This window comes from Ranitomeya imitator, chromosome 1 (assembly GCF_032444005.1).
Source record: "Ranitomeya imitator isolate aRanImi1 chromosome 1, aRanImi1.pri, whole genome shotgun sequence".
Classification (NCBI taxonomy): domain Eukaryota; kingdom Metazoa; phylum Chordata; class Amphibia; order Anura; family Dendrobatidae; genus Ranitomeya; species Ranitomeya imitator.
Genome location: NC_091282.1, coordinates 381,073,267 through 381,217,445, shown reverse-complemented (window position 1 = coordinate 381,217,445; position 144,179 = coordinate 381,073,267). Strand labels below are relative to the sequence as shown.

Here is a 144,179-nt window from a genome sequence, read left to right as displayed (position 1 = left end):
GATTAAAAATCATGGTTATTCTATAAAATATTGATTTCTGAACTTTTCCTGAGTTAAAACATTAGTATTGTTGTTCTAAATGATTACGAACTTGGTTTTTTTGCATTATTTGAGGAATGCATTTTTTTGTTATTTTGACCATTTCTCATTTTAACCCCTTCATGACCCAGCCTATTTTGACCTTAAAGACCTTGCCGTTTTTTGCAATTCTGACCAGTGTCCCTTTATGAGGTAATAACTCAGGAACGCTTCAATGGATCCTAGCGGTTCTGAGATTGTTTTTTCGTGACATATTGGGCTTCATGTTAGTGGTAAATTTAGGTCAATAAATTCTGTGTTTATTTGTGATAAAAACGGAAATTTGGCGAAAATTTTGAAAATTTCGCAATTTTCACATTTTGAATTTTAATTCTGTTAAACCAGAGAGTTATGTGACACAAATTAGTTAATAAATAACATTTCCCACACGTCTACTTTACATCAGCACAATTTTGGAAACAAAATTTTTTTTGCTAGGAAGTTATAAGGGTTAAAATTTGACCAGCGATTTCTCATTTTTACAACGAAATTTACAAAACCATTTTTTTTTAGGGACCACCTCACATTTGAAGTCAGTTTGAGGGGTCTATATGGCTGAAAATACCCAAAAGTGACACAATTCTAAAAACTGCACCCCTCAGGGTGCACAAAACCACATTCAAGAAGTTTATTAACCCTTCAGGTGCTTCACAGCAGCAGAAGCAACATGGAAGGAAAAAATGAACATTTAACTTTTTAGTCACAAAAATGATTTTTCAGCAACAATTTTTTTATTTTCCCAATGGTAAAAGGAGAAACTGAACCACGAAAGTTGTTGTCCAATTTGTCCTGAGTACGCTGATAACTCATATGTGGGGGTAAACCACTGTTTAGGCGCACGGCAGGGCTTGGAAGGGAAGGAGCGCCATTTGACTTTTTGAATGAAAAATTGTCTGCACTCTTTAGCGGACACCATGTCACGTTTGGAGAACCCCCGTGTGCCTAAAAATTGGAGCTCCCCCACAAGTGACCCCATTTTGGAAACTAGACGCCCCAAGGAATTTATCTACATGCATAGTGAGCCCTTTAATCCCCCAGGTGCTTCACAAATTGATCCGCAAAAATGAAAATGTACTTTTTTTTCACAAACAAATTCTTTTAGCCTCAATTTTTTCATTTTCACATGGACAACAGGATAAAATGGATCCTAAAATTTGTTGGGCAATTTCTCCTGAGTACACCGATACCTCATATGTGGGAGTAAACCACTGTTTGGGCACATGGTAAGGCTCGGAAGGGAAGGAGCGCCATTTGACTTTTTGAATGAAAACTTATCTCCATCGTTAGCGGACACCATGTCGCGCTTGGAGAGCCCCTGTGTGCCTATGCATTGGAGCTCCCCCACAAGTGACCCCATTTTGGAAACTAGACCCCCCAAGGAACTTATCTAGATGCATACTGAGCACTTTAAACCCCCAGGTGCTTCACAGAAGTTTATAATGCAGAGCCATGAAAACAAAAAATAATTTTTCTTTTCTCAAAAATGATTTTTTAGCCTGGAATTTCCTATTTTGCCAATGGTAATAGGAAAAATTGGACCACAAATGTTGTTGACCAGTTTGTCCTGAGTACGCAGATACCCCATATGTGGGGGTAAACCACTGTTTGGGCGCACGGCAGGGCTCAGAAGGGAAGGCACGCCATTTGGCTTTTTAAATGGAAAATTAGCTCCAATCATTAGCGGACACCATGTCGCGTTTGGAGAGCCCCTGTGTGCCTAAACATTGGAGATCCCCACAAATGACCCCATTTTGGAAACTAGACCCCCAAAGGAACTAATCTAGATGTGTGGTGAGCACTTTGAACCCTCAAGTGCTTCACAGAAGTTTATAACGCAGAGCCATGAAAATTTAAAAAAAAAATTCTTTTCTCAAAAATGATTTTTTAGCCCGCAATTTCTTATTTTTCCAAGGGTAACAGGAGAAATTTGACCCCAAAAGTTGTTGTCCAGTTTCTCTTGAGTACGCTGATACCCCATATGTGGGGGTAAACCACTGTTTAGGCACATGCTGGGGCTCGGAAGTGAAGTAGTGACGTTTTGAAATGCAGACTTTGATGGAATGCTCTGCGGGCGTCACGTTGCATTTGCAGAGCCCCTGATGTGGCTAAACAGTAGAAACCCCCCACAAGTGACCCCATTTTGGAAACTAGACCCCGAAAGGAACTTATCTAGATGTGAGGTGAGCACTTTGAACCCCCAAGTGCTTCACAGAAGTTCATAACACAGAGCAGTGAAAATAATAAATACGTTTTCTTTCCTCAAAAATAATTATTTAGCCCAGAATTTTTTATTTTCCCAAGGGTTACAGGAGAAATTGGACCACAAAAGTTGTTGTTCAGTTTCTCCTGAGTAAGCTGATACCCCATGTGTGGGGGTAAACCACTGTTTGGGCACACGTCGGGGCTCAGAAGGGAAGTAGTGACTTTTGAAATGCAGACTTTGATGGAATGGTCTGCGGGCGTCACGTTGCGTTTGCAGAGCCCCTGGTGTGCCAAAACAGTAGCAACCCCCCACAAGTGACCCCATTTTGGAAACTAGACCCCCAAAGGAACTTATCTAGATATGTGGTGAGCACTTTCAACCCCCAAGTGCTTTACAGAAGTTTATAACACAGAGCCGTGAAAATAATAAATACGTTTTCTTTCCTCAAAAATAATTTTTTAGCCCAGAATTTTTTATTTTCCCAAGGGTTACAGGAGAAATTGGACCCCAAAAGTTGTTGTCCAGTTTCTCCTGAGTACGCTGATACCCCATGTGTGGGGGTAAACCACTGTTTGGGCACACGTCGGGGCTTAGAAGGGAAGTAGTGACATTTGAAATGCAGACTTTGATGGAATGGTCTGCGGACGTCACGTTGCGTTTGCAGAGCCCCTGATGTGCCTAAACAGTAGAAACCCCGCACAAGTGACCCTATTTTAGAAACTAGACCCCCCAAGGAACTTATCTAGATATGTGGTGAGCACTTTGAACCCCCAAGTGCTTCACAGACGTTTACAACGCAGAGCCGTGAAAATAAAAAATAATTTTTCTTTCCTCAAAAATGATGTTTTAGCAAGCATTTTTTTATTTTCACAAGGGTAACAGGAGAAATTGGACCCCAGTAATTGTTGCACAGTTTATCCTGAGTATGCTGGTACCCCATATGTGGGGGTAAACCACTGTTTGGGCACACGTCGGGGCTCGGAAGTGAGGGAGCACCATTTGACTTTATGAATACAAGATTGGCTGGAATCAATGGTGGCGCCATGTTGCGTTTGGAGACCCCTGATGTGCCTAAACAGTGGAAACCCCTCAATTCTAACTCCAACACTAACCCCAACACACCACTAACCCTAATCCCAACTGTAGCCATAACCCTAATCACACCCATAACCCCAACACACCCCAAACCACAACCCTAATTCCAACCCTAACCCTAAGGCTATGTGCCCAGGTTGCGGATTCGTGTGAGATTTTTCAGCATCAGTTTTGAAAAATCTGCAGGTAAAGGGCACTGCGTTTTACCTGCGGATTTACCGCGGATTTCCAGTGTTTTTTGTGCGGATTACACCTGTGGATTCCTATTGAGGAATAGGTGTAACACGCTGCGGAATCCGCACAAAGAATTGACATGCTGCGGAAAATACAACGCAGCATTTCCGCGCGGTATTTTCCGCACCATGGGCACAGCGGATTTGGTTTTCCATATGTTTACATGGAACTGTAAACCTGATGGAACACTGCTGCGAATCCGCAGCGGCCAATCCGCTGCGGATCCGCAGCCAAATCCGCACCGTGTGCACATGGCCTAATTCTAAAGGTATGTGCACATGCTGCGGAAAACGCTGCGGATCCGCAGCAGTTTCCCATGAGTTTACAGTTCAATGTAAACCTATGGGAAACAAAAATCGCTGTACACATGCTGCGGAAAAACTGCACGGAAACGCAGCGGTTTACATTCCGCAGCATGTCACTTCTTTCTGCGGATTCCACAGCGGTTTTACAACTGCTCAAATAGAAAATCGCAGTTGTAAAACCACAGTGAAATGCGCAGAAAAACCGCGGTAAATCCGCGATAAATCCACAGCGGTTTAGCACTGCGGATTTATCAAATCCGCAGCGGAAAAATCCGCAGAGGAACAGAATACGTGTGCACATACCGAAACCCTACCCCTACCCCTACCCCTAACCCTACCCCTAACCCTAACCCTAACCCTAACCCTACTCCTAACCCTAACCCTACCCCTACCCCTAACCCTAGTTCTTACCCCAACCTTAGTGGAAAAAAAAAATTATTTTTTTTTTATTGTCCCTACCTATGGGGGTGACAAAGGGGGGGGGGCATTTACTATTTTTTTTATTTTGATCACTGAGATATAACCTATCTCAGTGATCAAAACTCACTTTGGAACGAATCTGCCGGCCGGCAGATTCGGCGGGCGCACTGCACATGCGCCCGCCATTTTGGAAGATGGCGGCGCCCAGGAAAGAAGACGGACGGATCCCGGGAGGCTAGGTAAGTATAAGGGGGGGGGAAGATCAGGGCACGGGGGGGCGTCGGAGCACGGGGGGGTGGATCGGAGCATGGGGGGGTGGATCGGAACACGGGGGGGTGGATTGGAGCACGGGGTGGGGGATCGCTGTGCAGGGGGGTGGATCGGAGCACGAGGGGGATCGCTGTGCGGGGGGGGTGATCGGCCATCTTCCTGGGGCCGCGCGTGCGCAGATGGAGTGCTCTGCTGCTCGGGGCTTCAGGAAAATGGCCGCGGGATGCCGCGCGTGCGCAGAAGAGATCGCGGCGGCCATTTTCCCAAAGCCGAGATGCAAACTCGGCTTTGGGAAAACGGCCACCGCGATCTCTTCTGCGCACGCGCGGCATCCCGCGGCCATTTTCCTGAAGCCCCGTGCAGCAGAGCACTCCATCTGCGCACGCGCAGCCCCAGGAAGATGGCCGCCCACACCGATGAAAGGGATAATAGCGCAGATCGCGCGCTGTTTCTTCACGTGCGCGCAGGGAATTCGGAACTCTGGACATGCGCACACCACTACGCCATCAACGGAAAGCTGGGGAAGAAAAGAGCGATGTCACCACGCCCACCTGACCTGACCAGCCTGATTGACAGGCGAAAACGGCGACTTTGGTAATGTATTTCTCAGCATAGGTGGGGAATCAGGGTACACTACATACACTATAGTAACGCACAGCGCAGGCCCTATTTAACAGTATTTATATCTCAATCTGAAAAAACGGGGTGACAGGTTCCCTTTAAGAAAGTAAATACAAAAAGTATTGCTTGGAACTTCGGAGACATGTTGTCAGTTGTTTATAGAATAAAAGAACAATTTACATTTTACTCAAAAATATACCTATAAAGAGAAAAATCAGATAAATGGAAAATTTTGCAGTGGTCTCTTAATTTTTGCCAGAGCTGTCCAGTATGAGCCCCACACAGCCCCCTATAAACAGTATAAGCCCTTACATAGCCTCCATATATACAGTGCGAGCCCCCACATAGCTATTCTATATACAAAATGAGCCCTCACATAGACCCTATAAAGAATATGAGCCCCCACATAGCCTCCCAAGTACAGTTTGAGCCCTCACATAGCCTCCTACATACAGTACGAGCCCTCACATAGCCTCCTATATACATGCAAACATCTCATACACATATGATAAAAACAAGACCAACACATATTCACTTCATTCCCAGGCTCCTGTCTCTGGTGCATGGAGTCTCCATACAGCAGACATGATGTAATGATGTAATTGTGTCTGCTGTCTCACACACAGATTGGTGAGAGGAGATGGTGGCTCCGTCCTACACCAATGTATTCACCATTGTCTGCATCTTCAGGAAGCGGGTGGTAGCAGTGGATGGGTGGCAGGCAAGGGCATGATGCGGCCTTTGAGCCACTGTTTTCAGCCTGTCAACAAAGACCGGAGGCAGCGATGAACAGTGATCACTGGTGCAGGGGAGGTTGAGTAAAGTTCATTTGGTACTTTCACACTGTAAAAGCCAATGAAGATAAAGAAAGGAAAAAAATGCCATGAAGCCTGCAGCTGATCAGGCCATTAATAAAGTCTTTTATTAAGAATGATCAGCTCTTTTAAAATGTTAAAAGGTAGAAAACACTTCACAACCAGATGAAATGTGGGGTCACTAAGCGCTTTGTACCTTTTTCTGATTTTAGAGCGCTATGTGGGTGCTGCTTGCATCTTACAATCCTTCCTATAAAAGATAAATCTCCATATGATGTGAGGACAGAAAAATAAAAAAGTAATGGCTCCTGGAATGTAGGAAGTTTGTATGTTCTTCCCATGTTTGTGAGGGTTTCTTCCGGCTTCTCCGGTTTCCTCCCACATTCCAAAGGCTGAGATGGAATCTAGATTGTGAGCCCCAATGGAAGAACAAATTCAAACTATCTACTGACACCAGTAACTAGCAGCCATCAATGACTCCTGCGCCGTCAGTGACTCCTGCGCCCTGTCAGTGACTCCTGCTCCCTGTCAGCAACTTCTGCGCCCTGTCAGTGACTCCTGCGCCCTGTCAGCAACTCCTGAACCGTCAATGACTCCTGAATCCTGTCAGTGACTCCTGCGCCCTGTCAGCGACTCGTGTGCCCTGTCAGCGAATCATGCCGTCAGCGACTCCTGTGCCCTGTCAGTGACTGCTGCGCCCTGTCAGTGACTCCTGCGCCCTGTCAGCAACTTGTGCGCCCTGTCAGTGACTCCTGCACCCTGCCTGACTCTTGCTCCCTGTCAGTGACTCCTGCACCCTGTGCTCACCCAGTACCCACCTTTTGCTTTGATGACTGTTTTGCACACTCTTGGCATTCTCTTGATGAGCTTCAAGAGGTAGTCACTGGGAATGGTTTTCACTTCACAGGTGTGCCCTGTCAGGTTTAATAAGTGGGATTTCTTGCCTTATAAATGGGGTTGGGACCATCAGTTATGTTGAGCAGAAGTCTGGTGGATACACAGCTGATAGTCCTACTGAATAGACTGTTAGAATTTGTATTATGGCAAGAAAAAAAGCAGCTAAGTAATGAAAAACGAGTGGCCATCATTACTTTAAGAAATGAAGGTCAGTCAATCCAAAAAATTGGGAAAACTTTGAAAGTGTCCCCAAGTGCAGTTGCAAAAACCATCAAGCGCTACAAAGAAACTGGCTCACATGAGGACCGCCCAAGGAAAGGAAGACCAAGAGTCACCTCTGCTTCTGAGGATAAGTTTATCCGAGTCACCAGCCTCAGAAATCGCAGCTTAACAGCAGCTCAGATTAGAGACCAGGTCAATGCCACACAGAGTTCTAGCAGCAGACAACTCTGCAACAACTGTTAAGAGGTGACTTTGTGCAGCAGGCCTTCATGGTAAAATAGCTGCTAGGAAACCACTGCTAAGGACAGGCAACAAGCAGAAGAGACTTGTTTGGGCTAAAGAACACAAGGAATGGACCATGGGCGGACATACCACCTGTTCAACCTGTGCAACCGCACAGGGGCCCAGAGCGGGAGGGGGCCCCGGACGGGCATACAAAGCAATGAATATGAATGACAACCGGCGGCAGTATTACTGCTAACAGGAGAAGCAGGGGGGCCCACTCTGCTGCACACATGTGATGTGACAGTTAAACAGGCCCCCCTCCTCACCTGCTAGCATATATTGTGCTGCTGTCCAGCCGGCTGTCACTACTGAGGTCTGCGGTGAGGTGACTGAGGTGACGGGGAGCAGACGCTGGACCAGGGAGGGAGGGGGAGGGCCTCTCAGTCACAGTGAGTCACTGAAGCTTGCTCAGGACCTGTGATGAGGTCACAGGAGGGGAGGAGTCAGGAGTCACATGATCAGGGGCCTCCGTGTATTGCAGGACTCTGCTGTGCTGTCATGGTGCTAGACGGTAAGCTTATGTGTGGGGTCGGAGTTGTTTATAGTGTGGATGTAGCAGAGCCGTGTGTGTGTGTACGAGGTGTACAGAGCGGAGCCGTGTGTGTATGAGGTGTACAGGCCGGAGCCATATTTGTGTATGAGGTGTACAGGCCAGAGCCGTGTGTGTGTATGAGGAGTACGGAGCGGAGCCGTGTGTGTGTGTGTACGGTGTAAGGAGCTGAGCCGTGTGTGTGTACGAGGTGTACAGAGCGGAGCCGTGTGTGTATGAGGTGTACAGAGCGGAGCCGTGTGTGTGTATGAGGTGTACCGAGCTGAGCCATGTGTGTGCATGAGGTGTACGGAGCTGAGCCATGTGTTATGATCAGGTGACCTTGGAGCAGCATGAAAACTTTAACTGGAGTAGGTGGTAACTATACTGACCGCAAACCCTGATCTTATCACCGCAACTAGAAGTAGCCGTGGGGTGTGCCTAACAAAACCTAGACACCTCGACACAGCCGGAGAACTAAATATCCCTAAAGATGGAAATAGGAATACTATCTTGCCTCAGAGCAGAACCCCAAAGGATAGGCAGCCCCCCACAAATAATGACTGTGAGTAGTAGAGGAAAAGACAAACTCAGGCAGAAAACAGGATTTAGCACAAGAGGCCACTTCTAGCTAAATAGGAAAGGATAGGACAGGACACTAAGCGGTCAGCATTAAAATCCTTCCAAAATATCCACAGCAGAAAAATACAAAAATAAACTCCACCACCTAACTAAAGGTGTGGAGCGTATATCTGCAACTCCAGAGAATCCAACCAGACTGAGAAAACACTGACACAGTCTAAGCTGGACAATAGAAAAACAAACGAACAGCACTGAAAATAAGCACACTGCATGTGTGCCACAGGAAAAGAAACAGACACTTATCTTTGCTGAACTGGCAGCTAGGCAGGAGAGGCCAGGAGAGATCCAACACTTCCAAAAAAACATTGACAACTGGCCAGGAGTAAGGAGTCCAGCAAACCTAAATAGCCCAGTCTGAATTGCAATCAGCAGATACACCTGTGCAAGACTGCAGCCCAGGGACAACTGCATTACCATTTACAACCACCGGAGGGAGCCCAAAAGCAGAATTCACAACAGCCATGTGTTTGCATGAGGTGTACAGAGCGGAGCCGTGTGTGTGTATGAGGTGTACATAGCTGAGCCGTGTGTGTGTATGAGGTGTGTGGAGCTGTGTGTGTATGAGGTGTACGGAGCGGAGCCCTGTGTGTATGAGGTGTACGGAGCGGAGCCCTGTGTGTATGAGGTGTACGGAGCAGAGCCGTGTGTGTATAAGGTGTACGGAGCGGAGCCGCATGTGTAAGAGTAACTATGTGTGGCCATTATACTGTGCGCAGTATCATGTGTGGCCATTACACAGTATGTAGTATCATGTAGGGCCATCTTACAGTATGTAGCATCATGTGTGGCCATTATACAGTATGGAGCACTGTGTGGCCATTATACAGTATAGAGCACTATGTGGCCATTATACAGTATAGAGCACTATGTGGCCATTATACAGCATGGAGCATCATGTGTGGCCATTATACAGCATGGAGCATCATGTGTTGCCATTATACAGTATGGAGCATCATGTGTGGCCATTATACAGTATGGAGCATCATATGTGGCCATTATACAGTATGGAGCATCATGTGTGGCCATTATACAGTATGGAGCACCATGTGTGGCCATTATACAGTATGGAGCACCATGTGTGGCCATTATACAGTATGGAGTACCATGTGTGGCCATTATACAGTATGGAGCACTGTGTGGCCATTATACAGTATGGAGCACTGTGTGGCCATTATACAGTATGGAGCATCATGTGTGGCCATTATTCAGTATGGAGCACTGTGTGGTCATTATAAAGTATGGAGCATCATGTGTGGCCATTATACAGTATGGAGCACTGTGTGGCCATATTTTTTGTTTTTAATTATTGTTTATGAAACAGTGCGATCAGCAATGCTAAATGGCTGTGGTTGGGATGTGGACATGGGTGTGACTAGTTGTGAAATGGGTGTGCTCAGAGGCGTGGCTTAAAATTTGCCGTGTTTCGCTGCGCACGCTGCAAACTTTATCCCTCTTTCCACTCTTCAAAAGTTGGGAGGTATGGTTTAACTGCACCCCTACTTGTATATGTTTGAGGAAAAGGTGTGTGTAAATGGGTGTGGCTTAAAAATGGCTGTGGTTTTCCTACACAAACACAGAACCTGTTGCTAAAAATTTGAATCCCACCCCTACCTTAATGCTTACATAACTTTGTTGTGCTATGGAGGGGGGGTCCGGGAAGATTTCTTGCACAGGGGCCCTCTACAGTCTGTGCCCCCCCCTGGAATGGACATTAGACCAGTGGAAATCTGTGCTTTGGTGTGATGAGTCCAAATTTGAGATCTTTGGTTCCAACCACCGTGTTTTGTGTGACGCAGAAAAGGTGAACGGATGGACTCTACATGCCTGGTTTCCACCGTGAAGCATGAAGGAGGTGTGATAGTGTGGGGGTGCTTTGCTGGTGACACTGTTGGGGATTTATTCAAAATTGAAGGCATACTGAACCAGCATGGCTACCACAGCATTTTGCAGCTGCATGCTATTCCATCCGGTTTGCGTTTAGTTGGACCATCATTTATTTTTAAACAGGACAATGACCCCAAACACACCTCCAGGCTGTGTAAGGGCTATTTGACTAAGAAGGAGAGTGATGAGGTGCTACACCAGATGACCTGGCCTCCACAGTCACCAGACCTGAGCCCAATCAAGATGGTTCGGGGTGAGCTGGACCGCAGAGTGAAGGCAAAAAGGCCAACAAGTGCTAACCATCTTTGGGAACTCCTTCAAGATTGTTGGAAGACCATTCCCGGTGACTACCTCTTGAAGCTCATCAAGAGAATGCCAAGAGTGTGCAAAGCAGTCATCAAAGCAAATGGTGGCTACTTTGAAGAACCTAGAATATAAGACATAATTTCAGTTGTTTCACACTTTTTTGTGAAGTATATAATTCCACATGTGTCAAATCATAGTTTTGATGCCTTCAGTGTGAATGTACATGTAATAGAGTGCAGGATTGAGTATGTCACCACGGAACAGACAGACCAACTGTTGAAGGGGATTTATTAACAGGGGTAAGATTCTCCTCGCAGGGAGGAATGTTGTGAATTCCGCTCTTGGGCTCCCTCCGGTGGTTGTAAGTGGCACTTTTGTGAGTTCTCTTGGGCTCCCTCTTGTGGTTTCAAGTGGTATGGCTGCTCCTTGGAGTTAGCTGTCTTCAGCTGCTTCCACTGATCACCTTTTCAGCTCGGCTATTTATGCCTGGCTCTTTCCTTCAGCCAGTGCCACTTGTAAATGGTTCCTGGTTGGATTCACATCTCTTTGGATTTCCCTGTTATCCTGACCAGTTCAGCAAAGCTAAGTTCTTGCTTGCTCTTTTCTGTCCACAGATTGTGGACTTATCCGTTCTGTGCTTTCTCTGTTTGTCCAGCTTATCAGTATGAATTCATTCTGTCTTGCTGGAAGCTCTGGGAAGCAGATTTACCCTCCACACCTTTAGTCAGGTGTGGAGATTTTTTGTATACGTGAATTTTTGTAGTGTTTTATACTGACCGCACAGTATTCCATCCTGTCCTATCTATCAAGCTAGACTGGCCTCCTGTGCTCATCCTGGTTTCATTCTGTGTATGTCTTTTCCCTCTCCACTCACAGTCATTATTTGTGGGGGGCTAATCTATCCTTTGGGGATTTTCTCTGAGGCAAGATAGTTTTCCTGCTTCTATCTTTAGGGGTAGTTAGCTCTTAGGCTGTGACGAGGTGCCTAGGGAGAGTGTTATGACCTGGTGGTTAGGAGCACCCGGAATGACCTGATAGTTAAACCTCATACAGGACGAGCTCTGGGATGTGGGAGCTCTGCTGACCGCAAGCCCTAATCCTATCACACACACTAGAAATAGCCATGGAGCGCTCCTGACCAGACCTAGGCGCCTCGTCACAGCCTAAGAACTATCTAGCCCTAGAGATAGAAAATAAAGCCTACCTTGCCTCAGAGAAATTCCCCAAAGGTAAAGGAAGCCCCCCACATATATTAACTGTGAGTAAAGATGAAACTCACAAACGCAGAAATGAAACAGGTTTCAGCAAAGGGAGGCCAGACTTACTAAATAGACAGAGGATAGGAAAGGTAACTTTGCGATCAGCACAAAAACCTACAAAAGACCACGCAGAGTGTGCAAAAAGGACCTCCGCACCGGCTCACGGTGCGGAGGGGCCACTCTGCATCCCAGAGCTTCCAGCTAGCAAGACAAAATCATGATAACCAGCTGGACAAGAAAACAGTGAACAAATAATGACTATCAGGAACTTAGCTTCTGCAGGAGAAGGCAGGTCACCAGAGAGATCCAGGAGCGAACTGAACCAATGCAAAAACATTGACAGTTGGCATGGAGTAACGATCTGAGAGGAGTTAAATAGAGCAGCCAACCAAAGGATAAACCACGTCACATGTGTAAGGAACCTCAGAAGCAGCAGCTTCACTCACAGCCACCAGAGGGAGCCCATAGGCAGAACTCGCCGAAGTACCATTCACGACCACAGGAGGGAGTTCGACAACAGAATTCACAACAGGAGAGTTAGGAGCATCCCACGGCTACTTCTAGTGTTGTGTTGAGCTTAGGGACTGTGGTCAGTACAGTTACCACTTCCTTCAGAGCTCGTTCCATGTTGCTCCTAAACCACCGCATCATAACAGAGGAAGCAGGGGGTTAGCAAAGGTAAAGCAAGCAGTATAACAGTACACAACAAGTTAACTGAAGCTATGAAACAGTTAAGCAGAATAGAAATGGAAAACGAGTGTTCTTTTAACTTATCAGCCCAGAGAAAAGCTGACTGGAGGGTCCTTATTCCAATGTGGGTACAGTCACCAGCAGCACTTGAAGAGTCTGAAGTCTTTCCTGTCTTCTGAGAACTGGAGACTCCGGGGTTAAAACCTTTGCAGTCTGTTCTTCTCAAACTGAAACTGGAATCAGGAAGTAGCACAGTCTCGGTCACTGCTGCAGGAGTCTCTGTATGCACACACACACTGGGCAGAAATCACACTCAGGGATCTTTGCTTGTCACTGCGGTCACCGGTCACTGTCTCTGCGGTGTCAGGGGAAGAGTCTTCTCTGATTCAGGAGGCTTCCGAGTCTACACTCTCACATACAGCCTTCACTATGGTGGGTATCTCAGCCTCAGTGCCCTCACGGGGAGCACTACTTTTAAGAGAGCACGGCGCTGCAGCCTACCCTCTCTTTGGCGCGCTGCCCTCTCTCTGCTCTCCCGCACTTTTTCTGACCACACCCCTCTCTCTTCCCAGCTGTCACCTGGTCCCCCCTGTCCAGGGCAGAAAGTCTTCCCCCCAACAACCCAGATGTCTGACTAAGTGGTTCCAGGCAAGGAGCAGGGAAAGCAACCTCCTTACATACAATTTTCATAGTCATGAAAAATCTTTAAATGAGGTGTGTCCAAACTTTTAGTCTGTACTGTATATTGAGTCTGTAAAAGTTGGAGCACCGTGCTATTTTACGGACAAGCTAAAGACTATAACTCTTGTAAATTATCTTTTGCCATTGCACACCTCTGCTTGCATCTTCCTCATCCACTTCATTTCTTGCCTTCCAATAAATCTACCCTTTGTTATTTGCACCTCATCTTGTGTACGGTAGTCTTCTAGCACCGTGGTGGTCCCGCGGCCATCGCTTCACTCCTGCACCCTGCCTGACTCCTGCTCCCTGTCAGTGACTCATGCTCCCTGTCAGTGACTCCTGCTCCGTCAGTGACTCCGCTCCCTGTCAGTGACTTCTGCACCCTGTCAGTGACTCCCGCTCCCTGTCAGCGACTCCTGCTCCGTCAGTGACTCCGCTCCCTGTCAGTGACTTCTGCTCCCTGTCAGTGACTCCGCTCCCTGTCAGTGATTCCTGCTCCCTGCTGAACTCCGCTCCCTGTCATTGACTCCTGCTCCCTGTCAGGGACTCCTGCTCCCTGTCAGTGACTCCTGCACCCTGTCAGTGACTCCTGCACCGTCAGTGACTCCTGCACCCTGTCAGTGACTCCTGCTCCGTCAGTGACTTCGCTCCCTGTCAGTGACTCCTGCCCCCTGCCTAACTCCGCTCCCTGTCAGTGACTCCGCTCCCTGTCAGTGACTCCTGCTCCATCAGTGACTCCCACTCCCTGTCAGTGACTCCCGCTCCCTGTCAGTGACTCCCGCTCCGTCAGTGACTCCGCTCCCTGTCAGTGACTCCTGCTCCGTCAGTGAATCCGCTCCCTGCCTGACTCCGCTCCCTGCCTGACTCCGCTCCGTCAGGGACTCCGCTCCCTGTCAGTGACTCCTGCTCCATCAGTGACTCCGCACCCTGTCAGTGACTCCTGCTCCGTCAGTGACTCCGTTCCCTGCCTGACTCCGCTCCCTGCCTGACTCCGCTCCGTCAGTGACTCCGCTCCCTGCCAGTGACTCCTGCTCCATCAGTGACTCCGCTCCCTGTCAGTGACTCCTGCTCCCTGTCAGTGACTCCTGCACCCTGTCAGTGACTCCGCTCCCTGTCAGTGACTCCTGCTCCCTGCCTGACTCCGCTCCCTGTCAGTGACTCCTGCTCCGTCAGTGACTCCTGCTCCCTGCCTGACTCCTGCTCCCTGCCTGACTCCTGCTCCCTGTCAGTGACTCCTGCTCCCTGTCAGTGACTCCGCTCCCTGTCAGTGACTCCTGCACCCTGTCAGTGACTCCTGCACCCTGTCAGTGACTCCTGCACGCTGTCAGTGACTCCTGCACCCTGTCAGTGACTCCTGCAAGCTGTCAGTGACTTCTGCTCCGTCAGTGACTCCTCCTCCCTGTCAGTGACTCCTGTACCCTGCCTGACTCCTGCTCCCTGTCAGTGACTCCTGCACCCTGTCAGTGACTCCCGCACCCTGTCAATGACTCCCGCACCCTGTCAGTGATTCCCGCTCCCTGTCAGTGACTCACGCTCCCTTTCAGTGACTCCTGCTCCCTGTCAGTGACTCGTGCTCCGTCAGTGACTCCTGCTCCCTGTCAGTGACTCCTGCTCCCTGTCAGTGACTCCTGCACCCTGTCAGTGACTCCTTCTCCCTGCCTGACTCCTGCTCCCTGTCAGTGATTCCTGCACCCTGTCAGTGACTCCTGCTCCCTGCCTGACTCCTGCTCCGTCAGTGACTCCTGCTCCCTGCCTGACTCCTGTACCCTGCCTGACTCCTGCTCCCTGTCAGTGACCCTTGCTACCTGTCAGTGACTCCTGCTCTCTGTCAGTGACTCCTGCTCCCTTTCAGTGACTCCGCTCCCTGTCAGTGACTCCTGCTCCCTGCCTGACTCTTGCTCCCTGTCAGTGACTCCTGCTCCCTGTCAGTGACTCCCGCTCCGTCAGTGACTCCGCTCCCTGTCAGTGACTCCTGCTCCGTCAGTGAATCCGCTCCCTGCCTGACTCCGCTCCCTGCCTGACTCCGCTCCGTCAGGGACTCCGCTCCCTGTCAGTGACTCCTGCTCCATCAGTGACTCCGCACCCTGTCAGTGACTCCTGCTCCGTCAGTGACTCCGTTCCCTGCCTGACTCCGCTCCCTGCCTGACTCCGCTCCGTCAGTGACTCCGCTCCCTGCCAGTGACTCCTGCTCCATCAGTGACTCCGCTCCCTGTCAGTGACTCCTGCTCCCTGTCAGTGACTCCTGCACCCTGTCAGTGACTCCGCTCCCTGTCAGTGACTCCTGCTCCCTGCCTGACTCCGCTCCCTGTCAGTGACTCCTGCTCCGTCAGTGACTCCTGCTCCCTGCCTGACTCCTGCTCCCTGCCTGACTCCTGCTCCCTGTCAGTGACTCCTGCTCCCTGTCAGTGACTCCGCTCCCTGTCAGTGACTCCTGCACCCTGTCAGTGACTCCTGCACCCTGTCAGTGACTCCTGCACGCTGTCAGTGACTCCTGCACCCTGTCAGTGACTCCTGCAAGCTGTCAGTGACTTCTGCTCCGTCAGTGACTCCTCCTCCCTGTCAGTGACTCCTGTACCCTGCCTGACTCCTGCTCCCTGTCAGTGACTCCTGCACCCTGTCAGTGACTCCCGCACCCTGTCAATGACTCCCGCACCCTGTCAGTGATTCCCGCTCCCTGTCAGTGACTCACGCTCCCTTTCAGTGACTCCTGCTCCCTGTCAGTGACTCGTGCTCCGTCAGTGACTCCTGCTCCCTGTCAGTGACTCCTGCTCCCTGTCAGTGACTCCTGCACCCTGTCAGTGACTCCTTCTCCCTGCCTGACTCCTGCTCCCTGTCAGTGATTCCTGCACCCTGTCAGTGACTCCTGCTCCCTGCCTGACTCCTGCTCCGTCAGTGACTCCTGCTCCCTGCCTGACTCCTGTACCCTGCCTGACTCCTGCTCCCTGTCAGTGACCCTTGCTACCTGTCAGTGACTCCTGCTCTCTGTCAGTGACTCCTGCTCCCTTTCAGTGACTCCGCTCCCTGTCAGTGACTCCTGCTCCCTGCCTGACTCTTGCTCCCTGTCAGTGACTCCTGCTCCCTGTCAGTGACTCCGCTCCCTGTCAGTGACTCCGCTCCCTGTCAGTGACTCTGCTCCCTGTCCGTGACTCCTGCACCCTGTCAGTGACTCCTGCTCCCTGCCTGACTCCTGCTCCGTCAGTGACTCCTGCACCCTGTCAGTGACTCCGCTCCCTGTCAGTGACTCCTGCACCCTGTCAGTGACTCCACTCCCTGTCAGTGACTCCTTCTCCCTGCCTGACTCCTGCTCCCTGTCAGTGATTCCTGCACCCTGTCAGTGACTCCTGCTCCCTGCCTGACTCCTGCTCCGTCAGTGACTCCTGCTCCCTGCCTGACTCCTGTACCCTGCCTGACTCCTGCTCCCTGTCAGTGACCCTTGCTACCTGTCAGTGACTCCTGCTCCCTGTCAGTGACTCCTGCTCCATATCAGTGACTCCGCTCCCTGTCAGTGACTCCTGCACACTGCCTGACTCCTGCACCCTGCATGACTCCTGCTCCCTGTCAGTGACCCTTGCTACCTGTCAGTGACTCCTGCTCCCTGTCAGTGACTCCTGCTCCATATCAGTGACTCCGCTCCCTGTCAGTGACTCCTGCACACTGCCTGACTCCTGCACCCTGCATGACTCCTGCTCCCTGTCAGTGACCCTTGCTACCTGTCAGTGACTCCTGCTCCCTGTCAGTGACTCCTGCTCCATATCAGTGACTCCGCTCCCTGTCAGTGACTCCTGCACCCTGTCAGTGACTCCACTCCCTGTCAGTGACTCCTTCTCCCTGCCTGACTCCTGCTCCCTGTCAGTGATTCCTGCACCCTGTCAGTGACTCCTGCTCCCTGCCTGACTCCTGCTCCGTCAGTGACTCCTGCTCCCTGCCTGACTCCTGTACCCTGCCTGACTCCTGCTCCCTGTCAGTGACCCTTGCTACCTGTCAGTGACTCCTGCTCCCTGTCAGTGACTCCTGCTCCATATCAGTGACTCCGCTCCCTGTCAGTGACTCCTGCACACTGCCTGACTCCTGCACCCTGCATGACTCCTGCTCCCTGTCAGTGACCCTTGCTACTTGTCAGTGACTCCTGCTCCCTGTCAGTGACTCCTGCTCCCTTTCAGTGACTCCGCTCCCTGTCAGTGACTCCTGCTCCCTGCCTGACTCTTGCTCCCTGTCAGTGACTCCTGCTCCCTTTCAGTGACTCCGCTCCCTGTCAGTGACTCCTGCACCCTGCCTGACTCCTGCTCCCTGTCAATGACTCCTGCACCCTGTCAGTGACTCCTGCTCCCTGTCAGTGACTCCTGCTCCCTGTCAGTGACTCCGCTCCCTGTCAGTGACTCCTGCTCCCTGTCAGTGACTCCGCTCCCTATCAGTGACTCCGCTCCCTGTCAGTGACTCCTGCTCCCTGTCAGTGACTCCTGCTCCCTGCCTGACTCCTGCACTCTGTCGGTGACTCCGCTCCCTATCAGTGACTCCGCTCCGTATCGGTGACTCCGCTCCCTGTCAGTGACTCCTGCTCCCTGCCTGACTCCTGTACCCTGCCTGACTCCTGCTCCCTGTCAGTGACTCTGCTCCCTGTCAGTAACTCCTGCACCCTGTCAGTGACTCCTGCTCCCTGCCTGACTCCTGCTCCCAGTCAGTGACTCCTGCACCCTGTCAGTGACTCCTGCTCCCTGTCAGTGACTCCGCTCCCAGTCAGTGACTCTGCTCCCTGTCAGTGACTCCTGCACCCTGTCAGTGACTCCTGCTCCCTGCCTGACTCCTGCTCCCAGTCAGTGACTCCTGCACCCTGTCAGTGACTCCTGCTCCCTGTCAGTGACTCCGCTCCCTGTCAGTGACTCTGCTCCCTGTCAGTGACTCCTGCACCCTGTCAGAGACTCCTGCTCCCTGCCTGACTCCTGCTCCCAGTCAGTGACTCCTGCTCCGTCAGTGACTCCTGCACCCTGTCAGTGACTCCGCTCCCTGTCAGTGACTCCTGCACCCTGTCAGTGACTCTGCTCCCTGTCAGTGACTCCTGCACCTTGTCAGTGACTCCGCTCCCTGTCGATGACTCCTGCTCCCTGTCAATGACTCCTGCTTCCCGCCTGACTCCTTCACCCTGTCAGTGACTCCTCTCCCTGTCAGTGACTCCTTCACCCTGTCAGTGACTCCGCTCCCTGTCAGTGACTCCGCTCCCTGTCAGTGACTCCGCTCCCTGTCAGTGACTCTGCTCCCTGTCAGTGACTCCTGCACACTGTCAGTGACTCCGCTCCCTGTCAGTGACTCCTGCACCCTGTCAGTGACTCCTGCTCCCTGTCAGTGACTCCTGCTTCCTGCCTGACTCCTTCACCCTGTCAGTGACTCCGCTCCCTGTCAGTGACTCCGCTCCCTGTCAGTGACTCCGCTCCCTGTCAGTGACTCCTGCACCCTGTCAGTGACTCCGCTCCCTGTCAGTGACTCCTGCACCCTGTCAGTGACTCCTGCAACCTGTCAGTGACTCCTGCTTCCCGCCTGACTCCTTCACCCTGTCAGTGACTCCGCTCCCTGTCAGTGACTCCCGCTCCCTTTCAGTGACTCCTTCACCCTGTCAGTGACTCCTGCTCCCTGTCAGTGACTCTGCTCCCTGTCAGTGACTCATGCACTCTGTCAGTGACTCCGCTCCCTGTCAGTGACTCCCGCTCCCTTTCAGTGACTCCTTCACCCTGTCAGTGACTCCGCTCCCTGTCAGTGACTCCGCTCCCTGTCAGTGACTCCTGCTCCCTGTCAGTAACTCCTGCACCCTGTCAGTGACTCCTGCTCCCTGCCTGACTCCTGCTCCCAGTCAGTGACTCCTGCTCCGTCAGTGACTCCTGCACCCTGTCAGTGACTCCGCTCCCTGTCAGTGACTCCTGCACCCTGTCAGTGACTCTGCTCCCTGTCAGTGACTCCTGCACCTTGTCAGTGACTCCGCTCCCTGTCGATGACTCCTGCTCCCTGTCAATGACTCCTGCTTCCCGCCTGACTCCTTCACCCTGTCAGTGACTCCTCTCCCTGTCAGTGACTCCTTCACCCTGTCAGTGACTCCGCTCCCTGTCAGTGACTCCGCTCCCTGTCAGTGACTCCGCTCCCTGTCAGTGACTCTGCTCCCTGTCAGTGACTCCTGCACACTGTCAGTGACTCCGCTCCCTGTCAGTGACTCCTGCACCCTGTCAGTGACTCCTGCTCCCTGTCAGTGACTCCTGCTTCCTGCCTGACTCCTTCACCCTGTCAGTGACTCCGCTCCCTGTCAGTGACTCCGCTCCCTGTCAGTGACTCCGCTCCCTGTCAGTGACTCCTGCACCCTGTCAGTGACTCCGCTCCCTGTCAGTGACTCCTGCACCCTGTCAGTGACTCCTGCAACCTGTCAGTGACTCCTGCTTCCCGCCTGACTCCTTCACCCTGTCAGTGACTCCGCTCCCTGTCAGTGACTCCCGCTCCCTTTCAGTGACTCCTTCACCCTGTCAGTGACTCCTGCTCCCTGTCAGTGACTCTGCTCCCTGTCAGTGACTCATGCACTCTGTCAGTGACTCCGCTCCCTGTCAGTGACTCCCGCTCCCTTTCAGTGACTCCTTCACCCTGTCAGTGACTCCTGCTCCCTGCCTGACTCCGCTCCCTGTCAGTGACTCCTGCTCCGTCAGTGACTCCTGCTCCCTGCCTGACTCCTGCTCCCTGCCTGACTCCTGCTCCCTGTCAGTGACTCCTGCTCCCTGTCAGTGACTCCGCTCCCTGTCAGTGACTCCTGCACCCTGTCAGTGACTCCTGCACCCTGTCAGTGACTCCTGCACGCTGTCAGTGACTCCTGCACCCTGTCAGTGACTCCTGCAAGCTGTCAGTGACTTCTGCTCCGTCAGTGACTCCTCCTCCCTGTCAGTGACTCCTGTACCCTGCCTGACTCCTGCTCCCTGTCAGTGACTCCTGCACCCTGTCAGTGACTCCCGCACCCTGTCAATGACTCCCGCACCCTGTCAGTGATTCCCGCTCCCTGTCAGTGACTCACGCTCCCTTTCAGTGACTCCTGCTCCCTGTCAGTGACTCGTGCTCCGTCAGTGACTCCTGCTCCCTGTCAGTGACTCCTGCTCCCTGTCAGTGACTCCTGCACCCTGTCAGTGACTCCTTCTCCCTGCCTGACTCCTGCTCCCTGTCAGTGATTCCTGCACCCTGTCAGTGACTCCTGCTCCCTGCCTGACTCCTGCTCCGTCAGTGACTCCTGCTCCCTGCCTGACTCCTGTACCCTGCCTGACTCCTGCTCCCTGTCAGTGACCCTTGCTACCTGTCAGTGACTCCTGCTCTCTGTCAGTGACTCCTGCTCCCTTTCAGTGACTCCGCTCCCTGTCAGTGACTCCTGCTCCCTGCCTGACTCTTGCTCCCTGTCAGTGACTCCTGCTCCCTGTCAGTGACTCCGCTCCCTGTCAGTGACTCCGCTCCCTGTCAGTGACTCTGCTCCCTGTCCGTGACTCCTGCACCCTGTCAGTGACTCCTGCTCCCTGCCTGACTCCTGCTCCGTCAGTGACTCCTGCACCCTGTCAGTGACTCCGCTCCCTGTCAGTGACTCCTGCACCCTGTCAGTGACTCCACTCCCTGTCAGTGACTCCTTCTCCCTGCCTGACTCCTGCTCCCTGTCAGTGATTCCTGCACCCTGTCAGTGACTCCTGCTCCCTGCCTGACTCCTGCTCCGTCAGTGACTCCTGCTCCCTGCCTGACTCCTGTACCCTGCCTGACTCCTGCTCCCTGTCAGTGACCCTTGCTACCTGTCAGTGACTCCTGCTCCCTGTCAGTGACTCCTGCTCCATATCAGTGACTCCGCTCCCTGTCAGTGACTCCTGCACACTGCCTGACTCCTGCACCCTGCATGACTCCTGCTCCCTGTCAGTGACCCTTGCTACCTGTCAGTGACTCCTGCTCCCTGTCAGTGACTCCTGCTCCATATCAGTGACTCCGCTCCCTGTCAGTGACTCCTGCACACTGCCTGACTCCTGTACCCTGCCTGACTCCTGCTCCCTGTCAGTGACCCTTGCTACTTGTCAGTGACTCCTGCTCCCTGTCAGTGACTCCTGCTCCCTTTCAGTGACTCCGCTCCCTGTCAGTGACTCCTGCTCCCTGCCTGACTCTTGCTCCCTGTCAGTGACTCCTGCTCCCTTTCAGTGACTCCGCTCCCTGTCAGTGACTCCTGCACCCTGCCTGACTCCTGCTCCCTGTCAATGACTCCTGCACCCTGTCAGTGACTCCTGCTCCCTGTCAGTGACTCCTGCTCCCTGTCAGTGACTCCGCTCCCTGTCAGTGACTCCTGCTCCCTGTCAGTGACTCCGCTCCCTATCAGTGACTCCGCTCCCTGTCAGTGACTCCTGCTCCCTGTCAGTGACTCCTGCTCCCTGCCTGACTCCTGCACTCTGTCGGTGACTCCGCTCCCTATCAGTGACTCCGCTCCGTATCGGTGACTCCGCTCCCTGTCAGTGACTCCTGCTCCCTGCCTGACTCCTGTACCCTGCCTGACTCCTGCTCCCTGTCAGTGACTCTGCTCCCTGTCAGTAACTCCTGCACCCTGTCAGTGACTCCTGCTCCCTGCCTGACTCCTGCTCCCAGTCAGTGACTCCTGCACCCTGTCAGTGACTCCTGCTCCCTGTCAGTGACTCCGCTCCCAGTCAGTGACTCTGCTCCCTGTCAGTGACTCCTGCACCCTGTCAGTGACTCCTGCTCCCTGCCTGACTCCTGCTCCCAGTCAGTGACTCCTGCACCCTGTCAGTGACTCCTGCTCCCTGTCAGTGACTCCGCTCCCTGTCAGTGACTCTGCTCCCTGTCAGTGACTCCTGCACCCTGTCAGAGACTCCTGCTCCCTGCCTGACTCCTGCTCCCAGTCAGTGACTCCTGCTCCGTCAGTGACTCCTGCACCCTGTCAGTGACTCCGCTCCCTGTCAGTGACTCCTGCACCCTGTCAGTGACTCTGCTCCCTGTCAGTGACTCCTGCACCTTGTCAGTGACTCCGCTCCCTGTCGATGACTCCTGCTCCCTGTCAATGACTCCTGCTTCCCGCCTGACTCCTTCACCCTGTCAGTGACTCCTCTCCCTGTCAGTGACTCCTTCACCCTGTCAGTGACTCCGCTCCCTGTCAGTGACTCCGCTCCCTGTCAGTGACTCCGCTCCCTGTCAGTGACTCTGCTCCCTGTCAGTGACTCCTGCACACTGTCAGTGACTCCGCTCCCTGTCAGTGACTCCTGCACCCTGTCAGTGACTCCTGCTCCCTGTCAGTGACTCCTGCTTCCTGCCTGACTCCTTCACCCTGTCAGTGACTCCGCTCCCTGTCAGTGACTCCGCTCCCTGTCAGTGACTCCGCTCCCTGTCAGTGACTCCTGCACCCTGTCAGTGACTCCGCTCCCTGTCAGTGACTCCTGCACCCTGTCAGTGACTCCTGCAACCTGTCAGTGACTCCTGCTTCCCGCCTGACTCCTTCACCCTGTCAGTGACTCCGCTCCCTGTCAGTGACTCCCGCTCCCTTTCAGTGACTCCTTCACCCTGTCAGTGACTCCTGCTCCCTGTCAGTGACTCTGCTCCCTGTCAGTGACTCATGCACTCTGTCAGTGACTCCGCTCCCTGTCAGTGACTCCCGCTCCCTTTCAGTGACTCCTTCACCCTGTCAGTGACTCCGCTCCCTGTCAGTGACTCCGCTCCCTGTCAGTGACTCCTGCTCCCTGTCAGTAACTCCTGCACCCTGTCAGTGACTCCTGCTCCCTGCCTGACTCCTGCTCCCAGTCAGTGACTCCTGCTCCGTCAGTGACTCCTGCACCCTGTCAGTGACTCCGCTCCCTGTCAGTGACTCCTGCACCCTGTCAGTGACTCTGCTCCCTGTCAGTGACTCCTGCACCTTGTCAGTGACTCCGCTCCCTGTCGATGACTCCTGCTCCCTGTCAATGACTCCTGCTTCCCGCCTGACTCCTTCACCCTGTCAGTGACTCCTCTCCCTGTCAGTGACTCCTTCACCCTGTCAGTGACTCCGCTCCCTGTCAGTGACTCCGCTCCCTGTCAGTGACTCCGCTCCCTGTCAGTGACTCTGCTCCCTGTCAGTGACTCCTGCACACTGTCAGTGACTCCGCTCCCTGTCAGTGACTCCTGCACCCTGTCAGTGACTCCTGCTCCCTGTCAGTGACTCCTGCTTCCTGCCTGACTCCTTCACCCTGTCAGTGACTCCGCTCCCTGTCAGTGACTCCGCTCCCTGTCAGTGACTCCGCTCCCTGTCAGTGACTCCTGCACCCTGTCAGTGACTCCGCTCCCTGTCAGTGACTCCTGCACCCTGTCAGTGACTCCTGCAACCTGTCAGTGACTCCTGCTTCCCGCCTGACTCCTTCACCCTGTCAGTGACTCCGCTCCCTGTCAGTGACTCCCGCTCCCTTTCAGTGACTCCTTCACCCTGTCAGTGACTCCTGCTCCCTGTCAGTGACTCTGCTCCCTGTCAGTGACTCATGCACTCTGTCAGTGACTCCGCTCCCTGTCAGTGACTCCCGCTCCCTTTCAGTGACTCCTTCACCCTGTCAGTGACTCCGCTCCCTGTCAGTGACTCCGCTCCCTGTCAGTGACTCCTGCTCCCTGTCAGTAACTCCTGCACCCTGTCAGTGACTCCTGCTCCCTGCCTGACTCCTGCTCCCAGTCAGTGACTCCTGCACCCTGTCAGTGATTCCGCTCCCTGTCAGTGACTCCGCTCCCTGTCAGTAACTCTGCTCCTTGTCAGTGACTCCTGCACCCTGTCAGTGACTCCTGCACCCTGTCAGTGACTCCTGCTCCCTGTCAGTGACTCCTGCTCCCTGTCAGTGACTCCTGCACCCTGTCAGTGACTCCTGCACCCTGTCAGTGACTCCTGCTCCCTGTCAGTGACTCCTGCACCCTGTCAGTGACTCTGCTCCCTGTCAGTGACTCCTGCACCCTGTCAGTGACTCCTGCACCCTGTCAGTGACTCCTGCTCCCTGTCAGTGACTCCTGCACCCTGTCAGTGACTCCTGCTCCCTGTCAGTGACTCCTGCACCCTGACAGTGACTTCTGCTCCCTGTCAGTGACTCCTGCTCCCTGTCAGTGACTCTGCTCCCTGTCAGTAACTCCTGCACCCTGTCAGTGACTCCTGCTCCCTGCCTGACTCCTGCTAACAGTCAGTGAGTCCTGCACCCTGTCAGTGACTCCTGCTCCCTGTCAGTGACTCCGCTCCCTGTCAGTGACTCTGCTCCCTGTCAGTGACTCCTGCACCCTGTCAGTGACTCCTGCTCCCTGCCTGACTCCTGCTCCCAGTCAGTGACTCCTGCACCCTGTCAGTGACTCCTGCTCCCTGTCAGTGACTCCGCTCCCTGTCAGTGACTCTGCTCCCTGTCAGTGACTCCTGCACCCTGTCAGTGACTCCTGCTCCCTGCCTGACTCCTGCTCCCAGTCAGTGACTCCTGCACCCTGTCAGTGACTCCGCTCCCTGTCAGTGACTCCTGCACCTTGTCAGTGACTCCTGCTCCGTCAGTGACTCCTGCACCCTGTCAGTGACTCCGCTCCCTGTCAGTGACTCCTGCACCCTGTCAGTGACTCTGCTCCCTGTCAGTGACTCCTGCACCTTGTCAGTGACTCCGCTCCCTGTCAGTGACTCCTGCTTCCCGCCTGACTCCTTCACCCTGTCAGTGACTCCGCTCCCTGTCAGTGACTCCTTCACCCTGTCAGTGACTCCGCTCCCTGTCAGTGACTCCGCTCCCTGTCAGTGACTCTGCTCCCTGTCAGTGACTCCTGCACCCTCTCAGTGACTCCGCTCCCTGTCAGTGACTCCTGCACCCTGTCAGTGACTCCTGCTCCCTGTCAGTGACTCCTGCTTCCCGCCTGACTCCTTCACCCTGTCAGTGACTCCGCTCCCTGTCAGTGACTCCTTCACCCTGTCAGTGACTCCGCTCCCTGTCAGTGACTCCGCTCCCTGTCAGTGACTCCGCTCCCTGTCAGTGACTCTGCTCCCTGACAGTGACTCCTGCACCCTGTCAGTGACTCCGCTCCCTGTCAGTGACTCCTGCACCCTGTCAGTGACTCCAGCTCCGTCAGTGACTCCTGCTTCCCGCCTGACTCATTCACCCTGTCAGTGACTCCGCTCCCTGTCAGTGACTCCCGCTCCCTTTCAGTGACTCCTTCACCCTGTCAGTGACTCCTGCTCCCTGTCAGTGACTCTGCTCCCTGTCAGTGACTCATGCACCCTGTCAGTGACTCCGCTCCCTGTCAGTGACTCCCGCTCCCTTTCAGTGACTCCGTCACCCTGTCAGTGACTCCGCTCCCTGTCAGTGACTCCGCTCTCTGTCAGTGACTCCTGCTCCCTGTCAGTGACTCTGCTCCCTGTCAGTAACTCCTGCACCCTGTCAGTGACTCCTGCTCCCTGCCTGACTCCTGCTCCCAGTCAGTGACTCCTGCACCCTGTCAGTGACTCCGCTCCCAGTCAGTGACTCCTGCACCCTGTCAGTGACTCCGCTCCCTGTCAGTGACTCCTGCACCCTGTCAGTGACTCCTGCACCCTGTCAGTGACTCCTGCTCCCTGTCAGTGACTCCTGCTCCCTGTCAGTGACTCCTGCTCCCTGTCAGTGACTCCTGCACCCTGTCAGTGACTCCTGCACCCTGTCAGTGACTCTGCTCCCTGTCAGTGACTCCTGCACCCTGTCAGTGACTCCTGCTCCCTGTCAGTGACTCCTGCACCCTGTCAGTGACTCCTGCTCCCTGTCAGTGACTCCTGCACCCTGTCAGTGACTCCTGCTCCCTGTCAGTGACTCTTGCTCCCTGTCAGTGACTCCTGCTCTCTGTCAGTGACTCTTGCTCCCTGTCAGTGACTCCTGCACCCTGTCAGTGACTCCTGCACCCTGTCAGTGACTCCTGCACCCTGTCAGTGACTCCTGCACCCTGTCAGTGACTCCTGCACCCTGTCAGTGACTCCTGCTCCCTGTCAGTGAGTCCTGCTCCCTGTCAGTGATTCTGCTCCCTTTCAGTGACTCCTGCACCCTGTCAGTGACTCCTGCACCCTGTCAGTGACTCCTGCTCCCTGTCAGTGACTCTGCTCCCTGTCAGTGACTCCTGCACCCTGTCAGTGACTCTGCTCCCTGTCAGTGACTCCTGCACCCTGTCAGTGACTCCGCTCCCTGTCAGTGACTCCTGCACCCTGTCAGTGACTCCTGCTCCCTGTCAGTGACTCCTGCTTCCCGCCTGACTCCTTCACCCTGTCAGTGACTCCGCTCCCTGTCAGTGACTCCTTCACCCTGTCAGTGACTCCGCTCCCTGTCAGTGACTCCGCTCCCTGTCAGTGACTCTGCTCTCTGTCAGTGACTCCTGCACCCTGTCAGTGACTCCGCTCCCTGTCAGTGACTCCTGCACCCTGTCAGTGACTCCTGCTCCCTGTCAGTGACTCCTGCTTCCCGCCTGACTCCTTCACCCTGTCAGTGACTCCCGCTCCCTTTCAGTGACTCCTTCACCCTGTCAGTGACTCCTGCTCCCTGTCAGTGACTCTGCTCCCTGTCAGTGACTCCTGCACCCTGTCAGTGACTCCGCTCCCTGTCAGTGACTCCCGCTCCCTTTCAGTGACTCCTTCGCCCTGTCAGTGACTCCCGCTCCCTTTCAGTGACTCCGCTCCGTCAGTGACTCCGCTCCCTGTCAGTGACTCCTGCTCCCTGTCAGTGACTCTGCTCCCTGTCAGTAACTCCTGCACCCTGTCAGTGACTCTGCTCCCTGTCAGTGACTCCTGCACCCTGTCAGTGACTCTGCTCCCTGTCAGTGACTCCTGCACCCTGTCAGTGACTCCGCTCCCTGTCAGTGACTCCTGCACCCTGTCAGTGACTCCTGCTCCCTGTCAGTGACTCCTGCTTCCCGCCTGACTCCTTCACCCTGTCAGTGACTCCGCTCCCTGTCAGTGACTCCTTCACCCTGTCAGTGACTCCGCTCCCTGTCAGTGACTCCGCTCCCTGTCAGTGACTCTGCTCTCTGTCAGTGACTCCTGCACCCTGTCAGTGACTCCGCTCCCTGTCAGTGACTCCTGCACCCTGTCAGTGACTCCTGCTCCCTGTCAGTGACTCCTGCTTCCCGCCTGACTCCTTCACCCTGTCAGTGACTCCCGCTCCCTTTCAGTGACTCCTTCACCCTGTCAGTGACTCCTGCTCCCTGTCAGTGACTCTGCTCCCTGTCAGTGACTCCTGCACCCTGTCAGTGACTCCGCTCCCTGTCAGTGACTCCCGCTCCCTTTCAGTGACTCCTTCGCCCTGTCAGTGACTCCCGCTCCCTTTCAGTGACTCCGCTCCCTGTCAGTGACTCCGCTCCCTGTCAGTGACTCCTGCTCCCTGTCAGTGACTCTGCTCCCTGTCAGTAACTCCTGCACCCTGTCAGTGACTCTGCTCCCTGTCAGTAACTCCTGCACCCTGTCAGTGACTCCTGCTCCCTGTCAGTGACTCCGCTCCCTGTCAGTGACTCCGCTCCCTGTCAGTGACTCTGCTCCCTGTCAGTGACTCCTGCACCCTGTCAGTGACTCCTGCACCCTGTCAGTGACTCCTGCTCCCTGTCAGTGACTCCTGCTCCCTGTCAGTGACTCCTGCTCACTGTCAGTGACTCTGCTCCCTGTCAGTAACTCCTGCACCCTGTCAGTGACTCCTGCTCCCTGCCTGACTCCTGCTCCCAGTCAGTGACTCCTTCACCCTGTCAGTGACTCCGCTCCCTGTCAGTGACTCCGCTCCCTGTCAGTGACTCCTGCACCCTGTCAGTGACTCCTGCACCCTGTCAGTGACTCCTGCTCCCTGTCAGTGACTCCTGCTCCCTGTCAGTGACTCCTGCACCCTGTCAGTGACTCCTGCACCCTGTCAGTGACTCCTGCACCCTGTCAGTGACTCCTGCTCCCTGTCAGTGACTCCTGCACCCTGTCAGTTACTCCTGCTCCCTGTCAGTGACTCCTGCTCCCTGTCAGTGACTCCTGCACCCTGTCAGTGACTCCTGCTCCCTGTCAGTGACTCCTGCACCCTGTCAGTGACTCCTGCACCCTGTCAGTGACTCCTGCTCCCTGTCAGTGACTCCTGCTCCCTGTCAGTGACTCCTGCTCCCTGTCAGTGACTCTGCTCCCTGTCCGTGACTCCTGCTCCCTGTCCGTGACTCCTGCACCCTGTCAGTGACTCTGCTCCCTGTCAGTGACTCCTGCTCCCTGTCAGTCACTCCTGCTCCCTGTCAGTGACTCTGCTCCCTGTCCGTGACTCCTGCTCCTTGTCAGTGACTCCTGCACCCTGTCCGTGACTCCTGCACCCTGTCCGTGACTCTGCTCCCTGTCAGTGACTCCTGCACCCTGTCAGTGACTCCTGCTCCCTGTCAGTGACTCCTGCTCCCTGTCAGTGACTCCTGCTCCCTGTCAGTGACTCCTGCACCCTGTCAGTGACTCCTGCTCGCTGTCAGTGACTCCTGCTCCCTGTCAGTGACTCTGCTCCCTGTCAGTGACTCCTGCTCCCTGTCAGTGACTCCTGCACCCTGTCAGTGACTCCTGCACCCTGTCAGTGACTCCTGCTCCCTGTCAGTGACTCCTGCACCCTGTCAGTGACTCCTGCTCCCCGTCAGTGACTCCTGCACCCCGTCAGTGACTCCTGCACCCAGTCAGTGACTCCTGCACCCCGTCAGTGACTCCTGCTCCCTGTCAGTGACTCCTGCACCCTGTCAGTGACTCCTGCACCCTGTCAGTGACTCCTGCTCCCTGTCAGTGACTCCTGCACCGTCAGTGACTCCTGCTCCCTGTCAGTGACTCCTGCTCCCTGTCAGTGACTCCTGCACCCTGTCAGTGACTCCTGCACCCTGTCAGTGACTCCTGCACCCTGTCAGTGACTCCTGCACCCTGTCAGTGACTCTTGCACCCTGTTAGTGACTCCGCTCCCTGTCAGTGACTCCGCTCCCTGTCAGTGACTCCTGCTCCCTGTCAGTAACTCCTGCACCCTGTCAGTGACTCCTGCTCCCTGCCTGACTCCTGCTCCCAGTCAGTGACTCCTGCACCCTGTCAGTGACTCCGCTCCCTGTCAGTGACTCCTGCACCTTGTCAGTGACTCCTGCTCCGTCAGTGACTCCTGCACCCTGTCAGTGACTCCGCTCCCTGTCAGTGACTCCTGCACCCTGTCAGTGACTCCACTCCCTGTCAGTGACTCCTTCTCCCTGCCTGACTCCTGCTCCCTGTCAGTGATTCCTGCACCCTGTCAGTGACTCCTGCTCCCTGCCTGACTCCTGCTCCGTCAGTGACTCCTGCTCCCTGCCTGACTCCTGTACCCTGCCTGACTCCTGCTCCCTGTCAGTGACCCTTGCTACCTGTCAGTGACTCCTGCTCCCTGTCAGTGACTCCTGCTCCATATCAGTGACTCCGCTCCCTGTCAGTGACTCCTGCACCCTGCCTGACTCCTGCACCCTGCATGACTCCTGCTCTCTGTCAGTGACTCCTGCTCCCTTTCAGTGACTCCGCTCCCTGTCAGTGACTCCTGCTCCCTGCCTGACTCTTGCTCCCTGTCAGTGACTCCTGCTCCCTTTCAGTGACTCCGCTCCCTGTCAGTGACTCCTGCACCCTGCCTGACTCCTGCTCCCTGTCAATGACTCCTGCACCCTGTCAGTGACTCCTGCTCCCTGTCAGTGACTCCTGCTCCCTGTCAGTGACTCCGCTCCCTGTCAGTGACTCCTGCTCCCTGTCAGTGACTCCGCTCCCTATCAGTGACTCCGCTCCCTGTCAGTGACTCCTGCTCCCTGTCAGTGACTCCTGCTCCCTGCCTGACTCCTGCACTCTGTCGGTGACTCCGCTCCCTATCAGTGACTCCGCTCCGTATCGGTGACTCCGCTCCCTGTCAGTGACTCCTGCTCCCTGCCTGACTCCTGTACCCTGCCTGACTCCTGCTCCCTGTCAGTGACTCTGCTCCCTGTCAGTAACTCCTGCACCCTGTCAGTGACTCCTGCTCCCTGCCTGACTCCTGCTCCCAGTCAGTGACTCCTGCACCCTGTCAGTGACTCCTGCACCCTGTCAGTGACTCCTGCTCCCTGTCAGTGACTCCTGCTCCCTGTCAGTGACTCCGCTCCCTGTCAGTGACTCCTGCTCCCTGTCAGTGACTCCGCTCCCTATCAGTGACTCCGCTCCCTGTCAGTGACTCCTGCTCCCTGTCAGTGACTCCTGCTCCCTGCCTGACTCCTGCACTCTGTCGGTGACTCCGCTCCCTATCAGTGACTCCGCTCCGTATCGGTGACTCCGCTCCCTGTCAGTGACTCCTGCTCCCTGCCTGACTCCTGTACCCTGCCTGACTCCTGCTCCCTGTCAGTGACTCTGCTCCCTGTCAGTAACTCCTGCACCCTGTCAGTGACTCCTGCTCCCTGCCTGACTCCTGCTCCCAGTCAGTGACTCCTGCACCCTGTCAGTGACTCCTGCTCCCTGTCAGTGACTCCGCTCCCAGTCAGTGACTCTGCTCCCTGTCAGTGACTCCTGCACCCTGTCAGTGACTCCTGCTCCCTGCCTGACTCCTGCTCCCAGTCAGTGACTCCTGCACCCTGTCAGTGACTCCTGCTCCCTGTCAGTGACTCCGCTTCCTGTCAGTGACTCTGCTCCCTGTCAGTGACTCCTGCACCCTGTCAGTGACTCCTGCTCCCTGCCTGACTCCTGCTCCCAGTCAGTGACTCCTGCTCCGTCAGTGACTCCTGCACCCTGTCAGTGACTCCGCTCCCTGTCAGTGACTCCTGCACCCTGTCAGTGACTCTGCTCCCTGTCAGTGACTCCTGCACCTTGTCAGTGACTCCGCTCCCTGTCGATGACTCCTGCTCCCTGTCAGTGACTCCTGCTTCCCGCCTGACTCCTTCACCCTGTCAGTGACTCCGCTCCCTGTCAGTGACTCCTTCACCCTGTCAGTGACTCCGCTCCCTGTCAGTGACTCCGCTCCCTGTCAGTGACTCCGCTCCCTGTCAGTGACTCTGCTCCCTGTCAGTGACTCCTGCACCCTGTCAGTGACTCCGCTCCCTGTCAGTGACTCCTGCACCCTGTCAGTGACTCCTGCTCCCTGTCAGTGACTCCTGCTTCCCGCCTGACTCCTTCACCCTGTCAGTGACTCCGCTCCCTGTCAGTGACTCCGCTCCCTGTCAGTGACTCCGCTCCCTGTCAGTGACTCCTGCACCCTGTCAGTGACTCCGCTCCCTGTCAGTGACTCCTGCACCCTGTCAGTGACTCCTGCTCCCTGTCAGTGACTCCTGCTTCCCGCCTGACTCCTTCACCCTGTCAGTGACTCCGCACCCGGTCAGTGACTCCGCTCCCTGTCAGTGACTCCCGCTCCCTTTCAGTGACTCCTTCACCCTGTCAGTGACTCCTGCTCCCTGTCAGTGACTCTGCTCCCTGTCAGTGACTCATGCACTCTGTCAGTGACTCCGCTCCCTGTCAGTGACTCCCGCTCCCTTTCAGTGACTCCTTCACCCTGTCAGTGACTCCGCTCCCTGTCAGTGACTCCGCTCCCTGTCAGTGACTCCTGCTCCCTGTCAGTAACTCCTGCACCCTGTCAGTGACTCCTGCTCCCTGCCTGACTCCTGCTCCCAGTCAGTGACTCCTGCACCCTGTCAGTGATTCCGCTCCCTGTCAGTGACTCCGCTCCCTGTCAGTGACTCTGCTCCTTGTCAGTGACTCCTGCACCCTGTCAGTGACTCCTGCACCCTGTCAGTGACTCCTGCTCCCTGTCAGTGACTCCTGCTCCCTGTCAGTGACTCCTGCACCCTGTCAGTGACTCCTGCACCCTGTCAGTGACTCCTGCTCCCTGTCAGTGACTTCTGCACCCTGTCAGTGACTCTGCTCCCTGTCAGTGACTCTGCTCCCTGTCAGTGACTCCTGCACCCTGTCAGTGACTCCTGCTCCCTGTCAGTGACTCCTGCACCCTGTCAGTGACTCCTGCTCCCTGTCAGTGACTCCTGCACCCTGTCAGTGACTCCTGCTCCCTGTCAGTGACTCCTGCTCCCTGTCAGTGACTCTGCTCCCTGTCAGTAACTCCTGCACCCTGTCAGTGACTCCTGCTCCCTGCCTGACTCCTGCTAACAGTCAGTGACTCCTGCACCCTGTCAGTGACTCCTGCTCCCTGTCAGTGACTCCGCTCCCTGTCAGTGACTCTGCTCCCTGTCAGTGACTCCTGCACCCTGTCAGTGACTCCTGCTCCCTGCCTGACTCCTGCTCCCAGTCAGTGACTCCTGCACCCTGTCAGTGACTCCTGCTCCCTGTCAGTGACTCCGCTCCCTGTCAGTGACTCTGCTCCCTGTCAGTGACTCCTGCACCCTGTCAGTGACTCCTGCTCCCTGCCTGACTCCTGCTCCCAGTCAGTGACTCCTGCACCCTGTCAGTGACTCCGCTCCCTGTCAGTGACTCCTGCACCTTGTCAGTGACTCCTGCTCCGTCAGTGACTCCTGCACCCTGTCAGTGACTCCGCTCCCTGTCAGTGACTCCTGCACCCTGTCAGTGACTCTGCTCCCTGTCAGTGACTCCTGCACCTTGTCAGTGACTCCGCTCCCTGTCAGTGACTCCTGCTTCCCGCCTGACTCCTTCACCCTGTCAGTGACTCCGCTCCCTGTCAGTGACTCCGCTCCCTGTCAGTGACTCCGCTCCCTGTCAGTGACTCTGCTCCCTGTCAGTGACTCCTGCACCCTCTCAGTGACTCCGCTCCCTGTCAGTGACTCCTGCACCCTGTCAGTGACTCCTGCACCCTGTCAGTGACTCCTGCTTCCCGCCTGACTCCTTCACCCTGTCAGTGACTCCGCTCCCTGTCAGTGACTCCTTCACCCTGTCAGTGACTCCGCTCCCTGTCAGTGACTCCGCTCCCTGTCAGTGACTCCGCTCCCTGTCAGTGACTCTGCTCCCTGTCAGTGACTCCTGCACCCTGTCAGTGACTCCGCTCCCTGTCAGTGACTCCTGCACCCTGTCAGTGACTCCAGCTCCCTGTCAGTGACTCCTGCTTCCCGCCTGACTCATTCACCCTGTCAGTGACTCCGCTCCCTGTCAGTGACTCCCGCTCCCTTTCAGTGACTCCTTCACCCTTTCAGTGACTCCTTCACCCTGTCAGTGACTCCGCTCCCTGTCAGTGACTCCGCTCCCTGTCAGTGACTCCTGCTCCCTGTCAGTAACTCCTGCACCCTGTCAGTGACTCCTGCTCCCTGCCTGACTCCTGCTCCCAGTCAGTGACTCCTGCACCCTGTCAGTGATTCCGCTCCCTGTCAGTGACTCCGCTCCCTGTCAGTGACTCCGCTCCCTGTCAGTGACTCCTGCACCCTGTCAGTGACTCCTGCACCCTGTCAGTGACTCCTGCTCCCTGTCAGTGACTCCTGCTCCCTGTCAGTGACTCCAGCACCCTGTCAGTGACTCCTGCACCCTGTCAGTGACTCCTGCTCCCTGTCAGTGACTCCTGCACCCTGTCAGTGACTCTGCTCCCTGTCAGTGACTCCTGCACCCTGTCAGTGACTCCTGCACCCTGTCAGTGACTCCTGCTCCCTGTCAGTGACTCCTGCACCCTGTCAGTGACTCCTGCTCCCTGTCAGTGACTCCTGCACCCTGTCAGTGACTCCTGCTCCCTGTCAGTGACTCCTGCTCCCTGTCAGTGACTCTGCTCCCTGTCAGTAACTCCTGCACCCTGTCAGTGACTCCTGCTCCCTGCCTGACTCCTGCTAACAGTCAGTGACTCCTGCACCCTGTCAGTGACTCCTGCTCCCTGTCAGTGACTCCGCTCCCTGTCAGTGACTCTGCTCCCTGTCAGTGACTCCTGCACCCTGTCAGTGACTCCTGCTCCCTGCCTGACTCCTGCTCCCAGTCAGTGACTCCTGCACCCTGTCAGTGACTCCTGCTCCCTGTCAGTGACTCCGCTCCCTGTCAGTGACTCTGCTCCCTGTCAGTGACTCCTGCACCCTGTCAGTGACTCCTGCTCCCTGCCTGACTCCTGCTCCCAGTCAGTGACTCCTGCACCCTGTCAGTGACTCCGCTCCCTGTCAGTGACTCCTGCACCTTGTCAGTGACTCCTGCTCCGTCAGTGACTCCTGCACCCTGTCAGTGACTCCGCTCCCTGTCAGTGACTCCTGCACCCTGTCAGTGACTCTGCTCCCTGTCAGTGACTCCTGCACCTTGTCAGTGACTCCGCTCCCTGGCAGTGACTCCTGCTTCCCGCCTGACTCCTTCACCCTGTCAGTGACTCCGCTCCCTGTCAGTGACTCCTTCACCCTGTCAGTGACTCCGCTCCCTGTCAGTGACTCCGCTCCCTGTCAGTGACTCTGCTCCCTGTCAGTGACTCCTGCACCCTCTCAGTGACTCCGCTCCCTGTCAGTGACTCCTGCACCCTGTCAGTGACTCCTGCTCCCTGTCAGTGACTCCTGCTTCCCGCCTGACTCCTTCTCCCTGTCAGTGACTCCGCTCCCTGTCAGTGACTCCTTCACCCTGTCAGTGACTCCGCTCCCTGTCAGTGACTCCTGCTCCCTGTCAGTGACTCCTGCACCCTGTCAGTGACTCTGCTCCCTGTCAGTGACTCCTGCACCCTGTCAGTGACTCCTGCACCCTGTCAGTGACTCCTGCTCCCTGTCAGTGACTCCTGCACCCTGTCAGTGACTCCTGCTCCCTGTCAGTGACTCCTGCACCCTGTCAGTGACTCCTGCTCCCTGTCAGTGACTCCTGCTCCCTGTCAGTGACTCTGCTCCCTGTCAGTAACTCCTGCACCCTGTCAGTGACTCCTGCTCCCTGCCTGACTCCTGCTAACAGTCAGTGACTCCTGCACCCTGTCAGTGACTCCTGCTCCCTGTCAGTGACTCCGCTCCCTGTCAGTGACTCTGCTCCCTGTCAGTGACTCCTGCACCCTGTCAGTGACTCCTGCTCCCTGCCTGACTCCTGCTCCCAGTCAGTGACTCCTGCACCCTGTCAGTGACTCCTGCTCCCTGTCAGTGACTCCGCTCCCTGTCAGTGACTCTGCTCCCTGTCAGTGACTCCTGCACCCTGTCAGTGACTCCTGCTCCCTGCCTGACTCCTGCTCCCAGTCAGTGACTCCTGCACCCTGTCAGTGACTCCGCTCCCTGTCAGTGACTCCTGCACCTTGTCAGTGACTCCTGCTCCGTCAGTGACTCCTGCACCCTGTCAGTGACTCCGCTCCCTGTCAGTGACTCCTGCACCCTGTCAGTGACTCTGCTCCCTGTCAGTGACTCCTGCACCTTGTCAGTGACTCCGCTCCCTGGCAGTGACTCCTGCTTCCCGCCTGACTCCTTCACCCTGTCAGTGACTCCGCTCCCTGTCAGTGACTCCTTCACCCTGTCAGTGACTCCGCTCCCTGTCAGTGACTCCGCTCCCTGTCAGTGACTCTGCTCCCTGTCAGTGACTCCTGCACCCTCTCAGTGACTCCGCTCCCTGTCAGTGACTCCTGCACCCTGTCAGTGACTCCTGCTCCCTGTCAGTGACTCCTGCTTCCCGCCTGACTCCTTCTCCCTGTCAGTGACTCCGCTCCCTGTCAGTGACTCCTTCACCCTGTCAGTGACTCCGCTCCCTGTCAGTGACTCCGCTCCCTGTCAGTGACTCCGCTCCCTGTCAGTGACTCTGCTCCCTGTCAGTGACTCCTGCACCCTCTCAGTGACTCCGCTCCCTGTCAGTGACTCCGCTCCCTGTCGATGACTCCTGCTCCCTGTCAGTGACTCCTGCTTCCCGCCTGACTCCTTCACCCTGTCAGTGACTCCGCTCCCTGTCAGTGACTCCTTCACCCTGTCAGTGACTCCGCTCCCTGTCAGTGACTCCGCTCCCTGTCAGTGACTCCGCTCCCTGTCAGTGACTCTGCTCCCTGTCAGTGACTCCTGCACCCTGTCAGTGACTCCGCTCCCTGTCAGTGACTCCTGCACCCTGTCAGTGACTCCGCTCCCTGTCAGTGACTCCGCTCCCTGTCGATGACTCCTGCTCCCTGTCAGTGACTCCTGCTTCCCGCCTGACTCCTTCACCCTGTCAGTGACTCCGCTCCCTGTCAGTGACTCCTTCACCCTGTCAGTGACTCCGCTCCCTGTCAGTGACTCCGCTCCCTGTCAGTGACTCCGCTCCCTGTCAGTGACTCTGCTCCCTGTCAGTGACTCCTGCACCCTGTCAGTGACTCCGCTCCCTGTCAGTGACTCCTGCACCCTGTCAGTGACTCCTGCTCCCTGTCAGTGACTCCTGCTTCCCGCCTGACTCCTTCACCCTGTCAGTGACTCCGCTCCCTGTCAGTGACTCCGCTCCCTGTCAGTGACTCCGCTCCCTGTCAGTGACTCCTGCACCCTGTCAGTGACTCCGCTCCCTGTCAGTGACTCCTGCACCCTGTCAGTGACTCCTGCTCCCTGTCAGTGACTCCTGCTTCCCGCCTGACTCCTTCACCCTGTCAGTGACTCCGCACCCTGTCAGTGACTCCGCTCCCTGTCAGTGACTCCCGCTCCCTTTCAGTGACTCCTTCACCCTGTCAGTGACTCCTGCTCCCTGTCAGTGACTCTGCTCCCTGTCAGTGACTCATGCACTCTGTCAGTGACTCCGCTCCCTGTCAGTGACTCCCGCTCCCTTTCAGTGACTCCTTCACCCTGTCAGTGACTCCGCTCCCTGTCAGTGACTCCGCTCCCTGTCAGTGACTCCTGCTCCCTGTCAGTAACTCCTGCACCCTGTCAGTGACTCCTGCTCCCTGCCTGACTCCTGCTCCCAGTCAGTGACTCCTGCACCCTGTCAGTGATTCCGCTCCCTGTCAGTGACTCCGCTCCCTGTCAGTGACTCTGCTCCTTGTCAGTGACTCCTGCACCCTGTCAGTGACTCCTGCACCCTGTCAGTGACTCCTGCTCCCTGTCAGTGACTCCTGCTCCCTGTCAGTGACTCCTGCACCCTGTCAGTGACTCCTGCACCCTGTCAGTGACTCCTGCTCCCTGTCAGTGACTTCTGCACCCTGTCAGTGACTCTGCTCCCTGTCAGTGACTCCTGCACCCTGTCAGTGACTCCTGCACCCTGTCAGTGACTCCTGCTCCCTGTCAGTGACTCCTGCACCCTGTCAGTGACTCCTGCTCCCTGTCAGTGACTCCTGCACCCTGTCAGTGACTCCTGCTCCCTGTCAGTGACTCCTGCTCCCTGTCAGTGACTCCTGCTCCCTGTCAGTGACTCTGCTCCCTGTCAGTAACTCCTGCACCCTGTCAGTGACTCCTGCTCCCTGCCTGACTCCTGCTAACAGTCAGTGACTCCTGCACCCTGTCAGTGACTCCTGCTCCCTGTCAGTGACTCCGCTCCCTGTCAGTGACTCTGCTCCCTGTCAGTGACTCCTGCACCCTGTCAGTGACTCCTGCTCCCTGCCTGACTCCTGCTCCCTGCCTGACTCCTGCTCCCAGTCAGTGACTCCTGCACCCTGTCAGTGACTCCGCTCCCTGTCAGTGACTCTGCTCCCTGTCAGTGACTCCTGCACCCTGTCAGTGACTCCTGCTCCCTGCCTGACTCCTGCTCCCAGTCAGTGACTCCTGCACCCTGTCAGTGACTCCGCTCCCTGTCAGTGACTCCTGCACCTTGTCAGTGACTCCTGCTCCGTCAGTGACTCCTGCACCCTGTCAGTGACTCCGCTCCCTGTCAGTGACTCCTGCACCCTGTCAGTGACTCTGCTCCCTGTCAGTGACTCCTGCACCTTGTCAGTGACTCCGCTCCCTGTCAGTGACTCCTGCTTCCCGCCTGACTCCTTCACCCTGTCAGTGACTCCGCTCCCTGTCAGTGACTCCTTCACCCTGTCAGTGACTCCGCTCCCTGTCAGTGACTCCGCTCCCTGTCAGTGACTCTGCTCCCTGTCAGTGACTCCTGCACCCTCTCAGTGACTCCGCTCCCTGTCAGTGACTCCTGCACCCTGTCAGTGACTCCTGCACCCTGTCAGTGACTCCTGCTTCCCGCCTGACTCCTTCACCCTGTCAGTGACTCCGCTCCCTGTCAGTGACTCCTTCACCCTGTCAGTGACTCCGCTCCCTGTCAGTGACTCCGCTCCCTGTCAGTGACTCCGCTCCCTGTCAGTGACTCTGCTCCCTGTCAGTGACTCCTGCACCCTGTCAGTGACTCCGCTCCCTGTCAGTGACTCCTGCACCCTGTCAGTGACTCCAGCTCCCTGTCAGTGACTCCTGCTTCCCGCCTGACTCATTCACCCTGTCAGTGACTCCGCTCCCTGTCAGTGACTCCCGCTCCCTTTCAGTGACTCCTTCACCCTTTCAGTGACTCCTTCACCCTGTCAGTGACTCCGCTCCCTGTCAGTGACTCCGCTCCCTGTCAGTGACTCCTGCTCCCTGTCAGTAACTCCTGCACCCTGTCAGTGACTCCTGCTCCCTGCCTGACTCCTGCTCCCAGTCAGTGACTCCTGCACCCTGTCAGTGATTCCGCTCCCTGTCAGTGACTCCGCTCCCTGTCAGTGACTCTGCTCCTTGTCAGTGACTCCTGCACCCTGTCAGTGACTCCTGCACCCTGTCAGTGACTCCTGCTCCCTGTCAGTGACTCCTGCTCCCTGTCAGTGACTCCTGCACCCTGTCAGTGACTCCTGCACCCTGTCAGTGACTCCTGCTCCCTGTCAGTGACTCCTGCACCCTGTCAGTGACTCTGCTCCCTGTCAGTGACTCCTGCACCCTGTCAGTGACTCCTGCACCCTGTCAGTGACTCCTGCTCCCTGTCAGTGACTCCTGCACCCTGTCAGTGACTCCTGCTCCCTGTCAGTGACTCCTGCACCCTGTCAGTGACTCCTGCTCCCTGTCAGTGACTCCTGCTCCCTGTCAGTGACTCTGCTCCCTGTCAGTAACTCCTGCACCCTGTCAGTGACTCCTGCTCCCTGCCTGACTCCTGCTAACAGTCAGTGACTCCTGCACCCTGTCAGTGACTCCTGCTCCCTGTCAGTGACTCCGCTCCCTGTCAGTGACTCTGCTCCCTGTCAGTGACTCCTGCACCCTGTCAGTGACTCCTGCTCCCTGCCTGACTCCTGCTCCCAGTCAGTGACTCCTGCACCCTGTCAGTGACTCCTGCTCCCTGTCAGTGACTCCGCTCCCTGTCAGTGACTCTGCTCCCTGTCAGTGACTCCTGCACCCTGTCAGTGACTCCTGCTCCCTGCCTGACTCCTGCTCCCAGTCAGTGACTCCTGCACCCTGTCAGTGACTCCGCTCCCTGTCAGTGACTCCTGCACCTTGTCAGTGACTCCTGCTCCGTCAGTGACTCCTGCACCCTGTCAGTGACTCCGCTCCCTGTCAGTGACTCCTGCACCCTGTCAGTGACTCTGCTCCCTGTCAGTGACTCCTGCACCTTGTCAGTGACTCCGCTCCCTGTCAGTGACTCCTGCTTCCCGCCTGACTCCTTCACCCTGTCAGTGACTCCGCTCCCTGTCAGTGACTCCTTCACCCTGTCAGTGACTCCGCTCCCTGTCAGTGACTCCGCTCCCTGTCAGTGACTCTGCTCCCTGTCAGTGACTCCTGCACCCTCTCAGTGACTCCGCTCCCTGTCAGTGACTCCTGCACCCTGTCAGTGACTCCTGCTCCCTGTCAGTGACTCCTGCTTCCCGCCTGACTCCTTCACCCTGTCAGTGACTCCGCTCCCTGTCAGTGACTCCTTCACCCTGTCAGTGACTCCGCTCCCTGTCAGTGACTCCGCTCCCTGTCAGTGACTCCGCTCCCTGTCAGTGACTCCGCTCCCTGTCAGTGACTCTGCTCCCTGTCAGTGACTCCTGCACCCTGTCAGTGACTCCGCTCCCTGTCAGTGACTCCTGCACCCTGTCAGTGACTCCAGCTCCCTGTCAGTGACTCCTGCTTCCCGCCTGACTCATTCACCCTGTCAGTGACTCCGCTCCCTGTCAGTGACTCCCGCTCCCTTTCAGTGACTCCTTCACCCTGTCAGTGACTCCTGCTCCCTGTCAGTGACTCTGCTCCCTGTCAGTGACTCATGCACCCTGTCAGTGACTCCGCTCCCTGTCAGTGACTCCGCTCCCTTTCAGTGACTCCTTCACCCTGTCAGTGACTCCGCTCCCTGTCAGTGACTCCTGCTCCCTGTCAGTGACTCTGCTCCCTGTCAGTAACTCCTGCACCCTGTCAGTGACTCCTGCTCCCTGCCTGACTCCTGCTCCCAGTCAGTGACTCCTGCACCCTGTCAGTGACTCCGCTCCCAGTCAGTGACTCCTGCACCCTGTCAGTGACTCCGCTCCCTGTCAGTGACTCCGCTCCCTGTCAGTGACTCCTGCACCCTGTCAGTGACTCCTGCACCCTGTCAGTGACTCCTGCTCCCTGTCAGTGACTCCTGCACCCTGTCAGTGACTCTGCTCCCTGTCAGTGACTCCTGCACCCTGTCAGTGACTCCTGCTCCCTGTCAGTGACTCCTGCACCCTGTCAGTGACTCCTGCTCCCTGTCAGTGACTCCTGCACCGTCAGTGACTCCTGCTCCCTGTCAGTGACTCTTGCTCCCTGTCAGTGACTCCTGCTCCCTGTCAGTGACTCTTGCTCCCTGTCAGTGACTCCTGCACCCTGTCAGTGACTCCTGCACCCTGTCAGTGACTCCTGCACCCTGTCAGTGACTCCTGCTCCCTGTCAGTGAGTCCTGCTCCCTGTCAGTGATTCTGCTCCCTGTCAGTGACTCCTGCACCGTCAGTGACTCCTGCACCCTGTCAGTGACTCCTGCTCCCTGTCAGTGACTCTGCTCCCTGTCAGTGACTCCTGCACCCTGTCAGTGACTCTGCTCCCTGTCAGTGACTCCTGCACCCTGTCAGTGACTCCGCTCCCTGTCAGTGACTCCTGCACCCTGTCAGTGACTCCTGCTCCCTGTCAGTGACTCCTGCTTCCCGCCTGACTCCTTCACCCTGTCAGTGACTCCGCTCCCTGTCAGTGACTACTTCACCCTGTCAGTGACTCCGCTCCCTGTCAGTGACTCCGCTCCCTGTCAGTGACTCTGCTCTCTGTCAGTGACTCCTGCACCCTGTCAGTGACTCTGCTCCCTGTCAGTGACTCCTGCACCCTGTCAGTGACTCCTGCTCCCTGTCAGTGACTCCTGCTTCCCGCCTGACTCCTTCACCCTGTCAGTGACTCCCGCTCCCTTTCAGTGACTCCTTCACCCTGTCAGTGACTCCTGCTCCCTGTCAGTGACTCTGCTCCCTGTCAGTGACTCCTGCACCCTGTCAGTGACTCCGCTCCCTGTCAGTGACTCCCGCTCCCTTTCAGTGACTCCTTCGCCCTGTCAGTGACTCCCGCTCCCTTTCAGTGACTCCGCTCCCTGTCAGTGACTCCGCTCCCTGTCAGTGACTCCTGCTCCCTGTCAGTGACTCTGCTCCCTGTCAGTAACTCCTGCACCCTGTCAGTGACTCTGCTCCCTGTCAGTAACTCCTGCACCCTGTCAGTGACTCCTGCTCCCTGTCAGTGACTCCGCTCCCTGTCAGTGACTCCGCTCCCTGTCAGTGACTCTGCTCCCTGTCAGTGACTCCTGCACCGTCAGTGACTCCTGCACCCTGTCACTGACTCCTGCTCCCTGTCAGTGACTCCTGCTCCCTGTCAGTGACTCCTGCTCCCTGTCAGTGACTCTGCTCCCTGTCAGTAACTCCTGCACCCTGTCAGTGACTCCTGCTCCCTGCCTGTCTCCTGCTCCCAGTCAGTGACTCCTGCACCCTGTCAGTGACTCCGCTCCCTGTCAGTGACTCCGCTCCCTGTCAGTGACTCCTGCACCCTGTCAGTGACTCCTGCACCCTGTCAGTGACTCCTGCTCCCTGTCAGTGACTCCTGCACCCTGTCAGTGACTCCTGCACCCTGTCAGTGACTCCTGCACCCTGTCAGTGACTCCTGCTCCCTGTCAGTGACTCCTGCACCCTGTCAGTGACTCATGCTCCCTGTCAGTGACTCCTGCACCCTGTCAGTGACTCCTGCACCCTGTCAGTGACTCCTGCTCCCTGTCAGTGACTCCTGCACCCTGTCAGTGACTCCTGCACCCTGTCAGTGACTCCTGCTCCCTGTCAGTGACTCCTGCTCCCTGTCAGTGACTCCTGCTCCCTGTCAGTGACTCTGCTCCCTGTCAGTGACTCCTGCTCCCTGTCAGTCACTCCTGCTCCCTGTCAGTGACTCTGCTCCCTGTCCGTGACTCCTGCTCCTTGTCAGTGACTCCTGCTCCCTGTCCGTGACTCCTGCACCCTGTCCGTGACTCTGCTCCCTGTCAGTGACTCCTGCACCCTGTCAGTGACTCCTGCTCCCTGTCAGTGACTCCTGCTCCCTGTCAGTGACTCCTGCTCCCTGTCAGTGACTCCTGCACCCTGTCAGTGACTCCTGCTCGCTGTCAGTGACTCCTGCTCCCTGTCAGTGACTCTGCTCCCTGTCAGTGACTCCTGCTCCCTGTCAGTGACTCCAGCACCCTGTCAGTGACTCCTGCACCCTGTCAGTGACTCCTGCTCCCTGTCAGTGACTCTGCTCCCTGTCAGTGACTCATGCACCCTGTCAGTGACTCCGCTCCCTGTCAGTGACTCCCGCTCCCTTTCAGTGACTCCTTCACCCTGTCAGTGACTCCGCTCCCTGTCAGTGACTCCGCTCCCTGTCAGTGACTCCTGCTCCCTGTCAGTGACTCTGCTCCCTGTCAGTAACTCCTGCACCCTGTCAGTGACTCCTGCTCCCTGCCTGACTCCTGCTCCCAGTCAGTGACTCCTGCACCCTGTCAGTGACTCCGCTCCCTGTCAGTGACTCCTGCACCCTGTCAGTGACTCCTGCTCCCTGTCAGTGACTCTTGCTCCCTGTCAGTGACTCCTGCTCCCTGTCAGTGACTCTTGCTCCCTGTCAGTGACTCCTGCTCCCTGTCAGTGACTCCTGCTCCGTCAGTGACTCTGCTCCCTGTCCGTGACTCCTGCACCCTGTCAGTGACTCTGCTCCCTGTCAGTGACTCCTGCTCCCTGTCCGTGACTCCTGCACCCTGTCAGTGACTCTGCTCCCTGTCAGTGACTCCTGCTCCCTGTCAGTCACTCCTGCTCCCTGTCAGTGACTCCTGCTCCCTGTCAGTGAGTCCTGCTCCCTGTCAGTGATTCTGCTCCCTGTCAGTGACTCCTGCACCCTGTCAGTGACTCCTGCACCCTGTCAGTGACTCCTGCTCCCTGTCAGTGACTCTGCTCCCTGTCAGTGACTCCTGCACCCTGTCAGTGACTCTGCTCCCTGTCAGTGACTCCTGCACCCTGTCAGTGACTCCGCTCCCTGTCAGTGACTCCTGCACCCTGTCAGTGACTCCTGCTCCCTGTCAGTGACTCCTGCTTCCCGCCTGACTCCTTCACCCTGTCAGTGACTCCGCTCCCTGTCAGTGACTCTGCTCCCTGTCAGTGACTCCTGCTCCCTGTCAGTGACTCCTGCTCCCTGTCAGTGACTCCTGCACCCCGTCAGTGACTCCTGCACCCCGTCAGTGACTCCTGCACCCCGTCAGTGACTCCTGCTCCCCGTCAGTGACTCCTGCTCCCCGTCAGTGACTCCTGCTCCCCGTCAGTGACTCCTGCACCCCGTCAGTGACTCCTGCTCCCCGTCAGTGACTCCTGCACCCCGTCAGTGACTCCTGCACCCCGTCAGTGACTCCTGCACCCCGTCAGTGACTCCTGCTCCCTGTCAGTGACTCCTGCACCCAGTCAGTGACTCCTGCACCCCGTCAGTGACTCCTGCACCCCGTCAGTGACTCCTGCTCCCCGTCAGTGACTCCTGCACCCCGTCAGTGACTCCTGCACCCCGTCAGTGACTCCTGCACCCCGTCAGTGACTCCTGCTCCCCGTCAGTGACTCCTGCACCCTGTCAGTGACTCCTGCACCCTGTCAGTGACTCCTGCTCCCTGTCAGTGACTCCTGCACCCTGTCAGTGACTCCTGCACCCTGTCAGTGATTCTGCTCCCTGTCAGTGATTCTGCTCCCTGTCAGTGACTCCTGCACCCTGTCAGTGACTCCTGCACCCTGTCAGTGACTCCTGCTCCCTGTCAGTGACTCTGCTCCCTGTCAGTGACTCCTGCACCCTGTCAGTGACTCTGCTCCCTGTCAGTGACTCCTGCACCCTGTCAGTGACTCCGCTCCCTGTCAGTGACTCCTGCACCCTGTCAGTGACTCCTGCTCCCTGTCAGTGACTCCTGCTTCCCGCCTGACTCCTTCACCCTGTCAGTGACTCCGCTCCCTGTCAGTGACTCCTTCACCCTGTCAGTGACTCCGCTCCCTGTCAGTGACTCCGCTCCCTGTCAGTGACTCTGCTCTCTGTCAGTGACTCCTGCACCCTGTCAGTGACTCCGCTTCCTGTCAGTGACTCCTGCACCCTATCAGTGACTCCTGCTCCCTGTCAGTGACTCCTGCTTCCCGCCTGACTCCTTCACCCTGTCAGTGACTCCCGCTCCCTTTCAGTGACTCCTTCACTTTGTCAGTGACTCCTGCTCCCTGTCAGTGACTCTGCTCCCTGTCAGTGACTCCTGCACCCTGTCAGTGACTCCGCTCCCTGTCAGTGACTCCCGCTCCCTTTCAGTGACTCCTTCGCCCTGTCAGTGACTCCCGCTCCCTTTCAGTGACTCCGCTCCCTGTCAGTGACTCCGCTCCCTGTCAGTGACTCCTGCTCCCTGTCAGTGACTCCTGCTCCCTGTCAGTAACTCCTGCACCCTGTCAGTGACTCTGCTCCCTGTCAGTAACTCCTGCACCCTGTCAGTGACTCCTGCTCCCTGTCAGTGACTCCGCTCCCTGTCAGTGACTCCGCTCCCTGTCAGTGACTCTGCTCCCTGTCAGTGACTCCTGCACCCTGTCAGTGACTCCTGCACCCTGTCAGTGACTCCTGCTCCCTGTCAGTGACTCCTGCTCCCTGTCAGTGACTCCTGCTCCCTGTCAGTGACTCTGCTCCCTGTCAGTAACTCCTGCACCCTGTCAGTGACTCCTGCTCCCTGCCTGACTCCTGCTCCCAGTCAGTGACTCCTGCACCCTGTCAGTGACTCCGCTCCCTGTCAGTGACTCCGCTCCATGTCAGTGACTCCTGCACCCTGTCAGTGACTCCTGCACCCTGTCAGTGACTCCTGCTCCCTGTCAGTGACTCCTGCACCCTGTCAGTGACTCCTGCACCCTGTCAGTGACTCCTGCACCCTGTCAGTGACTCCTGCTCCCTGTCAGTGACTCCTGCTCCCTGTCAGTGACTCCTGCTCCCTGTCAGTGACTCCTGCACCCTGTCAGTGACTCCTGCTCCCTGTCAGTGACTCCTGCACCCTGTCAGTGACTCCTGCACCCTGTCAGTGACTCCTGCTCCCTGTCAGTGACTCCTGCTCCCTGTCAGTGACTCCTGCTCCCTGTCAGTGACTCTGCTCCCTGTCCGTGACTCCTGCACCCTGTCAGTGACTCTGCTCCCCGTCAGTGACTCCTGCTCCCTGTCCGTGACTCCTGCACCCTGTCAGTGACTCTGCTCCCTGTCCGTGACTCCTGCACCCTGTCAGTGACTCTGCTCCCTGTCAGTGACTCCTGCTCCCTGTCCGTGACTCCTGCACCCTGTCAGTGACTCTGCTCCCTGTCAGTGACTCCTGCTCCCTGTCAGTCACTCCTGCTCCCTGTCAGTGACTCTGCTCCCTGTCCGTGACTCCTGCTCCTTGTCAGTGACTCCTGCACCCTGTCCGTGACTCCTGCACCCTGTCCGTGACTCTGCTCCCTGTCAGTGACTCCTGCACCCTGTCAGTGACTCCTGCTCCCTGTCAGTGACTCCTGCTCCCTGTCAGTGACTCCTGCTCCCTGTCAGTGACTCCTGCACCCTGTCAGTGACTCCTGCTCGCTGTCAGTGACTCCTGCTCCCTGTCAGTGACTCTGCTCCCTGTCAGTGACTCCTGCTCCCTGTCAGTGACTCCTGCACCCTGTCAGTGACTCCTGCACCCTGTCAGTGACTCCTGCTCCCTGTCAGTGACTCCTGCACCCCGTCAGTGACTCCTGCACCCCGTCAGTGACTCCTGCTCCCCGTCAGTGACTCCTGCACCCCGTCAGTGACTCCTGCACCCCGTCAGTGACTCCTGCTCCCTGTCAGTGACTCCTGCACCCTGTCAGTGACTCCTGTCAGTGACTCCTGCACCCTGTCAGTGACTCCTGCACCCTGTCAGTGACTCCTGCTCCCTGTCAGTGACTCCTGCACCCTGTCAGTGACTCCTGCACCCTGTCAGTGACTCCTGCTCCCTGTCAGTGACTCCTGCTCCCTGTCAGTGACTCCTGCACCCTGTCAGTGACTCCTGCACCCTGTCAGTGACTCCTGCTCCCTGTCAGTGACTCCTGCACCCTGTCAGTGACTCCTGCACCCTGTCAGTGACTCCTGCTCGCTGTCAGTGACTCCTGCTCCCTGTCAGTGACTCTGCTCCCTGTCAGTGACTCTGCTCCCTGTCAGTGACTCTGCTCCCTGTCAGTGACTCCTGCTCCCTGTCAGTGACTCCTGCACCCTGTCAGTGACTCCTGCTCCCTGTCAGTGACTCCTGCACCGTCAGTGACTCCTGCTCCCTGTCAGTGACTCCTGCACCGTCAGTGACTCCTGCTCCCTGTCAGTGACTCCTGCACCCTGTCAGTGACTCCTGCACCCTGTCAGTGACTCCTGCTCCCTGTCAGTGACTCCTGCTCCCTGTCAGTGACTCCTGCACCCTGTGAGTGACTCCTGCACCCTGTCAGTGACTCCTGCTCCCTGTCAGTGACTCCTGCACCCTGTCAGTGACTCCTGCACCCTGTCAGTGACTCCTGCACCCTGTCAGTGACTCCTGCTCCCTGTCAGTGACTCCTGCACCCTGTCAGTGACTCCTGCTCCCTGTCAGTGACTCCTGCTCCCTGTCAGTGACTCCTGCACCCTGTCAGTGACTCCTGCACCCTGTCAGTGACTCCTGCTCGCTGTCAGTGACTCCTGCTCCCCGTCAGTGACTCCTGCACCCCGTCAGTGACTCCTGCACCCCGTCAGTGACTCCTGCTCCCCGTCAGTGACTCCTGCTCCCCGTCAGTGACTCCTGCTCCCCGTCAGTGACTCCTGCTCCCCGTCAGTGACTCCTGCTCCCCGTCAGTGACTCCTGCTCCCCGTCAGTGACTCCTGCTCCCCGTCAGTGACTCCTGCACCCCGTCAGTGACTCCTGCACCCTGTCAGTGACTCCTGCACCCTGTCAGTGACTCCTGCTCCCTGTCAGTGACTCCTGCACCCTGTCAGTGACTCCTGCACCCTGTCAGTGACTCCTGCTCGCTGTCAGTGACTCCTGCTCCCTGTCAGTGACTCTGCTCCCTGTCAGTGACTCCTGCTCCCTGTCAGTGACTCCTGCTCCCTGTCAGTGACTCCTGCACCCTGTCAGTGACTCCTGCTCCCTGTCAGTGACTCCTGCACCCTGTCAGTGACTCCTGCTCCCTGTCAGTGACTCCTGCACCGTCAGTGACTCCTGCTCCCTGTCAGTGACTCCTGCACCCTGTCAGTGACTCCTGCACCGTCAGTGACTCCTGCTCCCTGTCAGTGACTCCTGCACCCTGTCAGTGACTCCTGCTCCCTGTCAGTGACTCCTGCTCCCTGTCAGTGACTCCTGCACCCTGTCAGTGACTCCTGCACCCTGTCAGTGACTCCTGCTCCCTGTCAGTGACTCCTGCACCCTGTCAGTGACTCCTGCACCCTGTCAGTGACTCCTGCTCCCTGTCAGTGACTCCTGCACCCTGTCAGTGACTCCTGCACCCTGTCAGTGACTCCTGCTCCCTGTCAGTGACTCCTGCACCCTGTCAGTGACTCCTGCTCCCTGTCAGTGACTCCTGCTCCCTGTCAGTGACTCCTGCACCCTGTCAGTGACTCCTGCTCCCTGTCAGTGACTCCTGCTCCCTGTCAGTGACTCCTGCACCCTGTCAGTGACTCCTGCTCCCTGTCAGTGACTCCTGCTCCCTGTCAGTGACTCCTGCACCCTGTCAGTGACTCCTGCTCCCTGTCAGTGACTCCTGCTCCCTGTCAGTGACTCCTGCTCCCTGTCAGTGACTCCTGCACCCTGTCAGTGACTCCTGCTCCCTGTCAGTGACTCCTGCTCCCTGTCAGTGACTCCTGCACCCTGTCAGTGACTCCTGCTCCCTGTCAGTGACTCCTGCTCCCTGTCAGTGACTCCTGCACCCTGTCAGTGACTCCTGCTCCCTGTCAGTGACTCCTGCTCCCTGTCAGTGACTCCTGCACCCTGTCAGTGACTCCTGCTCCTGTCAGTGACTCCTGCTCCCTGTCAGTGACTCCTGCTCCCTGTCAGTGACTCCTGCTCCCTGTCAGTGACTCCTGCACCCTGTCAGTGACTCCTGCTCCCTGTCAGTGACTCCTGCTCCCTGTCAGTGACTCCTGCTCCCTGTCAGTGACTCCTGCACCCTGTCAGTGACTCCTGCTCCCTGTCAGTGACTCCTGCACCCTGTCAGTGACTCCTGCACCCTGTCAGTGACTCCTGCTCCCTGTCAGTGACTCCTGCTCCCTGTCAGTGACTCCTGCTCCCTGTCAGTGACTCCTGCACCCTGTCAGTGACTCCTGCACCCTGTCAGTGACTCCTGCTCCCTGTCAGTGACTCCTGCTCCCTGTCAGTGACTCCTGCTCCCTGTCAGTGACTCCTGCTCCCTGTCAGTGACTCCTGCACCCTGTCAGTGACTCCTGCTCCCTGTCAGTGACTCCTGCACCCTGTCAGTGACTCCTGCTCCCTGTCAGTGACTCCTGCACCCTGTCAGTGACTCCGCTCCCTGTCAGTGACTCCTGCACCCTGTCAGTGACTCCTGCACCCTGTCAGTGACTCCTGCTCCCTGTCAGTGACTCCTGCACCCTGTGCTCACTTTCCTGTGGACTTTAGCCCGAGGTGCCAGCACAGGAGGAGGGCGGTAACAAGAAGTTGCACAGACACGTGTCTCCTCACAGCTCTAGAACTCGTCCCGTCCCACACACGCTCTGCGCTGATTGGAGGAGACCGGGCCGTAGTGTCGCCTCCCGCACACCCTCCGCACGCCCCCTGCCTGACTGGCAGTTCCTGGTGGGGCGGGGAGCTTACCTATAAAGTGGCACTGCTGGCATCCTGCTGCCCCGTCCACCCAGCAGCACCTCACCCCAGTCGCTCCCACACCTGTGCACGCAGCTCTAGCGCCGACATGACGGACCAGGCCCCCTTTGACACCAATGTGATCACCATGACCCGATTTGTGATGGAAGAGGGCATCAAAGCTAAGGGCACCGGGGAGATGACCCAGCTGCTGAACTCTCTGTGCACCGCCATCAAAGCCATCTCCTCCGCCGTGCGCAAGGCTGGGCTGGCCAACCTGTGAGTAGTCTGCGGCTCTGGCTGTGTAATGCCGCTAGTCACACTGTGCACTTCTGCATGCTGACAGACCCCACAATAATCTCTGGGGTCTCCCAACGTTCATTTGCGTCACTTGTGAAAAGGATATATGCTTGGGGCATAAATTGTGTGTTCTTAAAAACAGAGCAGATTAATGAGCGGTCACAAGGCCAGTGTGAATGTTGCCTGAGCTGCCATGCTTCATCAGACTAGGCAACTGGCATTGTCCCTGGTTCCTCCAGTACTGGGATGGCACACTGAGGGTCTGCCAATCATCAGCTCTTAGTTATTATAAACATTCGCTGCAGGGTAGATTGACATGCTGCGTCAGCAAAATCTGCACTGCAGGTCAATCTAAAATATGTGTTTTTCTGCAGCATTTTGGCGGAGATTGGTAAAATATCCACAACTGTGCAGTGCTTCGCTCTTCAGCCCTGCATGTATGGATTAAGTGGGATTTGTCACGAGTATTCCACGAGGGTCTGGGGTTTTGCGGTTGATACTTTTCTATCATAGGTCGATAGTTGCACTGTGACCCCATTAATGTGAGTGTCATTTTCTGTGTTGCCATGTAGCCCTAACTTTACTCATCCCAGAGTACCATGGAGAATAAGGCTATGTTCACACAGGGCGTTTTGGCTGCATGTGTTTTTTTTTTTTTGTTTGTTTGTTTTTTTTTTTTTTCCTGCAGAAAAACCTGATCTCTTGGCAGGATAGAAGCTGCTGCAAAAACACAGGTTTTTGGTGCATTTTTTTTTCCTGCATTTTTCTATTCATTTGTCTCTTGTGCATGCTGATAGTTTAGTGCAAAAAAAAAAAAAAAAACGTGCTGGTACTGTAAACGCAGCTGAAAACGTGCATTAAAAAAAAAACCTGAAAAACCACCCAGTGTGAACATGACCTTAGGCTATGTGCACCCGTGGAGTTATACTTCTGCATCTCTACAGGTACAACGTGCGTTTCTATGTGTTGCTTCCCAGCACTTTTGGGTGAAGTCAGGCTCCGTTCCCACGATCAGACAGTAGCCCGGCTCTGGACGCAGCATATTTTCGCTGCTGGCTACTGAACGCAGGTGAATCTGCATGTGATCACTGAGCCGTGCGGAATCACCGCGCCCTATACATTTGTATGGGTGAGACTTCTGTTAAATAACTGAAGGCGTTATTGAAGCTTTGTGAATGACGCTGCCATCGTTAATGTTCATATTGAAGCTGTGGTACCTATAATGGATCCCCAAAAATCCGAACTGACCAATAGTGGGCTCCATCCTGTTTCTTTGGTTCTTCAAGAATAGTGCTGCACATTGCGCCAATCTTATCAAGAAAAACACCAGAAACCTGAAGGAGCAGAATCTGTAGGCTTGCCATTGTTCCTGAAATAGCACCCCTGGCAAAATACTGTTTTTGTTTTTTTCAGTGACTGATTCGGCTAGCCTATTAAAAAAAAAAAAAAAAAAAAAAAAAAAAAAAGCCTCGTCCGATGTACAGTCATGGCTGAAATTATTGGCACCATTTAAATTGTTCTAGAAAATGAAGTCCATCTCCCAGAAAATTATTGTGGTCATATTAAATCGTAATTCCACCTGCAGCTGTTGGGTATCAGCTGTCATGTGCCTGAAAAAATGACATGCCTATAGGTCGTGAAGGGGTTAATATTTGGTTGCACACCCTTTGGAATAAATGACTGCAATCATTCGCTTCCTATAACCATCAACAAGCTTCTTGCACCTCTCACCTAGAATTTTGGACCACTCTTCTTTTGCAAACTGTTCTAGATCTCCCATAATTGAAGGGTGCCTTCCCCCCAACAGCAATTTTAAGATCTCTTAACAGATGTTCAATGGGATTTGATCCGGACTCATTGCTGACCACTTCAGAACTCTCCAGTGCTTTTTTCCAGCCATTACTGGGTGCTTCTTGAAAAATGTTTGGGGTCATTGTCTTCCTGGAAGACCTAGGAAGCAAACCCAGCTCTCCAACACTGGGCATCACATTAGCACCCAAAATCCTTTGGTAATCTAAAGATATTCTGATGCCTTGCACTCAGAGGCAGCAGAACCTTAAGGCTATATTCACACTTAGCGGTTTTCACCGCGGAACCGCCGCGATTTTGATGCTGCGGGTCCGCAGCAGTTTCCATAGCGTTTACAGTAACATGTAAACCCTATGTAAACCGCAAACCGCTGTGCACAAGCTGCGGGAAAAACCGCGCGGGAACGCAGCGGTTTACAACCCGCAGCATGTCACTTCTTTGTGCAGAATCGCTGCGATTCTGCACCCATAGGAATACATTGAACCGCTTACTTCCCGCATGGGGCTGTGCCCACGTTGCGGGAAGTAAGCGGATAATGTGCGGGTGGTACCCGGGGTGGAGAAGAGGAGACTCTCCTCCAGGCCCTGGGAACCATATTTGGGGTTAAAAAATAAAAAATCTGGTTATACTCACCCTCTGATGTCCGGAGCTCCTGGGCGCTGCACGCGGCCGTCCGGTCAGAGTTGCTGTGCGACCAGGACCTGCGGTGACGTCGCGGTCACATGACAGTGACGTCACGAAGGGTCCTTCTCCCACAGCATCTTTGGAACCGGACCGCCGGGTGCAACGCCCAGGAGATGCGGACATCAGAGGGTGAGTATAACCAATTTTTATTATTTTTAACATTACTATTGATGCTGCATATGCAGCATCAATAGTATAGGCGGAAACCCGCAGCGGAAAACGCGGAACAAACCGCGATAAATCTGCAGGGAGAACCGCAGTTGTTTTGCCCTGCAGATTTATCAAATCCGCTGCGGGAGAACCCGCAGGGACCCGACGCAAGGTGTGAACATAGCCTAAAACCTCTTTGATCCTCCATCATATTTGACTGTAGCTAATGTGTTCTTTTCTTTGTAGGCATCATTCTGCTTTTGGTAATCAGTAGAATGATGTGCTTTACCAAAAAGCTCTCTTGGTTTCATCTGTCCACAAGACTCTTTACCAGAAGGATTGTGGCTTGTGCACATTTTGGCAAACTACAGTCTAATTTTGTCTGTCAGCAGCGGGGGCCCTCCTGGGTCTCCTGCCATAACGTTTTTGCAGTCAAATGTCAATGCATAGTTTGCGCTGACACTGATTCACCCTGAGCCTGCAGGTCAGCTTGAATTTGTTTGGTATTTGATTGGGGCTGCTTAACCACCATACAAACATCATGCGCCCCAACCTTTTCATCAAGTTTTTTATTTTTATTTTTTCCCCTTTCTGCAGTCCACATCCAGGCGGTTTTACTACAGTGCCATGTGTTGTAAACTTTTTGATTATGCTGTATGCTGCACACCATGGATAAAGGAGCATCAAGATCTTTACACATGGACTTGTAACCTTGAGATTAATAATATTCAACAATTTTGGTTCTCAAGTCCTCACAGTTCTCTCCTCTCTATGCTGAGTGTGACACAAAACTTCATCGTGGGCTTATCAGTAAGAGGAGGGGGAGGGGGGAAGGTTCATGTTCCATTAGTGTGGTCAGTTTTTACCTTCAGTCTGGTCAGTTACCTATATAATTTTTTTAATTTTTTTTTTTTTATCTCCACACTGACCTATAGACTTTCACTGGCAATTTTGGTCCAAGAATCAGATCAATATCGGACAATTCTCCAAGATTTTGTGCAGAACCGTGTCCAGGGAAAAAAAATGGCTGTGAATTACTCTCAAGACTCATAGCTACAAGTGCTATCCGTGAAAACAAGGATTGCACTCGTACAAGAAAAACGGACATCTGAACGAGTCCTTAGATGTCACCAGTATCATCATGCAGTTGGAGCTTTGTGACCAGTGATGTAACTTGAAGCTTGTGGGCCCCAATGCAAAAGCTCCAACAGGGCCCCCAGTTATCAAAGGTCTGTAATAATATAATAATTCATTTCCTGTGGACCAAAGGGACGGTTTGGGCCTCCTTAAGCTCCATTGGCCAGGTGTGATTGCAACCCCTTCACCTATTAGTTATGCCCCTGTTGTGACCATTCATGTTCCAAGCATCACATCATATGTCTATAGATGTAAGAAGAACTATTGTTGGCTGATTCCGACAGGTAAATCTCAGTTTGGACAGCCTGAACAGAAAGGTGTACATTTCAAAAACCTGACCGGCACATCCAAACATAGACTCAGTGTGAACAGGTGCTGAACCTAGAGTCGCCAACTCGTATATAGTTAAGTAAATAAGGCAGCACACTGCAGCGCTAAAACCTGCAAACTTGAAAACACGAAATTTGAACTGCATTACTGCACTAGAAATATGAAAAATGAGAGCTTTTAGCGCATAAAAATGGCCAATTTTATGTGTACCTGGTAGCCCCTTTACGGCATCTCTCTTATACCAGGTCCTAAACTTGCCTTACCTCGCTGAGAATAAATGTCTCCATCTGAATGGGTACATGTGAAAACCTCTTCCTAGACTAAAATTCTCTCTGTGGAGGGGTATTGGACCTGCTGTAATACCCAATACCCCTCCACAGAGAGAGAATTTTAGTCTAGTAAGAGGTTTTCACATGTACCCATTCAGATGGAGACATTTATTCTCAGCGAGGTAAGGCAAGTTTAGGACCTGGTATAAGAGAGATGCCGTAAAGGGGCTACCAGGTACACATAAAATTGGCCATTTTTATGCGCTAAAAGCTCTCATTTTTCATATTTCTAGTGCAGTAATGCAGTTCAAATTTCATGTTTTCAAGTTTACATGTTTTAGCGCTGCAGTGTGCTGCCTTAATGAACAGAAAGGTGATTTGTCTGCTGCTACTCCCGATCATTCATATCTGCGGACATTAGGAAAGGGTGACTTATTACTGGACTTTGGATTAGCCCAGTGTTTGTATCATGATCGCTCTCACTATGTATACACAGGGCTGTGCAGGCTCCATCTTGCTCCTGTCTTTTCGCAATATCTCTATCCATGTGAGCGCTGTTACTGTAGGTAGACGCGGTGGCTAAGCACACTAGGATGGAGCATGTGACCATTAACTCATTCATGCCGGCAGCTCAGTTTGCCTGACCTCTTGTCTCTATCTAATAGAGCAGTATACAATGGCTCCATTATATATTCTTGTTGGAAATCCGACATGCTCTTCTGAGCCTTGTCTGACCACATATCCTGCCCTAAGCTGTTGTAACATCAAGCTGTATGTCAGAAATTAAAAGCTGCTTATGTGCAACACCTTTCTCCACACTTGTATGCAACAGGAAAAGTGCAGCAATCGTAGTTTTATATGATCTTGAAATGCTTTGCTTAAAGGGAATCTGTCAGCCAGACTTATCACCCTAAACCATTTATATAGCCATGTAGCTACTTCCAAGACAAGTCCAGCAATGCCATTACATGGCCAGTCCGTTCTTCTACTACTGAGAAATCCGTATTTGAATTGATATACAAATGAGGCTGAAGATCTCTGGTAGATCTGATGCCTCTATCATTCCAGCTCTATTCTCCCCACAGCGCTGCCTCCTCCTGCTTGACTGACTGCTCCTTTGTCTGAAGTTACATAACAAAGGCTTAGACAGGCAGTAGGCAGTGTTGGGCGGGGAATAGAGCTTGAGTGACAGAGGCTTCAAATCTACCATAGTTCTTCAGCCTCATTTGAATACCAATTCAAAAGCTGATTTCTCAGTAATGGAGTAACACTGTCTAGGTAAAGGTATCGCTGGACTCGTTTTTGATAGAGCCACATGGACACATACAGTAGGGGGGAAAAAAGTAGTCAGCCACCAACTGTGCAAGTTCTCCCACACAATTGAGAGGCCTGTAATTGACATCATAGGTAGACCACAACTATGAAAGTCAAAATGAGAAAACAAATCCAGAAAATTACCTTGTCTGATTTGGCAAGATTTATTTTGCAAATTATGGTGGAAAATAAGTATTTGGTCACTTACAAAAGTTCATCTCAATATTGTTACGTATCCTTTGTTGGCAATGACAGAGGTCAAATGTTTTCTGTAAGTCTTCACAAGGTTGGCACACACTGTTGTTGGTATGTTGGCCCATTCCTCCATGCAGATCTCCTCTAGAGCAGTGATATTTTGGGCCTGTCCCTGGGCAACACGGACTTTCAACTCCCTCCAAAGGTGTTTTTTTTTTTTTTTTTTTTTTTATGAGGTTCAGATCTGGAGACTTGCTAGGCCACTCCAGGACCTTCATATGCTTCTTATGAAGCCACTCCTTCGTTGCCCTGGTAATGTGGTTGAGATTATCGTGCTGAAAGACCCATCCAAGTTTCATCTTCAATGCCCTTGCTGATGTAAGGAGGTTTGCACTCAAAATCTCAGGATACATGGCCCCATTCATGCTTTCATGTACTTGTATCAGTCGTTCTGGTCCCTTTGCAGAGAAACATCCCCAAAGCATGATGTTGCCACCCCCATGCTTCACAGTAGGTATGGTGTTCTTTGGATGCAACTCGGCATTCTGTCTCCTCCAAACACGACGAGTTTTGTTTCTATCAAACCGTTCTACTTTGGTTTCATCAGATCATGTGACATTCTCCCAATCCTCTTCTGGATAATCCAAATGCTCTCTAGCAAACTTCAGCCGGGCCCGTACATGTACTGGCTTAAGCAGGGGAACACGTCTGGCACTGCAGAATCTGAGTCCCTGGCGGCGTAGTGTTACTGATGGTAGCCTTTGTTACAGTGGTCCCAGCTCTATGCAGGTCATTCACTAGGTCCCCCCTTGTGGTTCTGGGATGTTTACTCACCATTCTTGTGATCATTTTGACCCCACGGAGTGAGATCTTGCGTGGAGACCCAGATCGACGGAGGTTATCAGTGGTCTTGTATGTCTTCCATTTTCTTGTTGTTGCTCCCACAGTTGATTTCATCACACCAAGCTTGCCTATTGCAGATTCAGTCTTCCAAGCCTGGTGCAGGGCTACAATTTTGTTTCTGATGTACTTCGACAGCTCTTTGGGCTTCACCATAGTGGAGTTTGGAGTGTGAATGTTTGTGGTTGTGGACAGGTGTCTTTTATACTGATAACAAGTTCAAACAGATGCTATTACTACAGGTAACGAGTGGAGGACAGAGGAGCCTCTTAAAGAAGAAGTTACAGGTCTGTGAGAGCCAGAAATCTTGCATGTTTTTAGGTGACAAAATAGTTATTTTCCATCATAATTTGCAAAATAAATCTTGCCAAGTCAAACAAGGTGGGGGCATAGTGTAATCTTGCTAACATATTACCTTTGGCATTTTTCCACAAACTACTGTTTTCTCTAGTCACCTTCCACGACAGCCACTTCGGAGGTTGTCTTCCCCGCCCTAATAGGGGACATGAACACAAGAGGTTAAATACCCCTCCCCTTCCTGCACCGCCAGTGTTTTCCTGTCCCCTATGGGGCATGAAGAGATCTGAAGGGGCTGCCGTGGCCGGCGACGGAGCTCCACTTACCAGAAAAAGCGGGGCGGCATGAGGTCGGGCTCCCTCCTCTAGTATGCTGCTCCCGTCTCCTCTCTTCAGAGGGACTCGGGACCTTCCCGCCATTCCGGCGCTCCCTTTGGGAGTAATGCGGGGCGGTGACGTGCTTGCCGGGGGCCTCCTGCAACCCCCCGGTTCTCTCCTCCCATGGCTGCAGCGCTGGAGGTGGCGCGCGTCCCGGGCTGTGGCCGGAGGCCCGATGACTTCCGGGTTAACGCGCGTCACTTCCGGTTCATTCAGGGAGCGTTCCATGGAGCGCACGCCGGCCGGCAATGGCGTCCAGCAGCTGAAGCACGCCATACAGACAGCGTTTCGGGGGTGTTCCAGGACCTACCCCAATCGGGCACACGTGGGGGGAGGAGCACTGCACGCTGGGACCACCGATCCTTATAAAAAGATCCGGGTAGCAAGGTAAGCTGTCTGACTGTTAACAGCTGACGGACATGGACAGTGACAGACCCCCTTGCTCTGCATCTGCAGATGCCAGCGTTCCCCCTCCTACCAAAGTAAGTAGCAGGTGTTGGGCCCAGCTATCCCCTATATACATATGTGCTTTCATGGATATATGTAGATGTATACCTCTAAGTGGCTTAGCAAACCCTCTCTCTCTCTCTCTTAGGGAGAAAAGGTTTCCGACCCTAAAAGGTCAAGCCGCAAATGCAAAGTGTGTACAGCCAAACTCCCATCAACATACGGGAAAAAGCTCTGCCAATCCTGTACGGATGAGGTCCTACGCGCTGAACAACCCTCGCTGTTGGATAGCATTAGATCTCTCATTAAAGATGAGGTCTATTCTTCTATGGCTACCTTCTCACAAATGTCGGTGCCTCAGCCACCCCCTCCAAAAAAGAGGAAAAAAGCCCCAGTAGAATCCGACCCGGACTCGGGAGAAATCCAGTCCTCAGGTTCAGAGAATAACTGGGAAAACGAAGGCTCTACTTCTACCCCCACCTGTAAATCAGAAAACAAAAAATATTATTTTAGTTCTGAGGACATGAGTGAACTAATCGGTTTAGTAAGAAGCACCATGGGGGTAGAGGATGAAGAAGTTACACTCACAGTACATGATGAGATGTTTGAGGGTCTGAAACCCAAAGACCAAAAAGGGTTCCCGGTGCATAAGAATTTACGAGATCTAATTCTGCATGAATGGGACCTCCCTGAAAAAGGTCTGACTATACCATCGGAACTAAAAAAACGGTACCCATTGGATGGGGATAACTCCTTATGGGAGACCCCGAAAGTAGATGTTCAGGTGTCTAGGGTAACTAAAAAAACTGCCCTCCCCTTTGAGGATTCTTCGCAACTCAAGGATCCGATGGATCGTAAAATAGAGAGTTTATTGAAGAAGTCCTGGGACACCTCCACAAATCTGCTGAAATCTAATATAGCCTCTACTTGCGTAGCCAGATCTCTATTTATCTGGTTACGCAAACTTGAGGATCACTTGACTCAAGGCACCCCAAGGGAGGATATTTTAGACTCCCTACCATTACTACAGAAAGCTACGGGGTTCCTAGCCGATGCGTCTGCTGAATCAGTTCGAGTAGCCGCAAAAGCTGCCGTTCTCTCTAACTCGTCCTGGGGAGGCAATTTTGTCTCCAAGTCCAAATTATGTAGCATACCCTTTCAGGGTCATAATGTATTTGGACCAGTCCTGGACGATATTTTGGATAAGGCGGCAGATAAAAAGAAATTTCTTCCTGAGCAAAAGACCCCCAAAAAACGCTTTTTTTCGTCCCTCCCGTGATCAAACCTCACAGAGAGGAAAAGGCAAAACGGGAAGATGGAGTTATCCTAAGGGAGGCAGGGGAAAAAATATAATGGCCCCTCAGGCCCAGCAAACCCCAGATAAGCAATGACTGTACTCCGGTCGGGGGTCGACTCTCACGATTCTTCACCGAGTGGCAAAACATCTCCACAAATCAGTGGGTCCTTCGTACCATTCAAGAAGGATTAAAAATAGAATTCGTGAGACCACCCCCACAATGCGTAAAGATAACCTCCCTTCAAAACCCAGATCTCCAAAACTCCTTGTTACAAGATCTACAAAAACTAATGCAATCAAATGTGATTTCTCAGGTGCCGAAGTTAGAGGAAGGATGTGGTCATTATTCACGCCTTTTTCTAATAACCAAGCCGTCGGGGAATAACAGAATTATCATAAATTTGAAACCCTTAAACGAATCTGTCCGATACAGGAGACTCAAAATGGAGACAGTCAAATCAGTAATCCCCCTCATCGGTCAGAGTTGGATGATGGCGACTGTGGACCTGAGGGATGCGTATTACCATGTGCCAATCCATCCAGAGCACAGGAAATTCTTCAGGTTCGCAGTCTCCAAGGGTCACCAAATCAAATATTTTCAGTTCAATGTTCTCCCCTTCGGCATCTCTTCGGCCCCACGGGTTTTCACAAAGATTATGGCGGAAGCGATAATCTTCATCCGTCAACAGGGAATATGCATAGTCCCGTATCTAGACGACCTGCTTATCATGGCTCCATCTGCCTCCCGTCTGGAAACAGACGTATCAAAGTCCCTAGAGATATTACAAACCCTGGGTTGGATCCCAAATCTGGAGAAATCGGAAGTCCATCCCTCCACAAGAAGGAAATTTCTGGGGGTGCTACTGGACTCGGATGTAAGAACATCTTTTCTACCCAAAGATCATCAAATCAACCTTGTCCGCAAGGTAACCAAGTTCAGAGGCCAGCGTGCACCGACCCTCAGAGAATCGATGTCTGTGCTAGGGTCCCTGACCGCATGTATACAGTCGGTTTCCTGGGCCCAGGCTCACACACTAACTCTCCAGACTTATGTTCTCCTACATTCCAGGAGACGACAGACTCCATTGAATCAGAAGATTCTTCTCCCTGGCCATGTGAAATCAGCGCTAAAATGGTGGCTAGATTACCAAAATCTCCAGAGAGGGGTCAGCTGGGACCACCTTCCCCTAAAAACACTCCGCTCAGATGCCAGCAAAAGAGGCTGGGGTGCGGTGGTAGAGGGTTTCCACTTTCAGGGACAATGGACATCGAACATCAGCAGCAGCTCCTCGAATCTAAGAGAATTAAAAGCTGTAGAGGAGGCCCTAAAGGCATCATCTGCACTGATCAAAAATCATCACGTTCGTATTTACTCGGACAATATGACCACAGTAGCCTATCTACGACACCAAGGGGGGACAAAGTATGCCTCTCTCAAAGAAGTGGCTGCAAGAATATTTTTCTGGGCAGAGAAGAACCTTCTATCGGTCACAGCAGTACATCTGAGGGGATTGGACAACACTCAGGCGGATTTCCTCAGCAGGAAAGACGTTCATCCGGGAGAGTGGTCCCTAGACCAAGCAGTGTTTCAGTCCCTAACCAAAAAATGGGGTACTCCAGAGGTGGATTTATTCGCCAACAGGCAAAATGCGAAGGTAGAAACATTTTTCTCCCTTCATCACAAAGACAAGGCACAGGGAATAGATGCCTTTTCACACCAGTAGAAATTCAACCTTGCATATGCCTTTCCTCCCATTCCCATGCTGGCGAAAACTCTGCAAAAGATCAGGACAGACGAAGTGACCACAATCTTGATTGCGCCATTGTGGCCCGGGAGGAGTTGGTACGGCGCTCTATTAGATATGGCCCTGGAAGGTCCCTGCCTTCTACCTCAAAAGACCGATCTCCTACACCAGGGTCCTCTACTACATCCAGATCTAAACAGATTGAACTTGGCGGCATGGCTACTGAAGCCACAATTTTAAAAGCTAAAGGGCTCTCGGATGAAGTAATCCAGACCCTTCAAAAAAGCAGAAAGGCAGTAACCAATGCCATCTACACTAAGGTCTGGAAAAAATTTACGTCCTGGTGCTCCCCAGAAGTTCCAGACCCCTTCAATCCTGATATAGCAAGGATCTTACAATTTTTACAGAAGGGCTTGGATATAGGCCTTACCCCTAGCACACTCAAAGTGCAAGTATCGGCCCTTAGTAGCTTTTTTGACTCTAATTTAGCCAATCATCGCTGGATCAAGCGATTTATGACAGCCGCATCCAGAATTCGTCCTACACTCCGTAATAGGGTACCCTCCTGGGACCTCAATACTGTACTTAACGCACTAACCCAGGATCCATTTGAACCCCTGGATGCTATAACCATTAAAAACTTAACTTTGAAAACAGTCTTTCTAGTCGCAATCACTACGGCTAGACGTGTTGGGGAATTACAGGCCCTGTCAATACAGGAACCCTATCTAACGATCACTGCGGATAGCATTGTACTAAAACTAGACCGGTCCTTTTTACCCAAGGTGGTCTCGCATTTCCACAGAGATCAGGACATTCTACTTCCTTCTTTTTGCCCAAACCCCTCCAACCCTAAAGAACAGACCTTCCACACCTTGGATGTTCGCAGGGTGGTCTTATTTTACTTACAACAAACTGAAACCTGGCGAATTGATCAAAATTTATTCATTCAGTTTTCTGGACGAAACAAGGGAAAGAAGGCAGCAAAAAACACCATCGCAAGCTGGATCAAACAATCTATTTGCTTGGCTTATTCATCACAGGGACTGGATCCACCTGCCTCTCTGAAAGCACACTCTACCCGAGCAATGGCAACATCGTGGGCAGAGAGGGGGAATGCCTCACAGAGCAGATATGCAGAGCCGCCACCTGGTCGTCCATCCATACGTTCACCAGACATTACCGGCTAAATTTCAATAGGGATTTAACGTTTGGCAGACTTGTTCTGCAGGCTGTAGTCCCTCCCTAGAGAAATTAGCTGTTGGTACTACTCCGAAGTGGCTGTCGTGGAAGGTGACTAGAGAAAATAGAATTATTCTTACCGTTAATTCGGTTTCTAGGAACCTTCCACGACAGCACTAATTTCCCTCCATACCTGATATTCTTATTGGATGACTCCTGCACTTTTGTGGTAACTATACATACTACTGTGTCCAGGAAAACACTGGCGGTGCAGGAAGGGGAGGGTATTTAACCTCTTGTGTTCCTGTCCCCTATTAGGGCGGGGAAGACAACCTCCGAAGTGGCTGTCGTGGAAGGTTCCTAGAAACCGAATTAACGGTAAGAATAATTCTATTATCTTTCCACAGGATATTAAATAAAGGAATGATCCCCAGTGATACTGGTAACAAGGGTTCCTAAGGTCCTATGTAAATGGGGTTGTAGTTCTAAATACTGGATGGAATTTGTGCACATTATGTGTGCCAGTTTTTATTCTTGCATACTTTAGTGCTATTGGTGTTCACTTTCCATTATAACATATTAGTGTTATTTATGACTTCACTTTGTAAAAGCCAAGTATGGATCTACTGAACTATACAGGATGACCACATAATCAGCTAACATAAGTTATGTCTTTTTTTTTTTTTTTTTTCCTGTGACAGCGAAGGTTTTTCTAATATTTCTACAGACTTTTGTTACACTTTTTTGTCTCTTGATGATAATCCCGCATTCTGGTTTTGCCCAACTTGATATATATCATTTACACAATTATTGGATTTAAATATAGGAGAGTAGTAGTCAGGATTGTTGGCCTACCTTAGCTATGCTCTTATGTATCATGGCACATCTTGGAGTACTAAACCTCATCAATGCCACTGGACTTTTTTGACTAAGTCGCTTCACAAAGACCATGCAATCACCGCCATCTTCCCAGGCTTTTTTTTTTTTTTTAAGTGGTTGTGCACATGTAGCGATTGCTCTATTCACTTCTATGGGACCAACAGAATAGCTTTCTCTATCTGTCCCATAACTTGTATGTGTTCCCAATAAGGAGAGTGGAATTAACTTCCGCCAGACACGTCTGGTGATGCCATACAGCAGTGTTCCCCAAGTCCGGACCTCAAGAGCCACCAACAGGTCATGTTTTCAGGATTTCCTTAGTATTGCACAGGTGATAATTGCATCACCTTCACAGGCAAGCATTCACTGACCTGAGCAATACTAAGGAAATCCTGAAAACATGACCTGTTGGTGGCTCTTGAGGACCGGAGTTGGGGAACACTGCCTTACAGCAGAGCTTTCCCCCAAAGAATTCTGTTGAGGAAGTTTGGACAGATCTTGGACTAATATGCAAAAAAAACCCAAGTCTGTGATTGATTGCTGCCAAAATCTATGTAATTACCATTAGCGGTGCAGGTAATCCTAGATCAATGTCCTGGACACTCCTTGTGTTCTGTAACATTGCTTGAGGGCCTTCTGCTCGTTGGCACTGTTCTGTACTTGGCAAATGCTGCTGTGCCCAGGTTCATCATGTGCATCTGTATTTGGCTAAATGGACCATATATGAGGACAATCTAGACTAATTCCTCTGGATTGTTGTGTAAAATATAAATGCAACAAAGTTTGTGGGACTATTGAGTGTTCTGTATGTACAGATATCCTACGGTTTTGTCCTTGGGGCCTCTGAGTTTAGTGTCTACAGTAGAGCACTTGGACATGACATGGATGGGTGGTGTCTATATGAAGGGACAGGGTATGCCTTTAAAACCTTTTAGGACCTCCAAAAATGTTTGTAAAATTTCTGTAGTGATTGGGAACCCTAACCCACACATCAGGTAGTTGGCTGTACCAGGTCAGATCAACTAACATTCTTCTAAACTATACAGCACCCTATGTGCATTCATCCTTTAGAGATGGGAGGGAGGGGGGGGGGGGTAGAGAAATAGCCAGTGTCTGTAGGAAACTAAACAGTGCTATTTACCATGTCTATAATTCCTGCTGCAAAACAGAGCTGTAAAGAAAAACTTTTACCTATTAACCTTTGACCCCCACACCACCAAGCAAGGAATTCAGGTAACAAGTTGTGCATGTAGCTGAACAAGGGGTGGAATTTTCTTGCTGTAAAAACTGTTTACCTGTTGGTAAAGAGGATAAAGGTTTTAGTAACACAACTGGACAAACGCATTATTAACCCCTTAGGCTACTTTCACACTAGCGTCAGAATCTCCCCGTCTCAATGCGTCGGGCAGAGATTCCGACGCTAGCGTTTGACGCACTGCACAACGGGTGCAGCGGATGCATTTCTCCGGCGCATCCGCTGCCCCATTGTGAGGTGCAGGGAGGTGGGGGCGGAGTTCCGGCCACGCATGCGCGGTCGGAAAAAGCGGTCCGTCAGGAGCAAAAAACGTTACATGTAACGTTTTTTGCTCCCGGCGGTCCGCCACAACACGGCGCAACCGTCACACGACGGTTGCGACGTGTGGCAAAGCGTCGCAATGCGTCGCTAATGTTAATCTATGGGGCAAAAACGCATCCTGCAAACAACTTTGCAGGATGCGTTTTTTGCCATAAACGACGCATTGCGACGTCTGGCAAAAAACGCCAGTGTGAAAGTGGCCTTAGTGACGGAGCCAAATTTTTAAAATCTGACCAGTGTCACTTTCCGTGGTTATAACTCTGGAACGTTTCAATAAATCCCAGTGATTTTTGAATTTGTTTTTTCGTGACACATACTTTATGATAACGGTAAATTTAGGTCGATATTTTTTGTTTATTTATTAAAAAAAATATCAGAAATTTGAGAAAAATGTTAAAGAATTTGCAATTTTCAAACTTTGAATGATTATCCCTTTTAATCCAGGTAGTCATACCACAGCAAAACATTAATAAATAACGTTCCCCTCATGTCAGCTTTACATCAGCAGCATTTGTAAAATGTTGTTTATTTTGTTAGCATTTTAAGAGGTTTAAAAATGTAGCAACCTTTTTTTTTTCAAGGAAATATACATTTATTTTTTTTAGGGAACTATCTGTTTGAAGTGACTTTAGGGGTCCCATATATTGGAAAACCCCCAAAAGTGATGCCCGTTTAAAAACTGCACCCCCTGACATATTGAAAACTGCAGTCATGTAGTTAATTAACCCTTCAGGTGCTTTTCAGGAATTAATGAAAAGTGACATGACAGAAATGAAAATGTGCATTTTTACCACCTAAATGCCTCTAACTTCTGAACAGATTACTACAGCAATCACTCTAAGGCCGCTATTTGGTCATGAATTTCCATGGCAAACATCAGGACCACACAATCATGATCTGAGGGCACCAATTGGGATAAAGAGGAAGCCCCCCACACTCTGTTAACCATTTATAATGATGTAGTCACTATTGACCGCAGCATCTAAGGGGTTACATAGTATTGTAAATGACCACAGTAAAACTTAAAGGGAACCTGTCACCCCGTTTTTTCAGATTGAGATATAAATACTGTTAAATAGGGCCTGCGCTGTGCATTACTATCAGGGGTGGATTAAGGGTAGCCAGGGCCCCGGGCTGTTCACACACTGCGGGCCCCCCCGGTCATGTGACGGGGGTCATGTGACGGGGGTCATGATATACCCGAACCAGATTATTCCAGCAAATTTTAGGACACACCTCTGACCACACCCATTCACTAGTCACACCCATATCCATGTCTCAACCACACCCATTTAGCACTGCTGATCACACTGTTCATAAAGAATAATTATAAAAAAAAATATGGCCACACAGTGCTCGATACTGTATAATGGCCACACAGTGCTCCATACTGAATAACGACCCCACATGACCACATGATGCTCAATACTGTATAATGGCCACACATGATGCTCAATACTGTATAATGGCCACACATGATGCTCCATACTGTATAATGGCCACACATGATGCTCCATACTGTATAATGGCCCCACATGATGCTCAATACTGTATAATGGCCACACATGATGCTCCATACTGTATAGTGACTGCACATGATGCTCCATACTGTATAATGACCGCACATGATGCTCAATACTGTATAATGGCCACACATGATGCTCCATACTGTATAATGGCCACACATGATGCTCCATACTGTATAATGGCCACACATGATGCTCCATACTGTATAATGGCCACACATGATGCTCCATACTGTATAATGGCCACACATGATGCTCCATACTGTATAATGACCGCACATGATGCTCCATACTGTATAATGGCCACACATGATGCTCCATATTGTATAATGACCGCACATGATGCTCCATAATGGCCACACATGATGCTCCATAATGGCCACACATGATGCTCCATACTGTATAATGACTGCACATGATGCTCCATAGTGTATAATGACCGCACATGATGCTCCATACTGTATAATGACCGCACATCATGCTCCATACTGTATAATGACCGCACATGATGCTCCATAGTGTATAATGACCGCACATGATGCTCCATACTGTATAATGGCCACACATGATTCTCCATACTGTATAATGACCGCACATGATGCTCAATAATACTGTATAATGACCGCACATGATGCTCCATACTGTATAATGGCCACATATGATGCTTACTGTATATTGGCCGCACATGATAATGGCCACACATAGCTACTCCTACACACGCGGCTGCGCTCCGTAAACTTTGCATACACGGCTCCGCTCCGTACACACGGCTCCACTCCATACATCTCATACACACACGGCTCCGCTCCGTACACATTCAGCTCCGCTCCATACACCTCATACACGGCTCCGCTCCATACACCTCATACACACACTGCTCTGCTCCATACATCTCGTACACACGGCACTACTCCGTACACCTCATACACGCACCGCTCCGCTCCATACACATTGCACACACTGCTCCGCATACCTTGCGCACACACACAGCTCCGCTGCGTACACCTCATACACATACGGCTCCTCTCCATACATCTCGTACACACACGGCACTACTCCGTACACCTCATACACACGCGGCTGTGCTCCGTACACCTCGTACACACGCGGCTGTGCTCCGTACACACGCGGCAGTGCTCCGTACACCTCGTACACACGCGGCAGTGCTCCGTACACCTCGTACACACGCGGCAGTGCTCCGTACACCTCGTACACACGCGGCAGTGCTCCGTACACCTCGTACACACGCGGCAGTGCTCCGTACACCTCGTACACACGCGGCAGTGCTCCGTACACCTCGTACACACGCGGCAGTGCTCCGTACACCTCGTACACACGCGGCAGTGCTCCGTACACCTCGTACACACGCGGCAGTGCTCCGTACACCTCGTACACACGCGGCAGTGCTCCGTACACCTCGTACACACGCGGCAGTGCTCCGTACACCTCGTACACACGCGGCAGTGCTCCGTACACCTCGTACACACGCGGCAGTGCTCCGTACACCTCGTACACACGCGGCAGTGCTCCGTACACCTCGTACACACGCGGCAGTGCTCCGTACACCTCGTACACACGCGGCAGTGCTCCGTACACCTCGTACACACGCGGCAGTGCTCCGTACACCTCGTACACACGCGGCAGTGCTCCGTACACCTCGTACACACGCGGCAGTGCTCCGTACACCTCGTACACACGCGGCAGTGCTCCGTACACCTCGTACACACGCGGCAGTGCTCCGTACACCTCGTACACACGCGGCAGTGCTCCGTACACCTCGTACACACGCGGCAGTGCTCCGTACACCTCGTACACACGCGGCAGTGCTCCGTACACCTCGTACACACGCGGCAGTGCTCCGTACACCTCGTACACACGCGGCAGTGCTCCGTACACCTCGTACACACGCGGCAGTGCTCCGTACACCTCGTACACACGCGGCAGTGCTCCGTACACCTCGTACACACGCGGCAGTGCTCCGTACACCTCGTACACACGCGGCAGTGCTCCGTACACCTCGTACACACGCGGCAGTGCTCCGTACACCTCGTACACACGCGGCAGTGCTCCGTACACCTCGTACACACGCGGCAGTGCTCCGTACACCTCGTACACACGCGGCAGTGCTCCGTACACCTCGTACACACGCGGCAGTGCTCCGTACACCTCGTACACACGCGGCAGTGCTCCGTACACCTCGTACACACGCGGCAGTGCTCCGTACACCTCGTACACACGCGGCAGTGCTCCGTACACCTCGTACACACGCGGCAGTGCTCCGTACACCTCGTACACACGCGGCAGTGCTCCGTACACCTCGTACACACGCGGCAGTGCTCCGTACACCTCGTACACACGCGGCAGTGCTCCGTACACCTCGTACACACGCGGCAGTGCTCCGTACACCTCGTACACACGCGGCAGTGCTCCGTACACCTCGTACACACGCGGCAGTGCTCCGTACACCTCGTACACACGCGGCAGTGCTCCGTACACCTCGTACACACGCGGCAGTGCTCCGTACACCTCGTACACACGCGGCAGTGCTCCGTACACCTCGTACACACGCGGCAGTGCTCCGTACACCTCGTACACACGCGGCAGTGCTCCGTACACCTCGTACACACGCGGCAGTGCTCCGTACACCTCGTACACACGCGGCAGTGCTCCGTACACCTCGTACACACGCGGCAGTGCTCCGTACACCTCGTACACACGCGGCAGTGCTCCGTACACCTCGTACACACGCGGCAGTGCTCCGTACACCTCGTACACACGCGGCAGTGCTCCGTACACCTCGTACACACGCGGCAGTGCTCCGTACACCTCGTACACACGCGGCAGTGCTCCGTACACCTCGTACACACGCGGCAGTGCTCCGTACACCTCGTACACACGCGGCAGTGCTCCGTACACCTCGTACACACGCGGCAGTGCTCCGTACACCTCGTACACACGCGGCAGTGCTCCGTACACCTCGTACACACGCGGCAGTGCTCCGTACACCTCGTACACACGCGGCAGTGCTCCGTACACCTCGTACACACGCGGCAGTGCTCCGTACACCTCGTACACACGCGGCAGTGCTCCGTACACCTCGTACACACGCGGCAGTGCTCCGTACACCTCGTACACACGCGGCAGTGCTCCGTACACCTCGTACACACGCGGCAGTGCTCCGTACACCTCGTACACACGCGGCAGTGCTCCGTACACCTCGTACACACGCGGCAGTGCTCCGTACACCTCGTACACACGCGGCAGTGCTCCGTACACCTCGTACACACGCGGCAGTGCTCCGTACACCTCGTACACACGCGGCAGTGCTCCGTACACCTCGTACACACGCGGCAGTGCTCCGTACACCTCGTACACACGCGGCAGTGCTCCGTACACCTCGTACACACGCGGCAGTGCTCCGTACACCTCGTACACACGCGGCAGTGCTCCGTACACCTCGTACACACGCGGCAGTGCTCCGTACACCTCGTACACACGCGGCAGTGCTCCGTACACCTCGTACACACGCGGCAGTGCTCCGTACACCTCGTACACACGCGGCAGTGCTCCGTACACCTCGTACACACGCGGCAGTGCTCCGTACACCTCGTACACACGCGGCAGTGCTCCGTACACCTCGTACACACGCGGCAGTGCTCCGTACACCTCGTACACACGCGGCAGTGCTCCGTACACCTCGTACACACGCGGCAGTGCTCCGTACACCTCGTACACACGCGGCAGTGCTCCGTACACCTCGTACACACGCGGCAGTGCTCCGTACACCTCGTACACACGCGGCAGTGCTCCGTACACCTCGTACACACGCGGCAGTGCTCCGTACACCTCGTACACACGCGGCAGTGCTCCGTACACCTCGTACACACGCGGCAGTGCTCCGTACACCTCGTACACACGCGGCAGTGCTCCGTACACCTCGTACACACGCGGCAGTGCTCCGTACACCTCGTACACACGCGGCAGTGCTCCGTACACCTCGTACACACGCGGCAGTGCTCCGTACACCTCGTACACACGCGGCAGTGCTCCGTACACCTCGTACACACGCGGCAGTGCTCCGTACACCTCGTACACACGCGGCAGTGCTCCGTACACCTCGTACACACGCGGCAGTGCTCCGTACACCTCGTACACACGCGGCAGTGCTCCGTACACCTCGTACACACGCGGCAGTGCTCCGTACACCTCGTACACACGCGGCAGTGCTCCGTACACCTCGTACACACGCGGCAGTGCTCCGTACACCTCGTACACACGCGGCAGTGCTCCGTACACCTCGTACACACGCGGCAGTGCTCCGTACACCTCGTACACACGCGGCAGTGCTCCGTACACCTCGTACACACGCGGCAGTGCTCCGTACACCTCGTACACACGCGGCAGTGCTCCGTACACCTCGTACACACGCGGCAGTGCTCCGTACACCTCGTACACACGCGGCAGTGCTCCGTACACCTCGTACACACGCGGCAGTGCTCCGTACACCTCGTACACACGCGGCAGTGCTCCGTACACCTCGTACACACGCGGCAGTGCTCCGTACACCTCGTACACACGCGGCAGTGCTCCGTACACCTCGTACACACGCGGCAGTGCTCCGTACACCTCGTACACACGCGGCAGTGCTCCGTACACCTCGTACACACGCGGCAGTGCTCCGTACACCTCGTACACACGCGGCAGTGCTCCGTACACCTCGTACACACGCGGCAGTGCTCCGTACACCTCGTACACACGCGGCAGTGCTCCGTACACCTCGTACACACGCGGCAGTGCTCCGTACACCTCGTACACACGCGGCAGTGCTCCGTACACCTCGTACACACGCGGCAGTGCTCCGTACACCTCGTACACACGCGGCAGTGCTCCGTACACCTCGTACACACGCGGCAGTGCTCCGTACACCTCGTACACACGCGGCAGTGCTCCGTACACCTCGTACACACGCGGCAGTGCTCCGTACACCTCGTACACACGCGGCAGTGCTCCGTACACCTCGTACACACGCGGCAGTGCTCCGTACACCTCGTACACACGCGGCAGTGCTCCGTACACCTCGTACACACGCGGCAGTGCTCCGTACACCTCGTACACACGCGGCAGTGCTCCGTACACCTCGTACACACGCGGCAGTGCTCCGTACACCTCGTACACACGCGGCAGTGCTCCGTACACCTCGTACACACGCGGCAGTGCTCCGTACACCTCGTACACACGCGGCAGTGCTCCGTACACCTCGTACACACGCGGCAGTGCTCCGTACACCTCGTACACACGCGGCAGTGCTCCGTACACCTCGTACACACGCGGCAGTGCTCCGTACACCTCGTACACACGCGGCAGTGCTCCGTACACCTCGTACACACGCGGCAGTGCTCCGTACACCTCGTACACACGCGGCAGTGCTCCGTACACCTCGTACACACGCGGCAGTGCTCCGTACACCTCGTACACACGCGGCAGTGCTCCGTACACCTCGTACACACGCGGCAGTGCTCCGTACACCTCGTACACACGCGGCAGTGCTCCGTACACCTCGTACACACGCGGCAGTGCTCCGTACACCTCGTACACACGCGGCAGTGCTCCGTACACCTCGTACACACGCGGCAGTGCTCCGTACACCTCGTACACACGCGGCAGTGCTCCGTACACCTCGTACACACGCGGCAGTGCTCCGTACACCTCGTACACACGCGGCAGTGCTCCGTACACCTCGTACACACGCGGCAGTGCTCCGTACACCTCGTACACACGCGGCAGTGCTCCGTACACCTCGTACACACGCGGCAGTGCTCCGTACACCTCGTACACACGCGGCAGTGCTCCGTACACCTCGTACACACGCGGCAGTGCTCCGTACACCTCGTACACACGCGGCAGTGCTCCGTACACCTCGTACACACGCGGCAGTGCTCCGTACACCTCGTACACACGCGGCAGTGCTCCGTACACCTCGTACACACGCGGCAGTGCTCCGTACACCTCGTACACACGCGGCAGTGCTCCGTACACCTCGTACACACGCGGCAGTGCTCCGTACACCTCGTACACACGCGGCAGTGCTCCGTACACCTCGTACACACGCGGCAGTGCTCCGTACACCTCGTACACACGCGGCAGTGCTCCGTACACCTCGTACACACGCGGCAGTGCTCCGTACACCTCGTACACACGCGGCAGTGCTCCGTACACCTCGTACACACGCGGCAGTGCTCCGTACACCTCGTACACACGCGGCAGTGCTCCGTACACCTCGTACACACGCGGCAGTGCTCCGTACACCTCGTACACACGCGGCAGTGCTCCGTACACCTCGTACACACGCGGCAGTGCTCCGTACACCTCGTACACACGCGGCAGTGCTCCGTACACCTCGTACACACGCGGCAGTGCTCCGTACACCTCGTACACACGCGGCAGTGCTCCGTACACCTCGTACACACGCGGCAGTGCTCCGTACACCTCGTACACACGCGGCAGTGCTCCGTACACCTCGTACACACGCGGCAGTGCTCCGTACACCTCGTACACACGCGGCAGTGCTCCGTACACCTCGTACACACGCGGCAGTGCTCCGTACACCTCGTACACACGCGGCAGTGCTCCGTACACCTCGTACACACGCGGCAGTGCTCCGTACACCTCGTACACACGCGGCAGTGCTCCGTACACCTCGTACACACGCGGCAGTGCTCCGTACACCTCGTACACACGCGGCAGTGCTCCGTACACCTCGTACACACGCGGCAGTGCTCCGTACACCTCGTACACACGCGGCAGTGCTCCGTACACCTCGTACACACGCGGCAGTGCTCCGTACACCTCGTACACACGCGGCAGTGCTCCGTACACCTCGTACACACGCGGCAGTGCTCCGTACACCTCGTACACACGCGGCAGTGCTCCGTACACCTCGTACACACGCGGCAGTGCTCCGTACACCTCGTACACACGCGGCAGTGCTCCGTACACCTCGTACACACGCGGCAGTGCTCCGTACACCTCGTACACACGCGGCAGTGCTCCGTACACCTCGTACACACGCGGCAGTGCTCCGTACACCTCGTACACACGCGGCAGTGCTCCGTACACCTCGTACACACGCGGCAGTGCTCCGTACACCTCGTACACACGCGGCAGTGCTCCGTACACCTCGTACACACGCGGCAGTGCTCCGTACACCTCGTACACACGCGGCAGTGCTCCGTACACCTCGTACACACGCGGCAGTGCTCCGTACACCTCGTACACACGCGGCAGTGCTCCGTACACCTCGTACACACGCGGCAGTGCTCCGTACACCTCGTACACACGCGGCAGTGCTCCGTACACCTCGTACACACGCGGCAGTGCTCCGTACACCTCGTACACACGCGGCAGTGCTCCGTACACCTCGTACACACGCGGCAGTGCTCCGTACACCTCGTACACACGCGGCAGTGCTCCGTACACCTCGTACACACGCGGCAGTGCTCCGTACACCTCGTACACACGCGGCAGTGCTCCGTACACCTCGTACACACGCGGCAGTGCTCCGTACACCTCGTACACACGCGGCAGTGCTCCGTACACCTCGTACACACGCGGCAGTGCTCCGTACACCTCGTACACACGCGGCAGTGCTCCGTACACCTCGTACACACGCGGCAGTGCTCCGTACACCTCGTACACACGCGGCAGTGCTCCGTACACCTCGTACACACGCGGCAGTGCTCCGTACACCTCGTACACACGCGGCAGTGCTCCGTACACCTCGTACACACGCGGCAGTGCTCCGTACACCTCGTACACACGCGGCAGTGCTCCGTACACCTCGTACACACGCGGCAGTGCTCCGTACACCTCGTACACACGCGGCAGTGCTCCGTACACCTCGTACACACGCGGCAGTGCTCCGTACACCTCGTACACACGCGGCAGTGCTCCGTACACCTCGTACACACGCGCGGCAGTGCTCCGTACACCTCGTACACACGCGGCAGTGCTCCGTACACCTCGTACACACGCGGCAGTGCTCCGTACACCTCGTACACACGCGGCAGTGCTCCGTACACCTCGTACACACGCGGCAGTGCTCCGTACACCTCGTACACACGCGGCAGTGCTCCGTACACCTCGTACACACGCGGCAGTGCTCCGTACACCTCGTACACACGCGGCAGTGCTCCGTACACCTCGTACACACGCGGCAGTGCTCCGTACACCTCGTACACACGCGGCAGTGCTCCGTACACCTCGTACACACGCGGCAGTGCTCCGTACACCTCGTACACACGCGGCAGTGCTCCGTACACCTCGTACACACGCGGCAGTGCTCCGTACACCTCGTACACACGCGGCAGTGCTCCGTACACCTCGTACACACGCGGCAGTGCTCCGTACACCTCGTACACACGCGGCAGTGCTCCGTACACCTCGTACACACGCGGCAGTGCTCCGTACACCTCGTACACACGCGGCAGTGCTCCGTACACCTCGTACACACGCGGCAGTGCTCCGTACACCTCGTACACACGCGGCAGTGCTCCGTACACCTCGTACACACGCGGCAGTGCTCCGTACACCTCGTACACACGCGGCAGTGCTCCGTACACCTCGTACACACGCGGCAGTGCTCCGTACACCTCGTACACACGCGGCAGTGCTCCGTACACCTCGTACACACGCGGCAGTGCTCCGTACACCTCGTACACACGCGGCAGTGCTCCGTACACCTCGTACACACGCGGCAGTGCTCCGTACACCTCGTACACACGCGGCAGTGCTCCGTACACCTCGTACACACGCGGCAGTGCTCCGTACACCTCGTACACACGCGGCAGTGCTCCGTACACCTCGTACACACGCGGCAGTGCTCCGTACACCTCGTACACACGCGGCAGTGCTCCGTACACCTCGTACACACGCGGCAGTGCTCCGTACACCTCGTACACACGCGGCAGTGCTCCGTACACCTCGTACACACGCGGCAGTGCTCCGTACACCTCGTACACACGCGGCAGTGCTCCGTACACCTCGTACACACGCGGCAGTGCTCCGTACACCTCGTACACACGCGGCAGTGCTCCGTACACCTCGTACACACGCGGCAGTGCTCCGTACACCTCGTACACACGCGGCAGTGCTCCGTACACCTCGTACACACGCGGCAGTGCTCCGTACACCTCGTACACACGCGGCAGTGCTCCGTACACCTCGTACACACGCGGCAGTGCTCCGTACACCTCGTACACACGCGGCAGTGCTCCGTACACCTCGTACACACGCGGCAGTGCTCCGTACACCTCGTACACACGCGGCAGTGCTCCGTACACCTCGTACACACGCGGCAGTGCTCCGTACACCTCGTACACACGCGGCAGTGCTCCGTACACCTCGTACACACGCGGCAGTGCTCCGTACACCTCGTACACACGCGGCAGTGCTCCGTACACCTCGTACACACGCGGCAGTGCTCCGTACACCTCGTACACACGCGGCAGTGCTCCGTACACCTCGTACACACGCGGCAGTGCTCCGTACACCTCGTACACACGCGGCAGTGCTCCGTACACCTCGTACACACGCGGCAGTGCTCCGTACACCTCGTACACACGCGGCAGTGCTCCGTACACCTCGTACACACGCGGCAGTGCTCCGTACACCTCGTACACACGCGGCAGTGCTCCGTACACCTCGTACACACGCGGCAGTGCTCCGTACACCTCGTACACACGCGGCAGTGCTCCGTACACCTCGTACACACGCGGCAGTGCTCCGTACACCTCGTACACACGCGGCAGTGCTCCGTACACCTCGTACACACGCGGCAGTGCTCCGTACACCTCGTACACACGCGGCAGTGCTCCGTACACCTCGTACACACGCGGCAGTGCTCCGTACACCTCGTACACACGCGGCAGTGCTCCGTACACCTCGTACACACGCGGCAGTGCTCCGTACACCTCGTACACACGCGGCAGTGCTCCGTACACCTCGTACACACGCGGCAGTGCTCCGTACACCTCGTACACACGCGGCAGTGCTCCGTACACCTCGTACACACGCGGCAGTGCTCCGTACACCTCGTACACACGCGGCAGTGCTCCGTACACCTCGTACACACGCGGCAGTGCTCCGTACACCTCGTACACACGCGGCAGTGCTCCGTACACCTCGTACACACGCGGCAGTGCTCCGTACACCTCGTACACACGCGGCAGTGCTCCGTACACCTCGTACACACGCGGCAGTGCTCCGTACACCTCGTACACACGCGGCAGTGCTCCGTACACCTCGTACACACGCGGCAGTGCTCCGTACACCTCGTACACACGCGGCAGTGCTCCGTACACCTCGTACACACGCGGCAGTGCTCCGTACACCTCGTACACACGCGGCAGTGCTCCGTACACCTCGTACACACGCGGCAGTGCTCCGTACACCTCGTACACACGCGGCAGTGCTCCGTACACCTCGTACACACGCGGCAGTGCTCCGTACACCTCGTACACACGCGGCAGTGCTCCGTACACCTCGTACACACGCGGCAGTGCTCCGTACACCTCGTACACACGCGGCAGTGCTCCGTACACCTCGTACACACGCGGCAGTGCTCCGTACACCTCGTACACACGCGGCAGTGCTCCGTACACCTCGTACACACGCGGCAGTGCTCCGTACACCTCGTACACACGCGGCAGTGCTCCGTACACCTCGTACACACGCGGCAGTGCTCCGTACACCTCGTACACACGCGGCAGTGCTCCGTACACCTCGTACACACGCGGCAGTGCTCCGTACACCTCGTACACACGCGGCAGTGCTCCGTACACCTCGTACACACGCGGCAGTGCTCCGTACACCTCGTACACACGCGGCAGTGCTCCGTACACCTCGTACACACGCGGCAGTGCTCCGTACACCTCGTACACACGCGGCAGTGCTCCGTACACCTCGTACACACGCGGCAGTGCTCCGTACACCTCGTACACACGCGGCAGTGCTCCGTACACCTCGTACACACGCGGCAGTGCTCCGTACACCTCGTACACACGCGGCAGTGCTCCGTACACCTCGTACACACGCGGCAGTGCTCCGTACACCTCGTACACACGCGGCAGTGCTCCGTACACCTCGTACACACGCGGCAGTGCTCCGTACACCTCGTACACACGCGGCAGTGCTCCGTACACCTCGTACACACGCGGCAGTGCTCCGTACACCTCGTACACACGCGGCAGTGCTCCGTACACCTCGTACACACGCGGCAGTGCTCCGTACACCTCGTACACACGCGGCAGTGCTCCGTACACCTCGTACACACGCGGCAGTGCTCCGTACACCTCGTACACACGCGGCAGTGCTCCGTACACCTCGTACACACGCGGCAGTGCTCCGTACACCTCGTACACACGCGGCAGTGCTCCGTACACCTCGTACACACGCGGCAGTGCTCCGTACACCTCGTACACACGCGGCAGTGCTCCGTACACCTCGTACACACGCGGCAGTGCTCCGTACACCTCGTACACACGCGGCAGTGCTCCGTACACCTCGTACACACGCGGCAGTGCTCCGTACACCTCGTACACACGCGGCAGTGCTCCGTACACCTCGTACACACGCGGCAGTGCTCCGTACACCTCGTACACACGCGGCAGTGCTCCGTACACCTCGTACACACGCGGCAGTGCTCCGTACACCTCGTACACACGCGGCAGTGCTCCGTACACCTCGTACACACGCGGCAGTGCTCCGTACACCTCGTACACACGCGGCAGTGCTCCGTACACCTCGTACACACGCGGCAGTGCTCCGTACACCTCGTACACACGCGGCAGTGCTCCGTACACCTCGTACACACGCGGCAGTGCTCCGTACACCTCGTACACACGCGGCAGTGCTCCGTACACCTCGTACACACGCGGCAGTGCTCCGTACACCTCGTACACACGCGGCAGTGCTCCGTACACCTCGTACACACGCGGCAGTGCTCCGTACACCTCGTACACACGCGGCAGTGCTCCGTACACTCGTACACACGCGGCAGTGCTCCGTACACCTCGTACACACGCGGCAGTGCTCCGTACACCTCGTACACACGCGGCAGTGCTCCGTACACCTCGTACACACGCGGCAGTGCTCCGTACACCTCGTACACACGCGGCAGTGCTCCGTACACCTCGTACACACGCGGCAGTGCTCCGTACACCTCGTACACACGCGGCAGTGCTCCGTACACCTCGTACACACGCGGCAGTGCTCCGTACACCTCGTACACACGCGGCAGTGCTCACCGTACACACGCGGCAGTGCTCCGTACCCTCGTACACACGCGGCAGTGCTCCGTACACCTCGTACACACGCGGCAGTGCTCCGTACACCTCGTACACACGCGGCAGTGCTCCGTACACCTCGTACACACGCGGCAGTGCTCCGTACACCTCGTACACACGCGGCAGTGCTCCGTACACCTCGTACACACGCGGCAGTGCTCCGTACACCTCGTACACACGCGGCAGTGCTCCGTACACCTCGTACACACGCGGCAGTGCTCCGTACACCTCGTACACACGCGGCAGTGCTCCGTACACCTCGTACACACGCGGCAGTGCTCCGTACACCTCGTACACACGCGGCAGTGCTCGTACACCTCGTACACACGCGGCAGTGCTCGTACACCTCGTACACACGCGGCAGTGCTCCGTACACCTCGTACACACGCGGCAGTGCTCCGTACACCTCGTACACACGCGGCAGTGCTCCGTACACCTCGTACACACGCGGCAGTGCTCCGTACACCTCGTACACACGCGGCAGTGCTCCGTACACCTCGTACACACGCGGCAGTGCTCCGTACACCTCGTACACACGCGGCAGTGCTCCGTACACCTCGTACACACGCGGCAGTGCTCCGTACACCTCGTACACACGCGGCAGTGCTCCGTACACCTCGTACACACGCGGCAGTGCTCCGTACACCTCGTACACACGCGGCAGTGCTCCGTACACCTCGTACACACGCGGCAGTGCTCCGTACACCTCGTACACACGCGGCAGTGCTCCGTACACCTCGTACACACGCGGCAGTGCTCCGTACACCTCGTACACATCACGCGGCAGTGCTCCGTACACCTCGTACACACGCGGCAGTGCTCCGTACACCTCGTACACACGCGGCAGTGCTCCGTACACCTCGTACACACGCGGCAGTGCTCCGTACACCTCGTACACACGCGGCAGTGCTCCCGTACGACCTCGTACACACGCGGCAGTGCTCCGTACACCTCGTACACACGCGGCAGTGCTCCGTACACCTCGTACACACGCGGCAGTGCTCCGTACACCTCGTACACACGCGGCAGTGCTCCGTACACCTCGTACACACGCGGCAGTGCTCCGTACACCTCGTACACACGCGGCAGTGCTCCGTACACCTCGTACACACGCGGCAGTGCTCCGTACACCTCGTACACACGCGGCAGTGCTCCGTACACCTCGTACACACGCGGCAGTGCTCCGTACACCTCGTACACACGCGGCAGTGCTCCGTACACCTCGTACACACGCGGCAGTGCTCCGTACACCTCGTACACACGCGGCAGTGCTCCGTACACCTCGTACACACGCGGCAGTGCTCCGTACACCTCGTACACACGCGGCAGTGCTCCGTACACCTCGTACACACGCGGCAGTGCTCCGTACACCTCGTACACACGCGGCAGTGCTCCGTACACCTCGTACACACGCGGCAGTGCTCCGTACACCTCGTACACACGCGGCAGTGCTCCGTACACCTCGTACACACGCGGCAGTGCTCCGTACACCTCGTACACACGCGGCAGTGCTCCGTACACCTCGTACACACGCGGCAGTGCTCCGTACACCTCGTACACACGCGGCAGTGCTCCGTACACCTCGTACACACGCGGCAGTGCTCCGTACACCTCGTACACACGCGGCAGTGCTCCGTACACCTCGTACACACGCGGCAGTGCTCCGTACACCTCGTACACACGCGGCAGTGCTCCGTACACCTCGTACACACGCGGCAGTGCTCCGTACACCTCGTACACACGCGGCAGTGCTCCGTACACCTCGTACACACGCGGCAGTGCTCCGTACACCTCGTACACACGCGGCAGTGCTCCGTACACCTCGTACACACGCGGCAGTGCTCCGTACACCTCGTACACACGCGGCAGTGCTCCGTACACCTCGTACACACGCGGCAGTGCTCCGTACACCTCGTACACACGCGGCAGTGCTCCGTACACCTCGTACACACGCGGCAGTGCTCCGTACACCTCGTACACACGCGGCAGTGCTCCGTACACCTCGTACACACGCGGCAGTGCTCCGTACACCTCGTACACACGCGGCAGTGCTCCGTACACCTCGTACACACGCGGCAGTGCTCCGTACACCTCGTACACACGCGGCAGTGCTCCGTACACCTCGTACACACGCGGCAGTGCTCCGTACACCTCGTACACACGCGGCAGTGCTCCGTACACCTCGTACACACGCGGCAGTGCTCCGTACACCTCGTACACACGCGGCAGTGCTCCGTACACCTCGTACACACGCGGCAGTGCTCCGTACACCTCGTACACACGCGGCAGTGCTCCGTACACCTCGTACACACGCGGCAGTGCTCCGTACACCTCGTACACACGCGGCAGTGCTCCGTACACCTCGTACACACGCGGCAGTGCTCCGTACACCTCGTACACACGCGGCAGTGCTCCGTACACCTCGTACACACGCGGCAGTGCTCCGTACACCTCGTACACACGCGGCAGTGCTCCGTACACCTCGTACACACGCGGCAGTGCTCCGTACACCTCGTACACACGCGGCAGTGCTCCGTACACCTCGTACACACGCGGCAGTGCTCCGTACACCTCGTACACACGCGGCAGTGCTCCGTACACCTCGTACACACGCGGCAGTGCTCCGTACACCTCGTACACACGCGGCAGTGCTCCGTACACCTCGTACACACGCGGCAGTGCTCCGTACACCTCGTACACACGCGCAGTGCTCCGTACACCTCGTACACACGCGGCAGTGCTCCGTACACCTCGTACACACGCGGCAGTGCTCCGTACACCTCGTACACACGCGGCAGTGCTCCGTACACCTCGTACACACGCGGCAGTGCTCCGTACACCTCGTACACACGCGGCAGTGCTCCGTACACCTCGTACACACGCGGCAGTGCTCCGTACACCTCGTACACACGCGGCAGTGCTCCGTACACCTCGTACACACGCGGCAGTGCTCCGTACACCTCGTACACACGCGGCAGTGCTCCGTACACCTCGTACACACGCGGCAGTGCTCCGTACACCTCGTACACACGCGGCAGTGCTCCGTACACCTCGTACACACGCGGCAGTGCTCCGTACACCTCGTACACACGCGGCAGTGCTCCGTACACCTCGTACACACGCGGCAGTGCTCCGTACACCTCGTACACACGCGGCAGTGCTCCGTACACCTCGTACACACGCGGCAGTGCTCCGTACACCTCGTACACACGCGGCAGTGCTCCGTACACCTCGTACACACGCGGCAGTGCTCCGTACACCTCGTACACACGCGGCAGTGCTCCGTACACCTCGTACACACGCGGCAGTGCTCCGTACACCTCGTACACACGCGGCAGTGCTCCGTACACCTCGTACACACGCGGCAGTGCTCCGTACACCTCGTACACACGCGGCAGTGCTCCGTACACCTCGTACAACACGCGGCAGTGCTCCGTACACCTCGTACACACGCGGCAGTGCTCCGTACACCTCGTACACACGCGGCAGTGCTCCGTACACCTCGTACACACGCGGCAGTGCTCCGTACACCTCGTACACACGCGGCAGTGCTCCGTACACCTCGTACACACGCGGCAGTGCTCCGTACACCTCGTACACACGCGGCAGTGCTCCGTACACCTCGTACACACGCGGCAGTGCTCCGTACACCTCGTACACACGCGGCAGTGCTCCGTACACCTCGTACACACGCGGCAGTGCTCCGTACACCTCGTACACACGCGGCAGTGCTCCGTACACCTCGTACACACGCGGCAGTGCTCCGTACACCTCGTACACACGCGGCAGTGCTCCGTACACCTCGTACACACGCGGCAGTGCTCCGTACACCTCGTACACACGCGGCAGTGCTCCGTACACCTCGTACACACGCGGCAGTGCTCCGTACACCTCGTACACACGCGGCAGTGCTCCGTACACCTCGTACACACGCGGCAGTGCTCCGTACACCTCGTACACACGCGGCAGTGCTCCGTACACCTCGTACACACGCGGCAGTGCTCCGTACACCTCGTACACACGCGGCAGTGCTCCGTACACCTCGTACACACGCGGCAGTGCTCCGTACACCTCGTACACACGCGGCAGTGCTCCGTACACCTCGTACACACGCGGCAGTGCTCCGTACACCTCGTACACACGCGGCAGTGCTCCGTACACCTCGTACACACGCGGCAGTGCTCCGTACACCTCGTACACACGCGGCAGTGCTCCGTACACCTCGTACACACGCGCAGTGCTCCGTACACCTCGTACACACGCGGCAGTGCTCCGTACACCTCGTACACACGCGGCAGTGCTCCGTACACCTCGTACACACGCGGCAGTGCTCCGTACACCTCGTACACACGCGGCAGTGCTCCGTACACCTCGTACACACGCGGCAGTGCTCCGTACACCTCGTACACACGCGGCAGTGCTCCGTACACCTCGTACACACGCGGCAGTGCTCCGTACACCTCGTACACACGCGGCAGTGCTCCGTACACCTCGTACACACGCGGCAGTGCTCCGTACACCTCGTACACACGCGGCAGTGCTCCGTACACCTCGTACACACGCGGCAGTGCTCCGTACACCTCGTACACACGCGGCAGTGCTCCGTACACCTCGTACACACGCGGCAGTGCTCCGTACACCTCGTACACACGCGGCAGTGCTCCGTACACCTCGTACACACGCGGCAGTGCTCCGTACACCTCGTACACACGCGGCAGTGCTCCGTACACCTCGTACACACGCGGCAGTGCTCCGTACACCTCGTACACACGCGGCAGTGCTCCGTACACCTCGTACACACGCGGCAGTGCTCCGTACACCTCGTACACACGCGGCAGTGCTCCGTACACCTCGTACACACGCGGCAGTGCTCCGTACACCTCGTACACACGCGGCAGTGCTCCGTACACCTCGTACACACGCGGCAGTGCTCCGTACACCTCGTACACACGCGGCAGTGCTCCGTACACCTCGTACACACGCGGCAGTGCTCCGTACACCTCGTACACACGCGGCAGTGCTCCGTACACCTCGTACACACGCGGCAGTGCTCCGTACACCTCGTACACACGCGGCAGTGCTCCGTACACCTCGTACACACGCGGCAGTGCTCCGTACACCTCGTACACACGCGGCAGTGCTCCGTACACCTCGTACACACGCGGCAGTGCTCCGTACACCTCGTACACACGCGGCAGTGCTCCGTACACCTCGTACACACGCGGCAGTGCTCCGTACACCTCGTACACACGCGGCAGTGCTCCGTACACCTCGTACACACGCGGCAGTGCTCCGTACACCTCGTACACACGCGGCAGTGCTCCGTACACCTCGTACACACGCGGCAGTGCTCCGTACACCTCGTACACACGCGGCAGTGCTCCGTACACCTCGTACACACGCGGCAGTGCTCCGTACACCTCGTACACACGCGGCAGTGCTCCGTACACCTCGTACACACGCGGCAGTGCTCCGTACACCTCGTACACACGCGGCAGTGCTCCGTACACCTCGTACACACGCGGCAGTGCTCCGTACACCTCGTACACACGCGGCAGTGCTCCGTACACCTCGTACACACGCGGCAGTGCTCCGTACACCTCGTACACACGCGGCAGTGCTCCGTACACCTCGTACACACGCGGCAGTGCTCCGTACACCTCGTACACACGCGGCAGTGCTCCGTACACCTCGTACACACGCGGCAGTGCTCCGTACACCTCGTACACACGCGGCAGTGCTCCGTACACCTCGTACACACGCGGCAGTGCTCCGTACACCTCGTACACACGCGGCAGTGCTCCGTACACCTCGTACACACGCGGCAGTGCTCCGTACACCTCGTACACACGCGGCAGTGCTCCGTACACCTCGTACACACGCGGCAGTGCTCCGTACACCTCGTACACACGCGGCAGTGCTCCGTACACCTCGTACACACGCGGCAGTGCTCCGTACACCTCGTACACACGCGGCAGTGCTCCGTACACCTCGTACACACGCGGCAGTGCTCCGTACACCTCGTACACACGCGGCAGTGCTCCGTACACCTCGTACACACGCGGCAGTGCTCCGTACACCTCGTACACACGCGGCAGTGCTCCGTACACCTCGTACACACGCGGCAGTGCTCCGTACACCTCGTACACACGCGGCAGTGCTCCGTACACCTCGTACACACGCGGCAGTGCTCCGTACACCTCGTACACACGCGGCAGTGCTCCGTACACCTCGTACACACGCGGCAGTGCTCCGTACACCTCGTACACACGCGGCAGTGCTCCGTACACCTCGTACACACGCGGCAGTGCTCCGTACACCTCGTACACACGCGGCAGTGCTCCGTACACCTCGTACACACGCGGCAGTGCTCCGTACACCTCGTACACACGCGGCAGTGCTCCGTACACCTCGTACACACGCGGCAGTGCTCCGTACACCTCGTACACACGCGGCAGTGCTCCGTACACCTCGTACACACGCGGCAGTGCTCCGTACACCTCGTACACACGCGGCAGTGCTCCGTACACCTCGTACACACGCGGCAGTGCTCCGTACACCTCGTACACACGCGGCAGTGCTCCGTACACCTCGTACACACGCGGCAGTGCTCCGTACACCTCGTACACACGCGGCAGTGCTCCGTACACCTCGTACACACGCGGCAGTGCTCCGTACACCTCGTACACACGCGGCAGTGCTCCGTACACCTCGTACACACGCGGCAGTGCTCCGTACACCTCGTACACACGCGGCAGTGCTCCGTACACCTCGTACACACGCGGCAGTGCTCCGTACACCTCGTACACACGCGGCAGTGCTCCGTACACCTCGTACACACGCGGCAGTGCTCCGTACACCTCGTACACACGCGGCAGTGCTCCGTACACCTCGTACACACGCGGCAGTGCTCCGTACACCTCGTACACACGCGGCAGTGCTCCGTACACCTCGTACACACGCGGCAGTGCTCCGTACACCTCGTACACACGCGGCAGTGCTCCGTACACCTCGTACACACGCGGCAGTGCTCCGTACACCTCGTACACACGCGGCAGTGCTCCGTACACCTCGTACACACGCGGCAGTGCTCCGTACACCTCGTACACACGCGGCAGTGCTCCGTACACCTCGTACACACGCGGCAGTGCTCCGTACACCTCGTACACACGCGGCAGTGCTCCGTACACCTCGTACACACGCGGCAGTGCTCCGTACACCTCGTACACACGCGGCAGTGCTCCGTACACCTCGTACACACGCGGCAGTGCTCCGTACACCTCGTACACACGCGGCAGTGCTCCGTACACCTCGTACACACGCGGCAGTGCTCCGTACACCTCGTACACACGCGGCAGTGCTCCGTACACCTCGTACACACGCGGCAGTGCTCCGTACACCTCGTACACACGCGGCAGTGCTCCGTACACCTCGTACACACGCGGCAGTGCTCCGTACACCTCGTACACACGCGGCAGTGCTCCGTACACCTCGTACACACGCGGCAGTGCTCCGTACACCTCGTACACACGCGGCAGTGCTCCGTACACCTCGTACACACGCGGCAGTGCTCCGTACACCTCGTACACACGCGGCAGTGCTCCGTACACCTCGTACACACGCGGCAGTGCTCCGTACACCTCGTACACACGCGGCAGTGCTCCGTACACCTCGTACACACGCGGCAGTGCTCCGTACACCTCGTACACACGCGGCAGTGCTCCGTACACCTCGTACACACGCGGCAGTGCTCCGTACACCTCGTACACACGCGGCAGTGCTCCGTACACCTCGTACACACGCGGCAGTGCTCCGTACACCTCGTACACACGCGGCAGTGCTCCGTACACCTCGTACACACGCGGCAGTGCTCCGTACACCTCGTACACACGCGGCAGTGCTCCGTACACCTCGTACACACGCGGCAGTGCTCCGTACACCTCGTACACACGCGGCAGTGCTCCGTACACCTCGTACACACGCGGCAGTGCTCCGTACACCTCGTACACACGCGGCAGTGCTCCGTACACCTCGTACACACGCGGCAGTGCTCCGTACACCTCGTACACACGCGGCAGTGCTCCGTACACCTCGTACACACGCGGCAGTGCTCCGTACACCTCGTACACACGCGGCAGTGCTCCGTACACCTCGTACACACGCGGCAGTGCTCCGTACACCTCGTACACACGCGGCAGTGCTCCGTACACCTCGTACACACGCGGCAGTGCTCCGTACACCTCGTACACACGCGGCAGTGCTCCGTACACCTCGTACACACGCGGCAGTGCTCCGTACACCTCGTACACACGCGGCAGTGCTCCGTACACCTCGTACACACGCGGCAGTGCTCCGTACACCTCGTACACACGCGGCAGTGCTCCGTACACCTCGTACACACGCGGCAGTGCTCCGTACACCTCGTACACACGCGGCAGTGCTCCGTACACCTCGTACACACGCGGCAGTGCTCCGTACACCTCGTACACACGCGGCAGTGCTCCGTACACCTCGTACACACGCGGCAGTGCTCCGTACACCTCGTACACACGCGGCAGTGCTCCGTACACCTCGTACACACGCGGCAGTGCTCCGTACACCTCGTACACACGCGGCAGTGCTCCGTACACCTCGTACACACGCGGCAGTGCTCCGTACACCTCGTACACACGCGGCAGTGCTCCGTACACCTCGTACACACGCGGCAGTGCTCCGTACACCTCGTACACACGCGGCAGTGCTCCGTACACCTCGTACACACGCGGCAGTGCTCCGTACACCTCGTACACACGCGGCAGTGCTCCGTACACCTCGTACACACGCGGCAGTGCTCCGTACACCTCGTACACACGCGGCAGTGCTCCGTACACCTCGTACACACGCGGCAGTGCTCCGTACACCTCGTACACACGCGGCAGTGCTCCGTACACCTCGTACACACGCGGCAGTGCTCCGTACACCTCGTACACACGCGGCAGTGCTCCGTACACCTCGTACACACGCGGCAGTGCTCCGTACACCTCGTACACACGCGGCAGTGCTCCGTACACCTCGTACACACGCGGCAGTGCTCCGTACACCTCGTACACACGCGGCAGTGCTCCGTACACCTCGTACACACGCGGCAGTGCTCCGTACACCTCGTACACACGCGGCAGTGCTCCGTACACCTCGTACACACGCGGCAGTGCTCCGTACACCTCGTACACACGCGGCAGTGCTCCGTACACCTCGTACACACGCGGCAGTGCTCCGTACACCTCGTACACACGCGGCAGTGCTCCGTACACCTCGTACACACGCGGCAGTGCTCCGTACACCTCGTACACACGCGGCAGTGCTCCGTACACCTCGTACACACGCGGCAGTGCTCCGTACACCTCGTACACACGCGGCAGTGCTCCGTACACCTCGTACACACGCGGCAGTGCTCCGTACACCTCGTACACACGCGGCAGTGCTCCGTACACCTCGTACACACGCGGCAGTGCTCCGTACACCTCGTACACACGCGGCAGTGCTCCGTACACCTCGTACACACGCGGCAGTGCTCCGTACACCTCGTACACACGCGGCAGTGCTCCGTACACCTCGTACACACGCGGCAGTGCTCCGTACACCTCGTACACACGCGGCAGTGCTCCGTACACCTCGTACACACGCGGCAGTGCTCCGTACACCTCGTACACACGCGGCAGTGCTCCGTACACCTCGTACACACGCGGCAGTGCTCCGTACACCTCGTACACACGCGGCAGTGCTCCGTACACCTCGTACACACGCGGCAGTGCTCCGTACACCTCGTACACACGCGGCAGTGCTCCGTACACCTCGTACACACGCGGCAGTGCTCCGTACACCTCGTACACACGCGGCAGTGCTCCGTACACCTCGTACACACGCGGCAGTGCTCCGTACACCTCGTACACACGCGGCAGTGCTCCGTACACCTCGTACACACGCGGCAGTGCTCCGTACACCTCGTACACACGCGGCAGCGCTCCGTACACCTCGTACACACGCGGCAGTGCTCCGTACACCTCGTACACACGCGGCAGCGCTCCGTACACCTCGTACACACGCGGCAGCGCTCCGTACACCTCGTACACACGCGGCAGCGCTCCGTACACCTCGTACACACGCGGCAGCGCTCCGTACACCTCGTACACACGCGGCAGCGCTCCGTACACCTCGTACACACGCGGCAGCGCTCCGTACACCTCGTACACACGCGGCAGCGCTCCGTACACCTCGTACACACGCGGCAGCGCTCCGTACACCTCGTACACACGCGGCAGCGCTCCGTACACCTCGTACACACGCGGCAGCGCTCCGTACACCTCGTACACACGCGGCAGCGCTCCGTACACCTCGTACACACGCGGCAGCGCTCCGTACACCTCGTACACACGCGGCAGCGCTCCGTACACCTCGTACACACGCGGCAGCGCTCCGTACACCTCGTACACACGCGGCAGCGCTCCGTACACCTCGTACACACGCGGCAGCGCTCCGTACACCTCGTACACACGCGGCAGCGCTCCGTACACCTCGTACACACGCGGCAGCGCTCCGTACACCTCGTACACACGCGGCAGCGCTCCGTACACCTCGTACACACGCGGCAGCGCTCCGTACACCTCGTACACACGCGGCAGCGCTCCGTACACCTCGTACACACGCGGCAGCGCTCCGTACACCTCGTACACACGCGGCAGCGCTCCGTACACCTCGTACACACGCGGCAGCGCTCCGTACACCTCGTACACACGCGGCAGCGCTCCGTACACCTCGTACACACGCGGCAGCGCTCCGTACACCTCGTACACACGCGGCAGCGCTCCGTACACCTCGTACACACGCGGCAGCGCTCCGTACACCTCGTACACACGCGGCAGCGCTCCGTACACCTCGTACACACGCGGCAGCGCTCCGTACACCTCGTACACACGCGGCAGCGCTCCGTACACCTCGTACACACGCGGCAGCGCTCCGTACACCTCGTACACACGCGGCAGCGCTCCGTACACCTCGTACACACGCGGCAGCGCTCCGTACACCTCGTACACACGCGGCAGCGCTCCGTACACCTCGTACACACGCGGCAGCGCTCCGTACACCTCGTACACACGCGGCAGCGCTCCGTACACCTCGTACACACGCGGCAGCGCTCCGTACACCTCGTACACACGCGGCAGCGCTCCGTACACCTCGTACACACGCGGCAGCGCTCCGTACACCTCGTACACACGCGGCAGCGCTCCGTACACCTCGTACACACGCGGCAGCGCTCCGTACACCTCGTACACACGCGGCAGCGCTCCGTACACCTCGTACACACGCGGCAGCGCTCCGTACACCTCGTACACACGCGGCAGCGCTCCGTACACCTCGTACACACGCGGCAGCGCTCCGTACACCTCGTACACACGCGGCAGCGCTCCGTACACCTCGTACACACGCGGCAGCGCTCCGTACACCTCGTACACACGCGGCAGCGCTCCGTACACCTCGTACACACGCGGCAGCGCTCCGTACACCTCGTACACACGCGGCAGCGCTCCGTACACCTCGTACACACGCGGCAGCGCTCCGTACACCTCGTACACACGCGGCAGCGCTCCGTACACCTCGTACACACGCGGCAGCGCTCCGTACACCTCGTACACACGCGGCAGCGCTCCGTACACCTCGTACACACGCGGCAGCGCTCCGTACACCTCGTACACACGCGGCAGCGCTCCGTACACCTCGTACACACGCGGCAGCGCTCCGTACACCTCGTACACACGCGGCAGCGCTCCGTACACCTCGTACACACGCGGCAGCGCTCCGTACACCTCGTACACACGCGGCAGCGCTCCGTACACCTCGTACACACGCGGCAGCGCTCCGTACACCTCGTACACACGCGGCAGCGCTCCGTACACCTCGTACACACGCGGCAGCGCTCCGTACACCTCGTACACACGCGGCAGCGCTCCGTACACCTCGTACACACGCGGCAGCGCTCCGTACACCTCGTACACACGCGGCAGCGCTCCGTACACCTCGTACACACGCGGCAGCGCTCCGTACACCTCGTACACACGCGGCAGCGCTCCGTACACCTCGTACACACGCGGCAGCGCTCCGTACACCTCGTACACACGCGGCAGCGCTCCGTACACCTCGTACACACGCGGCAGCGCTCCGTACACCTCGTACACACGCGGCAGCGCTCCGTACACCTCGTACACACGCGGCAGCGCTCCGTACACCTCGTACACACGCGGCAGCGCTCCGTACACCTCGTACACACGCGGCAGCGCTCCGTACACCTCGTACACACGCGGCAGCGCTCCGTACACCTCGTACACACGCGGCAGCGCTCCGTACACCTCGTACACACGCGGCAGCGCTCCGTACACCTCGTACACACGCGGCAGCGCTCCGTACACCTCGTACACACGCGGCAGCGCTCCGTACACCTCGTACACACGCGGCAGCGCTCCGTACACCTCGTACACACGCGGCAGCGCTCCGTACACCTCGTACACACGCGGCAGCGCTCCGTACACCTCGTACACACGCGGCAGCGCTCCGTACACCTCGTACACACGCGGCAGCGCTCCGTACACCTCGTACACACGCGGCAGCGCTCCGTACACCTCGTACACACGCGGCAGCGCTCCGTACACCTCGTACACACGCGGCAGCGCTCCGTACACCTCGTACACACGCGGCAGCGCTCCGTACACCTCGTACACACGCGGCAGCGCTCCGTACACCTCGTACACACGCGGCAGCGCTCCGTACACCTCGTACACACGCGGCAGCGCTCCGTACACCTCGTACACACGCGGCAGCGCTCCGTACACCTCGTACACACGCGGCAGCGCTCCGTACACCTCGTACACACGCGGCAGCGCTCCGTACACCTCGTACACACGCGGCAGCGCTCCGTACACCTCGTACACACGCGGCAGCGCTCCGTACACCTCGTACACACGCGGCAGCGCTCCGTACACCTCGTACACACGCGGCAGCGCTCCGTACACCTCGTACACACGCGGCAGCGCTCCGTACACCTCGTACACACGCGGCAGCGCTCCGTACACCTCGTACACACGCGGCAGCGCTCCGTACACCTCGTACACACGCGGCAGCGCTCCGTACACCTCGTACACACGCGGCAGCGCTCCGTACACCTCGTACACACGCGGCAGCGCTCCGTACACCTCGTACACACGCGGCAGCGCTCCGTACACCTCGTACACACGCGGCAGCGCTCCGTACACCTCGTACACACGCGGCAGCGCTCCGTACACCTCGTACACACGCGGCAGCGCTCCGTACACCTCGTACACACGCGGCAGCGCTCCGTACACCTCGTACACACGCGGCAGCGCTCCGTACACCTCGTACACACGCGGCAGCGCTCCGTACACCTCGTACACACGCGGCAGCGCTCCGTACACCTCGTACACACGCGGCAGCGCTCCGTACACCTCGTACACACGCGGCAGCGCTCCGTACACCTCGTACACACGCGGCAGCGCTCCGTACACCTCGTACACACGCGGCAGCGCTCCGTACACCTCGTACACACGCGGCAGCGCTCCGTACACCTCGTACACACGCGGCAGCGCTCCGTACACCTCGTACACACGCGGCAGCGCTCCGTACACCTCGTACACACGCGGCAGCGCTCCGTACACCTCGTACACACGCGGCAGCGCTCCGTACACCTCGTACACACGCGGCAGCGCTCCGTACACCTCGTACACACGCGGCAGCGCTCCGTACACCTCGTACACACGCGGCAGCGCTCCGTACACCTCGTACACACGCGGCAGCGCTCCGTACACCTCGTACACACGCGGCAGCGCTCCGTACACCTCGTACACACGCGGCAGCGCTCCGTACACCTCGTACACACGCGGCAGCGCTCCGTACACCTCGTACACACGCGGCAGCGCTCCGTACACCTCGTACACACGCGGCAGCGCTCCGTACACCTCGTACACACGCGGCAGCGCTCCGTACACCTCGTACACACGCGGCAGCGCTCCGTACACCTCGTACACACGCGGCAGCGCTCCGTACACCTCGTACACACGCGGCAGCGCTCCGTACACCTCGTACACACGCGGCAGCGCTCCGTACACCTCGTACACACGCGGCAGCGCTCCGTACACCTCGTACACACGCGGCAGCGCTCCGTACACCTCGTACACACGCGGCAGCGCTCCGTACACCTCGTACACACGCGGCAGCGCTCCGTACACCTCGTACACACGCGGCAGCGCTCCGTACACCTCGTACACACGCGGCAGCGCTCCGTACACCTCGTACACACGCGGCAGCGCTCCGTACACCTCGTACACACGCGGCAGCGCTCCGTACACCTCGTACACACGCGGCAGCGCTCCGTACACCTCGTACACACGCGGCAGCGCTCCGTACACCTCGTACACACGCGGCAGCGCTCCGTACACCTCGTACACACGCGGCAGCGCTCCGTACACCTCGTACACACGCGGCAGCGCTCCGTACACCTCGTACACACGCGGCAGCGCTCCGTACACCTCGTACACACGCGGCAGCGCTCCGTACACCTCGTACACACGCGGCAGCGCTCCGTACACCTCGTACACACGCGGCAGCGCTCCGTACACCTCGTACACACGCGGCAGCGCTCCGTACACCTCGTACACACGCGGCAGCGCTCCGTACACCTCGTACACACGCGGCAGCGCTCCGTACACCTCGTACACACGCGGCAGCGCTCCGTACACCTCGTACACACGCGGCAGCGCTCCGTACACCTCGTACACACGCGGCAGCGCTCCGTACACCTCGTACACACGCGGCAGCGCTCCGTACACCTCGTACACACGCGGCAGCGCTCCGTACACCTCGTACACACGCGGCAGCGCTCCGTACACCTCGTACACACGCGGCAGCGCTCCGTACACCTCGTACACACGCGGCAGCGCTCCGTACACCTCGTACACACGCGGCAGCGCTCCGTACACCTCGTACACACGCGGCAGCGCTCCGTACACCTCGTACACACGCGGCAGCGCTCCGTACACCTCGTACACACGCGGCAGCGCTCCGTACACCTCGTACACACGCGGCAGCGCTCCGTACACCTCGTACACACGCGGCAGCGCTCCGTACACCTCGTACACACGCGGCAGCGCTCCGTACACCTCGTACACACGCGGCAGCGCTCCGTACACCTCGTACACACGCGGCAGCGCTCCGTACACCTCGTACACACGCGGCAGCGCTCCGTACACCTCGTACACACGCGGCAGCGCTCCGTACACCTCGTACACACGCGGCAGCGCTCCGTACACCTCGTACACACGCGGCAGCGCTCCGTACACCTCGTACACACGCGGCAGCGCTCCGTACACCTCGTACACACGCGGCAGCGCTCCGTACACCTCGTACACACGCGGCAGCGCTCCGTACACCTCGTACACACGCGGCAGCGCTCCGTACACCTCGTACACACGCGGCAGCGCTCCGTACACCTCGTACACACGCGGCAGCGCTCCGTACACCTCGTACACACGCGGCAGCGCTCCGTACACCTCGTACACACGCGGCAGCGCTCCGTACACCTCGTACACACGCGGCAGCGCTCCGTACACCTCGTACACACGCGGCAGCGCTCCGTACACCTCGTACACACGCGGCAGCGCTCCGTACACCTCGTACACACGCGGCAGCGCTCCGTACACCTCGTACACACGCGGCAGCGCTCCGTACACCTCGTACACACGCGGCAGCGCTCCGTACACCTCGTACACACGCGGCAGCGCTCCGTACACCTCGTACACACGCGGCAGCGCTCCGTACACCTCGTACACACGCGGCTGCGCTCCGTACACCTCGTACACACGCGGCTGCGCTCCGTACACCTCGTACACACGCGGCTGCGCTCCGTACACCTCGTACACACGCGGCTGCGCTCCGTACACCTCGTACACATGACTCCGCTCCGTGCACCTCGTACACACGCGGCTGCGCTAAAAACTTTTAAAGGGGATGTTTACACCTGCATGCACATTAGACTATCAGTCGATCCCGATTGGTGTAGAGACTTCATCAAAGTCCTGCTCCTCAGAGGTGAGTTGAGCGAAACCACTGTAAGAAACCAGGCAGTATTTGAGTTTACCAGGCAGGGATCAGAGATGCCAATGAGGGAGAGAGTCACAGCATCGCGGGCAGTAAATATTCCACCATTTCTGTGGACTTGACATTGGTTTGTGGAGAATTTCCCTCATGCGAGAAGTTGGTGACTGATCTTGGCCAATTCACTGCACAATTGTTGTGCACCTTGAATAGCCTGATTAACCATGAAACCACCAAGCAGTTGTTTGCTTTTTACTTTGTCGCCTGCGTTGTTTCCCATCTGGGAAAAGGAACTCTTCACCACCCGCCTCTATGCTCAGGGTCATTAGGGCACTAACTTCAGCCCTTGGCCTACACAACTAGTTTAGGGAACATGAAAGTCTTCAATCTTCTTCAGTTCTACTATATATTGATTTCAGATAAAGACGGTAGCCAAGGTGGGCCTGTGCTTTAAATTATGATTGGTATTGTATTCCATTGCCTTTTTATAATGAATACTGTACTTTTCAGATACGGAATTGCTGGATCCACTAATGTAACGGGAGACCAAGTGAAGAAGCTGGACGTCCTTTCGAATGACCTTGTTGTCAATATGTTGAAGGCCTCATTCAGTACCTGTGTTCTGGTATCTGAGGAAGACCCACATGCCCTTATTGTTGAAGGTGATAAGAGGGTGTGTATATATCTGTATACTTTACTGTTACACTAGGTCTATCCAAATAGTGGGAAAATGGCTGCACAACGTTCTGGCTTCCTTCAATGACAAAACAGTCTTGATGCAATTTCTCAGTTATGAAGTCTTACATAACACTGTTGCAATGAATATTTAGGAAGAACCCTATATTTCGTTTTATTACTTTCCTCTCACATGGTGCCAGAGTATGTGTCCATAAACCGAAAGGCCCTTATGCACATTTAGTCTCCATCTCCGATAGATGATGTTGGAGATGAGGATTCAGCAGTTTTATTGTTTTTCTTCTCCCAGAGGTATATATGGGGCATAGAACTGTTGGCGAATCCAGTGTTCGGTGATTTTTAGGGAATGTCACCAGATTTTTTTATTTTCCTAAAGTGGCATGATGTAGGTAGCATACTCCCTGATTACAGCAATGTATCACTTACTGGGTTGCTTGCTGTTATTTTGAGAATCCTGTTTATCTGCTGCAAATCTAAAAATACTCTGAATGCTCAGCTCTGTAATGCCGTCCACATCACTGGCAGCTTTTGGTGTACACTGTGCATAGGCAGAAAGCTGCCAATCAATGGTGATGACAAGTTATACAACACTCATTAATATGGAGCACTAACTTGGCAACAGGTTTTCTACTCATATAATCTCCTGATAAAACAGTGATTTTTCTCAAAACTACAGTAAGCAGCCTAGTTATTGACAGATTCTAGCCCCTACATCATGCTGCTCAGATTAGGTGTCAAAAACCTGATTGAGCACCTAAAGGTGACCTGATAAAACAAAATGCGTACACTATTAATTCATACACCTGATAAGGCTGGTGTCAGAATGCCTGTATAATCCTTAAAAAATAAATAAACATATCTAATAACATATATATACATATACTAGCTGAAGAGCCCGGCGTTGCCTGGGCATAGTAAATAACTGTGGTTAGTTATAGCACCTCACTTGTCTTATTTTCCCATCACGCCTCTCATTTTCCCAATCACATCTTTAATTTTCCCCCTCACAGCTCTCATTTTCTCCCTCGCACCTCTCATTTTCTCCCTCACTCCTCACATTCCCGCCTAACACTTGTCATTTCGACCTCACATCTGTCATTTTCCGATCACTCCACTATTTTCCCTCACTCCTCTCATTTTGCACTCACACCTTTTCATTTTCACCTCACACCTCTCATTTTCACCTCAGTATATACATGTTTGTCATCTCCCTTATATATAGTATACACCTGTATGTCATCTCCTGTATATAGTATATACCTGTATGTCATCTCCCCTGTATATAGTATATACCTGCTGTGTAGTGTTGAGCATTCCGATACCGCAAGTATCGGAATTCCGATACCGAGATCCGATATTTTTGTGATATCGGGTATCGGTATCGGAAGTGTAAAATAAAGAATTAAAATAAAAAATATTGTTATATTCACCTCTCCGGCGGCCCCTGGACATCAGCGCGAGGAACCGGCGTCCGGCACGGCTTCTTTCTTCAAAATGCGCGCCTTTAGGACCTGTGGTATGACGTCCCGGCTTCTGATTGGTCGCGTGCCGCCCATGTGACCGCCACGCGACCAATCAGAAGCCGCGACGTCATTCCTCAGCTAAAGTCCTAGAATGAGCGCCTTTTAGGACCTGAGGAATGACGTCGCGGCTTCTGATTGGTCGCGTGGTGGTCACATGGGCGGCACGCGACCAATCAGAAGCCGGGACGTCATTCCACAGGTCCTAAAGGCGCGCATTTTGAAGAAAGAAGCCGTGCCGGACGCCGGTTCCTCCCGCTGATGTCCAGGGGCCGCCGGAGAGGTGAATATAACAATATTTTTTATTTTAATTCTTTATTTTACACTTTAATATGGATCCCAGGGCCTGAAGGAGTTTCCTCTCCTTCAGACCCTGGGATCCATGAGGATACATTCCGATACTTGATGTCCCATTGACTTGTATTGGTATCGGATATCGGTATCGGCGATATCCGATATTTTTCGGGTATCGGCCGATACTATCCGATACCGATACTTTCAAGTATCGGACGGTATCGCTCAACACTACTGCTGTGTCATCTCCCCTGTATATAGTATATACCTGTATGTCCTCTCCTCCTATATATAGTATATACCTGTATGTCATCTCCTCCTGTATATAGTATATACCTGTGTCATCTTCTATATATAGCATATACCTGTGTCATCTCCTCCTGTATATAGTATGTACCTGTATGTCATCTCCTCCTATATAGTGTATACCTGTGTGTCATCTCTCCTGTATATAGTATATATCTGTGTGTCATCTCCCCTGTATATAGTATATACCTGTGTGATCTCCTGTATTAGACCTCGTTCACACGTTATTTGCTCAGTATTTTTACCTCAGTATTTGTAAGATAAATTGGTAGCCTGATAAATCCCCAGCCAACAGGAAGCCCTCCCCCTGGCAGTATATATTAGCTCACACATACACATAAGACAGGTTATGTGACTGACAGCTGCTGTATTTCCTATATGGTACATTTGTTGCTCTTGTAGTTTGTCTGCTTATTAATCAGATTTTTATTTTTGAAGGCTAATACCAGACTTGTGTGTGTTTTAGGGCGAGTTTCGTCTGTCAAGTTGTGTGTGTTGAGTTTTGTGTGGCAACATGCGTGTAGCAAGTTTTTGTGTGTCGAGTTGCATGTGACAGGTTAGTGTAGCAAGTTGTGTGCAGCAAGTTTTGCGCATGGCGAGTTTTGCGCGTGGTGAGTTTTATGTCTGGTGCCTTTTGAGTATGTGCAAGTTTTGTGTGAGGCAACTTTTGCATGTGTTGCAAATTTTGTGCATGTGGCAATTTTTCCACGTGTGCAAGTTTTGCGTGTGGCGAGTTTTCCATGAGGTGAGTTTTGCACTTGTGGCGAGTTTTGCGTGAGCCTAGTTTTTGCATGTGGCGAGTTTTGCGCGTGGTGAGTTTTGAGCGGCGACTTTTGTGTTTCGACTTTTATGTGGCGAGGTTGGTGTATGTGTGGTGAAATGTGTGCTGAGGGTGGTATATGTGTTCAAGCACGTGGTAGTGTTTGGCGCATTTTGTGTGTGTGTTCATATCCCCGTGTGTGGTGAGTATCTCATGTCGGGGCCCCACCTTAGCAACTGATCGGTATATACTCTTTGGCGCCATCGCTCTCATTCTTTAAGTCCCCCTTGTTCACATCTGGCAGCTGTCAATTTGCCTCCAACACTTTTCCTTTCACTTTTCCCCATTATGTAGATAGGTGTTATGGCTGGCAATCAGGCAACACAGCGTGCAGTAATCAGCGCACATACAGAGATCTGGCAAAAACCCAAAACAATAGGACGAGCTCTGAGACGTGGAATCTCTGTAGACTGCAGTACCTGAACTATCCTCACACAACTGTAAGCAGCAGTGGATTGCGCCTATCAACTACCTATGCAACTCGGCACTGCCTGAGGAGCTGACTAGCCTGAAGATAGAAATACAAGCCTGACTTACCTCAGAGAAATACCCCAAAGGAATAGGCAGCCCCCACATATAATGACTGTTAGCAAGATGAAAAGACAAACGTAGGAATGAAATAGATTCAGCAAAGTGAGGCCCGATATTCTAGACAGAGCGAGGATAGCAAAGAGAACTATGCAGTCTACAAAAAACCCTAAAACGAAAACCACGCAAAGGGGCAAAAAGACCCACCGTGCCGAACTAACAGCACGGCGGTGCACCCCTTTGCTTCTCAGAGCTTCCAGCAAAAGTTAATAGCAAGCTGGACAGAAAAAACAGAAAACAAACTAGAAGCACTTATCTAGCAGAGCAGCAGGCCCAAGGAAAGATGCAGTAGCTCAGATCCAACACTGGAACATTGACAAGGAGCAAGGAAGACAGACTCAGGCGGAGCTAAATAGCAAGGCAGCCAACGAGCTCACCAAAACACCTGAGGGAGGAAGCCCAGAGACTGCAATACCACTTGTGACCACAGAAGTGAACTCAGCCACAGAATTCACAACAGTACCCCCCCCTTGAGGAGGGGTCACCGAACCCTCACCAGAACCCCCAGGCCGACCAGGATGAGCCACATGAAAGGCACGAACAAGATCTGGGGCATGGACATCAGAGGCAAAAACCCAGGAATTATCTTCCTGAGCATAACCCTTCCATTTGACCAGATACTGGAGTTTCCGTCTAGAGACACGAGAATCCAAAATCTTCTCCACAATATACTCCAATTCCCCCTCCACCAAAACAGGGGCAGGAGGCTCCACAGATGGAACCATAGGTGCCACGTATCTCCTCAACAACGACCTGTGGAATACATTATGTATGGAAAAGGAGTCTGGGAGGGTCAGACGAAAAGACACCGGATTGAGAATCTCAGAAATCCTATACGGACCAATAAAACGAGGTTTAAATTTAGGAGAGGAAACCTTCATAGGTATATGACGAGAAGATAACCAAACCAGATCCCCAACACGAAGTCGGGGTCCCACACGGCGTCTGCGATTAGCGAAAAGCTGAGCCTTCTCCTGGGACAAGGTCAAATTGTCCACTACCTGAGTCCAGATCTGCTGCAACCTGTCCACCACATAATCCACACCAGGACAGTCCGAAGACTCAACCTGTCCTGAAGAGAAACGAGGATGGAACCCAGAATTGCAGAAAAATGGAGAGACCAAGGTAGCCGAGCTGGCCCGATTATTAAGGGCGAACTCAGCCAACGGCAAAAATGACACCCAATCATCCTGGTCAGCGGAAACAAAACATCTCAGATATGTTTCCAAGGTCTGATTGGTTCGTTCGGTCTGGCCATTAGTCTGAGGATGGAAGGCCGAGGAAAAAGATAGGTCAATGCCCATCCTACCACAAAAGGCTCGCCAGAACCTCGAGACAAACTGGGAACCTCTGTCAGAAACAATATTCTCAGGAATGCCATGTAAACGAACCACATGCTGGAAGAACAAAGGCACCAAATCAGAGGAGGAAGGCAATTTAACCAAGGGCACCAGATGGACCATTTTAGAAAAGCGATCACAGACCACCCAAATGACCGACATTTTTTGAGAAACGGGAAGGTCAGAAATGAAATCCATCGAAATATATGTCCAAGGCCTCTTCGGGACCGGCAAGGGCAAAAGCAACCCACTGGCACGTGAACAGCAGGGCTTAGCCCTAGCACAAATTCCACAGGACTGCACAAAAGCACGCACATCCCGTGACAGAGATGGCCACCAGAAGGATCTAGCAACCAACTCCCTGGTACCAAAGATTCCTGGATGACCGGCCAGCACCGAACAATGAAGTTCAGAGATAACTTTACTAGTCCACCTATCAGGGACGAACAGTTTCTCGGCCGGACAACGATCAGGTTTATTAGCCTGAAATTTCTGCAACACTCTCCGCAAATCAGGGGAGATGGCAGACACTGACTCCTTCCTTGAGGATACTCGCCGGCTCAGATAACCCCGGAGAGTCGGGCACAAAACTCCTAGACAGAGCATCCGCCTTCACATTTTTAGAGCCCGGAAGGTATGAAATCACAAAATCAAAACGAGCAAAAAATAACGACCAACGGGCCTGTCTAGGATTCAAGCGCTTGGCAGACTCAAGATAAGTAAGGTTCTTATGATCAGTCAAAACCACCACGCGATGCTTAGCACCCTCAAGCCAATGACGCCACTCCTCGAATGCCCACTTCATGGCCAGCAACTCTCGGTTGCCCACATCATAATTACGCTCAGCAGCAGAAAATTTCCTGGAAAAGAAAGCACATGGTTTGAACACTGAGCAACCAGAACCTCTCTGTGACAAAACCGCCCCTGCACCAATCTCAGAAGCATCAACCTCGACCTGGAACGGAAGAGAAACATCAGGTTGACACAACACAGGGGCACAGCAAAAACGACGCTTCAACTCCTGAAAAGCTTCCACGGCAGCAGAAGACCAATGAACCAAATCAGCACCCTTCTTGGTCAAATCGGTCAATGGTCTGGCAATGCTAGAAAAATTACAGATGAAGCGACGATAAAAATTAGCAAAGCCCAGGAATTTCTGCAAACTTTTTAGAGATGTCGGCTGAGTCCAATCCTGGATGGCCTGAACCTTAACCGGATCCATCTCGATAGTAGAAGGGGAAAAGATGAACCCCAAAAATGAAACTTTCTGCACAGCGAAGAGACACTTTGATCCCTTCACGAACAAGGAATTAGCACGCAGTACCTGGAAAACCATTCTGACTTGCTTCACATGAGACTCCCAATCATCTGAGAAGATCAAAATGTCATCCAAGTAAACAATCAAGAATTTATCCAGATACTCACGGAAAATGTCATGCATAAAAGACTGAAAAACAGATGGAGCATTGGCAAGTCCGAACGGCATCACCAGATACTCAAAATGACCCTCGGGCGTATTAAATGCCGTTTTCCATTCATCTCCCTGCCTGATTCTCACCAGATTATACGCACCACGAAGATCAATCTTAGTAAACCAACTAGCCCCCTTAATCCGAGCAAACAAGTCAGATATCAATGGCAAGGGATACTGAAACTTAACAGTGATCTTATTAAGAAGGCGGTAATCAATACACGGTCTTAGCGAACCATCCTTCTTGGCTACAAAAAAGAACCCTGCTCCCAATGGTGACGACGATGGGCGAATATGTCCCTTCTCCAGGGACTCCTTCACATAACTGCGCATAGCGGTGTGTTCAGGTACGGACAAATTAAATAAACGACCCTTAGGGAATTTACTACCAGGAATCAAATCGATAGCACAATCACAATTCCTATGCGGAGGTAGGGCATCAGACTTGGACTCTTCAAATACATCCTGAAAGTCCGACAAGAACTCTGGGATGTCAGAAGGAATGGATGACGAAATAGACAAAAATGGAACATCACCATGTACTCCCTGACAACCCCAGCTGGTTACCGACATAGAGTTCCAATCCAATACTGGAATATGGGTTTGTAGCCATGGCAACCCCAACACGACCACATCATGCAAATTATGCAGTACCAAAAAGCGAATAACTTCCTGATGTGCAGGAGCCATGCACATGGTCAGCTGGGCCCAGTACTGAGGCTTATTCTTGGCCAAAGGTGTAGCATCAATTCCTCTCAACGGAATAGGACACCGCAAAGGCTCCAAGAAAAATCCACAACGTTTAGCATAATCCAAATCCATCAGATTCAGGGCAGCGCCTGAATCCACAAACGCCATGACAGAATATGATGACAAAGAGCACATTAAGGTAATGGACAAAAGGAATTTGGACTGTACAGTACCAATAATGGCAGAGCTATCGAACCGCCTAGTGCGTTTAGGACAATTAGAAATAGCATGAGTAGAATCACCACAATAGAAACACAGTCTGTTCAGACGTCTGTGTTCGTGCCGTTCTACTTTAGTCATAGTCCTGTCGCACTGCATAGGCTCAGGCTTACTCTCAGACAATACCGCCAGATGGTGCACAGATTTACGCTCGCACAAGCGACGACCGATCTGAATGGCCAAGGACATAGACTCATTCAAACCAGCAGGCATAGGAAATCCCACCATTACATCCTTAAGAGCTTCAGAGAGACCCTTTCTGAACAAAGCCGCTAGTGCAGATTCATTCCACAGAGTGAGTACTGACCATTTTCTAAATTTCTGACAATATACTTCTACATCATCCTGACCCTGGCATAAAGCCAGCAGATTTTTCTCAGCTTGATCCACTGAATTAGGCTCATCGTAAAGCAATCCCAGCGCCAGGAAAAATGCATCAACATTACTCAATGCAGAATCTCCTGGTGCAAGAGAAAACGCCCAGTCCTGTGGGTCGCCGCGCAAAAAAGAAATAATAATCAAAACCTGTTGAATAGGATTACCAGAAGAATGAGGTTTCAAGGCCAAAAATAGCTTACAATTATTTCTGAAGCTCAGGAACTTAGTTCTGTCACCAAAAAACAAATCAGGAATCGGAATTCTTGGTTCTAGCATCGATTTCTGATCAATAGTATCTTGAATCTTTTGTACATTTACAACGAGATTATCCATTGAGGAGCACAGAGCCTGAATATCCATGTCCACAGCTGTGTCCTGAAGCACTCTAATGTCTAGGGGAAAAAAAAGACTGAAGACAGAGCTAAGAAAAAAAAATGTCAGGATTTCTTTTTTCCCTCTATTGGGAATCATTGAAGGGCTCCTTGTACTGTTATGGCTGGCAATCAGGCAACACAGCGTGCAGTAATCAGCGCACATACAGAGATCTGGCAAAAACCCAAAACAATAGGACGAGCTCTGAGACGTGGAATCTCTGTAGACTGCAGTACCTGAACTATCCTCACACAACTGTAAGCAGCAGTGGATTGCGCCTATCAACTACCTATGAAACTCGGCACTGCCTGAGGAGCTGACTAGCCTGAAGATAGAAATACAAGCCTGACTTACCTCAGAGAAATACCCCAAAGGAATAGGCAGCCCCCACATATAATGACTGTTAGCAAGATGAAAAGACAAACGTAGGAATGAAATAGATTCAGCAAAGTGAGGCCCGATATTCTAGACAGAGCGAGGATAGCAAAGAGAACTATGCAGTCTACAAAAAACCCTAAAACGAAAACCACGCAAAGGGGCAAAAAGACCCACCGTGCCGAACTAACAGCACGGCGGTGCACCCCTTTGCTTCTCAGAGCTTCCAGCAAAAGTTAATAGCAAGCTGGACAGAAAAAACAGAAAACAAACTAGAAGCACTTATCTAGCAGAGCAGCAGGCCCAAGGAAAGATGCAGTAGCTCAGATCCAACACTGGAACATTGACAAGGAGCAAGGAAGACAGACTCAGGTGGAGCTAAATAGCAAGGCAGCCAACGAGCTCACCAAAACACCTGAGGGAGGAAGCCCAGAGACTGCAATACCACTTGTGACCACAGAAGTGAACTCAGCCACAGAATTCACAACAGATAGGGGAAAAATTGTTTGGTGAATTGGAAAGCGCGGGGTTAAAATTTCACCTCACAACACAGCCTATGATGCTCTCAGGGTCCAGACGTGTGACTGTGCAAAATGTTGTTGCTGTAGCTGCGACGTCTCCAACACTTTTCATTTCACTTTTCCCCATTATGTAGATAGGGGCAAAATTGTTTGGTGAATTGGAAAGCGCGGGGTTAAAATTTCACCTCACAACGTAGCCTATGACGCTCTCGGGGTCCAGATGTATGACTGTGCAAAATTTTGTGGCTGTAGCTGCGACGGTGCAGATGCCAATCACTCACACACACACATACACACACACACACACACACACACACACACACACACACACACACACACACTCAGCTTTACTTTATATAGTAGATAACAGGCGCATGAGCCCTGGGAGAGCACGCACACACACACACACACACACACACACACACACACACACACACACACACACACACACACTCAGCTTTACTTTATATAGTAGATAACAGGCGCATGAGCCCTGGGAGAGCACACACACACACACACACACACACACACACACACACACACACACACACACTCAGCTTTACTTTATATAGTAGATAACAGGCGCATGAGCCCTGGGAGAGCACACACACACACACACACACACACACACACACACACACACACACACACACACACACTCAGCTTTATATAGTAGATAACGGGCGCATGAGCCCTGGGAGAGCGCACACACACACACACACACACACACACACACACACACACACACACACACACACTCAGCTTTATATAGTAGATAACAGGCGCATGAGCCCTGGGAGAGCCTGTGCCAGCATTGGAAGGGAGTATGTTATTTTATAAGGGGGAACATAGGGGTTGCCACTACTAAATAAACCCCTAACTTCACTGCCATCATGAAATAAAAAGCTGCCTACTCTCCTCCCGGCATAGTGGAGTTATTAATAAGGCTTTGTCCAGTAGTGGACATCCCCTTTCTTCTCTGGTCCGTACTGTTGCAAAACACTGACCAACATATGCTGTGACAGTGGACTTGGATACATCTGTTAAATAATATCCTACTCATGGTTTTTAGCTTAATCTGACTCTGTCAACAAGCTTCTGCTATGGAATCTGACTGCAACCTTCTGTAGGAGCAGAGACCCTGATTCCAGCAATGTATCACTTAGTTTGCTGGGTGCAGCAGATTTGCTATAATCTGTTCTCCTATGCTGCTGAGCTGTGTATTGCCCTACTCACAAAAGTGTCTGTCTGATTTCTGTATACACTGTAAATTGACAGAACTGCTAATTAGTGGTGGGGGTAGGATTGGACCTGGAAGCACGAGATGTCTAGTTCTCTACTGATCTGCTAATTTTATTGAAGCAAAAAACAGTGCCATAATTAATCCATTGCTGGAATTGGGGTCTCAGTCCCTACATCATGCTGATTTCAGATTACATAGTAAAAACATGCTGACACGTCCCTTTTTAAACCATATATTAAAATCTCAATGCTATTGCTGGAGGTACAAATATGTGGCCAGAATGACATATTGTCATACTTTGGCCCAATACGAAGTAATGAGAATTCACGTGTGAATGAATGTCCTAATTATAAAAGCGAGATGGTCGCGGCTGTACTGACATACATTTTCTATTTTGTTGTAATAGGGTAAATATGTCGTCTGCTTTGACCCACTGGACGGCTCCTCAAACATTGACTGTCTTGCCTCCATTGGCACAATTTTCGCCATATACAAAAAGGTAAGATTGGGTATTTTTGAACACCTCTGAATGGACTCGAGGAAGCTAGTAGCACGTGAGGCTGAATGTTAGCAATAATTTGTGTATCGTATTGAATATAATGTATTTAAAGGGGGTTGTCCAATGAAAACATGTTATCGCCTTCTTGATCGGTGGGATCAATACAGAAAATCCTTAGACATCTAACGTCAGGCAGTACTTCACTATAGCCAGCAGGTGGCACTGTGCTATTAACTACAGTATAGTAGTGGATTTCACTTGTGTTGGATTTCCACTGTGCAACCTGTTTCTTGCTGGGACATACTATTGGTGCAATATATGCAGCCACCCCAGCCCTCTTTATATAATAAAATGGCAAATTTTATCTTATTGGGGTAAGACACATCTGAGTACACTGCACTCTTTCCCTTATTTTTTTGTGGCCTTCTATATCGTGCAGACAACAGACGGAGAGCCCAACGAGAAAGATGCTCTGCAGCCAGGACGAAATCTCATTGCAGCAGGATATGCCTTGTATGGGAGCGCCACCATGCTCGTCCTAGCCACGGAGTGCGGGGTCAACTGCTTCATGCTGGACCCTGTAAGTTACATGGAGGGGGATGATCACTGAGCCATGTATGAGGGGTGTTGCTACTATATAAACTAAAGAACATGCCCTAAATGTTACCATGTAATATGTATGTGTGTTCTAGGCAATTGGGGAATTCATCCTGGTCAATAAAAATGTGAAAATCAAGCCAAGAGGCAATATCTACAGTCTTAATGAAGGATACGCAAAATACTTTGATGCCGCGGTTACAGAATACCTCCAGAAGAAGAAGTTCCCAGAAGTAAGTGTCTGCCAAATTCCCAGAACTGTACGTCTGAGCCCCCATTAGCCACCCACTTACAACCCGGCATTGATCCTATTTTACATTTTAAAAAAATCAAGAAAAATTTGTACAACTGTAAATTCTAAACTGTAATCCTTTATTGGTTAAAACCAAATTAAAATACCACGCGCAAAAAAATTACTGTTGACCCTGTAAAATCTTGCCGATCTATACACCTATGTGTACTTTAATGGTCTGTCATTGACTGATGTACACCATGTGAGTGCACAGGAGGTATATGGTTGGGACATTATTTTAGTAGACAGTATGTGTATATATATATATATATATATATATATATATATATATATATATATATATATATATATTTTTTTTTTTTTTTATTAAAGGGACGTCAAACCAAGTATAGCACTTGGTGCACTATGGCAGGGCCAATAATTTCCATACACCTTCTCACCTACTTGGTTTCCATCTATATTAATGACAAGCCACACCTTTGTGCAGCGAGCACCTGTACTTGGTTTGAACGGTCATTCTGTGCTCAGTAGTCCCTTTACAGATGCACGCATTACGATGATAAAATCACCCAAAAGCCATAAAACCTGTAACACAATTAATGGTAAAGCTGCATGTTCTCTCTTGTCCAATACACGTGTGTTCGCCCCACATGTAGACCGACTGTAAAACTTCTGGATGAGTAAAAGGGAGGATTTTCAGATTTGGCACAAATCACTTTTTAATGACCGCGTTTCTAAATTATATTATCTTTTTGACACATAGATCCAGTAGTCTAAAATAAAATCTCCAAACCTTATGCTCTTTTTTTTTTTTTTTTCCACTCCAAAGTAGTAGTTTACTTGGTAAGGGGCTGTTCACATTACTACCAAGTTATTTATTCCTGGAAAAGGTGTGTGTTTTTTTTTTTTACATAAACACTGCAGTCAATATATGAAGTTAATACAGTTGCGTCATATGCTGGGTCCCTGACTTTGCTGCATTCTCGCAAGCTGAGCCCACATCTTTCCCTGCAGATGATGGCTGTCTCTCCCATTGATGTTGGCTCTCGCGCTGAGCCCACATCTTTCCTGGCACATGTCAGCTGTCTTAAACAGCCCCTATCACAATCCACCCACGGCTGTTAACCTGTTAAATGCCGCTGTCAATCTATAGGCAGCATTTAATGTGATCGCGCCAGGAGCACGTCACTAATCTCACCCATCGGTGCCTGTGTCACGTGACCGTGGGTCTCCGATGGGTTGGCATGACAACCCGGGGTCCGCAACAGACCCCTGTGGTTGTCATTGCCAGATTGCTTTGAGTGCCGCCCAGGCTACACATGTGATCTGATAATCTGTCTGTAGCAGAAGTGATTGGAGACTATTAAAGCAAGTGATGAAAAAATTTTTTTTCTTAAGTAAAATATAAAGTTCAGATCGCCCCCTTTTTGCCCCATTCAAAATAATACAATTTAAAAAAAAATACATATTTGGTATCACCGTGTTCAGAATCGCCCGATCTATGAAGATCTAAAAATTAATTTGATCGGTAAACAGCATAGTGAAAAAGTCAAAACGCCAGAATTAATTTTTAATTTTTTTATATATTATTTTTTTTTTTTTTAGTTGCCACAACATTGCATTAAAATAAGAGAACAGGCAATCAAAAGATCTTATCTATACTAAAATAGTCATAATCATTACAAACGTTAGCTCGGCACGCAAAAATGACTAAGCCCTTGCCCAGCCACCAGTTCACAAAAGATGGAGACCCTACGGGTCTGTGTAAATTACACTTTTTTTTTCTTTTTTTTTTAATCCACCACTTAAATAAAAAAACAAACCTATAAATACATGTTTGGTATCCACCCAGAGAATCATAATGGCAAGTCAGTTTTAGCATTTGGTGAGCATGGTAAAAAAAAAAAAAACTCCCCCCCCCACCTCCCCTTCAAGCGTCGTTCAAAAGTACGACTTTTCCCGCAAAAAAAATTTTGACAGAAAAATAAGTCATGGCTCTGAGAAGGGGAGCAAAAAACAAACGCAAAAACGAAAATGAGCTGCGGCGTGAAGGGGTTAAATAAAAACATGTGCCTATTTGGCATCTGCATAATTGTACTGACCTGGAGAATCCCGTTGCCAGATCAGTTTTACCATATAGTGAACTTAAGTATGTAGCCACACCTGGAAAAAATAATTTTTCCCCGCTTTCCAGTACATTACATGATGACATGGATGGTGTTAATGAGAATTCGTTCCACAAAAAAAGCCCCTCGTATGGCTAGATTGATGGAACAATAAAACCATTATAGCTCTTGAAAGAATGAGAAGAAAAAACAAAAGCACAAAAACTGAAAAATCGAACCACTCCTGCCAGCGATTCAGCTGCCTCAGTCACCTAAGCAGTGGATTCTTTTCAGTTCCGCACTGTAAATGAGACAGGACAGTTAAACATCGGGAATCCGGCTGTCAATCAAAATGACGTCGGGAGTTTCCACACGATCTGCCTTAATGAGCTAAAACCGCTACACCATATACACCATATCCTCTTATGAACAATGGCCTATACCATGGGGGGGGTGGTTGTGCTGACATTTAAAGGGGTAATGTCTCCCATCCTGATAGAGATATAGATATATAATTTATTCCTCCCTCCCCCCCCACTCCCCCATCCTGGTAGGTGTAGATGCCCCACCCCCCTCATCCTGGTATACATGGCCCCCCCATGGCACTGCACACATAAGATTCTACTCTATTTCCTTCCACTCCCTCGCAGCATAGCTTCCTGTTCTGATGCAGACAGCTGACTTCAGTATGTAAGCAGCGCAGTACATGACATCACTGCCATGTACCCGCCACACAATGACATCAGCTGTCAGGCTATAAACTGCTCCCCAGGCCTAGGATTATGGGTGTGGAGAGCAGTGAATATTCATTGTCCTTAACAGCAGACACGTATGATTACCCAGCAGCTGCAGGAAGTCAGCAGCTGCAACTAACTAGTGTGCTTATTATTAGAGAATGAATAATATTCACTGCTCTCCACTCCCATAGTCCCTCCCACTTCTTGGTGCCAGCTTCAGTGCCTAGAGGTGGGTGGGTTAATAGGCATGGAGAGCAGTGAATATCAATTTTCTTTAATAGCTGGCACACTGTTATTCCGGTTTTACACATCCTGATATTTCCGTTACCGTGTGCCACATCCGTGTGTACCATCCATGTCATGTATTGAAACAATTCATTTCAATTTGAACCCTATGACTTTTAAAACGCACACGGACAGCATCCTTGTGCGGTACATGTTTACACGGACCCATTGACTTGTATGGGTCCGTGTGATCCATGCTGTCGCTCAGAAACATGTAGAGGAGCTGCGGAGACACCATCACGTGTTTCTCAACATAGGCAGTGAATAACCAGGTCTTTCCCCGGGAAGGAACAACCAAGGGAAGGGCAGCATCCAATGTGTTCTGGATCACTGCGTTGAGAAACACGTGATGGTGTCTCCGCGGTGTTGGATGTTTTGGTCTCCACGAGGTCAATCATCCGTGCCTTTATAGTCGCTCAAACAGACATGTCAGCGTGTTTTGCACACGGACACACAGTCCTTGAAAACACGCTGACATGTGCATAGACCCATTCATTTGAATGGGTGTACGTGTCAGTGTCTCTGGTACGTGAGAAAACGGTCAGTACACGTACCGGAGACACTGCCGTGTGAAACCGGCCTGCCAGCTACTCCACTGCCGCCTTATCCTCACTGCAAGACATATTATTTTATTTTTTTTTGCCCTCAGTGTGCCCCCCCTTCAGGGAGGCAGAAGGTGGGTGCCCACGCCCACCCCTCATCCTGGACATGACTGGAGCATTGGGTATTTCCTTGCCGGCAGTGCCTGCACAAAAAAATCATGGCGTCCATAGCAGAAGTTCTGATTGTGCCCCTCCAAAAATAAATTAATGTTCGGTCGGGTCATATGCTCTAATATCTCACAACTTTGCAGCCTTTACAAAGTAATTTTCCTCCTATTAAAGTCCACAGATTGACTGTAGGATCTATTGTCCATCTCTTGTGAGATCCATCAACTGATTTTGTTTTGTTTTATTGCAATTCTGCTACAGGATGGTAGTTCCCCGTATGGAGGTAGATATGTTGGTTCCATGGTGGCAGATGTTCATCGGACATTGGTCTATGGGGGCATCTTCCTGTACCCTGCAAACGTGAAAAGTCCAAAAGGAAAGGTAAGTAATATCTACTTCTAGGCAGCGACAAGTTATTACATTTTCCTATTACATTGAGGCTCTACTTTACTTCTGTGCAGTGCTGTTTTCCTGCAAAAAGTAGGACCTAAACAGACTATCGAAAATCAGTCCATTGGGGTCCCCTGGCTGCCTGTTGTGTAACATCCAGCACAGTCATGACTTCCACTACGCACATGTGAACAGAGCCTTAATGTATATATTAGCATGTCTGGAAGTCAACTCTAATTGTTTAAGGAGACTGTAGCTCTGTAACCCATAGACCTGCCATCTACAGCCTCTCACCCAGGTAACCAAACACTTACTTTGCACTGAAGAGTTGCAAGAACCCCAAAATGTATGTCTGCAAATGGAAATTCAGGTTTGGCTGTCTAATATGTTGGAGGAACCCACCAAGATAGTGATCCTAATATTCAATATATCTATTTAATTTTAAAAAGTAACTACTTTTGTAATGTACATCAATTAAAAATTCCCCACCATTCCCACTGCACATAAAGGGAACTTGTCAGCAGGATTGTGCACAGTAACCTACAGTGTCAGGTTGCCGCTGTTACACTGATTAAAATGATGCATTGGTTGATGAAATCCAGCTTGTGGTTGTTATGGGGGGAATCTTCGTGTGGTGCTCTGATTAGGTATTCATACTGAAGACTGCTGACAGGTCATTGATCCCTCACTGATCTGCCCCCTATAAAAAATAAATAAATAAATAAAAAAATGTGTATATATATGTACAGTACAGACCAAAAGTTTAAACACACCTGCTCATTTAAAGATTTTCCTGCATTTTCAGGACTATGAAAATCGTACATTCACACTGTAGGCATCAAAACTATGAATGAACACATGTGGAATTACATACTTAACAAAAAAGTGTGAAACAACTGAAAATATGTCTTATATTCTAGGTTCTTCAAAGTAGCCACCTTTTGCTTTGACTGCTTTGCACACTCTTGGCATTCTGTTGATGAGCTTCCTCCAACCAGTTTACTAGAGGGGGGAAAAAAAACTTCTCTCCTCCAAGATGGCACTAGCTGCGCCTGTTAAAGGGACACTGTCACCTGAATTTGGAGGGAACAATCTTCAGCCATGGAGGCGGGGTTTTGGGGTGTTTGATTCACCCTTTTTTTTTTTTTACCCGCTGGCTGCATGCTGGCTGCAATATTGGATTGAAGTTCATTCTCTGTCCTCCGTAGTACATGCCTGCACAAGGTAATCTTGCCTTGCCCAGGCGTGTACTATGAAGGGCAGAGAATGAACTTCAATCCAATATTGCAGCCAGCATGCAGCCAGCGGGTAAGGAAAGGGTGAATCAAAAACCCCGCCTCCATGGCTGAAGATTGTTCCCTCCAAATTCAGGTGACAGTGTCCCTTTAAGTACAATCTATCGTCGATCCGATACTGTTACTGCATCGGCACCATCTTGATGGAGACAAATTGTTCCCTTTTTCTTTTTTTTTTCTTTTTTTTTCTTTTTTTTCCCTCTAGCAAAATGGCGGCACCTGCGCAGCAGTATCTATCACGTCCCGAATTATGCTACTCTGCTGGCACTATTTTGAGGAAGAGTTTTTTTTTTTTTTTTTTTTTTTTCATCCCTCAAGCAATTTATATCACTAAATACAATCAATAATATCCATATTTTCATTTCATCATGCTATCGTGCCTGCATGATGAATGTAATTTTTTTTTTTTTTCAAACCAGACGATATACAGCCTGTAAACTAGGGGGCAGGTCAGTGAGGGATCAGTGACCTGTCATAAGACCATACAGATGAATAACTTAATCAGAGCACCACAAGAAGCCCCTCCACAGGCCGCCTTGGAGCACGAGCATATCATTAACTCAAAACTGAAAACAAAGATTAATCAACCACAAGACTGACTTCATCAACCCAGGTATCATTTTATTCAGTACAACAGCACCAACCTGACACTGTCTGTAGGTTACTGAGCACAATCCTGCTGACTGGCTCCCTTTCGCTTCCCTCCCCCCCCCCCCCCCCCCCAACCTTCTGACTTTGTGCTGTTTTGTATATTTATATGCTGGAGACAGTCAATTCAGCTAACTACTTGTGTCGGGGGATTTGGATGTTTCGCCCCTGGGTACATTTCGCCCTCGCACATTTCGTTCCCAGCAGGAGTGGAGGAGCGGTACCTCAGCAAAGGGGTAAGTAGCAATATATATATTTTTCTTTTTACTATCTGGTCAGTGATGAGGATGTGGTGGACAGATCCTCATCACTGACCAGATAGTAAAAAGAAAATGTACCGTATATATTGCTACTTACCACTCCTGCTGGGGGCGAAACATCCTATAACCATGTCAGGGTGCATACATGTTGGCATATAAAAATAAACTCCCATTCATATCCATATCCAGAAAAGTGGTACATTTCTTTCCTCACTGTCCATAAGCAATCTTTCTTTTTATTTTTATTTTTTTACAATTTCCTATGTTACAGAATTTTAATGCATCCATAAAATTATTTATTCTCTTCTCATGCAGAGTACAACTGAGAAAAAATATGCAGATCTGCACTGCCTCATTGAATAATATTGGTTGAAGTGCAATCTGTTTTTATTTATTTGTTTTTTTGCATTGCACTCATCCATTTTATGTGTGAATGTAAGCAAAATGTTAGATCAGAATCCCAGGAGACTTCCAGGGTAGACAGTCTGTGGTCTGGGTGTGGGGCACAGAGTGCGCTTGTCTGGCTTCCAGGTCTAATAGCTCTCAATAGTCCAAAAAAGAATGTTCTCCAACACCAAAGGGAAGTGCTTTTCGTACCCGAAACGCATAAACATTGTTTTATAGGGAAAAAAAATAATTTATGTACATTGCAAAAGTTAGTTTTTAAAGTGTTAAATATTTACCTTATTAGGTCCCCTGTTAGTTTTTGGACAACTCCTTTAAGTCATATGTAAATATCTTTAAAGGGTCATTTGACAGCTTATAGGACTGGTGCTTCCAATTGGTGGCATTATAGAGACTGGTTCTGTTCCTTTGTGAAGAGGCGATTTGCAGATTGATCCACTGGTAGCACTTGCAGACATTCATATGATCTGTTGATGATTCCCTTTTATAATTTCTTTTCATTTCTTTGGTAATAGTTGAGACTCTTGTATGAATGCAACCCCATGGCATATATCATGGAAAAGGCTGGAGGCCTAGCCACCAATGGACTGGAGAACATTTTGGATATTGTACCAGACAACATACATCAAAGGATGCCCATCGCTCTAGGCTCTCCAGAAGATGTTAAAGAATACATTGAGATTTTCAAAAAACATGCCAAGAAATAAGGTGCCACTGGACCAAATTACGGGCGAGAAGACCAAAGAAAATATTCCACTTATGCAATATTTCACACATATGCAAGACACCAACTTTCTTACTTTTATACACAAAGTGCCTGTTTCACTGTGAAAGAAAAATAAATTTTTATATTAAGCTTCAAGACTTGTTCTGTGAATTAAGATTTGTCCGAACACATAGGTACTTGTTCTGTTAGCAGTTCTATAGTTTGCTTGAAAAGACCTCTCCATCAAAGTCTACCAATAAATGGGAGATAATGTGAATGAAAGAAGAGTATGGGTGACTAGAATTTTTTTACCTTTCCCCCCCCCCCACACCCCATTGAGCCAATAACCCAACCTGACACTTGTTCTATAGCCACTAGTGATGCTCGAATAATACATTTGAGTCTCCGAGCCTGCCTGTCTCCCAACTGTTCTACTGCCGCAACACATGCAGAAATTGACACACAATCGAAGGTAGTATTGGAGCACACTGAAAACACACTGTTTGGCTGCCGTCACACTAGCAGTATTTGGTCAGTATTTTACATCAGTATTTGTACGCCAAAACCAGGAGTGGGTGATAAATGCAGAAGTGGTGACGTGTTTCTATTACACTTTTCCTCTTTGTTCCACTCCTGGTTTTGGCTTACAAATACTGAGGTAAAATACTGACCAAATACTGCTAGTGTGACGGCAGCCTTAGCGTCTGAGCACATTCGCTCATCACTAATAGGCACATTTGTGACAAGCTTTTCAGCTATTGTAAAGTATTTTGAAATAATTATATGTAACCAATACAAAATGGCTACAATACTAATCAAACGTTCAAGCCCAGCTCAGGCGAGGCACTCCTCTCCTCCTGTCACAACATGGCGCGCTACATGAAAGTGTTGGTGGTGTGCCCATGCAGGCCACCTGTAGCCGATGGTGTTGGCTTGCCAGGACCACAAGTTCCACAGATTAATAAAGGAGACTTCCGTTCAAACATGACGTCTTTACGGAACTTGATAAGGGATAGCTGGTACAATAAGCACATTTCCTTCACAGTAAGAAGCCTTCTCACACACTTCGTTTCCTACTGTATCTTTCCTCTTTAAGCTACTCCAAGGCCCAGTAGCTGGGTTATTTTGTCCACAACCCAGCTTCTATGCCACAGTCCTGATCAGCATGTCTCTCCACTCATTCAGTGCCTCTGCATCCTAGCATTATGGATTCCCTGGCTCCACCACTTGGAACTCCCACTAGTCCCACACTGTCCTGTTTGGGTCCGTTACCTTCAGCACTAGCAAGATCTCTGGTATCTAGCGACTCTGCATATTATCTGATAACGCCTCCCAGAAGGTCACTCTGCCTAATCAGTAATTCTCTTCAGGATCTCGCCACCATGTCCATACGTCTGTGCTGATCTGGTCATCAGCCAGTGTCTGTCTAGGTACTGTCCCCAAGTGCTATTGGGTGCAAGGAGGATGTTGACACAGATGAATAGGAGGAGCAGATTGAGTAACATTTATAAAGTATGGACAAGGGAGCGTTAGTGAATTAACTAAAGGTACCTTCACACTGAACAACTTAACGATAGCGATCCGTGACGTTGCAGCGTCCTGGATAGCGATATCGTTGTTTTGACACGCAGCAGCGATCAGGATCCTGCTGTGACATCGCTGGTCGGAGCTAGAAGGCCAGCACCTTGTTTTGTCGCAGGATCACCTGCTGACATCGCTGAATCGGCGTGTGTGACGCCGATCCAGCAATGTCTTCACTGGTAACCAGGGTAAACGTCGGGTTACTAAGCGCAGGGCCGCGCTTAGTAACCCGATGTTTACCCTGGTTACCATTGTAAATGTAAAAAAAAAAAAAAAAAAAAACACACTACATACTTACATTCCGGTGTATGTCGCGTCCCTCACCGTCAGCTTCCCGCACTGACTGTGTGCCGGCCGTAAAGCACAGCGGTGACGTCACCGCTGTGCTCTGCTTTACGGCTGGCCCTCAGTCAGTGCGGGAAGCTGACGGCGAGGGACGCGACATACACCGGAATGTAAGTATGTAGTGTGTTTTTTTTTTTTTTTTTTTTTTTTTTGTTTAAATAAAGCATGCTTAGGGCTATGTATTAGTCAGATTGTCCTGGGTAGTTCATTCTAGAAAACAAAGTCTTGGATACAGAACAGGTTTGTATTATGGAGGATGTTTGTCTTAGATCAGTTGTAGAGCTAATGGCACAGATACAGTAATAAACAGATGAGGGCGGAGATATAGGGCGGTGCAGAACTGTGGCGAGCTTTATGGGTGAGAGACAAGTTTGTATTGTATTCTGTAGCGAATGGGCAACCAATGCAATGACTGGCACAAGGTGGAGGCATTGGTGAAGCAGGTGGTCAAATGTGGTTGCCGCTGTCTGAGTGGATTGGAGAAAGTTTGGCTAGAGGGAGTCTGATAAGTAGAGTTGCAGTACTAGGATACATGCACCAGACATTTTTTTTTTTTTAACCAAAAGTCCAAGCAATAAGAGGCTCCCTAGAGTCTTGATGCTAGAAAACAAATTAATACCTCCTGTGGTATAGCGCTCCCTGAGTGCGTTGGGCGGATACTCACTTGGCAACGGGATTAAAGCACACAGGAAAGTTTTCTCACATAAACAATCTATTTGGTTTATTAACTCTGCATAAACAACATAACAGTCCATTTCATTACATCCACGAACATATCATGACCACCAGTCTGTTCATGTAGCAGATAAACCTCTCTGCCATATATTACAACCCTCCTTGTCTGGGGTTACCATCCAGGAGCTCCGCTCCTCAAGCTGACTCCTTGTCAGTCCTGGCTTCGCCAACACAGAATCCATCCCAGGCTCTGCAGGTACACTCTCACCTCCTTGCTCTTCAGGGATTGGTCCTACTCCCAGGACCTCCCAACACAGAGGCCATTCAGGATCACGGCCTCACCAGGTGCCCTTCAGGAATCCGGTCCTCACTCTGGACCTCCCAACACCCAGGCCTTTCCTCTCATAGGACCTTACAGCCAAGAACCATTCAGGTCCATACACTCATGTTACCCAAACCCTGGTCACATTATGTAGTTGTAACCACTCCCAAAGGTTGGAGGTGTGTGTGATTAGCCAATCCCGCCCAGCTCTCCGACTAACCCTGCAAGCCTCCCTTTTAAGTAAACAAGCACAAATACTTGTGGGACTACAGGTCCCAGAACAACCTTACTTCAGGCTTACAGCGCAGACTCCCTCTGCACCACATACCGGCCATTTACAATCCTGCCAGTCAGTTTCACCATTACAGATACACCTCCATGCGTATCCTGAGGAGCACATACAGCGCCCCCTGGCTGTAACATGGGTCCATCGCAGGCAGTCTGTACTGGCACAATAAAGAGATGTCCCTATGCTACTAGCCGTGGGACTGCTAAAGTCTGTGCTTCTCTGCAGCAGTCTGATGACAGGTCGTCTACAGAAAAACATAAGACTACTCAAGTCACCTGAACATTGCAGAAAGTCTGTAGGATTCAGGTGGATAAGTGATTAATGAGGGAGACTGGATTTATTTTTAACGTAGATTTACTTTTACCTGAGACCAGGGAAAATTCCAGAATTCTTGGGCAATATGAAAATGGCAAATGTAAGTTCAAGGTCTCTTCAGCTGGATGAGTTCTGAACAGGGACAATGGTCTCACAATGGCAATAACTCGGTTTCTGAATACTTGCAGTCGCAGGTGGAGGATCCCGGGGCTCCGCGTCTTGCAGTTATGACTTCTTAGAGTACCGCCCTCTTGTCATGCATTGCAGCTTGCATATTTTCTTTGCTTGTACAGTGTCTCACTTTATCTTGTCTCTTTGCTTGCTAGCCATCTCCTAAAAGCAGTCAGTCTGTCTCCAGCTTCTACTACTCCCTGACAATGCTGGGGTGGCTTACTGGGACATACATAGAAATCATAGAGCCCTCCAAAGAAAAAAAAATATATAGCAGAGTAGGTGGGATCGTATCTCCCAACTTTCATAAATCTGTAGAGAACATCTACTGAAGAACGTACAGAGTAAATAGACCTTATTGAAGCCCATTTCTGTTCTCACCCAAATTACCCCTTTCAAGGCCATTATAGGGAGTGATGCTCCTAAAAATGCCTTCACCTCACCCACACACGTATAATATCCCTACACGTATAGTAACATGGTTGAAGGAAGACTTTAAGTCCATCTAGTTCAACCCATAGCCTAACCTAACATGCCCTAACATGTTGATCCAGAGGAAGGCAAAAAAAAAACCATGTGGCAGAGTAAGCTCCACATTGGGGAAAAAAAATTCCTTCCCGACTCCACATACAGCAATCAGACTAGTTCCCTGGATCAACACCGTATCGCCCCCACGTCATGATGCCCCACAGTATCATATCCCCATAGTTGCCAAATGCACAGAATATTGACACCTACATTGTGTGATGTCAGCATAATGCCCCCACTCTGTATGATTGCCTCCAACACAGTGTCATGGTCCTCACATAATATATACAGCTCCAATTGAGTTTCATGGCCCCTCACTCAGTATAATGGACCTCACAGCCCCCACAACCCTCCACCCAGTTTGACCCCCAAAGCCTGCCAATCAGTATGACTTTCCACATAGTATGATAATCCCCACAACTCCCACTCAGCATCATGGCTTCCACAGCCCCTTATTAAATTGATGGCACCACATCCCTCCACTCGATGAATTCCTCCACAGTCCCCATTTAGTATGATGGCCCCTACTAACCTGCCCAATAGCAGCCCAGTTGTCTGCTGCTATGGGCACCTAGGTGGCCTGCTGTCCCCTTCAGTCACTGATGCAGCCAGCTAATATCTGCCTGTTCTTCAGGGCAGACCGTTTGACCTGTGCACCTTACAAAATCTTCCCTTACTGTTTCCAAAGTGAAAGTTCCTATAATCGCTGAATAGAGGTAGGATTCAGCCAACAGTCTAAGGCCAGAGACACATTAGCGTTAAGAAAAAAAAAGTTCCTGAAAAGTTGAATGAGTATCATGTGCTTTTTAGCGCCCAACATCCAAATGACATGTGAATGCATTGCGTTTTTTAACATGAGTATATGTTACTAAGGCAAGTATTTTATTTTTTTGGTTTCATTTTAAAATAAAGGTGTCCATGTCTTTATTTCATTTAAAGGACTTTATTCTGGGTGTTTATTTACAATATGACTATGAGGTTAGTTATGGGGTCATCCTTTATAGACTCCTCTCCATTACTAACCCCTGGGCTTGATGTCAGCTGACAATACTATTACCCCACTTGCCAACACACCAAGGCAAGTGGAAAGAGCAAGGTTAAGTGCCAGAATTGGGGCATCTTCTTCTGGATGTGCCTTTTCTGAGGCGGCAGAGAACTGATGTTCTTTTGTGCATTCCAGCTGTAGAATCTGTGGATTTTGACTAAAATAATGTGTCTGGCAATCGAGCAGGCACCACAGGAATAGAGGTCTGGGGGAGAAATGCCTGTCTATGGAAACGTCCACTTCCTGCGCGTGGAACATCTGCACCGATCATCCATCAATACCATCAGTGGAACGCATACATTATGCACTTCTGGTTACCGGAATGCACATCATGTTACATCCTGTATCGTCACTTCTGGAAGCGGCATGACACCTATTGGTAACGCGACTAAAGCTTAGTCCCACCCACAACTGTTAAACACGATAACGGTGTAATATATCGTCCAGCGACTAGTGGATACTGCGTTGTGGCGAGACCCAGCATCCTCATCATACAGGTAGACACTGTACTTCTAAGAAATGGACTAGTCTGCTTTGTGTCCAGTCACTAACATACTATGCACCGGTTTTAGGTAAACATATGAATCAGGAACCACTGTTGATATTGCACCCATTGGGTCAGCGACGTTATCACCCATCCTACGGGTATGCATTAAGTTATTTTACAACCACGAGTGCTATACAACTCACTCCTTAAACATTGTGTATTTTTCTGTCAGGTCATTTCCAGTTGGACACTGTGTCCTAAAATACTCCTACATACGTTTGATCCACTATCCACACAACAGGTAGGTCTCAATTGCCCTTTATTTTTATATCCTCCGAATTAGAATGGTTATATTCTTTACTATAATTGTTGCTCAAACTTGTATAATGAAATTTGTCATACTGTGATGGATAATGTTGGATAAACCTTTAACTAATTATATGAATTATTGAATCATGACCATTTACTTGGATGTACTGTAAATACTTAAGGGAAAAATAATGTATTTATTTTATAGATCTACTATAGTAACCGAGGAAGGTCATAAAGACAAACGTTTGTGCTTTACTACCTTAAAGTGGACTGCATTAAATTTTCTTCGCTTCATCTGTTGAGTGCCAAGTGTATTTACTACTAGTTTACGGTTTGGGAACCTACTTGTGCGGCAGCCTCAGTAGTGCCAACGGTCCTTACCTCAATACTTTTAGCTCTATATGAGAGCTGACACCCTGCAGGAATGAAAACGATCAGTGCTAGCACCGATCGGGCGCTTAACCCCTGTGATGCTGCTTTCAATAGTGACAGCGACATCTTGGGGCATCGCAGAGGGAAGTGTCCATAGATTTGATTACCTCTATGTGGATGGCTCTAATGGATAGACAAGTGAACATAATCGCCAATCATTTCCCATTAGCATGGCCTCCTTTGGCGTGCCTGACAACCACAGACCAAGGACCAAACACATCTAGAGTGACGTTTGTGAAAGGTGGATCTGTGCTAAGTCTGTCATATGGATGACCCGCCATCTTTGGAATGTGCGACATACCACGAAGTTTCTTGCAAGTTTCACAGTTAGGCCGGAGTCACACTAGAGCGTAATACGGACGAGTGCTATGCTACAAAAAAATCGCATAGCACTCAGACCAATGTTAATCTATGGGGCAGCTCCTATCTTTTTTTTTTTTTCTCGGTCGTATTATACGTGCGAGTGAAATCGCAGCATGCTGCGATTTGCACCGTATATTGGCCGAGACTCGCCAATGAACGTCTAGAGTGCGAGAAGAACTCGCACACCACACAAAACCATCAGTGTGACTTGCGAGAAATACGCACCGGTGTCCTTTAGAAAAGCCAGCAATTCAGTGCGGTGTAATATAAAATCACACTGACCGGTTAAAATAGAATAGATAAAATAAATGTCTACACATAGTATAGGTGTGTGTGTGTGTGTGTAGATAGATAGATATACTTTCATACAGAGCTAGATAGCAGAATAACCGATAATTCAATTGTCGGGTTCTGTAAAATCGTTACAGAACCCGATAGGATATGAGACACTGTTTATATACAGTAAACCATTGCATATCCGTTAGATTTTTATATGTCCCTCACTAATAATGTTAGGTGTGTGTGTGTGTGTGTGTGTGTGTGTGTGTGTGTGTGTGTGTGTGTGTGTGTGTAAAATTTTCGAGCTGTAGGTGTTAAATTAAAGGACTAATTCATGGAAAAACTGGCGTGGGCTTCTGCTCAATTTTCTCCACCAGAGAGGGAAAGCCAGTGACTGAGGGCAGATATTAATAGCTCAGAGAGGGACCATGGTTATTGGCCCCCCCCGAGCCACCCCAGAAAAGGCGCATCTGTAAGATTCGCCTATTCCAGCACGTAGCCTCTCTCTTCCCATTGCCCTGTAGTGGTGGCATATGGGGTAATAAGGGGTTAATGTCACCTTGCTATTGTAAGGTGACATTAAGCCTGGTTAATAATAGGTGTCAATAAGACACCTATCCATTAGTAATCCAATAGTATGAATGGGTTAAAAAAAATACACATACATTAAGAATAAAGTCTTTTAATGAAATAATTAAACACAAAGGTTTACCATCTTTATTACACTCTCAATCCAAGCAAAGCCCTCGTTCTTCTGTAAAAGACCCAAAATAAAAAAGCAACAATATCGCATACCTGTCCGCTGTACAGTCAAGTGACACGCTGCAATCCATCTCAAGGGGTTAAATAGTTTACAACTGGGAGCGGTGCTAATGCTACTACCCCGACTGTAAACTACTGTGTAATGAATGAAAAGCTACCTGCGCAGCCTCCCCGCCTGACCGGACATGAACTCATTAGCGTGGGAAAGTTTCTGAACATTTTTCCATGCTGTCCACATCATCAGAGCTAGGCTGATTAAATAGCCCCTTTTCACTACAAACTGTGTGCTGCCTCCAATTGATCTGCATTTTATCTTTCTATCTATATATCTATATGCTGTATAAGTTTTCAAGAACATTTGAGGCCATGGATCCATTATATGTCCATTTTGCAAGCCGTCGGGAAAATCATGCCATACAAATGACATATGGATGTCACACGGATACTTTGAGAAAAAAAATCACATCCTCGCATTGCACACGGATGACATACGGATCACTGTTCGGGAACATTTGTGCGATTCTCGGCAGTGAAAAATGGACCGTTTTTTTTTTGTTTTTTTTTTTTTATACGCTATGTGTGACTCCAGCCTTAAAGTTGAATCTGCACACACATCTATTGGCTCCAACTATCCACCGACCAGATGCTTTTTAGGCTCCCTCTGTGAACATACGACCTTGGTGCATTGTCCGCTCATGGTTATGTTGAACAATCAGAGTAGCTTTGTGGTTTTGTCCAGGAACTATCACAGGATGTTTCTCTGTAGAATCTATTTTTGCCTCTTTAAGGCGTCCTCCTATTCTTAATCCCTTTCTGCCATTGGACGTACTATTCTATCCATGTGGGGTGGGCCCTACTTCCAATAGTACGTCCAGCGCGAACAGCCGTGCTCACGGGGGGAGCACAGCCGATCGCGGCTGGGTGTCAGCTGACTATCGCAGCTGACATCCGGCACTATGTGCCAGGAGTGGTCACGGACCGCCCCGGCACATTAACCCCCGGCACACTGCGATCAAACATGATCGCAGTGTTCTGGTGGTATAGGGAAGCATCACGCAGGGAGGAGGCTCCCTGTGTGCTTCCCTGAGACCCTTGGAGCAACGCGATGTGATCGCGTTGCTCCAAGGGTCCTTACCTCCTCCTCCCTGCAGCAGGCCCGGATCCAAAATGGCCGCGGGGCTGCATCCAGGTCCTGCAGGGAGGTGGCTTCACAGTGCCTGCTCAGAGCAGGCGCTGGGAAGCCTCCAGGAGTGCACGTCAGATCGCTGATCTGACACAGTATACAGCAAAGTGTCAGATCAGCGATCTGTCACTTTACTGTGATGTACCCCCCTGGGGCAAAGTAAAAAAGTTAAAAAAAAAAAAAAAAAAAAAAAGACATGTATAAAAAAAAAATTCATAAACAATAAAAAAAATTGTTCCCATAAATACATTCCTTTATCTAAAAAAAAAAAGCAAAACAATAAAAGTACACATATTTAGTATCGCCACGTCCGTAACGACCCGACCTATAAAACTGTCCCATTAGTTAACCCCTTCAGTGAACACCGTAAAAAAAACGAGGCAAAAAGCAACGCTTTATTATCATACCGCCGAACAAAAAGTGGAATAACACGTGATTAAAAAGAAGCCATACAGCATCATCAGCGATAAAATAAAAAAGTTATAGCCCTCAGAATAAAGCGATGCAAAAATAATTATTTTTTCTATAAAAGTTTTTGTTGCATAAAAGCGCCAAAACATAAAAAAATGATATAAATGAGGTATCGCTGTAATCGTACTGACCCAAAGCATAAAACTGCTTTATCCATTTTACCAAACGCAGAATGGTATAAACGCCTCCCCCAAAAGAAATTCATGAATAGCTGGTTTTTGGTCATTCTGTCTCACAAAAATCGGAATAAAAAGCGATCAAAAAAGTCACGTGCCCGAAAATGTTACCAATAAAAACATCAAGTTGTCCAGCAAAAAACAAGACCTCACATGACTCTGTGGACCAAAATATGGAAAAATTATAGTTCTCAAAATGTGGTTTAAACAACTTGTACGTAATTATAAGAGGGATTATTCATATACAGCTCACAGATATCCACCCTTTGTTAAAAATATAAACCTTTATTAAACCTTAATAAATCTAAACAACACACCAACACCACAAGAAAGAAAACAACCGGGGGTGTGCCTACCCCTACACTGGCCTAACTCAACCTACCTACTTGCGGAGGTTGGCACCCTAAAACCTGCGCAGTGGCGCCCCCGCTCCTCAACGGCTCTCTCTGCTCAACCTGCTGGGCCCTATAATGGCAGGGGGTGAGGAAGATGGTGAATAGGCTGGTAAGAAAGAGAAGAGGTATGTGTGCAGTATTGTTTCTATATAGATAGTTTGACTAGTGTAACTTGGTGCAATAGCTAGATTAGTGCTCTGATGAAACTGCTAAACTAAAGTTGCAACTGCCCTCAACAATGTATTATCAGTACTTCTCCAAAATAGACTGTGACTATAGAGGGTCTCTTCTGTTCTGCTAGATGTAACAAAACGTCTTGTAAGATATTCCTCTCAAGGAGATAACTTTCTACACCCTTACAAATCCTGATAGAGAAAGAGTATTTAGAGTTTACTTAAAGGGAGATAATCTACACACTCTATTGTTCCACTATGTGCAGACAAATGCAGAGGATCTAGTCCCTAACAATCTAAATGTATCTTAGTTCATGTAGCACTGTTATGATGCAAACAAAGGATACTCCGAAGTCACCAAGAGGATACTTGCACATACATAGGCCAGGAAAAAATATTTAAACCAAAAAAAAAAAGAAAACACAAAACACCCTAAAAACAATACTAAATAGTATTGGTCAAATGGCAACCTATAATTTCACGTAGCCATTACGCCCCATTTCAGATATTTGAGTCAAATACCGTCTCCCAAGGCATATTGCCCATAGAAATATGTACCAGGTTAAGGTCAATTACTCGACGCGTTTCCCCTCTTGTCCGAGGTTCATCAGGAGGAGGATGTGAACGAGGCACTTATCTTATCACTGCAGATACAGGCTTAAGGTGAATCAATTCAATACAGTGGTCGGGACAATCCCCTGTTTCGGTATGATGCCATGGAGCTGAACCGCCCATATCCACCTCTTATATAGATGCACTATTCGCAGTCTCGTGTACGTTACCATCTGTGCCGCCGCACTTCCGGTTTCCGACAGCGCCTAATGATGACGACATGAATCGGCGTGCGTGTCAGACCAACGTGTCCAGGGAGTATGCGGTCCACCCCTCCCTATGATGTACCATTAACGCCCATAAGAGGCGTAGGTGTCCGCCCCCTAATACCCGATATGCAAAGATGGGGCGTATGTCTAGAGAACATACCAATTCAAAGCAAACAAATATGCCGCATATACACAGGGTGGAGCGCGGTAATTTGCTGATTTGGGAATGAAATAAAAATATTATGATCATTAGAAAAATTTATTTTATATTTTAATTATACTGAACAGTAATGGAATTTTTAAATTACATGGTTTTAAATAGTGTATCTGGCAAATGTCGGCCTTCGCTATCCACACACTGCTGCATACGTTTTCTGAAGTTTTCATGAACTCTAACAAGCATGTCCACTGGTATTCTGCCAATTTCAGCTTCAATATTGTTCCTTAGGTCTTCCAAGGTGTTGGGACGGTTGATATACACCTTAGACTTCAGGTAACCCCAAAGGAAATAATCGCATGGGGCTAAATCTGGTGAGCGTGCTGGCCAGTTCACATCTCCCCTCAAAGAGATAAGCCGTCCAGGAAACATTTGCCTCAAATAATCCTGTATCATAGACAAGTACCGTTCGGAGTTCACAGTTATGGCACGACCATTATCCTGAAAAAAGTAAGGACCAATGATGCCTACTCGTGATATGGCGCACCACACAGTGACGCGGTCCGAATGCAGAGGTCTCTCGTGAACTTCTCTGGGGTTTGTTTCACTCCAGTAACGCATATTTTGTTTGTTTACACACCCACTGAGGTGAAAATGTGCCTCATCAGAAAAAAACACAATTGCGTCACGGGGTATCGTTGCTAACATGTCTTCACAAGAGGTCCGCCGTGTCAAATAGTCCCATGCTGACAAATGTTGGACCACGCACATTTTATACGGGTGAAAATTCAGTTCATCATGAAGAATCCGGTGGAGAGAACGTCTTGAAATGCCAAGAGCAAATGATTGCTTCCGAGCAGAGCGTTTCGGAGATTGCAGTACTGCTGCTCTAACTCTCTCGATGTTTTGTGGTGTTGTAATCCTTCTCTCAGGTCCCCTTCGTACACATGACACATTCCCTGCTGTTCTGAATGTATTCACCCAATTTACAATTGATTGCCGTCCAGGAACACGTCCGCGTGGAGGAACAGCGAATTGTAAACGAAAAGCACGCTGCACTGCAATGATCGAGTGGGCATTTGAAAAATACGCTTCAACACAAAATGACCTCTCCTCACGTGTCCACTGCATGATGGCAACTGAAAGGCAGAGGAATACAAATCTCCCATCAGCCAGTGTAAGCCACACCCACTCTCCCCTCTCTTCGACCGACAGTGCTGCCACAGCATGCAGTGCAAAAAAGCAAATTACCGCGCTCCACCCTGTATATAGCAAGCTATGATATGGATATCATTGATATAGGACGGGCATATAGTTATTAAATGAGAAGAGCGGGTATGATACCAGAATATGCCGGCCACGCACACTAGAATAACATAGGTGCATGTCCCCTATTAGCCGATATATAGAGAAGGCTTGTGAATAGCGCAGGTACACTTGGCACATAGACCATCGCAACGCCGACACTTATATACACTATAATTAAGTAGACCATCGCTGCAAGATATATATGGTTATAATGTACTAGATGGCAGCCCGATTCTAAAGAATCGGGAGTCTAGAATCCATATATACTTTATTTATTCAAATGTAAGAATAATACAATTAATAAATAATAGTAAGAAAGAACAAAAATAATAGGCAGTATATGGAGAAAACACCAAACAAAAGTTCAAAATTGGTGTGAAAATGTCACTGAACCACTTCACAACTAAATATATATAGTTTTGGTAAATGGTATTATCATTTTTTTGACGAAATTCGGCAGGAGCTTGAAGAGCAACGTCACTGGGCCCGCCTCCACGCAGTAGAAACTTGCTGTGAGGTAAAAATTCAAAAATCACACCAAAATGGCGGGCGGAGTGTGTCACAGTACGGCACGTTTCTGATTGGTCGCTCGCAGCAGGCGGCAACCAATCAGACACTGGACACTGTTGACGTCACTTATCTCCGGACATTAGCTCCGGACATTAGCTCCGGACATTAGCTCCGGACAAAGCCACGGAAGTTGGCACAAATTGCAGGAAGTAGTATTCTAGGCAATTATATATTAGATATAGGTAATATAGATGTTCCTCAGTGTTCTTTTTAGAGTTTTTAAATTTTTTCTACTTGCTAGCTTAACAGTGGAAAAATCAGGCGCGGTTCACATATAAAAGCTCCATTAGATATCTCCCCACTCTAATCTTAGGAGGAGAAGGGACTAGATAAAAATACTCTGCAATGAGAGTGGATAAAGAACAATTTTGGGTCTTTTCCGACCGATAAAAGGCCTGGACTATAGATACAACGAGCCTATCATAGACACATAGAGAAATAGAGCCGGGTGCATCCCTGAACAAACATATTACAGAAAGCAACCAAATTGTATCTGCTCATTCAGTCCCATAGGGGAGGTGGTATCCAATCTGTAAATCCATCTTAATTCTTTTTGCAAGATTCTTTTATTCCAGTCGCCACGGCGCACTGATGGTGCTATCACCTCAATGACAGAGAACGATACGTTGGTGTGTTGTTTATATTTATTAAGGTTTAATAAAGGTTCATATTTTTAACAAAGGGTGGATATCTGTGAGCTGTTCTCAAAATGTGGTAACGCAAAAAATATTTTTTGCAATAAAAAGCGTCTTTTAGTGCCAATCATAAAAATCCGCTAGAAAACCCGCTATAAATAGTAAATCAAACCCCCCTTCACCACCCCCTTAGTTTGGGAAAAATTTAAAAAATGTATTTATTTCCATTTTCCCATTAGGGTTTGGGCTAGGGTTAGGGTTGGGGCTAAAGTTAGGGTTAGGGTTTGGATTACATTTACGGTTGGGATTAGGGTTAGGGGTGTGTCAAGGTTAGGGGTGTGGTTAGGGTTACCGTTGAGTTTAGGGTTAGGGGTGTGTTTGGATTAGGGTTTCAGTTATAGGGGGTTTCCACTGTTTAGGCACATCAGGGGCTCTACAAATGCGACATGGCGTCCCATCTCAATTCCAGCCAATTCTGCATTGAAAAAGCAAAACAGTGCTCCTTCCCTTCCGAGCTCTCCCGTATGCCCAAACAGGGGTATGGGGTATTGGCGTACTCAGGACAAATTGGACAACAATTGGGGTTCAATTTCAACTGTTAACCATGGAAAAATACAAAACTGGGGGCTAAAAAATAATTTTTGTGGAAAAAGGATTTTTTATTTTCACGGCTCTGTGTTATAAACTGTGTAATGAAACACTTGGGGGTTCAAATTTCTCACAACACATCTAGATAAGTTCCTTGGGGGGTCTAGTTTCCAATATGGGGTCACTTGTTGGGGGTTTCTACTGTTTAGTTACATCAGGGGCAAATGCAACGTGACGCCTGCAGACCAAATGGTGCTCCTTCCCTTCTGAGCTCTGACATGCGCCCAAACGGTGGTCCCCCCCCCCACACACACACACATATTGGGTATCAGCGTACTCAGGACGAATTGGACAACTTTTGGGGTTTAATTTCAACTGATACCCTTGGGAAAATACAAAACTGGGGGCTAAAAAAGAATTTTTGTGGGGAAAAAAAAGAATTTTTATTTTCACGGCTCTGCGTTATAAACTGTAGTGAAACACTTGGGGGTTCAAAGCGCTGACAACACATTTAGATCAGTTCCTTAGGGGGTCTACTTTCCAAAATGGTGTCACTTGTGGGGGGTTTCAATGTTTAGGCACATTAGTGGTCTCCAAACACAACATGGCGTCGCATCTCAATTCCAGTCAATTTTGCATTGAAAAGTCAAATGGCGCTCCTTCCCTTCCGAGCTCTGTCAAGTGCCCAAATAGTGTTTTACCCCCACATATGGGGTACCATCGTACTCAGGACAAATTGTACAACAACTTTTGCTCTTACCCTTGGGAAAATAAAAAATTGGAGGCGAAAAGATCATTTTTGTGAAAAAATGATTTTTTATTTTTACGGCTCTGCATTACGTATAAGCTTCTGTGAATCATTTAATGGGTCACTAAACATCTAGATGAGTTCCTTAGGGGGCCCAAACAGTGGTTTACCCCCACATATGGGGTATCGGCGTACTCAGGACAAATTGTACAACAACTTTTGGGGTCCATTTTCTCCTGTTACCCTTGGTAATATAAAACAAATTGGAGCTGAAGTTAATTTTTTGTGAAAAAAAGTTAAATGTTCATTTTTATTTAAACATTCCAAAAATTCCTGGGAAACACCTGAAGAGTTAATAAACTTCTTAAATGTGGTTTTGAGCACCTTGAGGGGTGCAGTTTTTAGAATGGTGTCACACTTGGTTATTTTCTATCATATAGAGCCCTCAAAATGACTTCAAATGAGATGTGGTCCCTAAAAAAAAAAAAATGGTGTTGTAAAAATGAGTAATTGCTGGTCAACTTTTAACCCTTATACCTCCCTGACAAAAAAAAAAAATTTGGTTCCAAAATTGTGCTGATGTAAAGTAGACATGTGGGAAATGTTACTTATTATATAAGTATTTTGTGAGACACTTCTCTGTGATTAAATTGCATAAAAATTCAAAGTTGGAAAATTGTGAAATTTTCTAAATTTTTGCCAAATTTCCATTTTTTTCACAAATAAATGCAGGTAATATCAAAGAAATGTTACCACTATCATGAAGTACAATATGTCATGAGAAAACACTGTCAGAATCACCGGGATCCGTTGAAGCGTTCCAGAGTTATAACCTCATAAAGGGACAGTGGTCAGAATTGTAAAAATTGTCCCGGTCATTAACGTGTAAACCACCCTTGGTGGGGTCAAGAGACCATCTCCATCAATGACTGGGTCGAATTTCCTCAGAACAGAAGTTCTGGGAGCTTCAATGGGATCCACATGCAACACTAAATGGGTAGAGCCAAATCAGAAGGCAGGTGGGTGCTCGCAAGGCTAGTGAGCACAGCCAAATGGGAAAAATTGAGAGGATAGCGGCACACCACTGATGAAAAAATGAAAAAAAAACTTTATTCAGGCATAGCAAGCCATATTAAAAACATGAAAAGTCTTATGCGTTTCAGGTGTTTCCTCAAAACACTATCTTTTGGCATTGGTTTTTGGTTGGTTACACAGTCTATTTGTTTGGCGTAGTTTTCCCGCTGTACAGCTCGAATAATTACATTCTTTGACTGCTCTAGATCGAGAGCTGTGTGGACATGTTTACAATGGTGCCAGCGCTCTTCAGAGTCCTGAAATTTAGGTGCTAACTCTGATAACCATTAACCATTCTTACATATCTTTCCCGTGAAGGTAAAGAAATCTCTCATCTCTGGTTTACTATGGAAGCTGTGCCTGAGGGAGGCAAATCATTTGTAAACTTGTTTTCTGTTGTTAGCCAAGCATTGTTTTTGAGGCTTGAAGGGTAGAGGTGCAATCCAGCTCTTAGTTTTGTCCTGCACCACTCCTAGCTCCATCATCTGTAGGAACAGACTATCTTCAAATTACATTGCTGTATGATTGTCTTCTTTCGTCTGGCGGACGACCGTACACCCAAGGTGATCTTGGTCGCCATCCAATTTGCAATCATTGTAGACATGACTAGCTAAGATACTTGGTGCTGAAGTGCTGTGTGGCACTTACTTTATGAAGTACTGATTGTCACATGGTTGAAGGAGAGATGGACGTCCATTCTCGAGTGTACTGGTAAGCATATTGTTATCCATTGTTGGTTTGTGTGCTCCTCCTAAACAGACCTCTCCTACAATGACCCACCCAAGGTTGAGTCCCTGGGCATATGGAGCATTGTGTGAGCCGTTGATCTGTTATCTAACCTTGTGGACTCATAGAAAATCTCTCCCAAGGAGCAAGACTACGTGAGCCAAGGTCAAGGCTGGGAATCAGCCGTTCAATATGATTTAGGTGAGGATGATGGGATGCTGCTTCAGGCATAGGTATCTTTGACCTGTTGTCAGGAATCTGGTTACATTCCAATATGGTTGGTAAGGGCAGACACATTTGGCCATCTATAGACTCGACTACATAGCCTGTTGCTCTCCTACCAGCTGTCTCTACAATACAGACACAAGTTTTTAAAGAGATGGGGGCACTGGATCCTGTGACATTAAAGCTATCAAAGAAGGCAGACTTGACTAATGACTTGTTACTCTGATCATCTAAAATCATGTATACTTTGATGGCTTTGTCCTTTTCGTCTGCCTCATAGACTCACACTAGGAAAATTTTAGAGCAGGACTTGCCGCCTCTGAGGTTTCCACAAACTTATGTACACTATGAAGTAGTTGCTGGAGTGTCAGTATTTGAGTCCTTCAGTTACTCGCTATGCTCTTGGAATTGGGGTAGAGTCTCCGATGGTGGTCCGGCGTGTAGAGCTGAGTAATGGTCGGTGCTGTCACATTCGGCACACTTTGCACTAACCTCAGTCCCTGGCGAAGTGGGATGTTGAAGAGCAACATTTGTAGCAAATGTGGTTCTCCTTAAGGAAGGCCTTCTGTTCTTCCAATGGCTTTTCTGCTTAGGTCCTTGGATTTGTATTCCCCTTGACTGGAGCAGAACTTGAAACTGTGGAGGAAACGTTAGTTTTGTGGACCTCTACAATTGTTCTACAAGGTTTACTAACAGAGGTGTTGGCACATGACAACGTAAAATCAAAGCTAGGATCATTTCTAATTTTTGCTTGTTCCGAGACAAAATCTACAAACAAATTGAATGGAGGAAATGGTGCATTGTAAGTCTGTTTATACCTAGAACAGTGTGTAACCCACTTGTCTTGCAGGTTGTATGCAAGATTTTGAACTACGGGGTTCACACCTCTAGCAGTGTCAAGGTATGTCAACCCCACAAGATCTCCTTCTGCTTTTGCTACACACAACTCCATTAACAAGTCAGTTAACTCTCTAAAGGTACCGTCACATTAAGCGATGCTGCAGCGATCTAGACAACGATGCCGATCGCTGCAGCGTCGCTGTGTGGTCGCTGGAGAGCTGTCACACAGACAGCTCTCCAGCGACCAACTATGCGAAGTCTCCGGGTAACCAGGGTAAACATCGGGTTACTAAGCACAGGCCCGTGCTTAGTAACCCAATGTTTACCCTGGTTACCAGTGTAAATGTAAAAAAAAACAAACACTACATACTTACATTCCGGTGTCTGTCACGTCCCTCGGCGTTCTGCTTCCCTGTACTGTCTAAGCGCCAGCCGTAAAGCAGAGCGGTGACGTCACCGCTGTAATCTGCTTTACGGCCGGCCGGCGCTGACAGTACAGGGAAGCAGAACACCGAGGGACGCGACAGACACCGGAATGTAAGTATGTAGTGTTTGGTTTTTTTTACATTTACACTGGTAACCAGGGTAAATATCGGGTTACTAAGCACGGCCCTGCGCTTAGTAACCCGATGTTTACCCTGGTTACCAGTGAAGACCTCGCTGAATCGGCGTCACACACGCCGATTCAGCGATGTCTGTGGGAGATCCAGCTACAAAATAAAGTTCTGGCCTTTCTGCTCCGACCAACAATGTCACAGCAGGATCCAGATCGCTGCTGCGTGTCAAACACAACGATATCACTATCCAGGACGCTGCAACGTCACGGATCGCTAGCGATATCGTTGTTAAGTCGCTCAGTGTGAAGGTACCTTAAGCTTTGAATAGTCCTTGTTCACTATTTTAGGAAAGTCTTCTATTCTCTTAAACAAGGCACTTTCTATAGCCTCTACTGAAACATAGCATTAATCAAGTCTATTCCAAATTCTTTTGAGGCTGACATCTGAATAATTTACATTAATGTCTCTGATATTCTTTGCGTGTTTGGCACTCACTTCCTAGCCATTTTCCAGAAGATTCACTTCTTCACTACATGATGGACCTGTGTCTCTGATGGCATTTTGAAAGGAGGCTCACCAAGCTCTGTAGTTTTCAGCGTGATCGCTGAACTTAACAAGTTCCTTAGTGACCAACTCACGTCGAGCAAGAAACTTGGCAAAGTGCATTGTGGCTTGACTGACACTGATACCAGCTGATGGTGTGTTGTCAGAGTACATGTGTGCTGTGCGGTCATACCTGTTAGATATCTGTGGTTTGGTCCAACTGCTGTAGTACCTTTCTGAAGCAAAGCGAGTCTCTTTAAGCTGGGGCAGATTACGGATCTTCTGTTCTGGTGAAAGATTATTGTAGTAAGTCTCATCCCAATGTGCATTTCCCTGCTTGCGGCAGGGAGGCAGTTTGCTTAAATTTGGAGGTCTGACTAATCTGGTTGGCTTGATTTGTTGACAAAATGCTCTATCTTTGGCTGTGGGTCTGGATCATCGTTTGATTTGGAATGTTGATGGACTTACTCTGCAGTATGGTGTAATGGATCGTGAGTAACTTGCTGTAGGCCTAGCACACTGCTGCGTCTGCTGTGTTCATCATCAGAATATACAGCGTCTAAGGCTTCTGCTTCTGTTATGGCAGCTGCTGTTTCTTTTTCAATAGAAACCTTCTGTAATGTCGCATCAAGAAGCACCTTCTCTTCTTCCGGGCATGCTTGTTGGCATGCTTTTTCTGCATCCAGTGATGTTTTTTTCCGCATCCAAGGATGCTTGTTGGCTTGTGCTTTCTGCATCCATGGATGCTTGTTGTAGTTTCAGTTGAATCTCTTGCTCAGCAAAAGGTGCTTTTGCCGCTTCAGCTTTTGCGTGGGCAATAGCGGCAGCATTGCTGACAGATGATGTCTTGGAGGAACCAACTCATGATCATGTCTTGACAGAGGATGCGTGTCCTTGAGACATGTTTCAACGGTTAGGAGATTGCTGCGATATCCCCGTGTAGGGCTCTGCATGGATAATGATGGGCTCCGTATGGTCTGATTATTTGGTCCGACTGTTAGGAGGTTGCTGCAATATCCGTATGCAATAACCGTATGCTTGGATAATGGCGGACTCTGTATCGTCAGATCTTCTGAGCTTGTTCTCAGCAGTTTTCACTATGCTGTCCTCATACACGTTAGCACGGTGTGTAATGAGACATGTAGCTAAGCCCCCCGTCTTCTTTAAGAAAGAGGCTGTAAAGTTGTAATCTTCTTTTATTGATTGTAGATGTGACAGGAAAGGGTGAAACTATAAGATGCAATAACAGGAGCATTTCAGAATATATAACTGTACAGTGCATAAAACAAATAGTCTGCAATACGCAGTGATATGAGGTAATATACAAGGTGATGATTACCTATTTAATACAGCAAACGTACTGATAAACACAGGACTGTAACACACAGATAGTGGCTTACCAACTATGCTTAGAGCAGGCTGCTTACAAGGAGCAAGACAGAAAGAGTGAGGAAGTTTCTCCTCAAGAGCATACAGGAATACTGGCTACTGTTCCTTTCACAGTGTCATAACAAGACCACAATACAACAGGAACAAGCCCACAATATCCTAGGAACTTCCCATAATACATTGTAAACTGCACCAGAATGCATACACCAAATTGCCAGCAGTTGGTGCTGTTACCTTACAATATAAAAAATATAGGAAGGATTAATATACTGTATATACTGTATATACAGATAAATATACCTGTAATAACGGTGAGGCACAACATGACAACTTTAAGCAGCAAATTTACTGCTAGGACATTACAGTGTCACTTTTGGGTATTTTCTGTCATATAGGCCCATCAAAGTCACTTCAAATGTCGTACGTGTTAGGGCTAGCAGAACGCACCAAATAATAAGACAGATAGAGTATGGTGCGTTCGCAGCCCGGGGTCCACCATGCAGAGATGGAACCTGCTGCCAAGTAATGACGGACTATATGGCGGTACAAAGTGAATACACACATGGGCTAACCTCACCCTGTGTGAAGGAAGTGAACCCTGTTACGTCACAGGGCCGTGGTACCGCACCAAGAGCGCAAGCAACGAGTCTCAGAACTCAATCCCAAGACACAGGATTTGAGTACATAGACCTCATGCGCTCGACACCGCTACTGAGGTGTCAGAGTGACAGCAATAGAAGCACGAGAGTGCATGCAGTGCCGCACTGGCGAACGCCACTAACCACCCAGGCTTGGGTCAGGAAAGCGCTGTGAAAGCACAAGGCGCCGCACTGGCGGTCACAGCAATAAGACGCTGTATTGTGTGTTTACGTGCTGATGGCTAAGTCGGGCGCTAGATAGCAAACATACACCTTCCGCGAACAGTCATCCAATAGGGAGGGTTATTTCAAGAGCGACTTACACTCACAACACACACACATTTACAAATGTACACTAGCGCATGGCCGTGCGGTCATGCGCAGCTTATATAGTTGCAGCACGTTCAGGACCTTCCAATAAAGGACCAATGGGAAGCTGCTACCAAAGTTTTGCCCTTTCAGGACCTTCCTGGAGGACCAATGGGATGTGCTGCAGTACCTGAGCATGTGACCCTCGATCTCCAATGGGAGATCTTGCCCTGGGCATGCTCAGAAAGAGAAAAGCAGGACTTAGCCCCAAAAGCATCTGCTCGCCGCTGCCCAACACTGACTTCAATGGCAGAAGCAGGAAAAGCAGCAGTAACTCTTTGTACAGAGTGAGACTGAGCAAGACGCTGGGACCGACGTCTCTACTGAGCAGACTCCACTGTGGCTGGATAAGAATGGGAGACCGCAGCGGAGATGGCTTGAGATTCCCCTTGTGCAGAAGCAGGAACTCGACACCTAACAGTACGGTCCCTAAAATAATATTGGTTTTGTAAATTTGGTTGAAAAAATGAGAAATCACTGGTAAACTTTTAACACAGTTACATAGTAACATAGTTAGTAAGGCCGAAAAAAGACATTTGTCCATCCAGTTCAGCCTATATTCCATCATAATAAATCCCCAGATTTACGTCCTTCTACAGAAACTAATAATTGTATGATACAATATTGTTCTGCTCCAGGAAGACATCCAGGCCTCTCTTGAACCTCTCGACTGAGTTCGCCATCACCACCTCCTCAGGCAAGCAATTCCAGATTCTCACTGCCCTAACAGTAAAGAATCCTCTTCTATGTTGGTGGAAAAACCTTTTCTCCTCCAGACGCAAAGAATGCCCCCTTGTGCCTGTCACCTTCCTTGGTATAAACAAATCCTCAGCGAGATATTTGTATTGTCCCCTTATATACTTATACATGGTTATTAGATCGCCCCTCAGTCGTCTTTTTTCTAGACTAAATAATCCTAATTTCGCTAATCTATCTAGGTATTGTAGTTCTCCCATCCCCTTTATTAATTTTGTTGCCCTCCTTTGTACTCTCTCTAGTTCCATTATATCCTTCCTGAGCACCGGTGCCCAAAACTGGACACAGTACTCCATGTGCGGCCTAACTAGGGATTTGTACAGAGGCAGTATAATGCTCTCATCATGTGTATCCAGACCTCTTTTGATGCACCCCATGATCCTGTTTGCCTTGGCAGCTGCTGCCTGGCACTGGCTGCTCCAGGTAAGTTCATCATTAACTAGGATCCCCAAGTCCTTCTCCCTGTCAGATTTACCCAGTGGTTTCCCGTTCAGTGTGTAATGGTGATATTGATTCCTTCTTCCCATGTGTATAACCTTACATTTATCATTGTTAAACCTCATCTGCCACCTTTCAGCCCAAGTTTCCAACCTATCCAGATCCATCTGTAGCAGAATACTATCTTCTCTTGTATTAACTGCTTTACATAGTTTTGTATCATCTGCAAATATCGATATTTTACTGTGTAAACCTTCTACCAGATCATTAATGAATATGTTGAAGAGAACAGGTCCCAATACCGACCCCTGCGGTACCCCACTGGTCACAGCGACCCAGTTAGAGACTATACCATTTATAACCACCCTCTGCTTTCTATCACTAAGCCAGTTACTAACCCATTTACACACATTTTCCCCCAGGCCAAGCATTCTCATTTTGTGTACCAACCTCTTGTGCGGCACGGTATCAAACGCTTTGGAAAAATCGAGATATACCACGTCCAATGACTCACCGTTGTCCAGCCTATAGCTTACCTCTTCATAAAAACTGATTAGATTGGTTTGACAGGAGCGATTACTCACAAACCCATGCTGATATGGAGTTAAACAGTTATTCTCATTGAGATAATCCAGAATAACATCCCTCAGAAACCCTTCAAATATTTTACCAACAATAGAGGTTAGACTTACTGGCCTATAATTTCCAGGTTCGCTTTTAGAGCCCTTTTTGAATATTGGCACCACATTTGCTATGCGCCAGTCCTGCGGTACAGACCCCGTCGCTATAGAGTCCCTAAAAATAAGAAATAATGGTTTATCTATTACATTACTTAGTTCTCTTAGTACTCGTGGGTGTATGCCATCCGGACCCGGAGATTTATCTATTTTAATCTTATTTAGCTGGTTTCGCGCCTCTTCTTGGGTTAGATTGGTGACCCTTAATATAGGGTTTTCATTGTTTCTTGGGATTTCACCTAGCATTTCATTTTCCACCGTGAATACCGTGGAGAAGAAGGTGTTTAATATGTTAGCTTTTTCCTCATCATCTACAACCATTCTTTCCTCACTATTTTTTAAGGGGCCTACATTTTCAGTTTTTATTCTTTTTTATTCTTTTACTATTGATATAGTTGAAGAACAGTTTGGGATTAGTTTTACTCTCCTTAGCAATGTGCTTCTCTGTTTCCTTTTTGGCAGCTTTAATTAGTTTTTTTAGATAAAGTATTTTTCTCCCTATAGTTTTTTAGAGCTTCAATTGTGCCATCCTGCTTTAGTAGTGCAAATGCTTTCTTTTTACTGTTAATTGCCTGTCTTACTTCTTTGTTTAGCCACATTGGGTTTTTCCTATTTCTAGTCCTTTTATTCCCACAAGGTATAAACCGCTTACACTGCCTATTTAGGATGTTCTTAAACATTTCCCATTTATTATCTGTATTCTCATTTCTGAGGATATTGTCCCAGTCTACCAGATTAAGGGCATCTCTAAGCTGGTCAAACTTTGCCTTCCTAAAGTTCAGTATTTTTGTGACTCCCTGACAAGTCCCCCTAGTGAAAGACAGGTGAAACTGTACAATATTGTGGTCGCTATTTCCTAGATGCCCGACCACCTGCAGATTTGTTATTCTGTCAGGTCTATTAGATAGTATTAGGTCTAAAAGTGCTGCTCCTCTGGTTGGATTCTGCACCAATTGTGAAAGATAATTTTTCTTGGTTATTAGCAGAAACCTGTTGCCTTTATGGGTTTCACAGGTTTCTGTTTCCCAGTTAATATCCGGGTAGTTAAAGTCCTTTCTAACTTCCTTACAAAAAAGTTGTTTCAAACATTATGGTGGTGTAAAGTAGAAATGCTATTTATTAACTATTTTGTGTGACATAAATTTCTGATATTTTCAAAAATAAATGTTAGTGATATTGAATAAATTTTACCACTATCATGAAGTACATGTCAAGAGAAAACCGTCTCCGAATCGATGGGATCCAGAAGCGTTCCAGAGTTATTACCACAGAAAGTGATACTGGTCAGAATTGTAAAATTTGGTCTGCTCAGGAAGGTGAAAAAAGGCTTCAGGTTGAAGGGGTTAAATGCCTGGGAAGCTCCATGGGTATTACCCCCTTCCCAGGCTATAAAAATCAGCCCCCAGCAGTCTGCTTTCCCTTTGCTAGTTAACAAAATTTTGGGGATCCCAACCCATTTTATTCTTTAATTTATTGATTTATTTAAATGTTCAGTAAACCATACAGACACTATAATATGTTTGTGACTAACATCTTTATAGCTATCCATTCTATGTGTGTGTATGCATATATATGTATGTATGTGTATATATATATATATATATCGCATTATGACTTGTCAAGATGTGATTTTACTGTACTCAGCTGATGAAATGTTGGGTTTACTAGGAGATGGGTGAGTAAAAATCGGACGGCATATACATGGTCCAAGTACCATGCGATATGTTTTCTCCCGCCTATTGACTTGTATTGGCAATTGTGATCCAAAATTCGCTTCCACTTGCAGCATGCTGCAATTTTTGTATCAGACCAATCGGAATCCGATCCAAGCTGATAAAAAAATCAGAAATGAATATTGAATTATTGAATAACATTTGTCTGAATGCAATCCGATTTTTTTTTTTTCATTGTATTGCATTTCATCGCAATTGTGAGCAAGCCCTAATATGTATGATGTCTCAAGATTCTCCCATGATAGATGCTGTTGGGGGAGGTAAGGATCTGGTATGTCCTATTTTGTATAGCCGATCCTTATGTTCTCTAAAAGATAAGGAGCCATCAGAGATGTCTGGCTGCGGCTCTTCGTAGGCTAAATAGGAGCATTCAGCAGAGCAAGCACTTCTGTGTATAGGCGAGTCTGGCGAGATAACTGCCAGCTGAGCCATCGTTTAGCCAACAGCTATCTATAGTGTATGGGGGGCTTTAGGCTAGAGTAGACAGTGTAAGATGTGCCAGATTAATAATCTAGCATGAGATACATTGAGAACACTTGACAAAAGTTAATCCCTTTCTGACGTGGCCAATTTCCATCTTTGTGTGTTCGTTTTTTCTTCACTTTCTTCCCCGAGACATAACTTTTTTTTTAATTTTTTTTTTGTCCACGTATGGATATGAGGGCTTGTTTTTTTTGCGAAATAAGTTGTACTTTTGAATGACTATTGACTATTCATTTTCCTACATAGTGTACTGGTAAAGCGGAAAAAAGTAAGAAGAAATTGTGAAAAAACTCAATTCTGATTTTTTATTTATTTTTTTCATGGTGTACATTGTGTGGTTAAAAATAACCTTGCAATATGTAGGATTATGATGATACCAAACATGTCCAGTCTTATTTTAATGGTGAATTTAAAAAAAAACTATTTTACCATCTTTATTTTTAATGGGGAAAAGAGGGTGATTTGAAATTTTATATTTTTTGTTTCATATTTTTTTAAACTTTTTTTTTTTTTTTTTACTGTTTTTGTTAGTCCCCTTAGAGCAGAGGTCCCCAACTCCAGTCCTCAAGGCCCACCAACAGGTCATGTTTTCAGGATTTCCTTTGCATTGCACAGGTGATGCAATTATTACCTGGGCAAGATTAAGGAAATCCTGAAAATATGACATGTTGGTGGGCCTTGAGGACTGGAGTTGGGGACCCCTGCCTTAGAGGACTTGAGCATGCGATCATATGATCGCTTGTGCTATAAATAAGAATGTCACAGTATTGCTTCATATAGTAAAAATCTCGGTCTCCTTTGAAGTCCAGCCACAGGCAGGGTTTCTATGAAGCTCCATTATGACAAGCTCTGGCAGGTGGGATGGTGTATATAAATGATATAAATGATTGGCCCTGCCGTGAAGCACCGAGTGCCTGGACTTGGTTTCAACAGTCATTCTGTGCTGACAGAGTGCCTCTAATAGACCCCTCGATCATGTCACGGGACACGCTGATGGCCGCATAGAATCACCCCCCCCCCCATGTTAGCATGTTGTTAATGCTGCTGTCAGACTTTGACAGCGGTATTTAATAGGTTAACAATGATGGATATGCCATTTCCTACAGGGTATGGAGAACCCTCACTGTGAGCTCTCTCCCGCTTCTGAATTGCGTGGCGTATGTTGTGAAGGTGTTAATACAATTGGACTTAGATGGCTTTGGCATATTGGCTCTACAGCAAGCACTCTACATGAATGTGAATAAGCTCCTGGCCGCAACAATAAAAAATGTATGAACTACAGCTTCCAGCAGACATATTTAAAGCATGGGATTCTTTCTTTTACTCTGGATTTGTATCCCTACTGTATGTTTTCTGCCTGTAGTAGAATAATTGCCAGCTGATATCCTCTGCTGTTCTTGGCACCGCTCTAGTCATCTCCTAGTTTGCGACAAGTCGCATTGCTCCAGTCAGGTTTTCGTGGACCCCGCTGCAAAAGCGTTTCCATGGGCCCCTTTAACACCTATTACAATTCATGATGCACAGATACGGCAGACAAATATATGGTAGGTATAGTACGATGCCAAAGATTTCACTAACATTACATGTATTGTGCTCTCGCAGTACAGTGTGTTCACCTTACAGTGGTCGTCCTACAATGAATTAGCATCATAACATGATGGGTCACTGTACAGTATCCAGCTGACTTCAGGAGCGGTGTCTCCCTCCAGTAAGATCTGAGAAGATTTTACATAAGGAGCTCCATAGACTGTGACCTTTCTCTGCATTTGGGATCTATACGTACACTTTATTCACACAGTTTTGTACAAGGTGTAATTGGAGGCTGTTGACCGACCTTTATCCAAATGTCATAGTATGAGTCCATATCACATGGCTAAAAATATAACCGTGTCTACTTGGTAAAAGTGACAGAAGGTCAAGGCTGAGTTATATGTTCATCTTCAACATGCAGATACATATATTACTGCAGCTAAATTACATACGACTACCGTAGTACTACAGGCCGGAAAGACCATTCCCAGCTTCTCCATTAAAATCCTCTTTCAAAGAATCGAACTTAGGCTTTTTGCACATTAATTTTGGAAGATCAATACCAAACAAAAAGAGGATTAGATTGGCTATAAACATATGTCGAGTTAATGCTCATGAAGAGGGGAGAAAGGTGATATTTTCATGGTTTAAAAATTGGCTGTCACCTCGAGGCATTATTATAATGTAACACCATGTTGGAGAAGACTCTGGACCTGACTGAACAGTGGGTCTTATTCATACTTGGCTGAAATTATTGTTCTGTCATTTTCAACACCGCTTCTCAAACTGAATTCCACCATATGCAAGGTTAAAGTGGATAATAATGAATGTAAGGGAGTCCAATGCTTTTATGGCCTGTGGTCTGACTGTAAACCAGGGTAAGAATGAAAGATAGTTTAAAACCCATCAGTTAGTTTTTAGATAAACTGAGAGGGCAATTGAACTTTCTTTCAAAGGCTTTGGATCAGATCAGTGGCCTTTAGGGCTTGTGAACACAACCGTATTTTCAGTCCGAGTGCTATCCATTGGAAAAAAGACAGCACTCTGACCAATGTTATTCAATGAGCCAGTGCAGATGAACAACTTTTTTCACTGAGTGAATCTGCATGTGAAAAAGATCACAGCACACACGATTTTCCTTCAGAAAATCACCCATTCAAGTCTATGGGTATGATACCAAATGGAGTTAAAGTACAGCATTTGATTTTTACAGATATAGTGCAGTTTTGTAAAATAGGAAACTAGAAATGGTCCTGTAAAATGATTCATAATTGCTGGAAAAAAATGGATTGCATATAGACTGGACATAGATGGCAAGTGAGAAAAAATGGACCCACTTTTCTGGATACAACTCTGAAAGATGTTTTATATGGTCTAATTAAAGTGTTACTGTGAGCATTTTATGCACCATAGATATCAGTTAGAAAAGTAATAATCAATTAAAAAAAAAAAAGTCCCAAACCTACAAGTCATCTAATGTGGCCTACATATAGAGGGCTGATTGCTGAAACCTATTAGGCTAGTTGTAAACATAGTGCCAGCCCTCCCACTCCACCACCAACGTCGGCTTGTAACAGGCACCACAGGTACGTCTTTATCTAACAGGCAAGACGTACGCTGGTCATTAATCATATTGCGGCCTCAGCATTAGCTTCACTGAATGGGGACATACTTACCAATTATAGCTTTCCCCTACGGGACGTACAAGTACGACTTATTGATGCACCAATATAACGCGACACTGTGATCAAGGCCACGGCGTGGCCGAAACGTCTTTTTGCCTGTCGCTTATCACCTATCAATAAAAACATTTCACTTTAAGCAAAATTTCTGTTAAAGCGACTCTGTCACCTGATTTTGGAGGGAACAATTTTCAGCCATAGAGGCGGGGTTTTCGGGTGTTTGATTCACCCTTTCCTTACCTGCTGGCTGCATATATTGCAGCCAGCATGCAGCCAGCGGGTAAGGAAAGGGTGAATCAAACACCCGAAAACCCCGCTTCTATGGCTGAAAATTGTTCCCTCCAAATTCAGGTGACAGTCCCTTTAAGTGCGCAGTGATCATTGACTTGTATGGATCTGTATTCACTCACACAGGCTGAGCTTTTGCAGAGCTGTCTGCTCTGCACCTTGCAAAATACACACTGACACACCCAACCCTCTGCTGCAAGGGTTTTTAACAAAGAACCTGTGGCCTTAGGCCATATGGAAAACCCGGGCAAGGGAGGAATCTGACCGCCCCACTACCTTCCTGTAGTCTGTTTCAAAAATAAAAGCCCATGGCAGGGTTCCCTAAATTTGCCTTGGACAAATAGCTTGCCCAAGACTAATACTCACGTTTATTCTGCATTGCAATCACAGCTATGCCTGTGACTGCAATGCACTCCTGCAGCCTTAATATGCTTCTTTGCGCATCCTGTGGGACACATAGCGATCCTCGCATATGACCCCGGTCACTGCCTCACACAGCGAATGCGCAAATTGGTATGTCGGCACCAAAATCTCATCTCTCATCTTCGGCGGCCATTTTCCTGGAGTCCACCACATTAGAAAGTATGGAAGGTGCGGGGTTCCGGGCTTTCACAATATGACGGCAGAGCCCCTGCACCACTGAACATCTCATCTTACCAGCCTGGGTCCCGCAGCCATGGCCCAACTCCTGCCACTACTGAACACCCCATCCTACCAGCCTGGAGCCTGCAGCATCTCCTGCCTCTGCCAGCAGCGACGCTGCCACCTGAGATGCCACTCCACCACCGCTGCCCCCAGATAAACTACCGCAAAAGTGGATTATAACACGCACCATTTTATTAAAAAAAATACATTTTTTTTCCTATTTTTCTCCCCAAAACTTGGGGACCCAGGTTGTTATGACGAGGTGTTCAGTGGTGCATACTTACGAATGTGGTGGACTCTAGGAAAATGGCCGCCAAAGCTGGCCCATGCGCAATTGATATCT

General features: G+C 51.9%; 1 protein-coding gene across 1 annotated transcript; it reads left to right on the top strand.

The window, feature by feature from the left end:
- Nucleotides 1–49,375: 49,375 nt before the first annotated feature.
- Nucleotides 49,376–114,208, top strand: LOC138674016 (fructose-1,6-bisphosphatase 1-like). Its single transcript, XM_069761998.1, has 7 exons — nt 49,376–49,659; nt 94,780–94,942; nt 105,569–105,661; nt 106,101–106,241; nt 106,354–106,491; nt 110,610–110,729; nt 113,862–114,208. Exons 1-7 carry the CDS (start codon nt 49,490–49,492, stop codon nt 114,051–114,053), a joined length of 1,017 nt encoding a protein of 338 aa, XP_069618099.1. The 5' UTR covers nt 49,376–49,489; the 3' UTR covers nt 114,054–114,208.
- The last annotated feature ends 29,971 nt before the right edge of the window (nt 114,209–144,179 follow it).

Coding starts and splice junctions, on each gene's coding strand:
- LOC138674016 (XM_069761998.1), top strand. CDS start 49,490: ATGACGGACCAGGCCCCCTTTGACACCAATGTGATCACCATGACCCGA. Junction 94,943..105,568: donor TTGTTGAAGGTGATAAGAGG/GTGTGTATATAT, acceptor TTGTTGTAATAG/GGTAAATATGTCGTCTGCTT. Junction 105,662..106,100: donor TTTTCGCCATATACAAAAAG/GTAAGATTGGGT, acceptor TATATCGTGCAG/ACAACAGACGGAGAGCCCAA.